At 38.8% G+C, this 137551-nt stretch overlaps 1 protein-coding gene across 3 annotated transcripts; it reads right to left on the bottom strand.

Moving 5' to 3' along the window:
• Positions 1-28536: 28536 nt before the first annotated feature.
• Positions 28537-101659, bottom strand: ADGRL4 (adhesion G protein-coupled receptor L4). 3 transcript variants are annotated; one of them, XM_053985694.1, is made up of 16 exons: positions 101296-101659; positions 99749-99898; positions 64185-64337; positions 58016-58171; positions 57428-57498; positions 55544-55717; positions 55272-55455; positions 52877-52993; positions 51572-51765; positions 50129-50296; positions 48409-48612; positions 47168-47388; positions 47007-47073; positions 32337-32428; positions 30628-30796; positions 28537-30187 (listed from the first exon to the last, which is right to left on the bottom strand). In XM_053985694.1, exons 1-16 carry the CDS (start codon positions 101315-101317, stop codon positions 30125-30127), a joined length of 2205 nt encoding a protein of 734 aa, XP_053841669.1. In that variant the 5' UTR covers positions 101318-101659; the 3' UTR covers positions 28537-30124. The 3 variants fall into 3 exon arrangements, with proteins under 3 accessions (XP_053841669.1, XP_053841668.1, XP_053841670.1); XM_053985693.1 differs by lacking the exon at positions 101296-101659 and having other exon boundaries at positions 99749-99929; XM_053985695.1 differs by lacking the exons at positions 48409-48612; positions 101296-101659 and having other exon boundaries at positions 99749-99929.
• Between the last annotated feature and the right edge of the window lie 35892 nt (positions 101660-137551).

Below are 137551 nucleotides of genomic sequence, written 5' to 3'. Positions count from 1 at the left end.
CAATTCAAACAACAGGCATTGACTTTACCCTCAAAAAATAGGTAAAAAAGGCAACATCACCTACCAGTATTTAATGAAAGACTGTGACTTCCAAAGTATAAAAGGTCTAATCCTGTACAAATAAGAACATATTTTGTTTTTAAGTTAGTGTGAAAGTTAGTTCAGTAATAGATTAAGCACCATCATTAAGTTTCATCACTTTAAAAAAAAGTTGCTACATGGTTATTCCCACAACAATATGTATTAATCATCCTAATATTTTCTGTATAAGACAGTTACAGATAAACGGAGCACTGATATTCATACCTGCTTATCAAGGACTTCAGCACTTTGGTTCAGCATTGCCAAGAAAAATCAGAGGGAAAATTAACTCTTGAACACACCTTTGGCTAAGACCCTGAAGATTTAATTTAATCCCCCTAGGATAAGGAATTAAGGCTGAACAAATTTGTGTATGCAGGAGAAGTGGGATCTGGATGCAGATCCAGGCCTGCTGTCTTGCGCACTTACACAGCTGCATTTTCTCCCATCTTGCAGAAAATCTCTTAACCATTTGACTGGGAGCAATTCTAACACTTATGATAAAGACTGTCTTTTCCTGCAAGAAGAACATATATCACTAAAATTCTGTTCTCCAGTGTGGTATGTGCAGCCTTGATGTGTAACTGCTCAAATTCTATTTTCAAGACTTTTAAATATAAATACAGGAAAAAGTTAAAGGCAGGCCCTGCTCTCTACTCTCTGTACCTTGCACTGAAGTTAATGGTATCTGTTCATGGAGTTTAACTGGAGCTATATCTAAGGTGTGCTGACACTAATTTGCTCTTTGAGAATTCACTGTAACTTCAGTGCAAACACTTGAGGAATAAAACAGTTCTCAGTATGAACAGGACTTGAAAATCTGCTCTAGTATGGGTACCACTCAGAACACTAACAATCCTATGAGAACTTTATTTCAGAAGCCATCCAATTTTTTAGCTATTCAATAAATTTTTTATAACAATACCTAAATTTATTTCTTTTCGCTCACCTTTAAGAGAACACTAGGAAGATTGTTATTTTCTTGGTTTTCAAAGGCAAATAACTGGGAAGGAAACTTCTAAATTTAATTCTCAAGGAATGCCTGCACTGATCAACAAATAATGTCAATCTCAAAACTTAAATTGGATGTAATTATCCATTTTTTTAATTCTTCAGAGAAGGCAATAGAATGAAGCCAGAGAGATTCCATGGATATTTTCTGTAGTTTTGTCTTGTTGGCTTTCCTTTCCCCTCTGAAAATTTATTTCTAATTCATTCACTGGCTGAATTTCTTCTGGAATAAACTGATGTAGCTCCAATTAAATGGAATTGGGTCACTTTACTCCAGATGTGTATTTAGTATTTTATAGTTTTTAACACAGAAAGATGTTGGTTGATATTGTAGATGCTAACTTGTTTTTCTAGAGACTTTCTAACAGGCAACTAAGTTACCTTGAACTGATTATTAGTGCATAAACCCTCTAATTGAGGACTTATGCTGCAAAACACAAAGAACCATAAGTACAGTCTAGTAAATGATTCAAGCATTCCTATTCATCTTCCCAGAATTTCTGGACACTGTGACACAAGTGAATGGAAATTTGTCTTCCTCTTGATTTAGATTGATTTAAGATCTTTCCTACAGAAAAAAAAACCAAACCAAAAAAAAAAAAAAAAAAAAAAAAACACAAAAAAAACCCAAAAAAAACCACCAAAAAAAACCCCACCCAACCAAAAAAAACCCTATTTGGATTCATATATCTGTGAGTTTTCTGAAGTGAATGTTAACTTTACCACTCCATTCTGTACTTGTGCACTTAAATATATGCAGCATATACCACAAGCAGGTGTAAAAAATATGTGCATTTAAGCATATCCATTTTTAACTCCTAATTAATTAAACAAACCTTTTATTCCACTTGTGATCTTGGTCCACCTATCATAGGCATCTACACTTCAGTGCAGGGGCCATTGACTGCCACATCACACAGAGCCACAGCAGAAGAGCCCATTAACACAGCCAAGGCTCTTAACACAAGATTTTCGTGTATATAAAGCTCAACTATCTTTCTTAGTGTAATTCTTATTTATAAGCATTAAAGATTTTTTTCAAATCTGCCTATGTTTAGCCTCTCCAGACAGCTCCTGGGCTTTCTGCAGCAGCAGAGTGCTTGAGCAGGTCATGGCAGTGCCACTGTTGAACTTGGAGTTAAATGATGCTATCATTTTAGGTAGAAGTGGTGATACTACATGTCGCTGCAGGCCCCCAGCTGGGTAATAATTAGCATTGACTCCATGGTTGCAGAAGGCTGATTAATTGCTTTGTTATATCATCTTATACTATATCACACTATCCTTATTAAGAAACTCAGTAACCCTTACAGCCAGTCCCATACAGCTTTGACCTAATTGGTCAATCCATCCAAACACCATCCAGTGCCCAATTAAGAAATCACCCTTTGGTAAACAAATCTCCATGACACATTCCACATATGCACAACAGCAGGTGCAACAAGTGGAGATAATTGTTTCTTATTCTTTCCTCTGGTTTTCTCACAGCCTTCATCAGGAAAATCACAGCCTGGGAAAGTCTGTGCCTGCTCTCTGTGGCCAGAGAGCTGCTGCCACAACTGAATAATTCAGTGTCTTTCTGGAAGGTAGCAGCCCTACAAGCTTTCAGTTCTCCTCACCAACCAATCTACAAAGAAATGCTGCTAGGAAAAACTATGGAGGAGTGTGGGAACAGCTAATCTTCCAGGCATAAAAGTAACTGCTGGTATCAGCAAAGGAAAATTAAAATATGAGACATACAACTGTAAAAGAAAATATGCTCTACATGAAAGCACATCAGCAGCTCCATCTGTAAGTTTCTACTCATTCAACATGTTGGGAAATAAATAGAAAAAGATAAAAGTGCATGTACAAAGACTTAGGCAATGTCTGAAGAGAGGGTAACAAATGTTCTGTCTTAATGAAGCATGGAAAAGAAACCAATCTCACAGTAAGTTTCAAAAGCCAGGCCAGTCACCTGGGAAACAAGAAAAAAAGGCAAACCAAGAAAATAGGCTATCAGCCTAAGCCTCACAAAGCATTCACAAAATATAAGTACCATAGACTCGTAAGTTAGTGCTTAATGGGCTCTAAAATTATAGAACTGTCTATAGCACACATGGAACTACAGGTATGTGAGCCAGCCTTGTCACTGAAGATTACTGGAGCAGCAGGTTCAAAGCACATTGAAATGAAGACCATTATAGGAGTTTCTAGATACCTTTCCCTGACTCCAAGGAGCAGTTTAGCAAAGAGTTTGAAACAGTCTTTCCATCCTGAAGTTACAGCAAATAAGATTTCATTGCCATTTAATGGGTAAAATTCCTCATACAGGAACAGTTAGACCTGTGGACAGTTCTTTAAAATGGACCTGGACTGAGCTGATGAATGTCCAGCTATAAGAAATAAGGTGCAAGGAGCACGACTGAAGGCAAGAGGAAGATTGTGAATCAAGGAGTGTGATTCTTCAGAACCAGTGGGAAGAATATCCCTGAATCAGACTTGAGCTGCCTGCCATGAAAGGTGGCACAAGGTGTGAGGAGAAGACTTGTGACAACTGTATGGAAGTGCAGGTTCAGAGAAGCAGCCAGGTTTTTCATGAGGGTATTCCCTGACCCCAAGAGATAAGGGGAGTCTACTTTGCTAAAAAGCACGAGACACGTGAGATGCTGACAACAGCTTCAGATTGATCTGGAGAGCGGGAAGGGATGATGGACTTCTCAGGGAAGGAGTTGTTCGATTTCTCATCAGAGCACTTTGCCCTCACTGTCACTCATTTTGCTCTAGAGCCTTATAAGATCTTTAACCCAAAACAGGTGGTTTTGTCCTACTAATGAGACTTAATTGGAAACCTATTGTTTTTACAGGGAGACTCTAAGGTCTCCTCAATAGGCAGATCGAAATAACATGAGGGAAAAAGGGATTTAAACTGAAAGACACGAGTGACATTTTGTCCATGTTATTACCTCAGTATTAAGTAGTTTATTTTTGTCTCTCTGTCTTGGGGAAAAATGGTTTGTATTTGCTCTTGAATATGAAAGACAATAGAGAGGTTTTAAACAGTTCAGATAAATACATGGTAAAAATTACTCTGGAAACAAATGAGAATAATTTGAAGCTACACAATAAAAAAGATAGAGATATATAGAAAATTCTACTTTTCCATTTTGAAGTCCATTTAATATACTTCAGATTAGAAGGCTGGAAAAAGGTGTCTACTTCAGTCTCTTATCTGAAGCCAGGAGCAAGTGTACAATGCAGAAAAAAAGGAACCAAGGAAAACTTTTTATTTTTCTCTTTGATGCCTTCACATATCCTTCAGAATAGAAAAGGGCATCAGATACTTTCTTTTTCTTAGTCTTGAAGAACTTCCGGAATAACTCTGAATTTTATATATTCTGTTTTTTCCAGTTAGCTTTTCTTTTTTATACAGAAAATTTATTTTAACATCTCCCACCATCTTTAGCTTGTCTCTTGCTTTGTCGCGTTGTAGACAGTGTGTGGCATTGAGTGACTGTCTCAAAGTCAAATGAGGGCAACAATATTCCTCAGATGGCTTTTTGCTCTCTGAAAAAGCCCATCCTGCAGTTCTCTAAACCTTTCACTAATATAGATTACTTCATGGGGACCTCAGGAAAGACTGAGTAAAACTAGAGAGATGACTACTCCTGTTAGATGTCCAGAGAATGGGAGCTCCATCTGAGCCATCCTTTAAGTGCTGCTGCCTCCTCCTGTGGTGCTCTGACTAGTGATCCACTGTGTCAGAGATTTGGACACTGACTTTGCCCTTTCCCTCCCTCCTTTGGGACCTCACACAAGATGTGGGAGGCTCTGTCTTCCCAGACCTCTCACAAAACTGGTCTTGTGTTCACCATAGGCATTGCTAACAAATGAATAATCAAAAAAACCCAAAAACCCAACCAAACCCAGAAAGACCAAAGCAGAGTTGCCTTCTGCGTGTGTGCACGCTGTGTTGATTACCAGGGATGTAAATAGCTGCCACAGAGATGCCAAAAGGCAAAAAACCCCAACCTCACCTCAGCATTATAGAACAAGGGATAAATGGAAAGTGAGTAATAACAAATATATGAGAGGAGAGTGCAAAGACCTGATTCATGTGCTGGTGTAAATTCATGTGCTGTGGTGGGAGGAAGGTGCTCTAAGCAGGGGTGTAAGGAGAGAGAGTAGAATGCTGACTTACGAGCTCCACTCCTACAGATACATTACTGTTTGACTGTAAAGTACCAGAGACAGCACTACTTGAGGTATATCTGCTTGAAGGAGGTTAACAGGAATGCCATCTCTCCTCACATTTCTGTTTCTCATTCTATTTCATCAGGTAAGATCTCTCTAGCAACAATTTATCATAACCTCATTAGCAATCTCTGACAACTCTGTTCTCTCCAGCTTTGTTTTCTCTCAATTCTTATGATCAAGAAATACACAGTTTTCTCTTCCCTGATTTTCTTCAGTGTTTTTTTTTTTTTTTTCTTTTTTTTTTTTTTTTTAATGAAAGCCTGCAGTATGTAATGAACGATTGCTGCCAGGAGCACATTGCAGTGTCTATGTGATGATCGTGAGTGGTTCACAGTCTTTCACGTTCCATAGTATAGAAGTGAGCCTTTGGGGCAACTCAAAAAGTTTTAAACCACTTGATTTCATTCAGGGAAGAATCAAAGAGTTTCACTAGAAGAAATTGTCTTTACACATATAAAAAATGAAGGTTTCTAAAGGGATCTTTTGGTTAGATGACAGAAAACCTGCATTTTGTAATACCGCAGGGGTTCTTTTAATAAGTCACTGAAAAGTTCCATTTGACAAGTCAAACCTTGAATTTTTTTTTCATACTTATTATAGCCAAGGAGGTGCTAACCTAATACAATGGGCAAAGGAGTGTCATCACAATACAATAGACCAGACAGAGCTAGTACAATGCTGGGCAATAAGGGATCTCACTATAATGAGTTGGAGAAGCAGTGTCTGCAGCATAAGAAGCATGCTTCAGAAAAGAGAAAAAAATGCGTTTGGTTTGTTACTGGTCATTTTATAGCTGCAATTGTAACTCAATGCAATGACCTCTAGATGCTTAAGAGTCTTTAAAAAGTAGAATGATCATTTCAAAGGTTCACAGGCCAAAAGAAACCACTATGGTACCTAACTGGGGCCTCAGTAACACAGGCTTATGATTTCTGTACAGTGTTGCCTCTACCTGACTTGATAATTCAGACTTACATCAGTGGTGTTAGGCTGAGGCTCAGTTTGGCCCTCTTTATAGCTCATATTGATGCACTGTGAGAGTTACAGAAGTATTAGAGGATGAGATGAGAGTGTTTTCTCTTGACTTCTGTTTAATTACATTTGACAAAAATTTGCAAAAATTAAGTCAGAAATCTCTTCTTTTCCTGTACTTTTTTGGTATTGGTTTTCAAAATCTTCATTATATTTTTGGCTCTTAAATCACTTTATTCCATTTATACTCACTTCCCAGTTCATGTTCAAATTTCAAGGTGCACTAGCTCTGGCATCAGGACAATCCTATAGCAAGAAGAACATTCCCACTCACCACATCATTCTAAAGCACAACACAGGCAAAGGATGCTCAGAACAAATCCATACAATATGCTATATGTAAATCTCCACAGGATTTCAGCAAACTACACTCTGCAAATTTATGTGACCTACTTTTTCAGATTGCTTAGTGCATAATAGCATCCTTGCTGTCAATCACATGGCAACTGCAAGTATAATATATGCCCTTGATGTGGAAAGAAGAGAACAAGGCATAACTTGAATAAAACTTGGGCAAGATGTAGAAGAAAGTGACGTGGGTATGAGTTCAAATTTACAGCACAACAATACAAATGCTTGGTGGGGGAAAAAGTGCTGCTCGGTTGCTGGAGACCAGAATGAAACATGTGGGGTAGAATGGAGTGATTGTAATATACAGAGACACAGTTTGGATCACTTAGATATGCATATGACAGACATCTGAAAGTCCAAGCAGCACCTCTCCTGATTACCCAGAAGCCCTAGTGCAAAGCTTCATAAAAAAAGAGTGACATCAGAGAATCACAGAATGTGCTGAGTTGGAAGGCACCTCAAGGATAATTGAGTCCAGCTCCTGGCCCTGCACAGCACTATTCCCAAGAGTAACTCCGCGTGCCCGAGAGCATTGTCTAAAAGCTTCTTGAACTCTGTCAGGCTGGTGCTGGGACCACTTCCTGCAGAGCCTGTTCCAGGGCCCCTGTGGGTGAAGAACTTTTTCCTGATATCTAGTCTAAACTTTTCTGATGTGGATTTGAAGAGAGAAGGCAAGCACAGTATGTTGGCGTTACTTGGTGCAGAACAGTTTAAGGAGGAGTGCATTTCTGGACCTAATTTTTTAAACATTTTTAATAGTTTAGTAGTAATGAAAAATTACATTCTTATTTAGCACAGAAAAGCTGTAGTGGTATATAAGCTTTAATTCAAACATGGCAAAACACATCCAAGCTGCAAACATCACTAGAACACTTTTGACTTCAGTAAGATCCAATTTACAGCTACTAAGAAAAAGAAACTATGAAATATTTCTGAGTTCCAATTGCTAAATGGCCTTCAGGAGTCAGAAAACTTGGTTTTGTGGTTCAGGCAGTAGATAAAGCCTGAGAAGAACTGGTTTCAATTTATGGATCCGTGTTGGTCTTGGAGCAAATCACACTTAATACAAAATGTGGATAGTATGTCATGCCTGTTGGACTATAAATGTTTTAAGGCAGGGAAAATCTCTCACTAGGTGAAGACTCAGCATCTACCTCAAAGAAATATCTATCTTGACTGAGAGGATGAGGTATTCCTTTATTAGAAATACTGATCAATAACAAAAACAAATATTGCTGTCTTTTCCCAACCTCCCCTGGTTGCTGGAGCTTATCTCAGATGTGAGATTGGGTACACAGATTTTCTTCTGCACTTAGCTTTGCTGGGGGCAGACAGTTCCTGCTTGCTGATAAAGAGCAAGAAGGCTGGCAAAGAAGAAAATGAACCCCAGTTGTGAGGGAAAACAGAAAGAAGAAGGACCTGATGGAGGAAAATATGCTGGTGGAGATACTCTGGTCTGCAGATGGTGAAGGACTTATCCCAAGTGCTTTCCACTTCACCATCTGGCACTAACTAGAACAGAAAGTTCTCAGAGAATTAGAAAAGTTCGCTTTCACTTTGAAAATAACCCAAATACAGGGCTAATGATTAAGGGAAAAAAAAGTTTATGTAGCCAAGTATCCAGAGTTCAGAAAGTGGGGGAAAAGCATAAGCAAGTGAGGATGAGAGCTGTAAACCTATTTTTTTTCCCCTAGCCAACATTCAGGGCAAAAACTAACCCTTGCTCTGAATTCTCTTCACCTTGTTCCTGTGTTTGATGCTCCATGCAGTCCTCACCATCCTACTTCTCTCATCCTTTCCTTTCAAAAATCCCTGCATCTGCAGTATCACTGTGATTTGCTTCTAGGACATAACCTGGCATGTGGGATGAGGGCTAATGGTTTCAGTAGATATCTATGCTTTTTGTTCTCAAGGGAGATGGCATAGGTTAGAAAATGAACTGCCCCCTTTCAATCAGTGTTATATTCTTGCTTCTCTAAGGGACATTTGGGGTATAATGTGGTGGGAAGACATGTTACAGATGGATAAAACATGGTGAGAAGTTGGTTTTATCTGCCTCAAATTAGACATGGAGACAGAAAGGACAGCAGTTTCTGGACATTAGGAGGAAAGTTTGTTTGGCAGGGTTTTTGAAACTCAGTCACATATTTTTTGTTTAACAGCTTACAAGATAGTATATTATAAGACTGAGTGAGTGTTTATGATCTGTGTTAGAAAAGGACTATGGGATGTAAGTTGCTGGTGAATGGTTTCAGCTTATTTCTGAAAGGCTGGCAAGGATGAAGGAGGCACTGTTTAGGGCCCTGAACCCTGGAGAAATGGATGCTGATCACCCCACATCTGCTCCATGACTCCTCCTGGGGAGGAACAGCAGTTGCTACCATTCCATGGGGGGATTTCAGCACACAGTGATTATTTCACTCTGTTTTTTTGGAGGAGGATAGCAACTTCCCTCAGTTTATACCTACAATTGTATTTATTGCTAAGGGAATCTAGCTTCCTATTAAGTGCCTCTGATCTCAAATAGCTCCAATTTAAGCCTTTGTTTTTGTGAAAGCATGTAAGGAAAGACCTATGCTACCAAAGACAACTCTGCTTATTCTTTAAAGGCTTTGCCAAATGTTCTTATTTAATAACAGTTATCTTTATGTAGTAGCTGTATCTTTTCATAAGCTAATAGTTGTAAAGCTCTGTCTACTTTGCTTAATGATACTACTTTTCCAATATAAAACAGGTCTAATGGGTGTCAAATGTGAAAGCAATATTCCTGCAATTTATCACTTAAGCCTTCTTTCACTCTTTTGGGGTGAATTGTTGTATTTTTAAAAGGAAATTGATTGCCTTGAGTGAATTCTTTTGTTCTTCTACATTAACAATTCATGAATGAAGCCAATAGCTGCAACACAATCTTCAGTTCCTTGTCCCACCAATAACCTCAGCTGTATCCTGGAGGGTAAACTCACACTGCATCAATCAGCTGTCTCCGTGGTCTGTAGCACAGCCATGTGAACTGTGGCTTACACTATGTTCTCCATTGCTCCCTTGACTTCTGGCAGTAGGGAACTTCACAAAAATGAATTAACTGCTACAATGTTTTCTGGCGTGCTGTACTTTACATGATTGGAAAGTTACGTTACTAGAAAGAATACAGACATTTACTCTGAAGTTCAGAACCAAATGCCAATGGTCAAATGATCCTGTGCACCTTTCTTCTCTGCCCTGCTCTTTTCACTATCATTGTTAAGAACTGGGCCAGTCCAGTTAAAAAGATTCTGGGAGATTAAAGAGGTTGCTGTTAGGGATCACTTTGGACTACTTATTTTTTTAAAAATAACCCAATGACAGAAAAATAACCCCAAACCAGCCCTATAAAAATGAGCTGGGAAAGGCAAAGAGGGTAGCAGTTTAAGAATACATTGAGATTGCACCTGCAAATTAGTTCATTCACTTATTTCCATGAGCAAACTCTGTGCTTCTATTCCCAAATGAGAAATAAACACCCAGGGCTGGTCAGGCAAACATCCAAATGTCCAGACTCAGTGTAGCTGTGTGCCCACAAAACTCATATGGAGAAAATGGAAGCTGTGAATGTGGACTTCAGCCTAACTTGCAAAGCTGGAGCTGTTGTGCAGGAAAACTCATCAAAGTCTGCTGTCCTGGCTGGCCTGCAGTCACTAATGAAACCTCTCTGGTGTGTCCTTCTCCTCACTGCTGCTGACTCCTCTCTTGAAAGACACCCGCTCTTAAGCACATTTTCCTCCTTTACCTCCTCCTTGTTTTGGCTCAGAGTCCCCACACAAGCATGGGTATGCATGTGCCTTTTGCTGCTTTAGTTCCTCTCCAGCCAAATTTGTTGTCTCTGTGCAGCCACCTGCACCCACACACAGCTCTGCACACCCCAGCTTGGACAAAAGCAGGTTTCACCCAGGAGTAACACCTTGGGCTCCCTGGACACACTTATTTCTATCTCAGTTTCATCATGGTACTAGGTGTGGCTGGTTATAACAATCTGTACAACAACAACAAAAAAACCCACTGCTGGTTTACAAAAAACCAACCAATATTGAAAAAAGCCATCTTTTGTGACCAAAATCCAATAAAACATAGCAAACAGTTACTTTATCTCCTCAGGAAAACAATAAATTAAAATGCAAATAAGTAGATTCCCCCTTTGTCATTTAAACTATATTTAAGAGAAGCTCCTCTGGCCTAGCTGCTTCAGCATTTGACCTCAGTGAGACAGAGGAGATACAAAATATTATTTGTTTGCAGATTGCAAGATAACAAGCAGTACATCTGAAAATGTAAACCTGAGATAACTCTTCTTACAGATGATCCTGGGAGAAGATGAACAAGTGCAAGAAAGAAAAAAAAAAAAAAAGAGTCAGAGAAATGAATGACAGACCTGCTGTAGGTAGTATGATTAAATATCTAAAAAAAGACCAGTGAAAATAATTAATTTTTCTGATTCACCACTTAAATTTCTTGAATGTCCCCAAGAAATCTGATGTCCACCTGAATCCAATTTTTTCCCTAGAATTATCCACATTTGAAACAAATATTGCCTGGGATTAAATAAAAATGTTTATTTTAGCTGATGTTTTTTAAACTTTGATTTCATGTATTCTCTGAGAATTTAGCAAATAAAATAAGTACTTGAAAATAAAGGGATTGACTCATAGAGACCACTGCTAAAATAGAAGAAAGAGAACAAGTAATGATGGCACCTTTCACAAAATGGAGCAGAAACAAAATCTGGGTTGTGGAAAACCCAGGCTTAGATTTCACCTATGCCAAAGCTGCAGTCCAGACATGAATCCACTTTTCCTTTCCTATGCTCATGCCATTTTTACAGACAATCATTCAATAAGAGTTTATTTATATGTTCATTATTCAACAAGATATAAAATTATTTCTATAGACCCAAGTTGCAATCGGGGTCCCACGCACACCAGGAAGAATTAATGAGATGGCCTCACGTGGTGGAGAGAGAAGATCTGCGTCCTGTTCTTAAGCTGTGGCAAGGCACACAAAGGCTAAAGCTTTCTTGTTTGTCCAAAGCAATCTGTGGAAAATGGGATCAGAAATTCCAAGTCCTGGTACAGTGATATTTCTGAGAAATGTTCCACAAGACACACTATAAAGACTCTCTAATGTCTCTCCACCCCTTTGCCCCCTGAACTGGCTGTGCTGAGACTCCAGGAAAGCTCTGACCAGATAACCTTGGTCGACAAAACATTTTACAAAGACAAGGGCAAGGTAAACTTCCCTGGACTAGTCAGCAGTGTCATAAATGTTTGCAGAATTGACTGTTCCCTCCAGAGGCAGCCCCATGTTTCACTGTCCCTGCTGCATACAAATGAAGTCACTGCACAGCACAACCAAGTGCATATGCTGTGGTGTGACCTTCTGTTTGGTGACATCCATCAGTGAATTGCTCTGTGCTAGTGACTGCCTGAAAATCAGCTGCTACATGAATTTCTACTCTGATTTCACTAAAAACCAATCAATAAGGGCACATAGCTTTACTGTTCTCATATACCTGCTCTGTGAATAAAGTAAATGAAATATTTGCACAGATTTTTGTGATTCTTTTTAAAGGGCCTGACTAGAAATTGGAATGTCAGGAGCTCTGAGGAGGGGACTACAGACAAGCAGCACTGTATGCACAGGAACTGCAAAGTCCTCTCTTCTAGGTGGAGGAAAAGGAAAATCAACCCACATATCAATGAACACTTCTAAAAAAACCTGAAAGATTAATTTAGCGTAAGTTAGTATTGCTAACTCTCTGATACGGGACCTTGTGAGCAGGTAATCCTGATGCAACTAAAGAAGCATTATAAATAACTGCTCAAATGCAAGCATGTATCCCAGCTATATCTATATTTGCATAGAAATTTGTAAAATAAAGTTCTCTTGGCATGATAATTGTAAGGATATTATGGGAAATTTTGTTTTTCTGGTAAAAAACCCAAATATTAACCAACCCAATTATTTTGTAATTATGGAAAGATTAGGTAGGAAGAGGAAACAATGGCTCACTTTGTATTCTAATAAGAAAACTGGGGCAAAACAAACAAAAGTGCAAATATTAGTTTCAGAACAAAAGGAGATTCCTCTGTACTGAGTGTGTCACTAAACACATTGAAAAATATCCATGACTAATTGGAAATCTTCTGAAACAAATTGCTACTAAGGCTCATACAGAGCTGTCCCACTTGGACCAAAAAAGACTCAATGCCCCTGGTGGCAACACTGAGAAAATATAAATACTTGTTATTTTCTGAAGTCCATTCTTAGGTATTGTCTTTTAGTTGCAGACAGTACGTGTGGCTCTGTGAGTAAAAACAGCAGAGCCAGTGTGAGACAAGGGGGTTATTATTTCTAAATGTTATGTTATTGTTCTTAAAACATTCTTCTGCTAAGAAACACTACAGCAAGATAAAAACAATGGTATTATACTCAGGAGAAAAAAACAATGGCTTTGGAAATAAACAACTCTGGGAAATGGAGAGAAGGCTTTGCAAAAGAGCTCTTGTTTTGCTTTTCGAGGCTTTACATGGGACCGAGCACACATAATGGCTAGGAGCAGAGACCAGAGCATTTAAATGAGCTTTTCAGAAATTTACTTAATAGATACATGCTTTACATCAGGGACAGGTGATAGTAACTTTCCTTGCTCTGGGTTTTTGATTCTGATAAAGGTGTGGGAAAAAGATAAACATATCTGCTCATGTTTATTACTGTTCTAGTGAGAGAAAGAAATTTGATTAAAACTGTCATTTACTTTACAGCTACAGAAGTTATATGCTAGTCTTTGGTGCTCAGTAAGAGTGAGTTTGTTATGTCATCTCAAGCATTAAAACTGGTTGGTGCCCTGTCTTAAAATCCTTCACATTCTTGTCAGTCCTCTTAATTTTTGTTCTTATTCCCTAACCCCTTTTCCAGCTATCCACAATTATAAAAGTAAATGATTTCAATATGATGCAAAAGAGTAAACAAACCCTTACCCTGCAATTGTTCTAGGCACTGTGAAAGAACAAATAATCATTTTGACAGGTAGACAGGAGACAGGTCAAAGTGATCTCCTGAAAGTCTGCCTTCAAGAAAGGGCAGCAATGCAAAGCTTCTTTCCTTTTCTTTTCTTCTACCTTTGTTTCCTTTCCTTCCCCTCACTCTCCTAAATTTCAGGGTGACCCAACAGCATTCATAGGTACTGAACTAAAACAGTGACTTTGATCACAGCAAACTAGAAGGCAGACATTGCAGAAATATGTGATCTTTTCTGCATTTTTAAAGTAGTAGTATGAGATCCCTTTGCTTTTGCATAATGATATAGAGCCATTGCCATTTTCTCAATCTATTACAATAAAATACATTCTCAACATTAACTACTTTGAGATATGCTAATAAGAAACTTTCTTTCAAGAGGAAAACTTTCATTCAAGAGGAATGGGAAGGGTACAGCTCAGCAACTTATTGTTTCTGCTTCTCACTGCTGGAAGAAGATATCCCATCCAGTTAAAAAAAGGCAGGTTTGAAATAATAATTTGGAACCCTAAATTATGGACCTTCAAAAATCATGCAAACTCTGCAAAATATTTATAGAGACTTCTATATATATTGCACATATATCTTTATGCGAATAATACATTTTAAAATTCTTTTTAAGGAGCTCCTGTGTCTTTTTCTGAAAATTCATTCACGCTCTCAAGCTTTGGCCATCCCCCAGGCTATGGAGATTAGATTTTTCTCCCCCTGATGGCAGCTAGCACCAATCATCACTTTCCAGCAGCTACTCTGATAGTATGTGGACAGCCTTATCCTGATCTGGGGACAAAGGGCAGTTGGGACACCTGTTCTGGCACTCGTGGCCTGCTGTGATTCAGGGGGACTGCAGCAGGAGCTGGGGAGGAGGCGGGTCCTGGCCACAGTGTCCTGGAAGCAGGGTGGGGGCTGGAGGTCCTGATGCCCCTGTGAGCAGAGCTGCCACGTGGGTGTGGAGGTGGCCCAGTGCTGGCCACAGACCTGGACTGCTTCTGCCTGTGCAGGGAGATGGGCTCCAGGAGGCACCACCAGCCCACACTAGAGGCTTTTGTATTCTGGTAGCTCTCAACTACACATTTGCTTGTGTTATTACTTCTCATGCTGGCAGGCTCAAACCACCAAGGGTAATCCTGGGACAAGCTACAATTACAACTTCTTTCTGTTGTGGAGACATGACCTTTGACTGTTTGATTGCAGCTGGCTTTGGATCAGGGCCTGTAGCCAAAGCTGTGTCGCTAGCATAACATGCAACACTCTGCAGAGCCTCTAAGTATAAGCCATCACTTCTCTGATCTAAAATACACATAACTGCAATGAGCTGTGAGATCCTCCAGCATTTCACAGCATATACAAGAGATTTATTAACAAAGATTTTCTGTTTCCAGATAGAGAATTATATAGAAAGCCAAATTTTTAGCTTTCATGAAGAAATTAAGCCCAGAGTGTGAAGAAGGGGTGAATTCTGGGGAGGGTGTGGGGTGTGTGTGTGTGTCTGCACATGGGGCCACACCTTTTCCATGTACCACTTGGTAGCTCTATGAGAACAGATCTTCAGAGGAGCCAGAAAAATCTGACAAAATTGTTGTAGCTTTACAGTCCAGTTTAGGTTAAAACACAACTACTAAAAAGGTGACATGGGCATTCCACATTCTCTTGCTAGATAAATTTGGGTCATGCCTTTTACATACAGAGTGATGGTAAATTCTTATTGGTAATCCATACACACAACAGAATTATACTTCTGAGTTCATGAAAGGACTGTGGTTAAGAGTAGTTCAGCAGTCAGACTGCTACAAAGGTTATGTTACTGCCCCAGCTTCAGGCACAGCACAGGGCTGTGTGGATCAGTGGGACTCTGCCTGCAGCTCTTCTATGCTGTGCAAGCTGGGACCAGCCTGACTCTGAGAGCAAAGCAGGCCTGTGAGAGGAGCACTGCAGCTACCAGTGCACTGAATATCACTGAAGCTTCCAGCATCAAAAAACAACCCTAAAAAACTCTCTCAAAAGCAACTGCCCTGTCAACCTCTTCATAATCCAGTTTATCTGTCACACATGCTTTGTAAAAGCATCAGCCTATTAAATTCAACAGAGTCGGCTTCACACTTGCTAAAAAGGGAAGACGACACCATGGATATATTTTGGTCAGGCACAGTGCAATATTTATGGCCTTTCTTCCCCACTACAGTTATACTACACGTGCATTTTACGTGAGTAGACCTGGTTAGACAAGCAGGCGTTTCCAAAACGTTACAAATGCAATGAAGTATAATGAGTACACTTCCAGAGAGGATATTCTGCTATGGCTGGGCAGCTCGTTTAAACACCAGGTTAAATCCTTTTAAAGTGAAGTGCCTTATAGAGGTTTTGTAGCCGTGCTCTTGATGACTGCAAAAAAAAAAAAAAAAAAAAAAAAAAAAGGTCAAGGAACAGAGCAAGGTCAGCTCTCATTTTCTTTCAGCTAACTACTCCAACAAACCTATCCCCAACTGTTTTTTCACACACATGAATTCTGCGTGGAATTAGAGGGAATACGTGTTTTCTTCTTCCTCCCCAGCCGAGCATCCTCCCGATGCCGCCCCACCTCCCTCGCTCCGGCCCTAAACCTTACGGCAGGTGGCACTCGGGCTCCGCGCCTCGGGCGCCGCGGCCGCGCTTTGCTGCGCGGGCCGGGCGGAGCGGCGCTGTCCGCGCTTCGGTGGCCGCCAGCAGCATCTGTCGCGCGTGTCCCGCGGGTGAGGCGGCCGTGTGGCGGGGGAGGTCACGCCGCGCTGCCGGGACAGCCCGCGGCGGGTGCGCCCTTCCTGCGGGCAGCGGAGGCTCAGGGCTGAGCGCACGCAGCATCACTGCAGACCATCATGGGAGGAGAATTTAAAGCACGGTTACTATCCCCAGGGGGAAATGCCTGCATCGCGAGGGGAATATATGTATGCATACTGTAACTCCTACTAGTGTTAATGGGAATTATGCGTGTAAATCCCCAAATTCCAGCGAACAAAGATGAGAGTGTCCCCGTAAGGGTCTGAATTATGCATTTGAATTAAATCTGACTGTTGGGAAACTCATAATGCTGTGGCTCTTATTATAAATTTATACTTAGTAGGACGAAGTTTCACCTGAAACAACAAAGCCTGAAGTGTTATTTGTTCCAGCACATTATTTTGTTAGATGTGATAATCAGCTCACAGCAGGACTGTGAGAGGCTACTCAGCTTGTTGACAATTCTGGGTCCCATCCAGCTTCAAGCAGCTTCTGAAGCAGCTCTGAAGGCTGCAGAGAGGGATCCCAAACCTGGCTTTTCAGTGAGACGTGGCCTGGGCATTGCTGACTGTCCACAGTCCCTTCCCAGGACATCCCTCTCCCGGGCACAGAGTTACCTGTTCTGTTTTGTGTGCACTCCCACCCCAAAGCAAAGACTATAGGTGGGACTCAGCAGAGCTGCTCCTGTTTCCAGCCCTCTGTATTTTGCCAGGTGGATGAGATTTTTTTCTTATGAGTTAAGTGCCTAAAAAAGCAGTCTGAGGTGGAGGAGGAGCTTCAAATCAGTTCTCCTTGATTTACTGGGCTACTTTGTAGACTATTTAAGGAATTATGTGACCTAAGGGTATGACTTCCATTGGCATTACCTTTGAATTAGGAAGGTGCCTTTCACAGGAGCTTTTGTCCTACATTTATCATCTCAGCCTCAGATCTCTTTTAATCCCAAGGTATCCCTTCTCTCAAGGCTGCACATTTTCTGTCTGGTCTGAAAGGAAGGAAATCCTGTCCTGACCCTCACATGTCAGCAGCTGGATTTGGTGAGTAGCCAGTGGTGCTGCAGGAGGGATGCCATGGAGTTCCTAATAGGGAAACATGTCTGAAGAAGCCATGTCCATGGCTTCAGCCTGCCCTATCTTACCTTCATCACCTTATTATATGGCCCAGCACCTACATGGAGGAAAGCAGAGAAACACAGGGCAGCTCTGGAGGGCCTGAGGCAGCAGTGCATGTGTGGCAGGGAGGGGTCACCTTTCCAGGGGTGTGCAGCTTACATGCCTCAGGGATACAACTGTGCTGGGTGCCAGCATGAGCTCCAGGGCCACTGCATACAGGGATGGCCACCATGGTGCAAAACAACTGCCAAACAGCCCCTCACCCCCTCCTACGTGGTAATATTTTCTCGTCCTTCCTGTCTATTTTTGTTCAGTGCTCAGACACTTCATTCCTCTCAGCTACCCCATGCGAGAGCAGCCATGCGTGCCCTCTAATCCTGTGCAGTCCCAAGCTTAGGCTGAAGCAGACCAGCACTTAATGCCACCCTAGATTTAAATACCAATCATAGAGGCAAGGAATTGCTTTATTGTGAATGAATCCTTAATCTATTGAGTTATTTGGAACAGCACAGTTAATTATTTTTAAACCTTCCTCTCCTACCTTAAGCCTGGGTGTGTCTCCAACAAATTCACTTTCAAATCTTGTAATGGAATAGAAGTATTGCCAGTCCTCATTAGAAACACCACAAAAGCCACAGCAGCAGTGCTGTGTTCCTTGTAATGATTTGTTTTACTGATAGATCAAGCAGCCTGTTGACAATGGCTGACTGCAACTGATAGCCTCTTCTAATAAGATAAAGAAGCTCTACATTTTTTTTATTATAAAACAAATTGGGTTTTTGTCTCTTTAAATTGTTTATTGGATAAAATTGGAGAACTCAGGCCTTTGAAACTGCAGCTTGCCATGACATTACAATGAATTATAATCCTAACCTATTCATGCTTCCTCAAAGGCCTGACCCATTTGCCTGCCTTGCAAGGCATGTTGTAAAATGCTCCACATTTACATACATATTTTCAGAAACTTTTTATTCAAGAGCTGCGGCAGACTGGAGAAAGAGAAAGAAGCTGAATGGGCAAGACTTCTCAAGATCCTGGAATTTTAAGACTCTTGCAATATTGTTACAAGCTGAGAGCTCGAGGCAGACATTTTTGGATAAGGGTCTTAGTTTTTCATTACATAGGAGTGGAAATTTTTAATCCTTTCTGGCTCTGAAGATGTATGTTCCTGAACATCCTGGGGATGGAGCCCATATTGCTGAAATAAATTTAACACTTTCTAGATAAATTTTTAGGGTCAGATCTTACAGAAGCTTAAGGCAAATCAAGATTTTCAAAGACCAACTCCCAATAGCGGGACCCCCAGTCTGCTCTCAGCACTTTCTTGCAACCCCAGATGTCTCCCTGCCTGAATCCAAGCTGTGCATGCATCTTCAGCTCTGCCTGTGCATTTGCTCAGAGTGGAGCAGGTAGATGGGGATGTGTTACTGAGTGACACTAAAGTCTCCTGCCTGGCACGGTTTGAAGGGGAAGGCCAGGGAACACCTGTGACCATCAGCTCAGAGTGCCTCAAAAACATCATAGTGTCAACTTTACTCTTCTAGCAGAAAGAGAAAGGGTAGGAGAAGTATTGCTTGTGCCTTCCCTGACACATCCCTGTGGGTAAGAAAGCTGGAGCACCTGACTGTCAATAAAGCTGCACAGTTGAGACAGCAGCAAGAAGCAGCCCTGACTCCTGGCAGGGCTGTTTTGTTCTGTTGCTCTTCCTGCTCTTTTCCTTCTCACCCGTAGCAGTGATAAATGAGGAGATGTGGGTGGGGTCGGGGAAGTTTTGGAAGGAGCTGTCAGAGCACAGGCTTCCACCTACTGTCTCGAGCACTTCCAAAGGGAGAGACATTTGGGCCCCTCTTGGGCCCATGATTTCTTGCTTCAGCAGCTGAGATTTGTCAGGAAAGCATACCCCTTCTGTGCTGAGCTGCGGCTGATGGGCAGGTTTCTGGCAAACACTCTCAAAAAGTCAGATTTGGATTTGAACCCTTACAGGAGCTGGATCACATGCTACCTGGACCCACTGTTCTCAGTTACGAGGCACTTAGGATAAGTAGATCAGTGTCACCATTGCACTTTGCTATGAACCAAGAGTGTAAAAAACAACCCTTGCTCTGTTGTTATGGAACAGGATGTAGGTTACCTCTCCCAGAAATGCTAATCTAGCACACAATGATAGCAATTGCCTTCCTAATCACATCTCTCTTAAAAGGACTTACTATTCCTGTGCTCCTCTTTTTCTAAACTAGTTTGTATATATGAGAAAAAATTACAACATATCAGATACCACACAACCCTGAAAAACATCACTCTGGACTGAGCACTTTGACCATGTGGCCCTTTCCATGTTCTCAGCCTCGAACTCATTCAGTGAGGAGGAAACACACACACACAGAGTCCACAGCAAGTGACAAGGGAAAAGTGAAACTCACTTTCCAGTTGCTTTATGGTGGGCAACTTGTGAGCTGCTGCCCACAAAGTGATGAGGCACCTCAAATCACTGCTAGTGGTCTGCAACCAGCATGGCACTTTCACCTCTGATGGACCTCTGTCTCCGTGTAAGGACCAGCTCCTAGATCTGCACCTCTGCTCTGTCAGCCTGGAAACTGGATCTGAAACCCAGCTCTTCAAACTGGCAGTATTTCCACAAATGGTGACCTACTGATTACACCCACAGTTTGGTGCTTATGTATCTTATTTTTTTTTAATTATTATCTAAAGTGGTTTAGTAACTCCATCATAGATTTCAGTGGGGTGCTTAGGAGACTGGTTTGAAAATTTTGACCCAAGTATATGGGTTATTACCAGGCAACATCCATTCACTCAAGAGGATCAGTTAAAAGCAGCTTGCAGTGCAGCAGTTCATGCTACCTCTGTCCTACAGGGATGAAAAGTACTTTGGTTTCCTGTTTGTTGATCGGGTGCTTTCTCCAGTCCTCAAGTCAGTCAAAGGAACAAAAAAAAAATTAACAGAGCTTTATAGAAATATTACATTCTTTCCCGGAGTGGAGGCAAAACAAACAGAAGTTTAAAGTAAACAATCTCTACCAGCAGATCTTTTCCTCTTTTATTGCATGAATTACAATGCCCTTCAGCCAGCAGAAGGCAGAGAAAGTTCTGCCAGGAAAAGAGTTATTTGAAAAAGTTTACTTTAAACTTTTGTTTGCTTTGTTGCACACACACACACACACACACACACATTAAAAAAAAAAGAAAAGAAGAGAGAACCTTTCTTTTTCCACTTTAGTGCTAGGTAGAAAGAAAATGGATTTCTCTTTATCGACTGGTATGTGATTGGCAGAAGTAAAGGCAAGTTTCCTTATGGTCATGCCTCTGTGCTCAACCATGACCTGGAAGAACATTGTGAGAGATAAAGCAGGACTGTCCTGTTCAACAAGGATATGCAGAGCAGTGGAAAAACAAAATATGACTATCTCTGATCATTCCACTGATATAAATAAGCACAAAGCTACAACAGACCAATTTTATTCTAATATAACTTCTCAATGAACCTTTTCCTTCTAAAACTCTGTCCCTTTTGTAATAAGGACAAAAATTGCTGTTTTCATTCTCATTCTTGTAAATCTGGAGTAACTGGGAAAGAGATAAAAAAGCTCTTTCAAAAATTCTGACTAAAAAGTAAAGTGTTCTCAAAACAAAAACCATTACCTTTTGTGAAAAATGTTCCCATTTCTGATCAGTTGTAATGTTTTCATTTGAAACAGACTTCTTGATCAGAAGTTAATAAATGTGTGTTGTGAAATACTCAGAGCATTTTATAAAATGTATAACAAAAATAGGTGGTTTCATGAAGACTTTATAATAGACAGAATAAGAAAAAGAGACAAAGGAAGATAAAAGGAGAATTCTAGCAATGTATAAGCAGAGGGGGATAAAGCTGAATAGCAGTTGGATTAGTGCAGCATGAGCTTGTTTTTAAAGTACATCCCTTTTCTGCACTTCCACCCTCTCCTGTTTGCCCCACAACCCTGACCTTGTTCCTCCCCATTTCAAAAGAGCCGTCCCTTCTTATTTCCCTTCTGACCTGCATTCCTCACTGCTGGCTGTAATGTGGCGATAAAGGCACCAGCAAACCCAGCCAGCTTGCCTAAGATCAGAAGATATGGAGGGTGATGTTAGCAAATTAACTGATTGGTATAAAACAAAGGGGGCGAAAAAAGTTGTCAGGAAGCTGAGAACTTTTGAACCCATTTAAACAAATACGTGGCAGAGGAGCAGGCTTGTCTGTTACAGGAATAGCGTCTGCAAGAGCCAAGCCAGAGCTTGGAAACCACAATCAGAGAGCAGCCTCTGGTAGGGGAACAGAGCTGTTTAAGAAAGGGGAGTTCCTGCCTTGCAGAAGGTGGGACACAATGGGATGCTCCTCGCTGCTGTTTCTGCCCTTGCAGGCCTGTGCTCCAGACTCCACTCTGCAGCACCTGCAAAGAGACAGCCAAGCCTCTTTGTGCACTCCCCTTGTGACTGCGTGTTCAAGGGCCTGGGCTGGCAAAGAAAGCATGCTGTACTGAAAATAATTGCAGCTAAGGCTTTGAGGCATACAGAGACTCATTTATTTAGGACTATTAACTGGCTTTCTTGCTTCTCCACCAGCACTAAGAGGGTTAATACCTTCCTCCTGAGCTGGCCTCCAGAGATACTGCTCTCTGTGGCTCCAGCTGGCTTTCAGAAATCTCCAAAGTTTTGCTGCCCTCATTAGGGACAGATGTGGGAGTTACAATTTGAAGTGTAGTGTCCCTAAAGTAAAGAATTGTGAAATCCCAGGAACCCACAGAAGCACTCTTAAACTGTGCCAGTGGTACAGATCACAGAAAACATGTCCTCATATAATGCTGAACGCAAGGCTTTATTACCAAGAACATCACTTTCCTTCTCCCCCGCCACTTTGTCACAGAATTCCAGTGCAGCTTTCCCTGGGTGCCTCCTGCCTGGCTTTTGCTGCTCCCCCAGAGCCCCACAGCATGGTGCCTTGCTGTGCTGGGCACACTGGGAATGGGCCTGGCAGCACCATGTCCTGAGCTCATCCCACATGGCTCCCTCTGTGCTGACAGCACAGGCACAGCCAGAGCTGGGTGCTGGTTCTGTCCTGGAATCTGCTCTGCTATTCCAGTACGTTTATTACAACCAGCACCTAAAATAACCTGACCCAGAACGCACATCAGCCGCTGCTTTTGTCATCAAAGTGGACAGAATTTTTCATCACCTCCATTCAGCATACTTGAGAGCCACCTCTGGAGCATGCCTCTGTCACAAATTCTCTTCCTTTCTTCCTGTTATAGAAAGGGGAGACCTGAAACGTGGCTGTGCTCCTGGAGAGGACGTTTGCTTTGTCAAGCAGCCTGTATCACTTACATGCAGAACCTGACAGGTAAAGCCTCTGAGGTCAGCCTGCACTGTCAGCACACACAGCTCTTCACCAGCAGCACTTGGGCAGAGAAGAGACTTGGTACAACTGCCACTTGTACCATCCTCTATTAGCATTGCTTTGATTTTGGTCTGGGGAGGAGGCCTGAAATGGCCACAAAACATGGGATGATTTCTCTATGGGCTTGAAGTAGATGGTAGATAGTAGAGAGAATCTAACTTTTTGGTCATTCAAGTAGTTAAGATAACACTGACCACTTGAAAGGATAGCTTACTTTAAAACATGGTTTTATGTAACTGTTGTACACTATGCATGACCAGAGAGCACATTTCTGTTCATCCTTCTCTGCACAGACATACAACGTATGCAGAGAAAATATCTCTGAAATGGGTGCAGCCTAAGGTTACCAGATTCAGAAGGATGCTACTCGTTTGTAGCTCACAGCATCTGCCTGAAGAACACAGTAGTTTTAAAGGAGAAAAACCAACTAAACGAGACCATTCAAGCCATGCAAGAGTATAAGCAGATCTCACAGGCTCACGTGGTTTTATGAAAGCTGTGCAGAACCACAGGGTCTTTCCCTTCTCTCTTACTGTAAACTTTTTCCTGATCTTCCTGCAAGATTTTGCTGTCTGATTCATTGATGCACAATATTTTTAGTCTACAAATTTTGCACACAAATAATTCATTAAAAAATAATATATAGGATGTAATTGGGAGTTGCTTCAAGGATCAGTTGATTTTTTTTCACTTTTGTTGAACTTCAGGGAAGACATTCTTACAAAATTACCATTTGATGCTGCTCTCATTTTCCCAATAATCCATAACTTGTTTGTGTTGCCCCCACACCCCGAGCCTCCTTTGAGTGCTACCACCTCCTCTTTCCCAGCACTACTTCCCTTTCCTTTTGGCAAATAGAGTTATTCAGGTAGGGAACCATGAGGTTCTCTAGATGATAGCTCTCAACTATCAATTTTGTAGCAGAATTTATTCATTTATCTTTTCCCCCCTCTTTGAAAATGTTACAAATTAGGGTTAGGATGCACTCATGCCTTTGTTTTGCTACTCACCAAGTATCACTTCTTTTACCCTTGTTTCCCTGTTGCAGCACTGGTATCCCTTACTCACTCCAAAGCCAAATGTTTCTCTCCAGCCTTCTCAGCTGTACTGGGGGCTTAGACTGGGGGCTGGAAGAGAACTGCAGGTCAGCTGTGGCAGCTGGGTGCACCACAGAGGGAGGGTCTCTGTGTGGGTCTGTCCTCAGCAGTACCTTCCAGGGAAAGGTGGACACCTGGTCCTTCCCCATCCATGTATAGAGGGAGTAAATGCAATACTGCTTCTGAGAACGAGGAATCAAACCCCAAAGTCTTTAGGAGTTGTATTATAGGTATTAAGTGTCAATCATAATGAAGACAAAGCTTGACAATCATATGAAGACAGAGCTGAGCATCAGAAGGGAGATTATCCTTCAGTAGGACATGTACATGTAATTTCACTGAGGATATACTTTACTTTTTTCTGCTTCAATGCGACCCACCTGCCAGAGAGGAGTACAAGCTGCCTCTCCCTTAGCTGGCTTCTATACCAAATGGGTTACAGCTGCTACTCACTTCATTTAGGGCCTAACCCCTTGAGGACAGAAGCCATGACTTGTGCCCAGGATTTTGATGAGTCCTAGCTGGGTATTTGCAATTGGTATTTCTGCAGCCCTCTTACACAGCATGGAGCATATTTTCAGCTTAAGAAATGTGACCTGATCTTTCATCTTGAGCATAAATGAGCTCATACTAACATGGCTAAGGTGGGCATTTGTAAGTGGAGGGAAAAACCCCACATATATGTTAAGTGACAGGGACAAAATCAAAAGTGGCTGAGGAGTGGTAATCAAAACAACTTGAAGTTCACTTAAAAATAAAAAAATAAATAAAAAAATAAAAGGCTCATAAACATCATGGAATGAAAAACAGCTAAATTAATTCCACTACTGATAATGAGCAGGAAGCCCAGTGCTTGGGATCATGAGTTTATGCAAATCTGTTATTACTGCAAATTGGCATCCTAAGACCCTGATCATACAACACTTGCACATATGCTTAACTTTATGCACATGAGCAGCCTCATTAATGCCAAAGACTTAGTGGTGCATAAAAACTGAGCAAATACATGAGTGTTTGTAAGATAGGGATTTAAACACAAGGGAGAGAAAACAAATTTACTGTATCATCAACAATTATTTCTGAAACCCAGCAGAAGCCAAGGTGATGCCAGAAGTCTGCATAGTGCAGAAACATTCAAAGAGAGAGAGGAATGGGATTTTGAAGATTGTTGCCTTTAACTCAATCCATTAGACCAAATAATGGTGGGCCAGACACAGGAGGAAAACATCCCTGCCCAGATTAAAATATCACTGATTTTAACAAAGTAAATGGTATTGTCTCTTAAAAACATAGTTTTCAAACTTATTTATTATAAAGAAGAACAGTTTATAATCAACTTGGATTTGACTAAATTAGCACTGTCTCACAAAAGTCTTACAACATTAATTTAAATGGTGTTAAGTTTATGTGGATACAGAGCTGACTGCAGCATTTTTATAAATAGTTACAATAAATACAAAGGCTTACATTAGAGGGAGGTGCCTATTGCACTCCAGTGAAGGCTGATGGTCCGTCTTGGAGCTAGTTTTAATTGGAATATTCAGCAATGCTTTGGGAAACAGAGGAGCTTCCCCTATGTTTGATGAAAATTCATGTTTTCCTTGGGAATCCAGAGGAGTAAATACAATAAAATATGAGCACTTACCATTTAGGCAAGAAAAAAACCAAGGAGCTGCAAAACAATATCTGTAGAAGTAAAGCTTTTGCCAAATTTAAAGGGATAGTTCTGGAAAAAGAATTCTGGGAAAAATGCAACCCTGCATTGGGCAGATGTAAAATAATGCCTCTTCAAAACATAATTGTTATCATAAATAGAATCAGTAATAATTTATGTGTCGTGATAATTTCAGTGTGCTTTTAAAGCATTTTTTGTTCCACTTGGGGAAAAAAAAAGAGCACATTCTCAAAAGTCAGTTTTACTGTTACTTTTTGGTGTGTATGGAATTTTTTTCATACTTTCTGTTTTTCTGACCCAGTAGGACTGCTGCTGTCAATATTGCTGTGTAGCAGTAAAGCTGATGGAATTACTGTATTTCATATTAGTCACATCTTGCAGCGTGCTTTAAAGCAGCAGTTCCAGGCCCTCCAGGTTTCATGTGTGGCCATGGACCTGACTCCTGGCAAAGTCTGAATTTGTCAAGGGCTCTTGGTTGTCCATAATGTTTGTTCAGGAGCGTTGTCATGGAGATACAGAGTCTGAAAACAGCAGTCCTGTCCTTCTGTGACTGCAGCTCCACGGACAGGCTGCCCACAGCAGTGGCCGTGGGGGCTGAGCTGGCAGGGAGCCAGGCAACTTGTGAAAATGCTTTAGCACATTTGCACTTGACAGTTTGGTTGTTTTTAAATGGACTATCAGTGCATTGATGATCAGCTGTTTTCAAGTCTGCATCCATGTCAAAGGCTTAATTTTATATAGAAATTGCATGGGGGATGACTTTGGTGAGGTAGCACTGTCGCTTCTGTAATCTCACAGCACAGCACAGCACTGAATGTATGAGAACCAAGGGAAAAGAGTAACACAGGCTGGAGGAAGCTGCTGGCCAGTGGTCCTGCTCCTACCACCTCTTTTCCCAGAGGAAAGAAAGTTTAAACTTTCTTCATGGGTTCTGACTTTTTTGTCTAATCTATACAGATTTCAAAGAAGGAGGTAGGGCTTCTCCTGGGGTTAATTGGCACATGGCAGGAGTGTGATTATGAACTGGCTTTTAAGGAAGTATTATGGTAAAGATACAAAAAGTGAAATTATTGATGAGAAAAGTGATGCTGGAAGTGTAGCAGCTGGAGGAATCAGCCCTGAAAATATTCTGCTTCACATAATCACGTGCAGCATTGCTTTATATGTGTGGTCAGCAAGGTGCTCAAGTCCTGGCTTCGGAGCATCCCCATGCTCTGAGCTGGAGGTCTGTGACAACTGGGGAGTGGAGAAAAGTCTGAAATAAATTTGCTCGGTATTTATCTTGTTTTAAATGACTACCTGCTTCATTCCAATAGGTAAAGAGCACAGAAGATCTGTTTATTAGCACAGCTCCAGCAGACTGAACCTTCCAACAGCTATGGTGATAATATTGCAGTTTATTTGAAATACTATTCTAATTCTTTAAGGGAATATTTATTTCAGAATAGGTGAGTCTTTACCTTATTTATTGTATTTGGAAACGCACCTTGAAATGCAAAACTGAACACAAATTTCTGTTTGGTTTAATGGGAAAAATTTCTTCATCAAGAATTTACTTTCAGAGTGAACCTTAACATTTTACTTTTTATATGTCTGGTCAATCACTGATTTTATTTTACTATTTTATTTTTCCTGTTGGCCCCACTGGAAACACACACCTCTAAAAAGTGTGTAATTTTAAAAAGTGTTGAAAAAAATTCTTAGTTATCAGACCAGTCAGCTAGTTGATCTGATAAATAGATTACATGAATTTACTTTTGTAAAAACAGTTTGCATAGCACTTGAGTGCAAGTTTGCATAACAAAATTGTAACTAATGTGTGATTATTATTTTTCTGACTTGATACCATAGACTAATAGAACAATCCAGGCTGGAAGGGATCTCAGAGGGTCATCTCATCCACCTTCCTGCTCAGAGCAGGCTCAGGTTGAGATCAGGTTTCTGGGAACTTTATGCAGTCTTAAAAACCTCCAAAGATTTTAACACAACTGTATGAACTCTCTGGGCAATCCTTTCCAACCCTTGACTGTCCTCATAGTGAAAAGGAATTTCCTCATATCTTGTTGAAACCTCTTTTTTTCAATTTATGTCCAATCTCAGTCCTTCTTTCTCTGCTGGCTTGGGGTTCATGTATCTAAGGGCTGTGCCAAATAAACCTTTTAATTGCTTGTCAGTACATCTGCATGTCCTGGGAAGGACAGTTGCAATATCCTTTAGATTCCTGAGGCAAGGAATCTAAAATATTTATCTGCTCTTTATGTGCTGTATTAAAAGATGAAAACTCATCCTTGTATGTAAGGAAAACAGTTTCAATGAAGATCTGACCCAGAGACAGGAGAGCAGTTTTCCCATAAAAGATGTTCTTTCATTACAAAGACTATTGTAAGCTAAACATTTATGATATATTTTCTTTCCAAGGAACTTTTTCAATCTCCCTGAGCATGCTGAAGTCATTATATAGTTACTAGAGATGCTTTGTCCAGATCAGCTTACTATAGGTTACAGTTCTGCAGGAGATTAAAAATGATGGGCTGGTAGATATCCTTCTAAAAATACTCTTTTAAATAATATGTATCTGCATTTCCCAACCTTAGAAGAACATATACAACAGCAAAGGAAATACAGCAAATAATTGAGGGCAAATGATATGTAACAATGTGAACTTTTACCACTGTATTTATTTAAATGAATGGAAATGTCAAAATGTGAAAGCAAAGCACTCCAGTTTATTCACATATTTTACATTCAAAGGACCAGGAGAGATTTCTTTAGTATTTTTTTGAAAAATAGACTACTCTTTTTTCAAAAAACTACACAGGCATGGAACATATTTAATGAAGCCTATGATTGAAGTGCATACAATGAAAACCTTGTGTATAAGGAAAAAAAGATAAAAACCAAAGTTGACCATTGCTAAAAAAGATTTCCTTTAATATAAATAAAACTCAGACTAGTGCTTTATTTTAACAGACAACACAACAGTGGGATTTATTAACAACTACATATTTACAGTGCCTCATTGGCAAAAATACTGGGCTTCATCTGAGATCCTAGACACTTCCTGAGAAGGCAACGTGGACAGGAAATTGCTCAGCACTTCACATAATTTGGGTGCTAAAAGGGTGAAATTAAAGCATACTTTTCAAATAAGTCAGATGCCATAGGTGCAATGGTTGATGCACTGTGTTTATGCTCTGATCTGCCAAACTTGCACCTCGGCACTCCCTTTGATTTTAGTAGTTCAATACATACTCCTGAGGTTAAGTGCAGGATTGATTCAAACCCAGGAGCCTCAGAGGAAGACAACTGCTTGACTCAAATATGCTATAGAAAACTGCTGTAATTGGAATTTTACACGGTACAGAGCCACATTACCTTGAATTTAAATCCGTGTTCTTCTGCATGGGTGATTTCTACCACTTTAATTTGATACCACAAAGTCTGGATTCCAACTGTCTATGAAGTGACAAACCTGTGAAAGCATCTTCTTCCCACAGCCTCCAAAATCATAGTGCCAGTTAAGCAGATCTCAGTCTTTTTGGCAATTAAATAAAACAAGAACCAGATCTTTTTCAAAGTATTCACAAAATAATCTTTCAGTTATAAAATGACTGTCCCACCATTCTTGTATCAGATCTGACCTCAGCTCTTTAGATCTAAACAGTTCTTTAGAAGTTATAAAAATAAAGGATTGATTAATATACAAATATATATTTCAGAGTGATAAGAGAATAATATTAAACAAATTCCTTTTTTAATCTACTTTAAATTAAAAGAAATGTTTTCAAAAGTCTAGGCTGAACCAGATCTTTATCTATTGACTCTTTAATGGAACCCATTCCCTGCAGATGGTCACATACAAGTTAATGTATGAAGTTCTTTACTACAAAAGGATGGTGAACATGTTTCCACTAGCAAAGCACTTCATAAAATCTGATCTGCCGGTTGGTTTTTGATATCTTGCTTTCAAGAACTGCAGATATTTTTAATATTAGAAACAAAACCTCAGTCATGAAGTCTTAAGGTTCTTTAGAAATTTGTTTCTTTCCCTTGTCTTTATTAATATTTGTTTTGCAATGATCCAGTTTGTTTTGTATACTGTTAGTATACAGAACAATACAGATGTTCTGGATGAATGCACATGTATGTACAAAACCAGTAATTCCATTAAGAGATATGCCTGCTCACTGGGTCCTTTCATACTTTCACAATACCATATTTTGCAGCAATATCCATAACAACACCATGTAGGTTGCTTCTTCTGCTGAGATGCTTTTGGATGTTTTCCTTCCCTTTATCTCAAGCAGCCGAAACAGCAAGGAACATTTTTGAACAATCTATAATACTCCTCCTGAATCTGAAATAAAAATATTGAATTCAATTATGAAATAGATTTATTAATAGGTCTGTATGTCTTTGAACTCATTTTGTACTGCTCCTGTCACTAGATGTTTTAAGGTGGGGCTGACATTTACTTTAGGACAGACCACTGAAGAAAGTATTATCCCAGGGTAGTGTGAGTGAATCTTGCTGCTAATTGGAAAGACCGTAAGTTTTATTGCACACATTGTATTATTTCATCAGGTTAATGACACTGTAACCAGTTTTACAGTTAAAAAGCCCAATTTTCCCATGTTTCATACATTAGTTTTAAAACTGGAGAAAATATGTGGGAAGGTAAAAACCAGACAGAGGTTCTGCCTCCACTGAAGGCAGAAGCTCAGCTTCAGGGCTGGACACCTGGACAGTGCAGGGACATGAGACAGGGCCACTTCTCACAGGGAGTAGGATACTTACCTTCCTAGACAGCACACAAAGAAATATGAAGATGAACATCCCCTGGAATGCATTGAAGATTGTAAAAAGATAGGCAGTAACCACAGATCCCTGGACCACATGGAGGACCCCAAAAATCCAGGTAGCCCCAAGGAGGAACAGGAGTGCAAGGGCACCACGGGCACAGGATCTAGAGAGGAAGAAAACATTGTGAACGACACACAGGCTTTACCTCCACTTTGGGTGGTGAATGCTGCCTTGGAAAGTTTTTCACAGCTGCAAAGGCCTGAGAAGTGCAAGTGCAGGGGCTGCTCTTCAGGGTGTGCTGTAGCACTGTAGCATGAACAAAGTCACATAATCACTTTGGAAGAGCAAAGGAGTAAAACTGGAGGGCCTCAAAACACTGGCTTCTTTAATCTTCAGATATGTTTTCTCTGGTGTACTGCAGCACCATATGATTTGATTTAAATCTACTGTTAGTGTAATTCCCCAAGGAAAAACATATGTCTGTTATGAAGCATTCCCCCACTTTTCCTCCTCCCCCCAATCTTCCTCAAAAAAATAACCCAGAAAAATGTTCAGTATGCTCTTAGGTCAGTGCATGTGCATGACATCAAAGGATTCCCAGGCTGCCTCTTAGGTTCATTGCAGAGGACGGTGCCAGCTGTAAAACCAGACTCTTTTTAAAATTGTCTCTTAAAAAAAAAAAGAAAAGAAAAGAAATTGTTTTTAGAACACAAGTACTCTCAAATAGTTCCTGGGTCAGCATATTGGTGCCTTAAAATTGCAGGAACTGATTGGCTACAATTTTTTTTTTTCCAAGATGCTGTAAAGCCCTGCTCACAGACTTGTGCAAATTACAGCATGTTGTCTTGGAAATGAAGCCACTGATTACTTTCTTATTCATTCTCAGCTCAGTCGTTGCAGGACTTCCTTTGAACAGCAGACATTTTTAGCACTGTTCCGCTGAAAATGAGTAATTTTCAACTTCATTAGAAACAGGTCACCACATGAAGCTATGAAAGGTGAGGAGTAAGAGAAAGTAATCAATCAAACAATTGCTAAATCCTAACTATAAATCTAGTGCATTGCATTGAAACTGCAGGAGTGTTCCTAAGCAACACAAACAGTAAGTTGTTTTCAATGTTCCCTGTAGTACACTTCAGCTTTTCCTGCACAAATGGTTTTCAAGGTCCCTATAAATCAGCTTTAAAGAGAGTGAGTTGATGGAAAAATCATAGCAGCATGCAAAGTAAAGAATCCACTCCATCCCCCCAGTGCCACAGAAGCATAATGTCCTACTGCAGACTTTTCCCAACTAACATGAATGCCTCCAATCTCTTATCACTTGTTACTTCAAGGCAAATATTTTGGTCCCATTTCAGGCATAGATTTGAATTCTCTTTTGCCTTGCATAGAGGCTGTGGAAAATACTTAAGAAAAAAGGAGAAGTACTTCTTCGACTTTGCCTTCAGCCTTTACCCTCTGGTTGATATGGGCCACTTGTTTTCTTTGTGCATCTTTCACACACACCCTATCATACAAGGTATGGTTCAGTGGGAATAATGATTGCAAAATTTACGTCCAAATATATATAAGGGTAATAACAGAAAAAAAAATCTTTCTTTTTCTACAAATCTCAGGATATTAAAACTTTTGAATACTCATTTTCATCTCTGTCTGTATTTAAACCTACAGAAGGTAGAATTTGTACTGAATGGCAAACTTACCTTATATTTTCATAACAACTAACTTCTGGCTTTAACATTGCAGTGTGTCGAAATACTTTATAAATAATCACTCCAAAAGCCAACAAATTAACCTGGGGGGAGTGAAGAAAAAACTTTTAGTTCAAACTAGGATACCTTTGAATGCCAATAAATGTTAAACATTTAAATGAAACAAGTCAGATAAAAATTTTGTGTATCTGAGATCTACAGAATCCCATGCCAGGAGGAGCAAAAACTCACCCTGTTCTGATTCACTTCTATTAAAAAATATTAGCCCTGAAATAAACATTGATAAAACAGGGATGTAACCCTACCTTATCTCAACAGTATCATTACCAACAGTCTGCAAATGTTTATTGATTTTATTGGTAAAACTCTTTGATTTTCTGCTGAGATTATTTTTCCTAAGTAGAGGAAAGGAAAGGAAAGAAGGAAAGGAAAGGAAAGGAAAGGAAAGGAAAGGAAAGGAAAGGAAAGGAAAGGAAAGGAAAGGAAAGGAAAGGAAAGGAAAGGAAAGGAAAGGAAAGGAAAGGAAAGGAAAGGAAAGGAAAGGAAAGGAAAGGAAAGGAAAGGAAAGGAAAGGAAAGGAAAGGAAAGGAAAGGAAAGGAAAGGAAAGGAAAGGAAAGGAAAGGAAAGGAAAGGAAAGGAAAGGAAAGGAAAGGAAAGGAAAGGAAAGGAAAGGAAAATTGAAAAACTCCCAAAAACCCCTCTACCCTATGGATTTTCTATTGTACTGTATCATATTGATCTTGAAATATGCGTGTCTTTTGTTACTAAATAACATTAATAGCATCATACATTTTGAGGTCTTTGGGGTGTGAAAACTTTTGAGTGACTGGAAAATCTTAGAGGTTTACACAAATAATGAAAAAAAATCTAGCTTTTACTGAAAGGCTTCTTGCTGTATATCTTCTATGTTTTTTCATAGATGACTAGCTTTGGTATTTTTTCCCTTGATTTTTTACAATGGCATCACTTGATTTGAGTTCAAAACAAAGAAAAGTAACTAAAACAAGCAATTTTGCAAATGGTGCTCAGTTGTGATTCTGATCTTCTCTTGGTTTGGCTAGGCTTCACTGATCTTTCAGTTAAATTTATCCTGCATTCCTTTAAAAATGTGGATGGTTGCCCTCTTACTTTGCAGAATTTAACATCAGAATATATTTAAAATATTAGTAAATGAACCAAATTTTAGCTATGTGTCATTCAGGTACTATTTATAAATCCTTGGATGCAATCCTTTGGTCAGTTCTTGGTCAGTTCCTGTGGGCTTCAAGCTGTAGAATGAATAGAATTAATGCCTTCCACAAGTTGTTTCTCCAGAAAGACTGTATGGTTTTCCCCCTGCTTCTTTTTCTTAAAAAAAAAACCCAAACCAAACCAAAAACCCAACTCAAACTAAAGTCTCTGAAATAAAAAGCAAAAAGCTGTTGGAGCACAGCACCTCTTGAAAAAGAATCACTTTTATTGGTTAAGACATAAAGTATGTCTTTAGAACATTTTTCTTATGTCAAGGGGGAAGTATCTGATATTAAAGCAGTCTCTGCTTTAATTAGCCGCATGCTCATAGTTTAATGCAGCATAATATATTTACAATTTGATAAGACAGGAGATAGAGTTGATGAGCAGTTTAGGGAATTAATCCTTCTTTGAATACCTTGTACTAGTGCTGATCATGAGAGCTATTCTGAAGCTCCTTATATTTAGAATTGTAATCTGTGATATCTCCTAAACCAGCAATTTTTCAAAGTTAATTATGAGTCAGTCAGCAGTTGTGGATAATTATATGCAGACTTACTTTTTTTCTTATATTTGTTGGTGAATAATATATCAAATAACTTCATGCATACACTGTAATCTGCATAACCCACCTAATGTACTTATTAATTTGAAATAGGTAGCGGGAAATGTGATCAAAATACCAGAAGTATGGAGAACACACTGCAATTTCTTTAGAAACTGCCAGAAATAGGTTCTGTGAGAAGCTCCATGGGTCAACCCCCCTTTGTCACAAAAACAGCTGCAGAACTGGCAAGGCTTTGCTGAGCAAGGATGGGGCGGGCAGCAGGCTCCATTTCTCCTTGTCCCAGTGGGGCTCCTTTGCACAAATACTATTTGCACTGTCCGTTTCACAGGATAATAGGATTTGGCCTTCTGCATTAAAGTAATACCCATTAGCTAAGATCTTTTCATTCACCAGCCCATTCTAATGGGAATAATCTGTATGTATCAGGGGAACAGGAGAGGTTAACACCAGCTTCTTGGAGTCAGCTGCCAGAACACAATTATTGTACAATATGTCTCAGGTAGCCTCACAGGAGGTAGTGTTACAGGGTAATGAGGGTGAACTTAACTTCTGAAACACCCGCTCGTTTCCAAGATTTATTGAAGTCTTAAGTCGGTCTTTGCCCCATTTTTAAGCACTCCATTAATAAAAAATTTCTATAGCAAAGTGAAAGCACATAGACTGGCTTTACACAATGCTTCAGCCTAAGCTAGAAACCTCTGGAACTCCATTTTGCCCTTTGAGAGGAGATGAAATGGATAACAACAAAGTTGTAGTAACTACCCTGTGACACAGAAATGAAGCAAAACACGAGGGAAAACAATAGCATGAAGTCATGGGTAAAATCAGGAGAAAAAAACTAGCTAATGTAAACAATGTGTCAAGTGTGGCCTTTGGAGAAAACTGGTAATCCAAAAGATATCCTGAAAGGTATCCTAAACTTAATGCATCCTCCTTCAACCTGATACTCTGCATATTCTTTGCTATGAACATACCAATGGCCTCAACTATTTCTGGGAAATGTAAAATAAAAAGCTCATATTGGATGGCAGGACTGAGTATGAACACTAATAAGTTGAACTTATTAGGACTAAAGAGGAAATAGAACTGATATCCCCAAAGAGCTATATGTGTTCCAACAAATGGAATGAGAAGTCAAATCACTTAAAATGCCTAGCCAAACATACAAGCACTTAAGACATTTGAATTTGTATCTAAATTTGAGTTTTAAACAAGCAGAAATTGAAGTAGTAGGCTGTAAAAGTAATTTAAATATAGATGCACACAAGAAATCCTGGATCCTCAAATTTTCCATCTGGGACAGAGGGGCTTCTGGATGAGAGACACTGAAACATCTAAAAAGTTTCAATTGCTCCTTACAGCCAAATCTTGTTTTATACTTACTTTGGCTGTAATCATGTGTTTTCATTTTTGTAATTAAACCACAGTCTTAAGATCTTGTTGAATAAACCTTCACTGATACTATAATTAAGACTGCCTTAAGGTGACAGGCAAGGTGAATGGGAAGGAAATGGCAAACATAAGGCATGCTGTCCCCGGAGAGGGAGCAAGCCCGAGCAGTGCAGGATGTGCAGGCAGCTGTGACACCAGCTCAGGACAGGCTCTGCACAGGGCCAGCCTGGGGACGAGTTACCTGAATAATGAGCACTGTTAGTCTGCAGCTTGGGGCAAACCCAGAGCGTGAGGTGTTGTGGCACGGCCACAGTTTTATCGAGTGAATAACGATGTTACAGTGTGACACGGCGAGTTCTGGTGCCTTTGTTTTCAGTGCTATTACATGGCTGAGCAGTCAGAGAAACTGCTGCGTGTCCTGAGAGGGGCTTCTCGGCAAGTCTAATAGACTAGAGGGGAATTGCATTGATTCCAAGCCCTGAACTGAATAATTTTTTTGTATTTTATTTATTTAACAAACCACCCCAGACTGCTATTGGGCAAACAGTGCACTCAGTCCTTATCATTTTACAAAGAAAACCTCTGACTTTCTCCCTACGAGGGCAATTCTCTGAAGTGCTGAGCATCCTCAGCTCTGCCTCCTCTGCAATTCAGTGGGAATCATATTTCACTCATCATTGCTCAGGTGCACTACAGGACTAATTTTAATAATTAACCTATTCCTTTTTTTTTTTTTTTAAGTGGTTAATCAAAGTCAAGGACTGATACAGAAAAAATCTCCACTCACAGCATCTTCAGGGAATCAAGTCTCCCTAAAGATATTTGTAAAAGTATTTTTAGCCTTCTTAAATTCTAGAAATGTTGTGGTATATTTATGAACAAATGAAAAACTTAAAATATGTATGTGTGGAATAGACAATGAACAAGAGCAATTATTAGAATGTCCATGAAATCAGGATTCTGTAGATATGGTCAACTCCATTTATGTAGCTGTATAACCCTGGATAATCTCTAAGGAGACACAAACCTGCATGAGCTGGGTTGTATTGTGCACCCGAGATTGACTTTAAAGGAAGGATGGTAAGTGCTATATCTCTCTCTGGGACATCACACATGAAAAGGGTCAGAAGAATTTAGGATTTTGGATTTTTAGGATTTAGGACTTCTGGCCTCATTAAGCTAATATGCAGAATGCCAGTTAAATAGTAAAACTTCTATTGCCACCAGCATTGTCAAGGCTTTATCACTCCACACCATAGATAATTGAATGTCCCAAAACGTTCACAGGCAACAGTAGATGCTGCTGCAGGTTTTAGCATTTGGATGTGTCATGGATGCATACTGTGGTAAAGAGCAGGACAGTGACATTTTCCTCCAGCTGCTTTGGGGATCTCCGTGTTACAGTTCCCACATTCAGAACTGTGATGTTGGTGGGTTAGGCCCAGCAGGCACACAAGGAAGACTTCAGAGCAATTTGGAGTGGTACAACTCCTAGGATCAGATCTGACCCACAGCATTGATCTGGATAATGTCCTCTTATAGGAGAGAAAAAGCAATTTAGAATTCAAAGAAATTTCCTGGTGCTCTCCTAATCATCTGGTCAACTATAAGGAGGCTTTGCCAAAGGAATTAGCCTTGGGAGCTCTGTTCAATCAATCATATGTATTTTAGAATAGGATGGGAAAAGCAGTGTTTAGAGTTAACCTACCTCCACCTACATCTAGGATGGCTCTGAAAATCTGCTTACAGATTAGCATCCCTCCCTCTGTCTCCCTTCTACCTGGGCAGGTGCTTCTGCAAGGAAGGAAAGCTGGGCATGGACAGAGCAAGATGCTGCTGCTCTGGCTGCCACTCCTATCAGGTCTGGGACTGCCCCAGCAGAGAGCACTGAGGAACAATCTCATCTATTGTCTAAGCAAATTACCAACTTCTCTGTGGATTGCTAGTATTTTAGAAACTAAGTAATAATATAAAAACAAGCATGTAGGTCCTAAAATCCTAAATGTTCCAGGCTGCTGGAGTTCTGCTAATAGCACATTGCCTAGCAACAGCTATATTTAAAATAGGTCCTTAATTCCACTCTGAAATGTACCTATTTTACATACTAGAAGAGTATTGTAGTGTTCTGTCCTCAAGTAAATATGATGTTAGTGGTTCAAACTACATGAAACTCTCTCTATGTAGATACAGAATGGTAGTAGTTATTGTTAGTTGAACACTGAATAGGATGAATGACACAAAATTTAATAAAACTTGCAAATAAAAATATTTGCACTCATGTTGAAGAGCTGTAATTTCTTTCATAATTAATTACAATTAAATTGTAAGACTGAGTGAAGTGATCTATCATCATTTTGCCCCATCAAGGTAGCTGAAAGCTGTCAAATTTGACAACTAAGACTTTTTTTTTCCTTCTTCCCCCTCTTCCTTTTTTAAAGCAAGACAAAGAGCACTTGAAAGCTCAGAGGGGAATGGTCTGTCTTTCGTGGCGGTAGCTCAGTTAGCACCTGGACTTCTGGTGAAATTAAATGGATCAGGACAGGGCATTCAAAAAAATTTTGTCCAATACTTTTTTCTTGAAAAATGTCAGTTCATTAGTGCTAAAAGACATTGACTGTTTTAGACTGTGTTTTCACCAGGAAACGCTTCCTGACTAGGACAGCTTTTCTGAATAAAACCAGAAAGGACACTCCTGAACAATGAAAATCCCTGTGGACAGCACATTTATACAGGATGTTGGAGACATGGGGCACAATTTTCTGTTTTACTTAATATTCAGACTAGGCTATGACCCTTGGTTTCTCCAGCTCTGTATAGTTATTCACTGCTACTTCTACTGCTGGATCTATTCCATGCCATATAAATAATTAAATATTCATTGAAGCAGAAAGACCTGGATTTCCCTCACTCCCCAGTTCCTCATCCAGGATTATCTAAAGACAGTTTTGTTTTTTAAACACTGCTGCAATTGTTTAATATGAGGCTGAGGTTTTGAGAGTATTTCCAATACACATTATTTATAGAATGAAAAAGGAATTAGTAATTTCATGTAGGATATCTTTGTGTAAAAAGATACACCCCAGCCTTTCAAATGTTATTAAAACATTTCAAATACCAGCCTTTAAAGGCTCTCTAGTGTTACAAAGAAGAGAAGGTATAAGAAAGAGGTAGCTAATTCTAAAGACTCAGACATACTAGTTCTGATTCAGTCTGAGCACTTTACATTCAAACTTCAAAAATGAAACCCCCAAATCATTCCCTTTTCCTTTCTTAGTCTCTATCTCAATAATTGATGAAACCATCTATATGCTGATGTCAGATCTCACAAAAAAGAATGAGAAAATTTCTCCTGCTGCTCTCTTAGGCATATACTTGAATTTTTTACATATATCATATTGAATTTGGCTCTTTCAAAAAATGTCTGAAGTTCAGAGCAGCTGTATCTATATCAGTCTGTACAATGACCCTCATTAAGAGTGTTTGAATTAATGAGCTTGTGATGGTCTGAGTTCTGCCACAGAGAGTAATACATTTCTGCCTTTTTTGGCTGGATGGCTAATGGCTGGGTGAAACGACAACGTTCAGTGGGTCATCGTTATTTCAGTCAGGGGAGAACGGAATTAAGTTATTAACAATACAACTGTTTAAGCTTCAAAATGAAAATGTATGCTATATTAATTGCATAAAATTGGACACAAGCTGGCAGTCAAACAGTCAGGGTTTGTCTCCTGACTGATTTATCTCATTACCATGTCCCCAGTGACTATATCTTTGTGAATGCTTTAAGTATACAACAGCAGTCTTATCTGCGAGTATGAAATGGAACAAAAACATTAATGAACCACCTTTAGGCTGTATTTTTTGGGAAATATTTTCAATTATTCAGGGGTAGAATTTTATGCTTCTAAGCTTTTAATGATTTCACTTGTTTTTAAAGTTAAAACATAGCCAAATGAGTTTATTACAAATCCTGACTCGGGGAAAAAAAAAAGTTCACATAGGAATGCTTTTTATTTATGAATACTTCAAAGTTTTCTTTTGCATACTTCAAGCTATAGATTTAGACTCAATTAAGTGTTTCCTTTATATTTTTAGAACACTTAAAAGAAGACGTAAATAAATAAATAAATGGGTTTCCATGCTCACAGTATAAATAATTCCTAGGTTTACTCTTCTTTTCCAATAAGCTTTTGAGATGTATTGTGACTTGGGAGTGACATAAATCAGACTGTTTAATGAACTGATTCAAGGTGCATCAAAAAGTTCAGACTACACATTGCTCCTATCCTGTGGTTTCCTTGCACACTTGAAAAACTTTCTTAGGCTGCATCTAGAGCCTCATGCAGGAGCCCTGCAGGAGTTTTACAGAGCAAAGAGGAGTGACATAGTTGTATATCATCTTTTAGTACAACTAGCTTCAGTGACTGGATGAGCTAACAGGAAGGAGAAAGTATCAGGAGCATGACTGAGATGTGAAGTCTGAGAACAAGCTGTATTTTCCATTTTGGAGGTGTGAATATTTGGCAGAAATCTATCCATACCTTCCACAATTTGCCAAATCCTCAAGAAGATTGGCCTTTTGCTTTTTCAGAACTATCTATGATTCTGCTGTGGATATGGTCACAAAACCCCATGGTGTGATTTATTCAAAACCACAAAAACTTTCAGTGTCCAAGTGAGATTTCCAAGCCCAGTATTCCTGTGCAATTACTATTTAAATTTGCCTCTCTAAATGCCTGTTAGGGATGAATCAAAGGGGCAGTAGAATAGTGGAAGAAAATCTGATTCAAGTGAGATGTCATGTGGATGAAGTCATTATGTAATTGCTAAGAAAGTCCAAAAGACATCATCAGTCTATGCTAACTACCTAAAGCAAACCTTTGGTGTCCTTTCAGTGAACAATTTAGGGTAAGCATATATGTTTATAGTAACTGTGCTTAGAACAAGGTGTATAACAGAACCACCAAGAAGATATTAAACAATTAAAAAGCCCTAAAATACAAAACAACAAAACCAACCTATTTCAGTCAGTTGTGTAGCTTTCCTGAAAAAAATATCCACAAAAGCTGATTATACCTGGATCCATTAAAAGAGTGGGTACAGTATGTCTTTCTAGAACTGAAGGAGGATGTGTGAGACATTAATCTGCCCTGAGCTGTGGAACATCTCAGGAAATCTGCAGCCAGCTGGCACATGCAGGTGCTCTTCTCCTTTCCCTTGACATCCACCTGTGCTCCCTCCCCTGCTGTGTCTGCTTGGTTCACTCTGGGTGACAGAGGACACGCTTCAGTTTCAAGCCTAGTGTCCTTCCAGTGACTGCAAGGGAGAACTTCATATACTTTTTTCTTACAGAACTACTAAGTTGAATTTTTAAAAAACAAACACTTTTGTTTGGAACACCCTTCAAGCATCCTTCAGCCTTATGTGATGACTTTGTTACTACGCAATAACATAGGATCAAGTAATTTTTCTAATTACATTACTCTGAATAATGGACATGCCCTCTTTTTCCTAAGTATTTTTAGGGACAATAGAATTGGGGCTTTAATGGCAAAGAGAAGAAAGATAAAACCTTGATTCGTGTGAAAGCTCTAGTCTTGCTGAAAAATTGCATCCATTGGGTGTGGCAATGGGAGCTGTGTCTTGGAGATTGAAGCTGATCCTGTCCACTGAACAGGGCAAGTATTTTCTGACTCAGTTATTATTTAGCACAGCAGGTATTGTTGCTGAACAGCACTGTGGTCTAAACTAATCTGTTTCAAGCAAAGTTGCAGACTTGGTCTTTAATGCCACTATATAATTAATTCTCTCCACTTTATCCACAATGGTATAAGAAATGCCATGGAGACACCTTTAACTGAAGCCACTGAGAGGCTAATGAAAAGGGGACTACTACTTTTTAAAAAAGAATAATAAAGGCATTGCTAGTCCCAGTAGGAATTTATTTCCACTAAAAAGGCACACTGAGAAATAACAGTAGATATAAAAAAAATGTTCAAAATTGCTATTTTCTGAAAAACATACAGTAAATGGTAGAGTATATCTTTCACATCTATCTAAGAAACATAACTAAGCATTTATCACAAAAAAAACCCATAGAATTTTTCAGAGCATAAATATTCACTGAAAAATGTAAGATAGTGCTATGTTTTGTTGTGGTGGAAGTCAGAGGTCAAACAACATTTTTGATAATAATTCTTAGAATATCAAGAAATGTCAGGAATACTGATTGTGCAATGTTTCACTGAAGACCAGGGATAATAAGGTGAGGAAGCCCAAAGAGGCAGTGGACTTGATGGCATCACTGAGATCTGACTCACCTCAGAGGGGCTTCTTTTTTTATTTCCTTTTTATTTTTAAATGGTAAAAATGGTCTGTAAGACCATTCACAAGACCATGAAGCTTGTGAAAATTTAATATCTGAGATTCTTTGAATATTTATTTTTTATAATAAAGATGTTAAGTTTGAATAGTCTAGATTAAGTACATGAAATTTGTGAGTATATGAGAAAACAGCACAGTAATGGATTTGCCAGGAATTTTTCTGCATTGATTGCAGCAGTATTACTAATCCTGAATCAACCTAAATGTACAGAACTGAAGAAGTATTAGAGCTGTCCATTAAGATTTGATAAATGCATGAATCCATTAATTTTACCTTTTTTTGTTGAATAAATTATTTGACAAATAATGGTAAAATTCATCAAATAAATTATCTGATGAATGTATTTTTTAAGTAATCTACTAGCTCTAATGAATATGCAGGCAGTTCCTTAATGAAAAGCATTACTCTACTGTTAGCCTGCTTTCATCACTCATATGTCACTTTTTTTTGCATTTTGCAACTGCAATCTGTATATTTTATTCATTTACCCATTCATTTATACAAGAAAGGTTCAAACCAGTATGGTTAATCAATCACTGAAGTTCTTAGAATATTTTTGCTTTACAGTTGATTATTCATTACATTTATTAAAAAATCCTTTGGATTTTCTGGGGACACCACTCCCAAGAATTATTCTCGGCTTGTACATTCTAAGTCAAGTGCACAAGAATGCTCTGAAAATTGCAGGGTTCATGTATAAGCCATTTTTATAGTTGTAAACACTACAATTACCAATTGTTTCAAGAAACTGGAACTTGAAGCCAAGCCAGACACCTTCAAAGTCCCTAAAAACACTCATTAGATGAGTAAAACAAGGAATAGCTTGCAGGAGTTACCTCCTCACTGCACAGCACTGGGATGTTTGGATAAAAGCCACAGAGGGAATTATTTGGATGATGTTCAATTTTGGAAATGTTCCAACCTCAATGAGGAACTCTGTATTTTTTTATTACAGAGGTGATCTCAACAAATGATAGTGATAGATTTATACTGTCAAATGGCAAATTGTACCTATTAATGTTACAACACGTCACACTTCTGAGTCCTGGTTCCTCACAGAGGTGTGCCAATTTATTGTGGCAGTGACAGTAGGTACAACAGTCAAGTCTGCATGACTCTGTCAATACTGTAAAGGTACAAATCATGTATTCATGGGTGACTTTGAACTTGCTGCACAAAGCTCAGCTGAACAGATTTGATGGGAGAACATTGTGGGAGACAGGTATATTAGAAGGGTTGGCTAGAGCTGCACTTGGAATAGCTGTGATTCTTTTCCAAATTTTCCTTTGAATGTCTCATAGACTTTCATAACTACAGTGTTAATAGCCCTTGGCCAACCCTTGCAGATATCATTTCTACTCCCAAATGGATAACTAATATATAGCTGAACCTCAAAATAGGTACAAGTGGAAGGACTTATGCTATGTCTATAGAGTTTAAAAGATGAAGTTTCCAAAACCATCAGGGGTGCAGAATAAAGCCCTTATATAGGTCTACTCCCACTCAAAAAGCTATGATGCCAGAGGTGGGGAAAGCTATATTGAAATCCTCCAAAATGGGAAGGAGTTTGTTGTTGATAGATCTTACATGCTAATCAAAACTGCAGCCTGGCGACAAATAGTTATTTCCATTCTGCACACTTATAACAGGGAGATTATTACTGTAAGAGTGCATTGCAATAGAAAAGAAAATCTTCTAGGGCTTCTTTTTATTCTCTGTTCCCCCCCCCCCCACCCCCCCTCATTTTCATACCTTTTATCTCTGGGGTTCATATTTGTCTTTGCCTCAATCAGTCTTTGGCTGCCGTGTGTGTGAATGTTTGTCCCTTAAAGCTGGAGATAAACTCACGTTTCTATTAAAAAGTTTAAATACTTGTTATAAATAATTTGTCCATACTTGTATGCTTTGATCTAATCTACTGCATAGTTTTAGTTAAAATGGTTGTGGTTCTAAAGATTACAAATATTAGGAGGAAGGAATAAATTGTAGAAATTATCTTCAGTTTGCAGCTTGTTTTTTAAAGGTTTAAAATGCTCTTTCTTTGCTAAGTCCATCTAAAGAGTTTCTGACCCCCTTCTTTTCATGTACAGTCACCAATGTAAAAATAATAATAATAATTTTTAGATGGGATCAATAAGGCCATTGCTTTGCACTTAAGACTTCTAATAGAACCTTAGTATTAATAAGCAAACACCTTCAGAAGTAGTGTTTCTGCTTAGGCAATCAGAGGAGAACTCAGTTTGTACTCCTGATAAACACTTGAGCTCTCTATGCTTCATTATTAGTACAGATTATTACAGCCCAAGGACGTGTTTGAAACAACGTGCCCTGAGACAGCTAACCCATGGTACAGGAGTGGTTCTGTTCATCATTTACATGCTGTCTCAGAAGCATATTACAATATAACCCAAACCACAAATCTCCTGGTTCTCACTCACAGAAATGAAAACCACCATTTGGGTACATGGCATTTGTCCTGACAATGATTTTAATGTTTTTGTGCAAGAATTTTGTGGTGAGTAGCCCTCCAGAGAATTGGTATCCACGGTCTTCCAACTATCTTGGAAAACCTGCAAATTCAATGCTATTACTAGTTGAAGCTCATGATTAAAGGTAAACTTGAAGCTGCCAGATTTTTCAGCTTTCAATATGATGGTTGCAGTGCCCTATCTGGTTATCCCAGAACAAAAGTGATATTTTCTTGTCAGAGTTCTTAATTAATATTTTTTTTCTTCTTTCTATTTAATTAGCTGTGGGCAGAATGGAAATATTGGGAAAAGATTGGCTCCTGTAATTAAAAGGACTGCCTGAGTGGCTTTGGAAAGAGTTGAATCTTTGTCATGTTGAAGCCCATGCAGTGTTCTCAGCAGGAAGGCTGGACAATGGAAACAGAATTACTACCAACAATGTGCTTTCCACGGAGAAGACATCTGACACCAACTTCATCTTCTAGTGTCAGTGCCTATTTTCATAGGGTTTTCCATATTTTCCTTTACTACCTGGACAGAGCATGAGCAAAATACCTAGGTCCCTGCACCTTTAGAAAATATCCCTCTTGCAGTTCAGGCTTCATTTTGCTATCTCTCCATCTAAACAAGCTGTCAAAACCCTCAAAAAAACCCTGGAGCAGCTGAAGCACCTTGCTGAAAGCAGATTGCCTCTTCCCCCATGGTCTACTAGCACATTGTTGTGAAGAGACAATAAATGAAAGTATGCGAATACTGTGAAAACAAGTTAGCACAAAATACTCGTATAACACACAAAAAGTAGCTGCACAACCACAGGGCTCTTTGCTGTTCAGCTACAGGTCTTTTTCACAGCTTCACTTAGGCAAAGGAGTGAGAGAAAAAGAAACTGTCTGGCTGCTCTCCTCATCCATAGGAGGGCTGCACTGGCATACAGGTCTGGATCAATTTCTAACACCTCCCTTTTCCCTTTTAATTTGCAGGGATTGCTGGAAGATCTGGAGTGCTCAAAGAATGTCTACAGGCCTCAGAGTTCAGCTTTCAGGATTTGCTTCTGCAGCCAGCCAGATTTACAGCAAAGCCACTGCAGACCTGCTCTGTCTCTGTGCTGTGTACCTGAGATCCCCATTGGGCACAGCTCAGCTGGAGCTGAAAACAAGGTACCAGATGCCTACACTTGGGCCATTTTGTATGTTTTGATAATGTGATTTTTGTGTGCAAACCCTACAGAGACACATCACTGTGCATAAATCTTTACTTGAAGGCAGATGAGGAACAGGAATGAGAGAAATAACAACAAAACCCCAGCCCTGCTGCCTCCATGGAAGAAAAGATAAGGTCCAAAGAGGAAATAGGAAATTGTAAACGTAAACCTAAGAATTGTAAGAATTTCCTAGTAAAGGATGGTGTCTCGCCATTATTTTATTCCATCTTGGTAACCTGTTGGACACCAGGGCTATCTTACTCAGAAGCACTGACCCAAGGAAGGTCATGGTGCTTTGCCTCTCCAAATCTGATGTGCTCACCAGAAGGGTGAGATGGGGATGCATAACCTTGCAGCTACATCTGGCAGGTTGTTTCCAGCTGTATCCAATATACAGTGGGAATTTGGTGTGAAATTTGACCAGAATTATACCTGATACTTTATTAAGCTTTGAAATGGATAATGCCTTGAAATAAAACTGTTTCACTACCAAGTTGTATGTGTTAGGATCTTCCACTTCTTTTTTTAACAAATCCTCACATTATACCAAATAGCTTAAAAAGCAACACAGCTGTAACTGACTTGACCGTAGGTGTTGTGAGGCCTTGCTATTGCACCTTCTCCTTCTGTTAGCTCCAGCTATCACTGTCAACACAGTCGCACAGAATAAAGCCCCATTACAGCTAGAATGGTTCCTTAAACTTTATAGCACTTAGAAATGCTCCTGAGACACCAGAAACATCTTGATTCAGAATTGAGCATGTAATACCTGCCAAATTTGCAGGTTTGAAACCGCTTCCAATAGGAATTAAAAAGGCCCTCTTCACAGCTGAAATAGGGCTATCAATACTTGACTTGTCTGCCCATGTGAAATAGCAGGTTCTTTTCTCTGACGTCGCAATTTAGTTTAAAATGGCTTTGATGATGACAGGGTACATGCGAATGATAAAACCACAAAGATGACAGTCTAATCTTACAAAGATGACCCATCACTGATAAGAGATTAAGTCACAGAACATTTGAAAAACCAGATTATCTGTCTGCTAGGATGGTGTCTGTGTAACACCTCCTGCTGAGCCATGCTGAGATGCCAGTGACATACAAAGATGCTTCTCTGTAAAAACCAGAAATGCTTCACAAAATTTCACAAACCATTAGGATAAAAGAAAGAGAGTAAGAAAATACTCCTCTGATATTATATTGAACTTTTTTTTGTCAAACATTCATATTTAAGACTGGTAAAGTACTTGGATGTACAGCATATAAATAATTTAGAGGTACTATAAAGAGGTCTAAATTAGTCAATTCTGCCCTATAATTAGCACTCACAGCTATGCTGGCAGTGGGTGGGTGATTATTAAACACCTTTTATTATTGTCTTTATGTACTACAATAAAAAATTAAAATTATACTTACAAGAATTATTAGACATGCTGGTCCTATAAAACTCCATATAAAGTTATTCTTAGTGCTGAGCCAACATCTGAAAATTAAACAGAAGAAAATGCTTTGAAATGTGCTTTTGTGATCATTGACTCCTTCTGTAAGATGATTTGAGCACAGAAACAGTGACTTACACTTCTGTGGTGCCATAGTACTTGTATCCCAGTGCAGCAGAGATTCCAACGACCACAGCTGGACTGACATAGCCGAAGACATAGAAATTCTTGTGCAAGAAACCCTTGTTGTAGATGACTCCCACAACTATAAGGTAGAGGTGAATACCTTCAATGCACATCCATGCAAAAGCAGCTAGAAGGAAATAATGGAGTAGTCCAGCAGTAATTGAACAGAAGAGCTAGAAATTCAATCAGAGAAAGCAGGAGTCAAAATTCTATTAACAGGCTTTTGTCAATATATACTATAATGTATATTATAATATAACAGTACATGCACAGCAACTGAGTGACCTTAAAGTGGTGATTCAGCCCAGTTGGAAAGCTGGTTAACAAGAACTTGGCCTACACCCATTTGCACATTCACTCATTAGTGTTTTCTGTAGCAAATGGTAAAATAAAGAGACTAATTCAACTTTCAAAATTAGTGTATGTCTTCCCAGAAAAACTGTATAAGTGGTTTGACTCGGTTGATCCTATTGTTATAGCTGAGTAGTCTATTGGCTTGATCTACAGAAAGTTAATTTTTATTATTTTGATAACATTGTAATTAGGCATCACAAGGAATTATTTCTGAAATAACTGTTGTTATACAAAGTGTTTGTAAAATGATATTTTTCAATCCATCAATACTGGAGTGTTACCTCAGGGATAGCGGCTCATATTTTTTCAAGTGATTTTAAATCCTATTCAGCTACTTATAGCAACATATTTTGATAATTTATGCATAATTTTATTTCTTAAAACTAATCTGAGATGCAAAAATCAACACTCTTGCTTTCTGAAAACCAAAAGGGACAGGTCAAGACCTCACATGTGGTCCTCCAGCTAACAGCTCAATATCTCAGATGTCAGCTTGGGATTGCAGCTCTGGCCTGATTTTAGAGAAAACTGTCAACCTGGGGGCCACAAACGTGGCTTTATACAGCACCCTAAACGAAGTGAAAATGCTAAACACATTGAGATCACAGTCTCAGTAAAGGTGACAAATTTTAAATGAAACCCATGGAGCCAAGTCAATACACACCAGCTCAGACGAAGGCCCTGCTTCTTTAAATGACATTTTGTATTTCCTGTTACTGTACTGGGAAGTCAAGGTCACTATTGTAGGTAGGAAGTGTGGGGAGTAGAAGGAAGATCATATCTTATACTGTATATTTATTTTGCAATACAAAATCAAGGCACAAGTGAAAACTACCCACCTTATTATTGTTCATATTAATTCCAATCAGAAAAATAAGTTCTGCCAGGAAAAGACTGCAGCAGAGGTTTTTGTGAATTGTCGTTCTAGTGCTTTGAATTTCACTGAAGAACCAGAAGGTGAAAATGCACATGGAGAGGCAAATCAACGAAATAATTATTCCTAGCTGAGTGATTCTTGTAAGAATGCTATAATTTGTAACACCCTGGGGGAAAATTATAATATAGTATTTAAAAGAACAGCTTTGTAATGTCTCAAGAAAGACCTCATTCTATAATACAGCTCTTTTCTTCTTTTCTACAAAATATCAATCAAAACTGTTTGTAGAGTTTCACTGGAAATGTACACTTTGGATAATTTAAAAAGTATTGGGTTTTTGTGAGACAGATATAATTCTAGGGGAAATTAGTAATAAACTGTATATATATCTGTTATTGCATTTTCTGATATTTCTTAACAAAACTTTTTATTAACATCAGTATCTCCTAGTAAGATTTTCAAAATCAGATCATTTTAGTGAATGACAAATACACTGGCAGCAGGACATCTATTAATATGACACAAATATTTTCTAATATAAAAGGACTTATCACAGCAGTGACTTAGATAAGCAAAACTGAATAACTGTCTTACTGAATTTGCAACATGATCAAAACAAGACTCTGAAATAACAATCACTTCAAGCAAATGCAATTCCAGATATTTAACATGAACTTTCTCCAGAGAAACACAAGATACTTCAATACCGGACGTGAATATTTTCTGTATAAGAATACAATTTCCTTTGCTGTTTGCTATTTGAACAAAGAAACTCTGAAATACATGACTGTACATCAGCAAAAGGATAGTATTCAGCTGACCATAAAATGTATCTAAGTATTTTTTTTACTAAATAAAGGATGAGAGATTCTTCACCTCCCAGCCTTTCTTTTCAAAATAAATATATAGGTACCTGCAAAGGTTTTAAATTTGAACTGAAGACTTAGGATGCTATTTAGCAACCAGGAAACAGCCTCTATCAGCATGAAATTCACAGTGTGAGAGAACTGTCTCAATACAGTATATTCATGCTAATATTCTGCTTGCTGTCAGTTCTGATACCTTATAAAGCTGCCTCCTGAGGCAGGACCTGAGCTCCTGCAGATCCCCACTGAGACCCTGGAAATCTATGGGGCTTCTTATTATAAGAAGGACATAAATTGAATGGCCATTCTCCCAATTTTGTGCTGCTCGTGAGTGTCCATGTTTAATAGTCATAAACTTCAGATTGATTATGCTGCTGCAAACTCTCCAGAGAGAATTTAAAACAGATTTTTAGATGCCAAGGTTAGACAAATGGGTGGCAAAGTTTTGAGAGACAGAAATTCAGGGCCATATGGTTACTGACCACCAATGAATGGCAGATAAATCCCACAGCAGTATTAAAGTGAGATGTAAAATGAAATGCAATGCTCCAAAAATAAGCACAACAGACTGTGTTTTTGGAACAAGATACTTTGCTGCATCGCTGCTCTGTAATACTGCAGAAAGGACATAAGGAAATTCAAACGCATATGGGAGGAATTTTATTTGCTTTGTGCACAATAAATTGTGTGTTTGCTGAACAAAACTGAGAGACAACATAAAGGGGGGAAGGCATGCAGGTTGCAGTAAAATAAAAACATAAGGAATGAAAACAGAAGAAAGTATCAGGTAAAACACTAAATTAAAGTAGCACTTACAACGGAGCCACCTGAGGACATCAAAACAGCAAAATGAGTCAGATGATTACATTTGCATGAGATATGAGTGGAGTTGGAATGTGTCAGCTCACAGCCTTCTGTAGCCCAGTTGCCATTCATTGTGTCTGAGTAGTTCCAAAATGCACATTTAATGTCTTTATCTGCAGTCTGGAACAGAAACAAGATGTTCTGCTGATGGCAAAAGGCAGGATATTTCCCATCAAGAGACCTTTCTTATGCTAGACCGCACAATTCATTAAAAAATGCTTGTTACCATTGGAAGGTTGGGAAACAAAAACCACATTCTGCAAGGCCTATTCCAGGCAATTAAAACGTGGCTGGGGATGGAAGCAATTTATTCACACAGCTAAAACCCCACCAAACATGTAGTCTAATCAGATTACTGAGCCCTGCTGGCACCTGCAAAGATGCTGGAATTTTTACCTATTGAAAACATTGTTATGTATACGCTTGCACCTGCTGAACATGGAGTAGACTCCAAGGTTACAGCCACATTGCTCAGCCATTCCAAATGAGCAGCTCAAAAACTGAGACTTATTCCATGCATTTTACAAAGCAATCTGGGATAAAGCCAGGGTCATATCACACCTGCTATATCACCTGCTACACAACAGTGATGAGTAAGACCATTAGTATTATTTAGTACAGTTAGTGCTTACTAAATCTAGTCAAAGACTAAGTCTCCCTTGTAATATGGGCTTTATAAAGATATGCAAATTTATATAAAGGTGATTTCTAACTCAGAAGGGAAGTAACAAATTTAAAACCAGTGTAACCAAGGTTAGCACCTTGTCCCATTGCTCACCTCTCTACAGAGTTGCTTTCTTGTTATGTTTCTGATGATTGTGCTGTGTAAGGTGATTTTTCACATATGATTGAAGCCAGCAAAAATCTGTATTTGCAGGAAGTATACCTCTCAGTTTTAAATAAATGTGTTCAGATTTCAGAAATAGCAAAGCTTCAAAACTGTAGGTTCTGCTATTACCCCCTAATTCCTGGTTACCTTTTTTTGCATTAACCTTGAAGCATTACTTCCCTTTTTTTTAGTATATATCCCTAATTGTCTGATAAACTTTCAGAAAGAAAACCCATCTAAATACAGAACAATCAAGATCCTGTAATATTCTCTGGTTCAGACATCTACATTTTATCCATACTACAACTGGCAAAGATGGCATTATTGCCCTTCTTTTCATCCCATAGCAATTTCATAGCAGTTTTCCTCTCTACCATATTTAGTATATTGCACTTAGGATGTCACATTTGAGATTAATCTTATTAGAGTAATAAATTGTAACTTCACATCAGCAAACAACAGAATTATGTCTTAGCTCGTCATATGCTGCAGGTATGCCTACATCACATAAAATGATTAGCTAATGTTTTGTTTTACTTGAAGCTGATAAAAAAAAAAACCCTTACCTTGGTATACTTTAAGGTAAATGTTATTTTCTCGAGCTCATAGAGTGTGGGTGGATTTGAGCTAATTGCAACAGCTATAACTGCTGAGCTTACTGTGTGTCTCTGCTCGGAAGGGTCTTTGGAGGAGAGGTTTTTAGGCGAGGAAAGCAGAGAACCGATATTGCTGTACCGCAGAAAGACAACTGCTACAGTGCCTATCAATCAAACAGACCATGGTTAGGGGCTTGTGGGGTTTTATGGAAGAACAAAATTGAAGACATTAAGGAAACAATAAACAATAGACGTTATTGCAGCTACTGCATAAAATATGCAAAACAGATGGAATTCTTTGTGGAATACTTATAAAAATGTTTTAGAGACAATGAAATATAGCCTTATTTAAAACAATGTAACTAGCATTAGAAATAAAAATGTGTGTTTGCACTGGCAATACTAATTAGATATATGCATATGTATTTTTCCTAGAGTAATGTGTGCTTGCTGCTGTTCTGCAACTGGTTACACATGTGGTGTCAGCTCTTATAAACTGAAATGTCTCTGACCTGAAGTAAATACTGGACTTTTCTAAAGTACTTGGCTTGCTTTGACTTCCACTAGAGTGGACCCAGGATGGGAAAAAGAGAAAGGTATTTTAGGATTCAGTGCTGATCTTAAAAAATGTAGAGATTTTCTCCCTGGTACCACAATAAACCACATTTTTAGATACTGATATGAGTTGAGATACAGATTAGATGGAAGATGAAGATTTAAAAAATATTTTCCATGTTTATTAAATTATGTGGTATAAGCTCAGAGCTGTTTGAACACATGTATTTATATTTAGTGATACGTATTTATATTTAATGACAAGAGTAGTTGTAAGCCCTTTCTGTAGCACTCTGAAGTACAAGCCAGATCTGGGTCCTGCTGGCTTTGGTACTAAAGATTACACGTTCTTGCCCCAGTGAGCTACTCTCTGAATAGAAAAATGCACCAAATTTTGAAGAAGAAGTAGCACAGAGAGTTGAAGGGGCCTGTCCAAAGTCATACAGCAGATCTATGGCTGAGAAAAGGATAAAGCTCAGGTCTGTAGTACCAATGCCCAGTGTGAAAACTCATTGGATACTCACCGTGCCACTGGATATGTTAGAAATATCAGTCTCGAGACAATAAAGGAGCAAGAGTGATAAAAATACCTTGTCTTCTTTGTAGTTAGCAGTGGGAAAGTTCAGCATTGGTAAACTGCACATTAGGCTGTTTTCTAGTGGGTAAAAGTCTATCGAAGGTGTTTATTAACCCACCAACTCTCCAACCTTTGTTTCTTACCATTTGGATGAGGTTCCTTTCTCTTCTTTGGAGAAATCTTTATGTAATCCCCCCCTGTGTATACATGAGGGTGGATGTGTTTCATGTGGTGTGAATCAAAAGCAAAAACCTTGAGTGCTGTAAGAGAAGAAAAATACTGTACAAATCACAGCTCCATTATGGTCTACCATAATTTAGAGTTGGGTTAGTAAGTGTGCTCCTGGATTGCATAATTACTGTGAATTTTAAGACTCTATCCTTGTGCAAAATATTTCAAGAAAAATGTCACTAGTATAACATGCTTGTTTAAACATCTATGTTTTTTTATTTTCATGCATACATTTTGCTCTTATACTTTTTACTCTTTCCATGAAAAATATAGTCTCTTATTTACCTTGCCTTAAATTAGGTACTGGAAAAAACAATGTAGGTTACTTTAGGAAGAGCTATTGCTTTATTAAAAATGTATTTCTGAAAGGAGCTACAAATCACAATTATAAAAAGGAAAGCATAAAATTCTCCACTGAATAATAACATTTGATAAAAGCCAACTTTTGAAAAGTATATATTTTATGGTTATCTATCCATGCTACCAAATACACATTGCACCATGAACTAATGATGTGCCTTGTCAAAAAGCAAACAAACAAGCATCACCCCTTAGGACAAAAACTACATTAGAGACTATTGAGCTCTTTACTTGCTTCATTACAGTGCTGAGTTTCAATCACCCAGGATGGGAAAAAAAGGAAGTCAATCGGGCTTTGTTTTAAAAAACAAAACAAAACAAAACAAAGCAAACCAAAATAAAACAAAACAAATCTAAAACTTGACTGACGGAGGAATATCACTAAGCTAGACCATCTGCATTGCTTATAGCACAGCACACAAAAATAATATGAGCTATTCAATAGACCAGCTGTCAGAAAATGTTTGTAAGAGCCTAAGAAATTTTTTTCTTTGGCCGGAGTTTGAAAAGCTCATGGTTCAAGAGCTCGCACCAAAAATAGCAGTGGAGAGAGAAGGGTGATGTTGTAAGTCTTATCCTAAAATAGTTGTGTGTGGCACATATGGGACCTGTGAAAAATTTATTCATGCTGAAAAACAGTAACAAAAAATTTTAGTGCTAGCATCCAATTTGGAAATAGGCTCATTGAGTTTACCATTTTAGAACAAAACCAAGGAATACAATCATTAACCTTTCAACACAGGAATTCCTCTCCATTCTCTTTATCGGCTGTTTCTGTCACCTTGGTGACTGATACCTACAGTTCTACTGGAGACTGCACTCGAATCCTCTCTTCCTGACTTTCATGGCCTCAGCTCTGTGGTCATGAAAGCTGCTGCTTTCAAGTAAGGGAGGTGTGGGGAGGGGGAAACAGGGGCTTTGCACCCAGCACCTGGCACTGCTCTGGACCTGCTGCAGACCCAGAGTTCTGCAACAACACAAGTCTGATTCTACAGAGTGTCTATCAAGGAACAAATGCCTCCCTTCTTTTTCATCACTCTAGTTTATTTTTGGAAAGGTGAGGGAAGAGCAGGTGGTTTGACCTGCCTCGAGACCACAGTAGGAATCTTAACTCATCAAGTCATCATATAAAACAGCAAGCTGGTGAGCGACACTGAAGGACTGTATTAAATCTAAAATAAGAAATCAGATCACATACAGTTTGGGGACATTCAGAAAAATAAAGATGAAATCGTGGCCATTGACAAAGGAATCAGCCATGCTTTATCAGGATTTGCAAAAGTGGCTGGTGTCAGCCTTACTCTGCTCTCAGTAGAAGGAATGGTAAAACTATTATTACCACAGCAAAATCAGCAGGTATTGGTGGGAAGACACCAGTACACATGGAGGAGGTAGGTGAGCAAAATGGTACAGTTGAGGCTAACCAATTCCCTTCCTGGGGAATTCCTCTTAAAATGAGAAATTCCTGTTGAGATAAAGCCACTCAAGAGTAAACACTCTAGGTACAATCCTTATTCCAAGTTCATTTATAATAACTACACTGAACCAAAAAGAGTCAAAAAAATCTGTAGAGAGCAAGTCCAAATTTTGTTCCACTGGTGTTTTTTATACACATAAGATGCATAGGATAATTTTGTGCTTATAAAATGAATCTAGACTGTGTGAGTATGGCCATAATGAGAGATTTAAAGAGAATATGAAAACAAGTTCCTACAGACTCTCAATTTATTTTTTTGCTCTGGACTCAAAGGTTTAGTCTTTGAAAATTATGATACCTACACTGAAAGTCAGGTGTTACAAAAATCATACAAATTGACACCTGTATCTTTCATATAACATTTCTAACATTTCTAACATAACCATTTCTAATCTTCATAATTGTGCTGAAAAACTCCTCAGTTTAATCCACATCTGAAGTATACCTTAGAATAATTGTCTTTATCTTACCTATGTCACTTGCATTAGCATCCAGCTGGGCTGTCTTTTTGAAGCTCTGTGACATGAGAAGTGTCGCCTGCTCTGCAGTGTGCAGCAGCTTAGTCAGGCTCCGCCTTTGGTTATCTACAGGTAGAGCTTCCCAGACTGTAATTTTGTCTTTTTGTAAAAAATTGTTCACAGTGTTGACCAAAACCTGTAAGTAAAAGCATGTGTTTGGGAAGAGTCACACACTGTCTTTGGAATAAGGACAGCCCCACAACTCCAAGGCTTGATCCACTCACGTTAATGGTGGTGTTGTGGAGGGCGTCATTGTCAGAGGCAGAGTCACTCATGGTGTTCCATGATGAATAGGACAGTGCTTCAACATATGAAACCACTTCGACGGGTAAAAGTGGTCCCAAAGTATTTTTATTAATTTCTTGCAACTTCTCCAGAGGTGTTTTTAAATGACTAATCTGAAAAATGCCAGAATTCATATCTTAATGAAACAATTAAAGCCATATTTCTGCAAGTGAAAATGAACCCAATAGACTGATTTCTGTTAATTAACATACTGGTTTATAAGACACTTGTGCATAAATACCCCTTCTCAATCAATATAAATAATGACCTATAAATTATTGATATTACACATGTCTAGTATAACCTTCACAAACAATCACAATTAAAAAGAAGGTGTGCTATCATTACACATTTTTTCCAAACAGCAGCTAAGTTTTATTTATCCTGATGATCTAAAGTGAACTAGTAAATGTTCTGCAAAAATAATTAAATATCAATGATATGATTATTCTGCTTCTGTATTAATCTATTTACTTTTCTTCTAAAATTTAACTGAAGAGGTGGGAGCAGATGGGAAGGATTTGTATATTTTTTAGTTGTTTTTTCTCAAATGCAAATTATAAAGCGTGTAGCTGAATGAACTGTACTGCCTATTTCTCTTTCAGTGCTTCAGCTTATAAACTGCTAAATTCACTTACATAAAACAGCTATTTTAAAAAATAGGCAGGAGAGTGTGGGATGAAGATTAACCTTCCACATTTCAGTGTCATGGCCAAATAAGAGAAGAATTCTTACTTCACAGTACTGGAATTATTTAATAAAACACTCAACATCTGATTTCGTATGATCTCTACTCTCTGCTGTTGAACAGCTTTTATAGGGCTTGCTCTGTCTTTGACTGCAACTGAATAGAATTATAAAACAGGTGAAAAATCTGACAATTATTTACATGAAAGTATTTTGAATTATTATTTTAAGTTTAGTTTGAGTATATCTTTTAAAAAATCTTGCTCTAAGATTCTGCTGTAACATTTACCATGGCTTTGCACCTAAGTGTCATAAGCAGGTATCATATTTGACATAATGTTTTACAATGCAGGTAAACATAAAAAGTATGTTAACAAAACCTATACGTAATACTAGGTTAATAAAATTCTTTAAAATATTACCTTTTTGAATCCAGTAACTTAATAAAATTGCTTAATATCAAATGCAAACATATACAATTGCTTTTCATTTATTTATGCTTATGCTTCATTTATCCTTTAAAATTAGACACTACTGTAGCTGTAGAATAACGGATAGTGCATTCATTAATACATTTTTAATTGGCTTCAGGAATCTCTGTTTCTGGTGAAAAAAAGTATTTCCTGGTGAAAAATACTCTGGCCACAGATATTTGTTTCTATAAATCCTATATCACTTTACACACTTGCCTTTGAGGAGTAAATAAACCAGCATACAAAGTTGCTATGGCTCCCTTTTCTATTTAGTCACTTGTTGACATTACTTCTGTAAGCTATCTTGCCTTCCTTCTGAACAAGCAAATAATTGCACATCAGTAAATGGAGCAGTGTGTAACTCCAGAAATTACAGAAACAGCTGAGTGATTACCACACTTCTGAATTTTTCATGCATCATGACTCACTTTGCTGGAAAGAGAACATGCAGGTTCCCAGCAAGTTATTATCATGAGTAGAACATACAAACCAGTTCAAATAATTTGAAATTATTAAGAAGCCTTCTGTCAACATGCTTAAGTTCAATTGTATGCTTCAAGCCTTTGTTAAAAACTGTTTAAGAACTATTATAATTGAAATAGAAGTTTCAAACAGAAACAATTAAAGGATTTGAAAATTAGTCTACAAACCAATGCTACTTACTCTGGCTAAAGTTCTATTAATATGTTCAGCTATACAATCTTTGAATAACTCACATTTGGCCTTTGGATTTTCTGTAAAAATAAAAAGGGAAACTAATTATACATTGCAGTTCAATCAATATTCAATACATACTAATTGCAAAAGCTCTTGTGTAGGTCATTCCCCAAACCACCAGCATTCTGAATTTAGGCACATAAAAGCAACATTCCATTCTCAAACTACAATTACAAAGACTTGATCTTGGCCATAGTTATAGCATTGGACTGGAATGAGCTGTTTGATTCAGGTAGAGAGCTTGGTCTCTTTTATGGGACTTCCACAGGTGGAGCAGAGAGAGCTCAAATTTACAGAGAGGAGTACAGATCTGACAGCTATGAGGAGGTAACCATTATTTCAGATGGATCTCATCACTCTGTTTAGCAAAAATACATTTACAAAATTATTCTATTCTCAGGAATTGTAGATGCCACAGCCTTGCCTCTTTTTCATGTCTTGCTGATTAATCTAACTGAAGATAAATAGGCACTGGTGGGTTTCTCAGAAGATGTATCTCTATAATAACACATAAACCTTTATAATATCATGTACCTTGGCAGGAAGTGCCATCATTTGGCTTAAACTGCAATTTTCCTGTGGATGGTTGATAACCTTCCTTACAGGAGCAGTTAAACCCTCCATCCACGTTTTCACATTTTGCATGATCTCCACAGGCAACACTTCCTTCATTGCTGCACTCATCTACATCTGCAAATATCATGAGAAATTGAATTTTTATTAACTATTTACAGAATAACACCTTGCTGCTTTGTTGATAATAGCCCCGCACACTACAAGCAGTTTCATAATAAAATTTCATGTAATAAAAAAAAGCAAAACTAGACCTACAATCTCAATGGCAAAACCCCTGCCAATTATAATGCTTAAGGGTGAGAAGGATAAATCATAATTGATCATATTTTTATACCACCACTTTTATTGCTATATAATACTACACTGCTTGTGTTTTAAAACCATATTAATTCTATCATAACAAAATGGTCAACATGATGCAAATCATCTGAAATCCATTTTTCAGAGATTAGACTAAATAGATTTTCTCAGCTAAGTTAGAAAAAGAAAAAAAACCTGCAGACTTATCTTTTAAGTTGCAGCTTTAAAAAGACACTGCAAAAGCTCACTGTCCATCTTGTTAATCTAAGAATTAAACTCTGTGCCCTTTAAAGTGCTTGGCATACCTTTTTTTTTTTTTTTTTAAATCCACATTTAAATTACATTTACCTAAAATGTCTTTTGTACTTCTAAATAAATTGCCATTAGGTAGACAAGTTCAGTAACTGGGTGGGGCATAGTCCAAGAATAAAACCAATGAATTCCAGTAAGGGAATCCATGAATTGATCAATTTAGGAGAGCTGGATACTAAATCCCTGGCTGGAGTACCTATTATTTTGCATTATTTGGCTGGCTGAGGATAAAGATCAAATAACTCAATGGAGAAAGCAAACTGGGAACTATACCAAATAATTCTGGAGAATGAAGTAATGGTCTGTGAAGTGCTGTGCTGGAAAGGAGAAAAACATGAAGAGCTTTGGGACAGGTATATCTGAAAAATTAGGTGATACATGAGTGGGTTTAAAGTAGCCTGAGAACTGAACTGAAGGAAATGAAAGACAGTGCAGGGAATGGAGAAGAGAGGATGGCAGCTCCAGTCAAGAACTGGTATGACGCTTAGTTTTGGAAAGAAATTGGTGGAAGAAGAAGAAATGGTTAATTGATCAGTGGAGGAGAAGAGCTATCTGAATTGATAGGCAGCCTCTGCTCAGCCAGAGGAGGTGTTAAGAACAGACAAGCAGAAAGCAGATATGGGGTGGCTGGAAATACACTCTTAGCATATAGGAACTAGTTTCACACTCTGCTTTTGATACAAGAATCTTGGTGGTTTTCAAAAATGAGCACAAGAAGGAGCAATAATACATGTGAAATAAGGTTATTATTCAAAAATGGAAAGGTATACTGCATGTATATGGATATATAGAGGGAATGCAAACAAATACCTGAAGGATACCTAGGGGCCACCTGTCTACTTGGACAGAGGTCTTCCTGGGATTCAAGGCTGAAGTCCCACCTCACTTTCATATATCTCTTTTTCTCAATGAGCCATTGGCTCTGATTTGCACCTGATATGCTGTGTTTTAAGCCTGAAGTTCAGAAGCTGCCATGGAAAAGCCGTTCAGACTCCTGCACAGACAGGAGGGAGATGTGGGGCTGGAGGTGCATTTGCCCTCCCCAGCACAGCCACCACTGCTCTGCAGGAAGAGCCACCAAGAAAGCAGTGTGTTTAAATGGCTTGGTACCAGCATGGAAGTTTAAAGCAGGAGGTTAAATTATGATTTTCTGCATTAGGGTAATAATTTATTTCCATATTTAATGTCCCAAACTGCTAATGTTTCTCTTTAAGGAGCTGATTTTGCATTATCTGTATTTGTATGGTTTCTGTGACCTCAGTATTCATAGTTATGGAGCTAACCACATTATACATGAACCAATCTGGCAAAAGGGAAGGAAAATAGCATGATATAGTGCTACACACAGGGTACCTCATAATTAAATGCTGTCATTTAAAGACATAAAGCTAAAGTTCTTACTCTTGGCATTTAAATAACCTCTCACGTCAGTAAATTATAAAGCTGTGCTTGAAACAAGTGAGTGTCTGTCAGTGCCTTGTTGTGTGACTCGGTAAGACAGAGAGACTTTGAATGAAGTGGGAAGGGTGAAAATCCTGACAAAGCCAGTTTGTCTAACTAGAAAACACATCACCATCAAACCAAAGATTTCTTTGGCCTCATCAGCTACATGGAGGACCTGTACATCTGAACAAGCCATTCATCATGTAATGCAGTGCTAAAACATCAGCAATTGACAACAATCTTTGCCAAAACTTACAATAACCTATAAATAAAAAAGTAATATTTGAATGCTTTTGAGAATACTGTTACTAAGGATCAGGTCTCCATATGATTTACTGATATAAATGTTCCAAAATTGTCATGACACTTTTCTTTTCATAAACTTTTAGATCAGTAAATAGTTGATTTGTTATTACTGGGCAGTCATGCAAATTCTTTTTGTAATTATATAAGATATTAGGTGTAACAGAGATTTTAATGAGTAGACAGGATTATCCAAAACAAAAGCAGAAATTCAAATATTTTGGCACATCTCTGGCAACAGGACTGCTATTTAAAGTCTGATAGAGACACCCTGTTGAGTAGATGCAAATAAACTTTCTGCAGTTGAGTTGTCCATATGGAATGGGTCCATATCACACCTATTTAATTTACTGTTTTCAGAAGAAAAAAACAACTCTTGGATGACAAAATTAAAAGGCAATATGCCTGAACTTGCAAGGTACTAATCAGCTTCGTATCCCTTTTAAATCAATGAGATTCTCAGGAGCAGCCAACAGTTTGTGACAGTTGCAAGAATGCAGCTTTTAAGTTCCTGCTTTGAAATGCTGTGAGCAGTAGCTGTAGGCTTTTGTTTCTTTATATTCTGTAGTTATGCCTTTTTAACCAAATATGCAATTGTTGGACCACACATGGACAACAGCTTGCCAGGTGCTTTCAGCAATCCAATCTTAGAGGAGCTTTGGGGTGAGGATCCCAAACTCTCCTCCTTGATGCGCTGTGGGAGCAGGCGTGGGCTGCCAAGGCTGCGTGAGCAGTCTTCACAGACAGCATTCCTGAGCAAAGGTTGAAGAACAGCAGCTTTTTAAACAGAAGAGCATTTACCATAGGTCTCTAAAAAGCCCTGGCCTTTCAGTAAATATTCAAAACAAATCCTGGAGCTGAACTTTGAAGCTTTTATAATAGCTGCGATCAGAAAAATAATATCACCAACACCACTTAGGCTAGTGTGAAAATAGATTTATAACCTTTTATTTTATTTCTCTGCTTTGTCACTCCTCATCTATTGCAGCAGGCAAGGAAATTCCAATTAAATTAAAAGCACGGAGAACAGTTATTATGTTCAGTCTTGCCAATTACAGGATTGTACCTACATCGCTTTTATTCTTCAGCAGCTAGTCAAGACAGCTTGATGTCTACATTGTACCTTCTGCTTATTAGTAGCTTGCAAGTGATTGAAAAGTCCAATTGCAAAGGACTAGATCTTCCCTCCCCGTGTCTCCACACTGTGGAAGGCAGCAGCACACACAAAGTAGAAATGAAAAAGGCTATGAATGGCAAAGGTAGAAGAAAAGTTAGCAACGTGGCCCAATGCCAGATTCCATCCACTGTACAGCTCCCTTGTCACAGCAAAGGATGAGATGGAGAATGGGTGCCTTCCCAGTGCTCTCAGAAATACCTGAGGAGAACTAATAGCATGTTCCCAGAAAAAGCAGAGTGGTGTGGATGTCACTTTCATTTCACAGATGGCCATTTTCATGTTTTTACTTTGTTGACTGGGGTGAAAAAAGTAGGTTTCTATTTCACTTTTTTTATCTGCAGCTGAACATTCAATAAATTGTGAAGTCTAAGAAAAAGTATGACTTTTGCACAAATCAAAAAATAGATTTTAATAGCTCATTTTCAGGACAGCAAAAAAAAAAGTTTTCAGAAATGTCACATCTCGGTATTCTTTTTTTTTTTTTTTGTCTTCTCAATTTCCTTTATCCTTTTCTTCTTCTCTCTTTCCCTTCCTACTGTCCAGTTCCTCCTCTGTCTGCATCTTTGTCATCTCTTCAGCAATTCTACCTGATAACATGGGTGAAATACTTTTGACCCTCAACTCAAAACTCAGCATTCTGACTGAATTAAGGGTGAACCAACATTTCTAAAGCCGTTGTCCCAAGATTTCTTTTGATCTACTACCTTGGGGAACATTATCACTTTTTACCTGGGAGCTTATTGTGGTTTCCAAAGAGGGACCACACAGGTATGTGCATGGACTTTGAAAGCCACTTGCTTGCACATGTTTATGTGCCACACTTGCACTACTGGAAACTCAGGTAGGTTTGAGGGCGCAAACAAACAGGGTTCATAATGGCATACTCTCCAAAATTCAAACACTAGTTTTAAAGTTACTGCCATGTACATATATACACATATTAAAAAGAAGATTTAAGACTTTGCAGAGTCTAAAAATATATTACGGGGCCCCATAAACTTGTGTAGGATGGGTACCTTGTACTTCTGTTCTGTGATTTGTACTAAATAACTTGCACTCTATTTAAAATGAAATGTTGATATTTGCTTCAGCTGTCACTCTGAATACACAAATGTCAGCTGCTTCTGTGCAAGTCATATCTGCTACCTGTAGCAGCAGAACCATTGGGTACAAAATATCCTATTATGGCTTCCCTGATGGATAAGGAAAAAAATTAATTGTGGATCAAAAGGTTGTGTTTAGGACTCACGTCTTGGTAAAGTAATTGGTACACTTGTTTAATGAAAAAAGGTGCCCACAGGTATTTTTTTATTTCAGTATGCATTGAGAAAGCTCTTGGCTCCTCCATGTGGATATTCAAAAAGAAGTACTAAACTAAACTCTAGTAGAGAATTAAAAAAAAAACCAGTCTGCCCAGTAAAGAGGAAAAAAAAGAAGAAATTATCAAGCTAAGGGTCAGAAGTTAAAGTGACACAAAAAGAGTCAGAGAAATAACTTTGAAGACAAACTTCCGAAGCTGAGGAAATATCATAATGTAAAAATCAAAACCTGGAGCAAAAATGGTGAGAATATTTACAGCTCAATGTGCTAACTGTCTCCATCCCAGCTAATTTAAGAATGATTCATAGCAGCTGGATAAAGCAGAGCACTTTTAGATGGATGTGAGCAATGGGCAAGAAATGTCGATTAGATCACTTTCTGGCTTAATATGCAACCACTCTGCTGATATTAAGAGCAGTGAGAAGAGAGGTTGTCAGCACTCACAAGCTCACAGGAGACATACCTAGAATGAGACACAGTCAGCATAAAGGTGTAAAGGGCAATAGATTTATTTCTCATTTTCCCATTCCCTGAGGACTTTTGCAACATACAGAGAAAATTACCAGGAGTTTGAAAAAGAGAAATAGTTACAGTTCTTCCATTGAGAGGAAATCCTAAAGGATTGCATGGTTGTTCAGAAATAACATTTTTCCAGAGAACTTTTCCTCCCCTATAATCTTGAACGTGTTCCATTCAACTGCTATAGAACCAGAGGCTAATGAATGGCACAGGAGGTAGAATAACCACTGATCTTGCTTGTTGCTTTTGATTAGACTTGAAAAATTACCAAAAGTATCCTAACCAAGTTTCCAAACAAAAGATATTTGAAATAAACTAGTTCAAACTTATAGAGAATTTTGTTGATCCAGATCTGACTGCAGAATATTTTGCCACTTTTTTTTTTCTGAGAATGTGACCACCTTGCTCACAGGTCAGTGAAACAGTGGCATAAATGGGTGAATTGGTGATTTCTATGTTGCCTTAACTATATATTTGTTGTGTAAATCTGTGACATGTGGATTTAAATATACTGCAAGCAGAGTCGAGATACAAGTGTCATTGAAAGCAATGGCAGCTGCTCTGTTGTCAGGGAGAAGTGTGGGCCTGAACTGGAATATTAAGCAAGGTTCTTCCAGTCCAAAATGTGTGAATTTTATACCTAGACTGCAAACTTCACAAATATGAAAGCATTTTGCTAGATTTCTATAATTAAGAGAAGCAATAAGAGAAGAGTGACAATGTAAAGCTCTCTGGCAGACAGTAATAACTTACCCACGCAGGAGGTTCCATCATTAGGAACAAAAATTTGTTGACCATTGCTGGGTTTGAAACCAGACATACATGTGCAGTAATAACTTCCCTCTGTGTTTGTGCAATTGGCATGCTCTCCACAAGGCTGAGTAGCATTTTCACACTCATTATCATCTGCAAGACAAATTATGGAAAAATGTATTTACATTTGATGATTGAAGAAAGCAGTATTCTATAAGCTTAATTAGACTCTGGTATTTCACTTGAATAAGTCTTGAATGCTGAGCTGGCAGTCTTGGTATTTGTCTATATAGTTTTCTCATTGCCAAGGATGTAATCAGGTGTTCAGCAGCACTCATCTGCCCTCATCCTGTGTTAATCAACAAGTGAGAGATCAGCAGGATACTGAAATGAATGGTTTAATTGGATATACATTTGGAATAAAGGATTGAGATGGGTGTGTGTTCTGCCATGGTTGTGACTGATAACATTTTTTTCCTATCCAAAAATCTACAGGTAGAAGCTCACTCTGAGGATGTGTCTGGGAATTCTGAATTATAAAAAACAGGGGTCAAAAGGATATAAAAAAATCACCCCCTTCATTCTGACATCAAAGCAGAACCACTATAGCTAAATGCACATTTTTATGGCCTGTTTTAAAAGACCTTCTGTGGTATTTCTCAGCATTACTGGAAAACAGACTTACAAATTCATCCTACTGACTGGTCTGAGTTTTCAAGTATATTGTTTTTTCTTAATCATCCCAAAGATATTAACAAAGAGATGAGCAAGATTCATGTCTTGAGCCTTACCTCTTAGCTCTGCAAGTCATAATTTTTGTACCTGAAAATTCACATGAACAATTTTACAGTGCTAATCCCAGGCCTCCAATGACACAGTGAAAAGGAGTGATATACACAAGTTTGAGACTGTCATCTCTGCAGAGCCTCAGCATGTGCTGTCATTATGAGCATGGGGATCCAGCAACCTTAATCAAAGGTCAAACAAAATCATAAGCTCATGCTTTGAACTGCATAGTTGATCTCCTTCAATGACTCAATAAAACCATTTCCTCTCCAAAATCTTCCAAGGTTTCTGTTGTCTATTGAATAACTTTCAGACCAAACTTGAAAAAAATTTCAAAAGCTTTCTTATTCAGGCACTACTTATCAAACTGAGAGAAACACTCACAATACTGATAAATCCATCTTTCCAACAGCCCATTTTTTTGAAGTACCCCAAAACTTTGAAACAAAAAAACAATGGAAGTCTCCCAAAGAAGATGGCACTCTTGAATGGAGTTCTCTATTTTCTACATCATGAGAAAGGAAAAGAGTTAAAGACTTCCTGAAATGTACTGGGATTTTGTTCCTATTCTTAAGCAAAAGGTACTCCTAACATGATGAATGACAGGAAAGAATTCTAACAGGGAGAGAAATAACAATTTATTGCAGAAGAGAAATGATTTAGGAGCATGACAGGTAGAAGAAATATGATTTCAGAAAAGACATCCAAGGATGAGCTGTAGAAAGGTGCTCTGGCTTCCTGCTGGTCAGTGTTCTCATAAGCTGTTTACAGAGATAGGATGCAGATAAGGAAAGCAGCACACAAGCTGGGGCAGTGACAAGATTAAAGTACAACAAGAGCCACAAAGCCTTGCAGGGATACTTTTCTGGAATAAAACTTAGTCACAACCCCCAGCATAACTCAAACAAGACATTTTTTGAGATTTGAAGTCTGATACGATTTTGAATGTGACTCAGTTGACTCAGACATGCAAATATCAATTCAGACCTGCAGTTTTCCTCAGGGGAATTTGGGTCAACAGTATCAAATGGATTATGCTCATTAAAACTAAAATGTAATGTAATTTAATGAGGAATCCAAGTATAAAAGCACTGTGCCAACACACATCAACAATATTTATTCTACAGCCTTGGTATTCATGAGAATACAGCAGAGGATCTGTATCATTTGGATCTTAAAGAATGCCAAAATAAAACTTAATTAGCATAAGTGGAATTATGATAGGGAGGAAAAAGTGTGATGTCGATCCCAGTTAAAAGCATGAGAGCATGAAAAAATCTGGTTTGTCACGTAGCATTACAGAGACCAGGTCCCAGAAAACTTTGCAAACCTTAATTACAGGGTCCACTTTTAATGTATTTTGTGTGTGTCTGACTCCTTTGCAACCCAAATTTGCCTAGCATTTAGTGACGGAAAAAAAAGAGTGGATTACCCTATTGTAGCTGTAAAATTAATTTGGTCTTGGGAAAATATTACAGATTCTAATAAAAGAGTATGTGTTGACTCTGGAAAGCTCATGGGATTATAGACTTGGAAAATGAGAAGTTGAAGGTCACTGATGGTGGCAGGACTTGATTTAAAGTAGAGGAATAACAGAGCTGAGGAGTCTAAAGACCACATGCAAGAACATTTCTTTTGGATTTTTTTTCCAAGAGTTCAACTATAGTCCTCGATATCCAGCAATATTGCCTTTTTTAGGTGGTCCAAAGAATTTATAAGCAATATTAAAATGATTCATACAGTGGTTATCAACAAATTCTCTAGAATTATACCAAAATAACTTCTCTGGATTATTGGTGTTTTTCCTCAATATTTATGATATCTGCAAGGGGTTTAATGATGACTGTATGGCCTTGGTAAGCTGCTTATTGAGAGACTTTACAGAAACATTTTGAACATTGAAGAACAGCAGTAACTTACATTGCAAACACAAGAATGAATATTTTAAAGAGTTAAATTCACATGGAGCTTTCTTTTCACTATTTCCATGGTCTAAAGTAATACTGAGCAGACTGTGCTGGAGGATAATTTACTGGACCACATCCTGCTTGCATTGAAATTAATGACGTAAAAGTTACTGACGTAAGTAGGCTATGGAAAACTACTAGGTTAATGAGGAAGGCAAGAGGAGAAGTTTGAAAAAAACAGAAAGGATTTTCATATACAGTCTATCTAAAGATTACTTTTTACACAAAATATTCTACATGATAAAAAATGATGGCAAAAATATTATCGAGTTCTCTGTGTAAACAACCTGCATTTTTTATTCAGACAGCACTCCAATGAGGAGCCCGGGGCTTAAAGTAATACTCCAAGTTTTACATGATTTATAATGTTGTTGGATTTGTGATTTAAAGGATGCCAGGAAAAAACAATGGGTTTTATAGATGAAGAAATGTTTTTGTTACAAATTTTTCTGCCTATGCAAAAGGATACTTTAAGTGACAGCACTCATATAGTCCACCTGCTTTGTTGCTACCTAATTTAATTACAGCATGTGCATTTAATGCTGCACAGCTACTCATCGAACACTGCAGGCAGTATTTCGGGAATACACATTGCTTTAAAGATTTTTTTGTCTCCAGTAAATTATGAAAAATTTGGAGACTTTAGAGGCATGACTAGCCAAATGACAAGGTTAATTATCATGGCCAAATGGTAATGTTACATTCAAGTCTGTTTGATACACAAGGCATTTCCTGAATAGCTGCATTGTCTTGAGAAGAGACAGAGGGAGTGCAGAGCTGGTTGCTGGGATTCTAGGCTTAGTTGCTTTTTTTGGGTCGCTTTCCATTTTTGGTTAGTTATTTTTTTACATGGCAGTTCTATGACTTGGATTGCTCTAAAATCTCATTACCAATCAAAATGTAAGGAAGGTTACAAATAGTTTCCAAGGGAATTTGTGTTGAGTAACTCAAAGATATGTGGGAGATATATGAATGTGTACCTGAATACTGGTAGGATGTTTACATGGTAGAGTTGTGTAATAAAATCCATTTTCCATTTTTACCTTAAAATTACAGCTAACATGTATATTACTGTACATAAATGTCATTATGGTTAGATAGAATCAACTACCGTTATAGTAATCTATGTAATGTAATCATAGCTCTACTAGTCTGTCGAGAATGTATCATAGATTTTTAAAGAAAAAAAAAAAGGAAAAAAAATATGAAAAACTGATATACTCCTCTAGAGCTCCATTTTGATTTGAGCTAGTAATTCTGTTTTCAAACACTTGTGCTCATTAATATGAGTTCATTTTTGTATAGAGAGCATTAAATTCTTTTAGAAACTTTGAAACATACCAACACACAAAGGAAGAATGATTTGTGAATTTTAGGGTCATGATGCACTTGGGAGCTGGAGGAATCTGATAAGATTTTAGGATGAGAAAAATGAACCTGGAACATTTCCTTTGTTGTATTCCATATCCCTTTTAAAGTGCAAGAATTACCATATGGTATATATATGGTATTTTAATAATGCGTGGCTATGAAATTATAACCTACAATTGGAAAACAGCTACAAAAGTACATAATTTGCTTTTTTTTTGTGACAAGCATTGGAAAATTCTTTGAGTTATCAATTTTGGAGAGAAGATTTTTGTAATACTGCTTGTGTATTTACATGAAAAATACCATGAGGAAAAATCTTTTGGTAGTGGATTTATCAAATGGCTATGAAGGATTTTCATTGCACTGGGCACATCTCTGTGACAGACCTTCTGATGATATGATGACATATAATATGAAGAGTTAGTTTTGGGGTGAAACTTGTCATATTGATTCACAATCACACAGAAGTTTTTCTTGTTTTACTTTTTATAAATTTTTAAATAAATTGTTCCTCCCTTCAAGTAACAAACAAGGTGGAAATCCAAAGTTAAACAGAATGATTTGTGCATTTTCAGTCCTCCCCAATCCATGCAAAATGAGATTTTTGTAGAAATGAAGAGAATATTAAAGACTCCTGACCAAAGCTTGAATTTGTTAACCTGAGTTTTCACAAAGCCTCACTGGAACAAGCATTGGTCCAATGCTGTGATTTTCAGAGGTTTAGTGAAGCCTGATGTTACTAAGGACTACAAGCAGCTCTTACACTACAATATATGCACGTTCTATTTAGTGCGTTCCCTGCATGACAGAAAGTTAATGCAATGAAAACATCAACAATTAATTTTCCCCTCATTCATGCAAACCTATCTGTGGAAACCAAGCCTGGAGGCCTCTGGGGCATGCCCATCTACCAAGATGGATACAGTATCTCTCGGAGACAGCAGTCTCAGAGGTGGACAGCAGTGGGTAGGAAGGAAATGCAGCCCGGCTGGCTGGGGAATACATTGATTCATTGCATCCGCTGTTTTCTGACAGTAGCCTCTGCTGCCAGAGCTGCTATGGAGCCCCTGGGGGAAATGAAAACTACCCTTCCCTAGTGTAACCCTCATGGGAGAACAGGGCTTGAAGTGCCTCACTTAACCCCTCAAAAGCAAGGAAATGAAAGGCTTCCTGTAAAACAAATTCCAATGGTACTGCCCCTGCTGTGCTTAGCTTGTCTGGAGGTCTCAGAACAGTGGGTGATTTTACATACATTACTTCTGTGCTGCAGGACTGCATCTACTGCCATCAAAGCCCGAGTTAAGAGCAGCAATACCATTAACAACCTTGCCTTTCCTTTTTGTGATTTGTTTCCATTAATGGCAATTTAACACAATTTGTTTATGATTCTCCAAAGATTCAGCATTGCAGCTTGGTCTAAATCAGCATGAAAGAGCAGATGCTTAGAATAACCACTTGAGACTGTAGAAACTGGGCTGGAAATCTCATTTAAATATGAATTGCTTTCATAATGGGCCTGATTCATCTTTGTCCTACACCTGGGTGGGGAACCATGCAGTTGCAGCATAGGAAATCTTACCGCTGGAAACTCTGCCTTGTTAAGATTTCACATTTCCCTACTGCCTTCAAGAGCTTTTCACAATGCCTTCTTGGGGTGTTTTTGTAGCTTGGCAGGAGTTTTTAACCAGTTTTAACTCGGTGGCTCTGCAACTAGCTGGTCTCCTATAAGGTCTTAGTGCAGCAAACAAATATTTTCTCTCACATCTTCACAGGTTACGTGTGTATAAAGGGATGATTTCAGATCAGCAGTTCTTTCACACCTGGATGAACTAAAGGGCCTCACAACAGAAAATTCCCTTAGTCTCAGTTTAAGGAACAGGACACAACAGTCTAAAAGAAGGAGGACAAGAAAGTTTCCTACATATTAAAGTCACACTCAGGTTGAGTTTCAGAGAATGGACAGGGTTTGGAGGGGTTAATCTGTTATCCAAACTGTTTCCCTCATCTCTTGCTGGTATTTCCAGACATTATAAATTAAAAATGAACAGCACTTATTATCAGGTAAGTGCCAGTGATGAAATTGTCATTTTGTTTAGCCACAGAGAACATCCTGCCTTTTCAACACTTGTGAAATATCAGAAAAAGGAAATATATAATTTGTGATCACTCATATGTGAAGAATGGAGTTGTCATGGGGTATATATCATTAAAGGTACTAGCCCTTGACTGGAAACAAACCATTTACCCAGAGAGGTATCTACAAGAATTTGAGAACAAAAAGGAACAAGGTGCTTAAATTAGCAAAACAGAAGTAAAAGGAGGATTAAATAATTGAAGGAGGGAATAAATATTGAGTGGCCCTGTCACAGTTTTCCCCCATCACTTCCTTCCCTGCACCTCTGAAGAGCAGAGGCCCACATGGAGTGTATCAACACTCTCCCATCACTCTCCCAGAAGAGACCTCATTGCTGTACTGACCAACAGAGATTCAGCAAGAAAACTTCAGAGCTGCAAGTGCAGAGCATCAGTTTGGGTGTCCAAACCACAAATTAGTTATTTATTGTCTGACTGACACCCCTTCCCTGACTAGGTCGTGAGAGTAAAACCTGGGGGTGTTTATGAAGATTTTCTACTGCAGGCAAAACTCGGAGCTGGTCAGGCATGCCCTGTTTGTGGAGAGCAGGGTCCCAGGAGCCTGTCAGGGGTGTGGGTGTTGAGCACAGCCCAAGTGGCAGCTCAGGCACAAGGGACAAGGAGCTGCCACTCACTCTTCAGGGTAGCAGACCACGACCTCCTTGTATCTGGAGTGCTCCAGGATCCCCTTCTGTCTTTCTCCCGAGAACATGGTATTAATTTACCAGCCGAGAAGCTGGTCTGATGAGCTGTTAAAATGCAATGCTAAAGGAGAGAGATTGTAGCAGAGTAATGTCAGAGACAGTACAGTGGGAAAAAGCCCCAGACCAGGTTGAAGATGGTCTGCTGGAGTTCCAAGGCTGGTTTTTGAAAAGTTATGACTAGGTGAATTAATTGGAAAACTGGCTAATAGATACTGAATAGGAGTGGATAAAAAATAATCCCCATTTCAGTTCCAGTCACATGCAGCTCCTGGTTGGTTATGTTGTGAACCCAAACAACACAATGCTCCCATCTGACAGGATGTGAATAAGTGAGACGTCACTAAAATCTAAACATTTTGGTCCCATGCAAGAGATTAGACAGAAGGAAAGCAGCTTAGGAAACAGTCTGATTAAGGGGGAATAAAAACTTCCAGGCAACACTGTTCTAAATTTCAAAACAAAAAAGTATATTTATTCAGAAAACACAGCCAGGAAATGCATCAGCACTTTATAGCTTGTATATGAAATCCAGAGTGGGGCCACCATGGTGCGGGTGAGCAAGATGTGAAGAAGGTGTAGCTGAAAGAAAACACAGCTTGACTGAGGCAGTGGAACATTGAGCCTTATCTAATGAGCTTTATCAAATTTGCTACAAACACACAGGAAAGGCTGTGAGAAGAAATGGTGCTGTTCTATGCCAGGATATGTGCTTATCATCCTTCACTCACTCAGGACTACATCCTGGGGTCTGCAATGTCACATGGCAACAGCAGCACTCTGCTCCCACTGGGCCAGGCAGCTGGGGCTGGAAGCACACAAAAGCACCTGTGCTGCTCTGGGAGCCTCTGCCAAGCACAAAGGGCAGTAGCAAATATTTAACCTCAGTGACACTGTGAGGTGTGTGAGCTCGCTGCACAGGTGGCACACACTGATGGACACAAATGAGTGAATACATGGGGCTCTGCAATGATTCATAAATAACTGCTCAGGCACAGGGCTAGTTGGTAAAGGTAGTTTTAACTGGAGTTGATGGGATCAATTTGTTTGGGGTGGTTCATTTTATACATTTGGGAGCCAGAAATTAAGACCAGGCTGCTGAGTTCCTCCCTGGAGTGGGCAGACAGGTGTGTTTGAACTAAAGGACAAGTTCAGGTTCATATCTAATTCTGAAGCAGGCTTTCCCCAAGCTGACTTGCTCCATTGCTCCTTGTGGCAGGCTCTGAAATACCGGGACTGTTTCTGCATTTCTTTCCAAGTGAATATGCTCCTGTTTGGCTTAAGTGTGTGAAAAGCCTGTTTCCATAGAAGAGCCTGATCTCACACTCACAAGTGACTCCCATTAACCTACACCATTGCTATTACAAGAGCAAAGGGGCAAAACCTGCCAAGAGCAGAAGTCAAGACTCAAGATCACATTGCTCTTCCTTTCCTCACCCACACTGATTTAATTACAAAACCCAACCTCAACATCCTGGCAGACACCCCGTGTCAAGCTTGCTACTTCAGGATTAGACAGAATGTAATCGAGACACATCATTAGTTTCTTGGTTTGCCTCCTTCAAAAACAAGGAATTAACACAAAGTGAAGTGCAGCTGAGTGGGGATATGTTGGATTTGAACTGCTGGCAGTGTGCAGGTATCAGTTTTTCTGAATGCTACTAGCAGAAGTGTTTTAGAAACTTCACTGTTATTAAATTACATAATTTCCCATTTAGCTTTCATTTTTGTTGCTAACTTGCTTGTTTTCATTGAAAAACATCCTTTAACTGAAAAGTAAAACAGGACATGCACAATCAGAATATTTTTGCTTAAAGGAAAGTAAGAAGCACAGCAGTCCCCTACTGAAAGGGATTTGCCAGTAGATAACCATGCCCCCTCCTGCAGAACTGAATGGCAGCTCAAGTAGAAGCTCTGTTTCAGCACTGCAAATACAACTGCATTAAAAAAAAACAACAAAGAAAACCAGAAATCCAACCAAACCCAAACTAAACTACAGCCAGACAATATTGGCATTCTAATTTCTTGCAGATTTCCCATTGCATTTTCCATAATTCTGGAATCAGCACCATCCATGAGAGTAGATACATCAGAAGGTGAGAGTGAAGTCTTGATTACATTAACTCTTTCTTCAGGGTATTTAGTTATTCTGTGTACACATATCTGTCCAATACTCCAATAGCCACTATATAACAGTATTAAGGAAAATAAGACTCAAAGTTGTTCAACTACCAATGTGCCTGGTTCTTGTTATTTCCAGCACTAATTTCTCAAAACTCTGCTTGCAGAACTTTCTGAAATACATAAACTCAGTATGACAGAATTTTTTGCATGTTACATCAGAACCATAAACACTCTTGCAGAAGACATAATTCTCCAGTAGCTGCAAAGAGGTTGTACATTACCATGCACCAAATCTTATGATCTATCTGATCTGCATGCAACAGATGTTAAATGCATCTAAAGAAAGACAGTATAACCACATCAGGATTACTCTGTTAACATCTAAATCCCAAAAGCTACTAGATGGATGTCTCCCACAGACAGTTCCAGAGGGTATCACTCAGAGGCAGTGATCTGTCTGGCTTCCTCAACAATGACCCATCAAACAGCAGGTGAAACACAAAGCTAGAGGTCAGGGTGAACATGAATTCCTACGTCTCACATTTCTAGACTACCCTCCTGGTCCATGGGAGATAAACTCTGTCCATTTACATTTCCAATTTTATCAGCATTTTTGGAAGAGAAAAGAGGAACTGAATTTTACTTAGAAGGTTTTTGCTAAATCCTAAATTTAGAACCATAGCGTTAAGACTTTCTTTGGGCAAGAAGGACAGCTAGACACGTAGAAAGGACAGCTGGGGTCCTCAGTGTTCAGCTTTTGAATCTGCTGCTTAAAAACAGGTGGTACGTTATGAAGGCCAGGTATCATTGTGCTACATTTTTTCCCCAAAGGTCAAATTTATTGCAAATAATTTCCTGTAACATATCTGAAACAGCATTAAGAACACTTCTTGCTTTTGAGATGCGTACTATGTCCCATTTTGGATTTAAAAAGCAGAATAGAATAAAAAATGTGGTAAAATTTCATTGAGAGAAGTAGTAACTCAAATAACATGGAAGGCCATAAAACAGTGACAACAGAAGTTTTTTTTTTTTCATTGTGGACCAGTGCTCATTGATTTCTGAAACCACAGGCTAATTATGCTCTGAGTGGATGAAGTACCTTAAGGAGTCTGGACTGGGCATCAGAGACACAGAGATCACTACTAACTTTTGTCAAACCCAACTTACAGTACTAAAGACAGGAGTATCTTGATAAAATTTGATTGCCACTCTTCAGGAGGTTAGATGGGGTGACCTAATCCTGCTCTATGAAACACTTGGACCTATATTGCTCTCAGCTAATATTTGGGTTAGGAGATTAGAAGAAGATATTACAATAGTGAATAATGGTTTTATTTATTTTATTTTTAAAGTCAAAAATTACATGTGAAATATTCATCTTCTGCAGTGGCCCACATAGCTTTCATGTGGCTTGATGACTGTGCTTTTTATATTAGTCCTATTTGTGAGCTATCCCATTTAAATGTTCTGGTATTCAATAGCTTCACTTCTGGATAATAGACTAAATCACAAAAGGAAATAATTCCAATCTATAACTGAGAAAGGCCATTAATTGCTGGAATACATCCAGTCTCCAAACCTGAAGATATCAAATATGGTCTGGCAAGGAGGAGACAATTAGGCTGAGGAATTCTACCCAGAGGGAAAACATGCCAGCATTATTTCAGCTGGACTAATGACTACAACAATAACCACTGAAGTATTTCCAGCTACTGTCAATGTTACAAGTATTTAACTCCATGGTCAAAACATCTTAACTACTGACAGTGATAATCTCAGAGACTGACCCCAGTGGATGATTTTGAGAAAAGAAAAATCACTATAAAATCATAGAGGTTTTGATGTTGTGTACTCCCTACAGCCTCCCCCTGCCTTTTTTTTTTTTTTTTTTTCTTCTTCTGATGTGAATTAACGCTATATGTAACGATAGAAGTGGAACAGGAGGTTATAAAACTTAGGAGGAGTTAGGTCTGTGGTACTGCTTGGCTCAGTTAAAAGGTTGCAGGTATTTGGATGATTATAATCGTTTTCTCATATACTAGCCAAATATCATCTTAGTGGAATTTGCTACTTTGAAAAGCATCTAGCTCTCTTCCTTTCTGTAGCAACCTCTTCCAAAAACCAGACTGGTCTTAAGGCCAAATTTCCTCTTTCATCTCTCCCTCCTGAAACATACTTTGAAGTGATGGAACTCATGGTCTCCTCATGCCAAATAGTCTGAGTAGCTCTTTCTGGACCTTTTTTCCTAAGGCATAAAATCTGGAAAATTTTTAACTTCATGTCAAACAGCAGAATGAGTTAACTTACTCAGATCTGTTAATGAATTTTGAGTGTGAGGGGAGTACATGGCATCCTAAATCAATCTGAAGTGACTTTTCCCTTGCTGACTACACTAACAACTCTACTCTTCATTAGTTAATACATCCTAGGTTGAAATATTCTGTTTATTCATAATCACTGTTGTCTACATAAATTTGTTATTTTCTAGTGAAGGTTTTTATTCTCAGAAACAGAGGCTAAGGACTTTATTATCCCAACGATACAAAACACTTAGTAGGCAAAAACCAAAATTCCATTAAAAGCATATCTTAGTTTGGACAGAAGTAATACTTATATCATGGAATAAAGTCAAAATATGGCACTAGTCAGAGATGAAAGCACTTTTAAGTTTGTCTACTATATACAACCTGCCACAAAGTGTTATTATGTGCATTTTATGCCTGGGAGGACTGACAGGCGGGAGGGTGTGGATATGTTGTAAAAATGCTGTGTATCTTTTGGCAGAGGGAGACAGGCTGTGTGCCACACTGGGCTGCTGCCTGAGCTCAGAGGTGTGTCCTATCACAGGCAGTGGTGCTGCTCTCTGGCCAGGTTAATTTGCCCTTTAAATCCAGTCTCTATCAGCCTGGCCATGGCAGCGCAGCCACAGCTCTGCTCGCTGTGGCCTGACCTGGTTTATCCAGCACTGCACTCCCTCAGCTCAGCAGACACTTGGAGAAAAAGCCCCAGTACAAAGCACAGAGAAAACACTGCTGCCACTGGTTAAAGTGAGGGGTATAATTCACATCCTAAGATGGCAGAACAGAATTGTCACAAGGTACTGAATAAATGCACACAAAACACAGATTTCCACAGACTGCCATGCTGAGGTTCCATCTGAGAGGGAGGAACTGCAGAAACTTTCACCAGTATTGTCCTCTGAGTGTTACTCAGCTCCAAAGTTCTCAGTTGGAAAGACTAAAAACTTGCTTCCCAAGAGAATCACTCAGAAATATAAAAAGAACCTTCTCTTCACATACTGAAATAAACCCCTCAAAGTGCCTAAACCTAATCAAGATAAATATTATGATTATTGAATCAACTGAACTCGTAGAAGCATTGGGTAGATTTCTGCAGCATGTTAAGTATCCCTAAAAATTGGGCCATCTAACTGGAAATGTGGTGAAGTGCTGCAAACTCCAGTAAAGGTGGTTACTTTGTTTTCAATCTAGGAAAACTATTATAGCTTGTATCAAATGTTTTTTTCATCAAAAGAAGTCATTGCCTTTTGTCCTCTGCACCTGCCTGTGAATGCATCAGTACAGGCAGTTTTATAGGATAGCCTCAATTTTGCTTCAGAAGTCCTAACATAATCAACATGCTGAAAATCCCAGTTCCAGTTTGTTGGGAAATGTTCTCTGTGCTTGAAATTGTTGCAAATTTTACATTATTCTAGGGATTAAACATTTCACTTAGAGTAGGTTCACACCTCAAATCTAAATTCAGACTATGGACACAAAAAGTAGTGTTTAAAACGACACTTATTTTCAAATAGTCAAGCTGTTATGTAAGAAAATAATATATTAGAGCTCAAATTCTTACGCCAGCTGCCTTGGCTCTAGATCAGGCACTGTAAAGTTAACCTCCAGGACCTCCTCCAGAGACTCACTGAAAGATCTGGGATACAGAACAGCTGGAGCAAGGGAAAAGGGCATGTTGGGGATGGGACAGCATGCCATGCTTTGGGAAGGCTGATATTTTACAGAGGGGTGACTATTGTTCAGAGGTGTGTTTAACCAGTCCTAAAATCTACATAGGGATTTGTGTAAAGAAAGGACATGCCTTTCCTCCAAGCTGGTGGCATCCATGTTACAGCTGCTAGAAACAACTGGCAGAGTCACCCTGTGACTTAGGGCTCAGGCAAGAAGGAAAAATTGTTTTCTAAGCAGGCTCCACTTTTAGGCCATTAAACTGCAATATAATGATGGGTTTTTTGAGGAGCAACAAATTCTTTAAAACTTCATTTGGTGCCTGTTCTAGCCAAAGGCTGCTGTGTTGTGATATTTTATGTTTAAATGTACCCTACTCTGACAAGCCACCAAAGTCTTTAAAGTCTTCTCATCTTTATTGCAGACAGTACTTTGATCTCAATGCCAGAAAAGGTCAACACAAGAACTTCAGAATTAGACTTGTTTACATCCAACATAAAACACAAATAAATGAATGTGGCAAGGACATCTCAGGCAGATTAAATAAGGCCACATTTTCCTAGTTCCACTCAAAATGTTCTTGTTTTTGCCAACCATTGTGCAAGCAATATCATCATCAAATCCAATGAAATTCACTTATTGAGGCACTTTCCCCCTCAAAATGTTTCATCAATCATAGCCCAGAAGGGCTCTGTCATAGGATAATTGCAACTTGGCGTACCAACAAAGAGCATCCCAACATCCTCAGCTTCCTTATCTATACAATAGGCAGGGATGACAGCCATTTTATTAGCTGAGATATTGTTACCCCCATCAGATAAAATAGCATGTTTTGTTGCTTTGATGTTTTCTGTCAGCAGAGCAGAGCTGTCGTTTCCAACTGCATGTTTAGAGAATGGCTGTGGTAGCAGCTTATGTTCCCTCACAACACCCCTGCCCACAAACATCTCACAGAGTGAGTCAAGGGATGTACTAATTGCACTTTATCAGAAAGGAATGGGAAGACCAAACAGAGCTTCTACCACAGTAATTTCTAGCCAAGACATAATTGTGGAGTCATTTCTTGTCTAAATACTTTTCTTTGAGGGAGAAAAAATCACCAGAGAGTGAATTCCCTCTGAAAGCAGCCACACAAAAATGATTTCAGCCATTCCTGTTCCACTGTCTCCGCATACAGTATTATTAATCCACAGAATATTTAGTGAATTAAAATAACATTTGGGGTAACTACTTACATTTAACAATTTTCCACAATAACAAAAATTATAGCACTCAGAAATATGTATCTTGCTTCCACATGCTTGGTTAGATCACGCAGACTTTGAAGGCTAACAAAAAATCTGTCATGCAGAGCAATATGCAAACCCATTTAATTTTCTATTTAAATTCTTCCTGAGAGAGTGGACTTTTCTTGAATTTCAAAATAGCAAGCCTGTTAACCAAACTCCGAAGGTGGAAAAGTCTTCTTGTCGACACCAGGCTTATCTTGCTGCACCATCACTTGGGCAATAATTATATGAAGTGCTGTAGACATAATTTAATAATTCAACATTTGCCTACTGCTACTGAAGACTTCCCATCTATCCTAAGCATAGGGAAGTGCTCTGGACTGTCCAGTGGACTGCATGACAAATGCTGTCCACATCTTTTATGCCAGCAGGGCTACAGCACACAGCTTTGTGATGAGGGGTGTTGTTGGAATGATAACAGGAACAGCACAATTAAAAGTCATTAACCCAGCAGGGAATCTCATCTTTGGTGGCTACTCAGCAAGGGGTTGCCCCTGATAACAAAGAGCAAAGTAAGCAAGTGTAAACTGTTCTGACAAATACCAGCATCTCTGTTGACCTTCACAGTTGCACACATGCCGTGTGCCTCTGGAGAGGGAGGCATTTCCATTGATGCTCTATCCAACAACCCTGACATAATGACACCTCTCTCTGCTACGCTTCCACCTCCCCAACCCCCAGCTCCTAAGTAATTCCCAAACGCAGAAGGTGTGTTACTTCCTTTACACAGCAGTACCCTTTCCTGATTTTCCACCTCCATACATGCTCCTGAAGACACCTCCACAACCAAAGGTTGTGAGCTGGATGCACCCTTGATTATATGACCTTGAGAGACTCACAGTTTTCATTTTCTTTTATTGACTGTCCTATAGACTGTGGGTGGAAGCCTGTGGAATCATTTAGCCTGCCTTTGTCTCAGTTCCCCATCTACCAAATCCTTTCATTTACCTTGTCTGTTTTGATTTAAACAAAATGAGCTCAAACTCTTAAAGGTCACATTTGCTTTGATAGCAATATGAACTCATTTGGTACCTTGATCTTGTTTGGGTAAGCTTAAACCACATAATGAATCTTAAGAAATGAAACAAACTGAAACTTCCTTTCAAACACTGCTCTCCAGAATGTTTTTACTTCGAGCAAAGGACAGTGCAAGATTAAGTTGCACAGTTAGAGAGGTACCTTATTACCCCATTAAAAAGCAGAGCTAAAAAGGAAATTCTGTCATGGATTCGAGTGGTTGGGAGGTTTAACCCTGAATACCCTTTTGGTATTACAGGGAAGTTACACGTTGCTCATGCTTGTCTTTAAACCCTGTACTGTTGTTTCCCTTGCTGAGCACTGGAGATGATCTGGAGACACAGAGGCAAGGTCCTCTAGCCCAGTCAACAGATGCCCTCCTTGCAGCAGCCTTCTCAAGCAGACTAGACCATGCTCTAAAGAAAAGTTCCTTCTCCGATGGAAAAAATGTTCTAACATAGAATCTAAGGTCAAAATTGCAGGCAAAAAGAAGGTTGTAATAGTCTATTTTGAGCAGAATTGCTTGTTATTTTTATGCATCAATGGGCATCTAAAGGCTAAAGTGCTCAGTCTTTAGAAATGCCCCCAGTATATGAAATGAATACTTCTACAACATTCAGTATTTTTATTTTACTTAAAGCTTTAGCTCCTGAAATCACATTAATGACTCCAATACTGAAAACTTCAACAAAACCCCCTAAAACCCAAGTATCAGCAGCTCCTAGCAACAGAAATTTTAATCTATTTTAAATGAAAGAAAGTAAAGTATTTTCATGGTTCCACTTTCCTGGTTTGCAGGATAATGCATACATGAGGTCTGATTCACAGATACTAACTTGGCAAAAAGGTTTTACAAATCCAGTGATCCTACTATTTATCTTATGAAATTTTTTGGTTTTTCAACTTCTCAGGCACACTCTGGGCACAATACCTATCAAACCTCTTGGAAATTTATGAAATATTCAGTTAAATAATTGTGCCTCTTTGTTTTGTTGATGCATTTCTGAAAACCTCTTCACAAGAATGTGACAGATGATAAACTAACAATAAAGGAGACAGAGACCAGCAAATAATCAAGGCAAAGTCAATGGCAGGGAATCACTCATTTCATTACCTGTACATATTTCTTCAAACAGCAGCTTCTGACACACTTCAGTCTTGCAGCTCTGACTAACAACTGCTGACAGACTTAGCTCATATCTGTCTACCTGCTTCACAGAGAAAAAAAACTGTGTAAGGGTCCCACCTTGCTTTCTGCATTTAAAAACATGGAAGCACTTACCCTTCCCTCTTTTTTTCTTCCTTCTGCTGCTGCTGCTGCTGCTCTCTGCCATGTCTGCCTATACCCTGAAACAGACTGTCAGTGGAAATCTCAGTGCTGCTTCCACTTCCTTCCCTTTTAATATCTAGCTCAGGAGAGAGGTAGTAGATTGGCATGTGGAGTATTGGGGCCCAGGAAACTACACAGTTGCAATTGAAACCTCGTGTGTGTCAGGTGTGATGAGTTCTGAGAAAAAAAGTCAGAAACTTCCACAAATGAACTGCAACTGCCTGAATCGCAGCATGGAGATAAAAGGGGCTCTTCAATTAACAGAGTGCTACTTGGCCATTTATCAAGGATTATTCAATTATCTAATAATGAAACCTTTAGTTAATGAAAATTTTTTTGAAAGGTGAAGGGAGGAAAAACAACAACGACTTTGGAGATGTAAAACTGACACATCTGCCTCCCTCGACATGACCAAATTGGCTCTTTCAATATGTTTCATTTGTTCTCCTGCCAATTGCTGATCTCTTGTCAATTTACTTTCAGGCTTGGAAGAAAATTAAATGGTTTGATGACATATTGGTATTTTATCTTTGAAATGCAAAATATGTATTTCAATGATCTTAGAAATGTTTCACTTCTTTGAAATGTTTGCAATTGTATGATGTTGGACTTGATCTCCATCTGGAACAAAAGAGTATAACTCCATCTAACTAAATGAATCTAGGCAGTTTATCACAGCTGGTGATCTTGTCCATAATTTTTTTCATTGATTAACAAAGAATATATCATATAGTTATTTAGAAATATGCAGTATAAAAGGTGGTGACACCCTATATGCTTTAGGAATGCTTGAAAATACCTGTATTAGATGATTATCTAAAAATGCTTCCTAATAGCCTTAAATAGTCAAAATGAAATGACAGAACTGTCATCACAGCAAATCACATAGCGAAAGAAAAATGATGCCAGCATTAACTGCATCAGCCACCTGCTCTATATAGGTTATTAAAATGATGGAAACAGTATGTTGGCTGTTCCATATATGCAGGCTAAAACCCCCAGCAGGTCCAATGTTTCATAATACTAGCTGTAATTTACATGCCTGTAATTTATACAGCATTTCTCAAAATGCTGGCTGGAAAAGACTGGCTACTGACTGGGATACTCTAATTCCTTTCTCTGTGACTACTTCCTTCTTTAATCACAACGTGAAAAAAAGAATTTTGGCACCAAAAGCACTTTGACAAATGCTGTGTTATGATTCTTGATATGGTCAGGACTGCCTGGACCCTGTCAACAATAAGTGGGGCAGTCTTTATTTTGTAATGATGCCTCAATTCCACTGAAAACTCATTGCCAAAGGGTTGGGATCCTCTAAACACCTATGAGAGGTTGTGCTATGATCAGCACAGCTGCAGTCACTTTTATTAAAACGCAGGAAGAAGAAAAGGAGAAAGACATGGAGGTAATGGCAATGTCCTCTTCAGTAGCAGTGTTTTAGCATGAAGGAGTTTAGAGGCAGTCCTAAACAAACCTGCCCTCCTCATCCTGAAAAACACACTAATCACCCAGCTGCAGGCAGTGCCTGAGTAGAACTTCACCCATCCCTCCTACCAAGGCTACTTGAGGTAGCAAGAGCAGCTCAATCAGCCTGAGCCCAGGAGTGCATCTCTCCAGCTGGGCAGGTAATGTCTCATGTGCCAGTCTTGATTTCAGGTTCCTGCCCTAGGGATACCTAATATATTTTATCCAAGAATTGTTTAAAGTAAAATAATCTGTCATATAAATGAATGGAAAGAGGCTCATTTTTGGAGCCACTGCCATTATGACTGACCAATATAGATGGAAGTGCTCACATTTAGGCTTTCTTAACTCAAAGCAGTGGCTTTCTTCTCTTTATGCTAAGTTTACCCATCTGTAAAGCAGACACATTACAGTTTTCCTAACTCAGAGAAATGAGATAATACAACTTTGGCAGAAGAAAGGCTCCATCACATTGCGTTACTAGACATAAAATTGTAATATGAATATATGATTTTAAATCAACATTAAGATAGTGTAGACTCTGGGACATTTCTGATATTGCTTTGGCTGGATAATGTAATTTATTTTCAAACAGGTTTCTAGAAGTGCTTGATATTCCACAAGTCAGCCTGTGTTACAAGATGTACATAGCTAATCTGCTGAGAAAAGAAATCCTAAACAACACTTTATCCCGTATTATTTTATTCATGAGAGCATTTTTCCAATTGGTGCAATCTTGAAGTATGGATTGGATCTTGGGATCACATAGCCATGCCAACACACCCCTAAGTTAGTCTGCTTTAAACATTCTTAATTTCTGGAAGGAGGAATGTGGTGCAAAATATTTAAGGCTGGCATATCTGGTTTAAAACACTCTTATATTTTCTTTTCTTTCTTCTTTTGTTTTTGCATATTTTCATAAGGGAAAAAAATTCATTACAGTATTACCCATACTTTCCTATCTGAGTATTCTGAGCAGGGTATTAACTATATTAGCAGTTAGTTTCCAGGGTGGAAATGATGGCATTTGCCTCTGATTGTCCCAGCACAGGAAGTATGACTCTTGGGAGCTCTCAGAACAGGCACCCACCACCGCCAGAAACAGAGCAAGATTATATAGCTTCTTTCAAGAGGAAGAGCTTCTTGCTTTTGAGTGAGATTATATTGCTTCTTTTTTTTCCCCAAGAGCTAGACTGAAATTTTTGTAATATGCATAAAGTGTCCGCACATAACTTACAAATCAGCTGTCACATATTTTCAGTAGTATTGTTTTCACAGGATAATCTTTGGTGATGTCCAAAACTAAATCTGTTATCTCTTTGATGAATGCTTTTTAAAGTCCAAAGAAGAACATGGGTAAGTGACATAAACAAGAGAGTGAAGATTTGCAAGCAGTGACAAGAGTTGACAGGAAGGAAAACTAGTATCTTTATAAGTGGCTTCTCAGAAGTCATCTCCTCCAAAAATGTAACTCTTCTTATTCACACTTGTGCAATACATATAAATGAATACAAAAGCTTCATTAGATACTATTCCTATAAATTATTTCAGATAGGTAAATCCCAAGGTCTTGAAGACATTGGTCAGAAGATCCTGCTAGACTGGATGCTGAGAGCTGTCTCCCACAACAGTCCTGGGATACTAAGCCACTGTTAAATGTCTGTCTTGATGGAGATTTATTTCATATGTGGTTGAAACTGAACCATGTCACATATTTGGCAGGAAATGTAATCCCTTCAGAAAGAGGATTTGATCCTCAGTGTGATCTTGCCATTCTCAGGCAGGAATAGCTCTTGGTAAAGCCAGCACAAGGTCTGTCCATGTATTTCTGTTTTCAGTAAGGGACAAGTCCCAAACATGGGACTATGAGAGCAAAAGCTCCTGTCCCCACCAATCCACATGGGCCTGGTGGTATGAGAAGAGATGTCCTACAGATACAAACTGCACAGTGTACACACAAGATGCCCCCATCTGAATTCATCCAGAGAATTGCTGGATATTTTTGAAATTGTTTCCCAAGCCCCCACGTAGCATGTGATGCAAACAGCAGCAGAAGAATTACTATGAAGGAGGGTAAGGCATGGCTCCTGGTTTGAAGAGAATCAAACAAAATCACTGAATGAATGACAGCTTAGAGATCCTCCCTTAGAGCTGACAGCTCCAGAATTCCCCCATCAAGTTGATTCCCAGTTTTGAGGCTCTCTTTGGCTTTCCCTTCTCCTTTCTTCTGTTCAGACCATCGTGGCAGCCCTCCCCTGCTGTCAGCTATACCGTGCCTTTCTGTCCTTTCCTTCTGACTGCATCTCCTAAGTGCAGCTAGTCCCACCTCTCTGCCATTCCTCGTTTTCTGGTGGCACTTCTCATATGAGATTCCCATTGCTGAAGTATCTGAGTTGGGATTTACCACTGCCTTTTCCTGAAAACCTTAGGTGTGAATCTCAGCAATGGCTGAAAGTACAACATATCTGGGATGTTGCATAGCATTTGATACAGTGGCTCATAAAATCTTATTAGAAAAATATCTTATAATGTCTTGGATAAGAGTGCTGTCATAGGGATTGCACACTGGCTGCAGGATTGTAAACAAAGGACAATGGGTCACGACAAACAGCACTGCACTGAGCTGTGAAGGGGTATCCAGTGGGTTTCCTAGGAGCTGGTGTTAAGCCCAGTTCCATTTTACATATCTCTTAATGCTCTGAAAAAAGAGATGAACATGCTGAGAATTAAATTCATGGATGATACTAAATTACTGGATGCTTTTAATATCGGTCAGGACAGAGTTATTCTATAGAGGGAAAGCAGAGAGGATGGGAAGGGGAAGAGTCTGTGACTAGACACAGCTATACAAATATATGAGGAAGGGTTTTATGTCCCAGCTGATAATAATGGGAGGCCACTGAAAGTCCAGCCAAAAGCAGCTTACATCTGGTCTGTCAAAGACTGGAGCAGAGAAATAACAACAAAATCACCTAGGAGGCAATTATTAATTATAACATTTCTCCCCAAGATGCCAGATATTAATTCTCATTTTCTACTCTCAATAAATTTCAATGTTTGCAGTTTTCTAAGATTTTGTGTAGTTTCATGCTACAGAGTAGCATGTTGCAATGTAATACAAAACCATGTGTTTTCATATAACATCTAACATATATATAACATATAACATCTCTTTTCTGACGAGAAAACAGTGGTAAAAATCTTATTATTTTCTTTGCATGACTTCTTTGCATATACTGTCAAAATGATGAGAACAGAAGTAGTAAAAATTGACACAGAGGCCCTTTTAGGAATTTCACTCTCTACAAGTAAAACAATCCACCCAAATGGAGTCTGCCTAGAGGTGTAAAAGCAGAAATTAGTTCTGCATGTGCCCAATAGGTCCTATGTTACAGAATCATAGAATCACCAGAGAATGGTTTGTGTTTGAAGGGACTATAAAGATCTAGTTTTAACCCCTCACCTATGAGCAGGCTTTCACTAGACCAGGCTCTTCATGAAAAATAAGATTTTTTCCAAGCACTATGCTTTATGTACTATAGAAACACCCATGAAAATATACCACTGTCCTTATCTATTTTAGTGGCAATATGTGCAGAGTGCTTAACTGCACGCTACTACTCTGTAGCAGATTGTGTCATGCTCAGCACATAGAGCTGGAGGAGGAGGGTGGAAGGGGGGGACATTCAGAGGGATGGCTTTTGTTTTTCTAAGTTACGGATGATGGAGCCCTGCTGTCCTGGAATGACTGAACACCTGCCTGCTCATGGGAGTGCTGAATGAAAGCCCTTTTTGCTTTCCTTGTGTGCATGACTCTTGCTGTACTTGTGAAACTGTCTTTTTTTCAGCCTACAAGTTTTCTCACTTTTACTCTTCTGATTCTCTCCCCTGCCCCACTGGGGAAGGCAAAGCAGCTGCTGTGTGTGCCTGAGTCGCTGGCTGGAGTTAAACCATGACACACCAAATACCTTAACATGTCAGCTAAAACAAAGGTATCCATCAAAGATGATACTATTCCTTACTTTCCTTCCTGACTGGTAAACACTGATATGGAAAACTAGAGCAAAATCAGCCTAAGAAAGTGTATGTAACACACAGAAAATCTCTTTAGGCTGCTTTAAGTCATGACAGAGGACGACTTCAGCAGAGGAACGAAAACCATGCCTGGCTCCAAGCACAAATCCCAAATGTTTGAGGAGCTGATAAGAGATGATTTTAATCCACCTTTTGAATTACCTATCACTGCTAGTGGCTTCTATTTTTTTTCATGTAAGTATTGCCAAAGGGAATACTTAGGGAGCAAAATTAAAAATTTTGAGGAGTTAAGTTGTAGTACTATCCAAGTAAATATAAATTTTGTGTTTATGCAATGCAATTACTTGCATGGCATAGAACACTAATGTGTGGATGCTTTATTTTTAAGCAAATGTTACATCTAAAATTTCTTAGGACTGGTGAGGACCTGGGCCTGAATCTGATGAAAACTTGTATAGTGACTTTAAATTTAGAGAATGCCTTTCAAATATGATAAAAAGTGTTTTTAATGGGTTATCTCATAGTTTTCCCTCTTTTCTCAAGAATTTAACACATTTTTCAGTTAAATATATGTAGAGATTCTTCCTTTCTCCAAAGTTTCTACAGAAGTTAAACACAAATTTGCCTAGAAAAGTTATGTTGAGCTAGTTTCTGGCAGCAGTCTGGCAGCATCTTTATGTCTGCACAGCATTGTGATTATCTCACAAATTCACAATACTTTAATTCTGAACCCTACTATTTTCCATAGAGGCAATATCTTCAGTACTAGTCTGAATGCTCTGAATGTTAAGTGTCTGGCTCTGGCTGGATTCCCTACATTTTTTGTCTGTGAACACGTAGCACATGGCTCTTGATTACTACTTTTAAATTGATCTGTGTCTGCTATGAAAATATATTGCTTCATAAAAGTCTTTCAGGGTATCAGCTTCCAAATTAATGATTTTTCTCTCAAGCTCTGACTTTGAGAGCTTACAGTACAGAATCATGCAGTCCAGCTACTTGAATCAAATTGAAATCCATCCATCTGCAATTCAGATCCAAATTCTTTCAGTGCTCTTGGCTCATCTCTAGGTAAAGAGCAGCTGTTGTCCTGTTAAAATGACTGTAAATAATTCTAACTTCAAGCTTCAACAGTGAAATTCTCTGGGGACCACTTAATCCCCAGGATGTTCCTGGGTTTGGTCTTCAGCTGGTGGAGGCTGCAGAGTGGTGCTGCAGTGGTGCTGCTTTGCAGGGTCTGGCCCTGGCAGAGCCAGTGCCCAGCAGTGCCAGGAGGTGTGCAGTCCCCTCCTGGGGACACAATGCTGAGCCACAAACCCTGACTTGGGCTAATTTCACAGGGTGCTTGCACCCATACGACACAGGTGAGGAGGGGAAAAAGGCTAGGGTTTCTTTCTCTTGCTGTTTTCTCCTTTTTCCATGCCAAATAAGCCTCTCACTGTGCTTTTTAGGGGCTACATGTGTTCTGCAACACAAACAGTACAGCACCAGAGAGAAAGGCTTGTTTAGAGCAGAGATTCAGCAAAATGTTTAAAGGAAGAATTTGCCAGTAAAAAGAGATAGGCCCTAACCAAGAAGGAAGGTACTTGTTAGAGCAACTCTATCAGAATAGCAGATGAATCACAATGTGATATAGCACTATTTGAAAGGATGTTTTGAATGGAGCTGTCAGCAAGTATTTTAATAGCTAGTCTTCAATTTCTGCTTTATGGGGTTTTTAACCACCAAGAAGAAAACATAAGTAACAAGGAGGGATTTAGGAATTGTTTAGTGTTTGGCTGTTCAAAGAAAGAAAAGAGCCCTCCACATGCATTGCAGCTAATGAAAATTGCCATTATGGTTTTTTTTTTTTAACTCCATTTGTGAATGCTAAACACTGTAATAATGCAAAATCCTTATGATTTTCTAAATCTCCTCAATAAGGAGGACATTATCTACTTATTTAATGGCCCAATCTCTAATGGCAAGGAGCTGCTACCACCAGCAGCTCCAGCTCATTTATATAGTTCCTCTCCCTAATTAAAAGGTCTTTACAGTTAAAAATAAAGAAATAAATCAATCAAAAACCCAAAACTGCCATCAGATGATAGGGAAATAAAAGGCACTTCAGGGACAGATTTTCAATTGCTTGGCATCCACAACTGGGAGTATTCTTTTGAAACAACTCAGTGCTCCTTTAGGCACCTCAGATAGAGCCAGAGAGTTCAAAAGTGCTCAACATATATTCCTTTGGAAAATCCATCCCTAACTGTGGCTTTGTGTCCAACAGCCATTGTGGCTAGTGAGACTTAATCGTAAGTCACCTACCTCCCTGCTGGAGGAATGTCATCAGCATCACCTCTTCTGCAGGAAACCATCATAAAACACCTGACTGTACTCATGCGTGCTCTTGCCACTGCTTGCTGCTACAAGAACAGAGGCAGCAGGTCTATTTTTACCACACTGCCAGTGAAGGCAGCAATAGCCCTGCTCTTGGATTTCCCTTGCAGCTCTCAGAGCCAGATGTCCATATTGCAGCACAGGCTCCTTACTAGCTGAATATCAAGCTCAAAATGGAATGTTGCTGTCCGCATGGCATTCCGTGAGGTGCCTTTGTCAGCTTAAAAGTTTCCTGTATGGTGATCAGTCTAAGGCCAAAACTTGAGTAATAATTCAAGAGCAGTTTACAGCTAATGAAAGCTGCAGTAGTTTTCTCTAAGCACAGAGTATAAAGCTCTGAGGTTTTATAGCACATCCCTCTGCTCAAACAAGAAGCATTTGATGGTATTAACATACTGCCTGTTTATTCAATAGGAAATACAAAAAGTTCAGTTAACAGTTATTTTTTTTTCTTCAGTCTACAGCTGTGTAAATACTATTCCAGTCTCTCCTTTGATATCCACCTAAACCTGAGATGTTGTGTGCAAAATGATATAAATGGAGCTCAACACACCTAGGACTGAATATTTGACTTCTGTGAGACCAGTGATGCCATATGATGCATCCCTGAAGTGACCTCATTTTCTAAAGGCAGCTTCACTATGCGTTTCCTAGATTTTAACCATAAAGTTGAGTATGATGAAAGAGTTCTGGAATCACCATACCAAGATTTGCACGACAACACTGAAAAAGAAGCCAAATTGTAGTTCTGCATGGTTTACAACTGGTGCCCTGCACAGTTTCTATTTTGATCTGCTCAGATGAAAAGCTGTGTTAAGTTTTAGAAACTTCTCCTCATCTCTGCTTTTGAGTCACTTTTGAAGGCTGTTTGCCTTTCCCATTTTCTCTGTGGTAGCTAAGGAGATGAAAGTCTTTCTGTATGCACCAGATATCCCTGACACAATGGGAGAGAAATATTGATATTTTTTATATTACACAGTGGGTCATATTTATGAATTGATGCATGCTTCATCATAGCTCTAAATAATGAAACATTTTGGATAGGAATAAAGGGCCTGAAACTCTCTGTCTGAGTACCTCCAGTTTCCTCTCCCTTCTGAACTCCTTACAGGCTGATTTTGGAAAGGTAGAGCTTCCTTAGGATCAATGTTACCCATGAAAATGATTTATTCAAGAGAAAAAGAAAGGCAAAGCCTTCATTGTAATACAATTTTCCACCTACTCCTTTCCTATCACCACAAGGAAAAAATGCTGGACTCAGAGCTCCTATTCAGGCCTGCAGAGCTTATCTGAATTTCTCTTTCAGTCCATGACAACACCCTGAAGCTTCTCTGGCATTTCATCAGGACCTCTGATGTTACAGGCATCAGTGATGCCTGCCATGTGATGCAGAGATTATTGCTGCAATATCTCCCTGCCTGCCATGACACTCCTGACGCAGACTGGGAGCCAAGGCCCTTTTGAGCTTTGGGGGTACCCAAAGCTCCCTATATCATTAGGAGGGCAGTGAAGATGGCTGTACTCTGTTCCAGCTGGGGGACTGAACATGAGAAGACAGGACAATGGCTGTGGGAAGAGACCCACAGCTCATCTGCACAGATGGGGCAATGGTCTCCTAGTGTAGGATGAATTCACCTTTTCTATTCGTCTTCCACTGGCAAAATTCTGGGGATAAAATCTGCAATATCTCAGGCTAATTTCACATTTTTTAAAATTGAGATTCAGACACTGTGCAAGAAATAAAAAGTAAATTTATAAACATGCAAATCACCATCCAAGCTTATGTTCTCCCTCACTGTAACTTATGTAGATTGCTGCCTATGTGCCTAGCTTTCATTACAAATAAAACATAAAAGCCAGTGCATATCCTGAAGAACTGTTTTTCTTTATTGCAACACCATTACATGAAGCCTAGTAACATAAACATAAAAAATGAAGCCTAGTAACATAAACAAAGATTAGACTTGGCTGTTTGGAACACATTTGAACCATTTATTGTCAAGGCTTTTCAGGAGCTTTCATTTTCCTTTTGGAAAAACAAGATCCCGTGCCAGCTTAGCAAATGTGTAACATTAAATAATAAGCAAAATAATGGGACGCCCTACCACACTATTTTATAGACAATCTCAGAGTGTCACAGTTGTACATGTCCAAGCTAAGGCAGAAACCCAGTGAAATTAAACAGACATATTCAATCAAAACCTCACCAGCAGAGTTCCTTGGGACAGAGCTGCTGTTCCTCAATGTGCAACCAGCCTTTAGAGCAGAAGGATACACAGGAGGATCCGTCCAGGGGCGGAGTGCTCTGTGCCACTGGAACAGCACACAGCAGAACACAGCCAGGGAGCCTTTGCCCTGTTTCCTGTCCTGGCACAGGGCCAGAGAGCACAGGCCAGAGGTGTCTCAGCTAGGAGGAGCAGCTAGGTTTGTGGTGGGCAGGTGGAAGGAGAACCCCTGGCACCTCGGCCTGTCTGCTGCTGCTGAGGCTTTGGCCTCTGGTGCTCCTTGAATGTTAATTCCACCAGAACTCTCCATTTTAAAGTAATCGTGTATCTCCTAAGCCCAGCCAGAAGTAATCACACAACAAGCTATCCCTTAGACAATGAGCAGAGATTATTCAGCTTCCTTGTACCCCAGTGAAACAGCAGCTTCCTTCCTGCCTGTGACTGGGGCTGTGATTAACCACGCAGTTCAAGGTGAAAGAAGAATGCGGCTCCAAGCATATATGGCTTCCTTTAACCTCAGCTAAACACAGTGCCAGATATTTCAATTAGTGTGCACCAAGGTCACAAAATCAATTTCTTATCACCGAAAACCACACATACTGTAAATTTCATTTTCAAGCCATAATCTCTAAATTAAATCTGTGTACCTAAAAAATATACAGTGCAAAATTGCAGTCCTTCAGCCCCCTCCCTCTCTTGCAGCCCAGCAGCATTTTCACAAACATCACCTGGCTTTGTGCTCTATATTTAGAGCACAATGTTTGGTTAGATTCTAATCTTCTTGGAGAACGTCATTATCTCTTTCTTTGGCAAATAGAGGTCCAAAGTGTCAATTACCTTCTTAAACTCTTTCGTACACACAGGGCTGAGCTGGGTTTGATATTCACTCTGCCAGCAGCTCAGTTGGCAATTTTTCACAGTCATCCATAGAAAAATTGTGCACCAGCATATCATCCTAGATAAATTACACATTTCAAATGTGGTTACATGCAACTTCACCACTCCTGGCCAGTATATTCTGGCAGGAGAAAATAAAAGACAACAATTTAAGAAAAGGCAAAAAAAAAATCCCACAGAGAACATAAGATCATAAGTACATAAACTCCCAAAGAGAGCACTTTTCTGCAATCAAACTCTATGAGTTCAATATAAAGTTATAGAGAAAAAAGTGAAATGAGTATAGGAGATTAGATGTAAATCAGCATAGCTGTGCAGAAATGACATCATCACTTATGTGTGTAATTCCTGATGATACATCCCCTGTTCTGTGGGTGACACTGGCTTCATGGCCCAAAGGCAGCTGCGCAGCCTGATGGCTGCAGCAGCCTCTACCATGGGCAAGCCTAGGCTGAGAAGTCTCAAGGAAATGGAATGTATGGAAGCATTTTCTCTACAATAAATCCTGTTCTTTCCTTAACAAAAGCTTATTTTGACTATACAGTCACAAAATGAGTAAAACTGACAATTTTGAGATTACCTTACTTTTTTTTCATAGAAAAGTCTGTTTTTATTCACATGCCTACTTATACACAGGTCCCTGTGTACATGTTTGTGTGCATTTAATATACATGTATGAGTATACATGTTCAGGAAATACTTTTCATTCTTTTACTTCAAATCAGCAAATGAGAAGAACATATTGTTACCGTTGGACCTCCTGGGACTACTTCAGATGTTAGAGACACAGGAAGGGACTCATATCTCTGGTAAACACAAAGTAAGCAAACTCTGAAATAAGTTTATAGCTCCTTAAATTAATTTTCCCGCATCCTCTGAACATGTAACATATTGATTCTTAGTACCATAAAGCAGGATGAAAGGAGTATTTTCTCAAGAAAGGAAATTAGCGTTATTTGGCAAGGGTTAAAACACATTTTGAATTAAACAAGTAAGAAACCATCCAAGTGCAGATGATCAGCCTAAAAGTTTGGGTAAATTTTTGAGAGAGACAAATAACTCTTTTCTACCACATCATCTACACACATTTTAAAAACTCTTTTTAGATGCAATCAGGACTAATTTAAAAGAGAGTCTGGCTATGATTAAAGATATAACAAGAGGAAGTTTTGTTTCTTTCTTGTTCTTTCAAAAATTCATTACTGTATTTTAGTCATGCTCAATGTAACATTTCAATAAAATATAAACAAAACACATAAAAAAATAGAGGGTTTTTTTTTTTTTCCTTTGGCTCAAATCTGTGAATGTAATGAATCTATCTATAAAGTCCCTAAAATGGATATTGTTCAAGGCTTCTAAAAGTTAGGGTCAATCTTTAAAATATTTATTGTGGGCTGTGCTTTGGCCCAGGTGAACTGCGTAGGCAGTAGGGAGAAGAGCTAACCCTCTGAAGATTCTCTGTCTCTCTCATTTGAATGGGAAACTGGGAGGGATTTCTTCATTTCTGGATTTGGCACTTTGGATGCATAAAACGCTTTGAGTCAAAATTTTATGGACTCAGCCATTTAAGACAATTGGAGTGAGGCAGCCACCACCTCACCTTATTCAGCAGGGTTGTATTGTTACTCCAGACATCCTGCACTGCTTTCTTCCTGACTCCTGTTCTCATGCATCACCAGGCACTGTTGTAACCAATGCTCCCCTTTCAAATTCCTGACCTACTCTTAAAAAATTCAACTAAAACATAATTTGAATATAGCTATAAAAAATAAATTCAAGGCTACAGAAGCTGTTTTGACTAATACTGTTAGCCAAGGGTATGGCTATTTTCAGGAACATAAACATAACTCCATCCTTTGTGGCTGGAAGGCAACCATACAACAGCTGGTTAGTCCCCAGCAGCCTACAGACATCACAGCCATCAAGCCCTTCCCAAATTCACAGAAAGTGTGACATCTTGCACATGAAAAGGCAAAAGACATACATAAAGCCGTAGGTCCCCAAATGGCCAGGAACCTGCTATGTGAACATTAACACCAGCACTTTCCTAGGCAAGTGGAATGTTATGCACCAGAAAATCAAATCCTCCCAGTTAATTTATCCAGACTTTTCAATTCCATGATCTGCCTACAGGTTTAATCTGGAATGTGAAATCAAGATACCTCAGCTGGATAACATCTCACAGCTCAGCAGTCAATCTCTGCACTTCATGAAAAGTAAAAAACCATTCAGCTGTATTATTACCAAAGAAGACACAAGGGAAGAAAACTTTCTGTCCCCTGGAGAGGAGCCCTGAAGCCATGGGCTGAGTTAAATATAATACCTAAATATGCAACAAACAGAATGGTGTGTCCCAACAAATCTTGGGATCACCAAAATGCCCAACACCTAAACCTACAGTAGGAATTCTGAATTCGAAGGTGACTCCTGCTTCTTCCCTGAAACCATGTAAAAGCTCCAGCAGAATTTAGAGGCAAAGAAGTAGAGATTAGGAGGTGCAGGAAGAGAAGGGGAAAGGAAAAAGGGTAAAGAGCATATCAAAAGGGCTGGGAATTAGTGATCTTCTTTGGCCCCCTGTATAGCACATCCCAAGTTTTCCAAGCTGTCACATGCTGAGTTGAGCCCTGTTAACGTTTGGCTAAGGCATATCTTTCTCCTGCTGTGCTATGTTAGAGCAGCTGCAATTTGCCTTTTTATAGCTTGTGGTAACTGATAGCAGTGAAATGAATTTAGGAAGTGTGTGGATTGGATCTTCCATATCAGTGATTTCAGACTATTTGGTAAACACAGAAGTGACATCCAGTGATGTATGCCTGCTGTTAAAAAAAAAAAAATCTCCTTTTGTGAATCAACATTTAAATGAAATAATTTTCTATTGAAGAACAATTTTGGATAGAATAAAATGATTATACACAGTGGTTTTACAGGGTCATTTTAATTTGAAAGCAAAAATTCCCTCCATAAAAGCTACACACAAATTGGGTGCCACAGAATTGCAACAATGACACCAGTGAATCCAAACAAATTCAGTGACTGCAATTAAAGTCAATGGTGGGACTCAGCAACATCATGTTAGAACAAGGAACTGAGGTCTCACAGGAAAACTTCTTTTTATAGCTGGCAAAAGCCAGAGAGATTGTATTTTGACCCTCCATAAAACAAGAAAATATGTTTGTGTTCAGATATTGAGCATGCTTTCAATTTGATTCAGCGGGATTTATACAAATTGCCCTGTGCTCTAACAGGGATTCTGTATTTTAATACAAAATACCATTTTGCACTGAATTACTTTTTACTTCTGTAAAATGATAAATCCTCCTACACTGCACTTCAGAAAGAGACTTACTGCCTTGCCCCAATAGGAGGTTTCTCCGACAGCCTAAGTCCTTGCTCAATATTTCTGGAAGAGCTGTAACTATTTTACAAGTAACACTGATTAATCTTGCAGTATAATTTGCAAGTGACATTTACAAGAGAATATTGTGTAGGGATATCTGGGAGGGATATTGTGTTCAGGCTTTTCCTGCTTGCCTGCCTACCCTCCTGGAACAAACAGCACTGCTTCATTTTCCTTCCGTATTTTACAAAGTTAAAGTAAACACTGCGATCACACTGTTTACTTTAATTTCCTGCAGTGTGCCAGCAAAGCAGCAAATTGGCAGTCAGCAATCAAGAAGCAGCCAGCATTTGAAACAGCAGAGCTGCTTAGGAAAGCATCACTGATGCCAACTCATTTTCCTCTTTGTTTTAAAAATAAAATATTGGCTTCTATGAAGTTTTACTTATCTTTTTTCAAGGATCTAAAATTTTGTTCATTTCCTTTAATTTTCTTTCAGAAGAAAGCTGGAATTATGAACAACACCTAATTTATATGTCCAACTCTTCTTATATAAAGAAATAGTTTTACAAATGGCAAATATATTCTATTTATCTGTAAAATTCCATAGGATTTTTACATGAGAGGAAGTTAACTTGTCTATAAATCAATTGTTTCTGGGTATATCTTTATTTTTTATGCCAAGAGCTTTAGCCCATGTTACTTTAATTAGGTGTGTGATATTGTGAAGCTAAAGCCTTGTGCATTACAAGCAGAATACACATCTGCCCAAGAACAGCCCTAAAAAGCAAATAGATGTACTATCAGAGGCCATTCTCTCTTATTTAATACTACATAAAGTAAGGAATATAAATACAAAAGAAAAGGTAAGGAGACTGGGATAGTATTTTGTACCTCAGAGGTGTAAAGCTTGACAAGGTGACTCATTTATGGCTTTCTGGAAGATACTATACAGAGGGAATTTATTGCTCTGTAAGTTATAATTCCAATATATAAAATAGGCCAGATACCACAATCAGTTATTCTCCTGACTATGTGCATTCCTGCATATATTCTTGCTGAAGACAATGAGATTATGAAGAGGATTAGCTTTTTGTTAGAGTGGCCAAAGTATGCCTTCAGAAAGTCCAAAACATGACCTAATTTAAAGTGGTTGAAATCTTGTGGGAAAGATTGTAAAAGGATAATTATTTTAAAAGCCATGACTTTGACACCAGGAAATTAAATTCATATCTATGTGTCTTTATCTATACACAGCAAATCCAATAATCTTGAGCTCTCTGCAGTCACTTAGCCAGCTGGCAAAGGGAGCAAAGTCAAAACTAACAAAGCCCATTCCTAAGGTATGTTGACATCAGTGATTCATGATTCATCAATAATGGTGCTAGGAAATAAATGTAAGAGGACATTATTGCCTTTTGCAGCACAGAAAACTCAAGGGAAAATGTCTGTGTCACAGTGAAAAGACAGGGCTAGCAAAGAAATAACTTTTACAAGTATTTAAGAGGTGTTACAAGCAAGTGAAAGTAGAGAAACAAATATAAACCTTTGACTGTAAGAATGTACCTATAAATAAAAATGAAGAATTTCTCAGCTATGAAAGCTTAAGAGGACTAACCTGACAATGAACATTTTCTGTTCAACATGTTTATAAGGAGGAAGAATATGAATTGCTTGTTTCAGAAGAAAGTCTCAAGGCAATGACTGTTCTGGTTTAATTGTCTACGAGGATAACCACAATGAAGAAGTTAGTTCTACATTATGCAAAATTACTAATGTTGTTGACAGTAATTATGATTCTCACAGCCTATCTAAATAACAAAAAAGGGCAAATATGTAAACATAATGTACTACATAGGCTCTTTTGAAAATGCCTGTATTAGCACATAATTGATGATCTCCTTTGAAGGTGACTGCACTATCATTGTAAAAGCCTAAGATTATTAACTGAATAAAAATGGGTAGCTATCTCTAGAACAGCAGATACACCTGCTGCTTTTGCCACACAGAACAACAAGATCTCATACATCATTAAACAACTGAGGCTTTGCTTTACGTTTTCACAGCTTTAAACTATTCATGATAGGGTGTAGCCTACATTTCTAATCCTTTATAGAACCTACCCAATAAAAATTCTGGTTAATTTTTTATGCTATTAGAGGACTCCTGCACAATATTAGTAATGCACCATGTTACAGGCTGCCCTAGAGAAACCTTGTCTCTCTTTCAGGGCCAGCAGCCACACAGTTCTGATATAAACTTTGCTGCTTTGCTGGAGGGTAAGTGACTTTGGTGGCTGTTGAGGTATTTTACCAGAGAAAATGTTGGTCTCCAGACATGAGACTTGCTTCAAACCATTGCCACTTGACTGCAATGTACCACAAATACATCTAGTATCTTGTTTGCCTGGACTGACTTTGGAAAATTTATTTTAAAGACTGAGTTTTCAAACAATGAGTATAATTCTTAATAAACAATTAATGGATTAACAAGATTTGTGAATGCATATTTCACTGCACTGAATTTTCTTTAAGTGTTCAATAAATGTTTTGATGAAATTTGAATGTAGATTTCTCTAAGAAAATACAGGTAAAAGGGAAAGTAAGAAAAAGGTATTATATGAGAAAAAAAAAAGAGCATGGAAGACAAGATAGATCTGTCCTCACAAATTTGGATTTAATAACATTATAATAAGTACATATATAATGGATGGGTTTAAGAAAATCAATCATGGCAGTGAGAACAACAGGTATCCTTACTGCAAATTTAATTGATTATTCATAATCGCAGACTTTCTAGACCAGTACAGACAATGTAGTGGCTACCAGATGATGCTAGGTAAGTAAATGCTAGTTTGATTTATACCAGGCAGTATTGCTAAAATTGACTTGTTTTGCTTCTTTCTCTGCATTATTCACAAGTGTAGGCCCTTGACTCTGCAAATATGATGTGCATTTATTGTTCAAACCAGCTGACTTTCATGGTACTCCAACTGAACTAGTGCAAGAGCAAAACCAGTGTTGTGAAGGCTGTTTCTTACTTTCTTTTGACAAATAGCTTGATAGACAAATAAGGATTAACCTATCACAGCAAGGTTAGCATCAAATTCCAGCAATAGATTTAGAAACTACATGAAACTTGATGCAAAGAAGAGACTGACAGAACAGTGTTTGTTCAGACTTTAGAAGGAAAGGCAAAGGGCAAATAAAAACGCTGCCTACATTACTTAATGGGAGGTCACAAGGGCTTATGGAGGAGATGAAGCTAAACTATTATTAGAGATGTACAGTGGTAAGTGCACACATGGGAAGGAAAAGTAACAAGCTGCAACAAGAGAAACCTCAACCAGATATCAGAAAAAACATTTTCACAATTGGTCAGACACTGAAACAAGGGCGCAGAAGGGTGCAGGTTTCATCCTTGGAGATACTCAAAACTCAGCTGGTAAAAGCCCTAAGCTACCTGGTCTAAGTTGAACCTGCTCTGAGTGGGGAGCTGGACCAGATGACCTACAGAAGTCTCTTCCAAACTAAATTATTCTATAATTTTGTGATTCCTCATTTTTGGTTATTTTAGCCATCTATGTTTCCCTTTAAACATTCCCACCTTATAAACAAAAAAAAGAGAAGGCCTTAGAAAAAAGGCTTTTGCATTTTAAATCTTCTTAAACAAACATACTTCCAAGCACAGCATGGCAAATAAGCTACAAAACTTCAAAATACCTGTGGGTTGCTTTCCTACACTCACACCAAACCAAAGGGTTACTGCTAAGTAGTAACTGCTAAATTTCCCGAGATGCTTGAAACACAAAAACTGACCTGGTAGATGGTTACTTCTCATAACTACTTCTCAGGATACTGAAAACCGACAAGATTCATTTGAGCCTGTCTGCAGCTGGACATAGCCATATCTAACAGTGAAAATAAATATTAGAGCTATTCATAGTGGAAGAAAACTCAAATATGAAGGTGGGGAAAATATCCTTTCCTTTAGATGAAAGACAGAGTCATCCTAAAGTAGATCACTTAATAGGACTTCTGGCATATTTCTCTGGCAAGAAGCTGTAGTAAAAAAATCAACACTAGCATGTCTCTGTGGCATACACACCTCCTTGGTTTCCTAGAGCAGCCCAGGAGCTTTACTTGATGGTGATCAGCTGCTGGGAAGAGTGGCCAAGTGCTGTGTGTGAGGCAGGGAGCTGAGGGCTGTGCAGTAGCCACCACACCAGCCCTAAGCTGAGAAATCCTGAGTCACAAGGGAAATTGCTGAAGGTAAATCAGCAAAGATTAGTTAGCAGCTCTCATGGAAAAGCTGGGAAACAGGTCATACTCAACTGAGATACACGACAAGCTATATCAAAACACCAAGCTGACCATAATTTCTACAATTTCTCAGAAAATATTAAAATTTTTGGCTTTGAAGACATATTAGTGTAGGACACTGCTGTGACATAAAGTTTAATCCTTGAGCTCATGGGCTCTTGGGTAAGTTTTTCAAGTGAGCACATAACAAAAACCGTATAGGTAAAATCGGTTTACCTTTACAGACTGTTATGCCATTTCCTGTGTATCCTTGGGAGCAATAGCAGCCTGTTGTCCCACCCTGAACTTCACACCTGGCATCTTTGTGGCATGTCATGTTGCAGCTTGGAGAAGTGCAGCCATAGTCCAGCAGACTGGAAATCAAAACTGGAACAAAGGAAAACCAGACTTGTTTCATTATCTAAAACCTTTATTCTGAGCTCTAAAACAAGATCTGGGCCAAAGGTTTCCACAAAATGGGTGTATTCCAGTAAGCATCATCACAGACTCAGTTGTACTGCAGGATTGAACAAAGGCTACCAGCTACAGGGGCATCTTTGGTAGAACAGCAGACACCACAGATAAACAACTCAAATGTGTTCTCAATCAGTATAAAATTGGTAAACTGCATAGAAGTAACTCAGTGATCAGGGGGAAACATTTGGATGGCTTTCAAAGCTCTCTAGTAGTTTCCAGTAAAGCCCAGGCATTTATTTGCACTCTGAATTATGTATGGAGTGTAATCCAAACTGCCGTACGTGTTCGAGGAAAAAGCACCAAAGAAGCTTCCCCTGATCACACTTTTTATTCTTATAAGAACTCCCTTTCTTCTGAAGCTAACACATAGGTATGGTCTGGTAGATTAATATGAAATGCCACATATTTACATCATTATGATAACACGGTTTAAAAGTTATTTATGGTGTGGCAAATTATTTAAATTTAATCTCTCAAAACACCATAACTACTTTCCTATTGTTTGAATGTATATGGTTTTCAGCACAAAGAAAAAGGGATTTCTTCTTTTGAGAAAGCTTACAGATCACTCACCCTATAACTGGTTAGATATAAGGCATTTAGCTCAGAAAGGAAAGTACGTTTTTTACTTAGTAGTTTACAAATTGTTAACTTTGTAGTTTACAAACTGCTGACTATAGGATGTAGTGAAAGTTGCAGAACACAAAGATCCTTCTGGGTGCTGTCTTTCCCTGCAGTTTTGCTTTTCCCTACCTCAATGTCATTCTGGATTTTTACTAGCCTGGTGTTACAGTTTCATTGCCGCATGAAATCTCATCAAGATGTTATTTTCTTGGAAAAATTAAGACTTTACAAAAACTTCAAAAGACTTAAAGTTACACACAATTTAAAAATAATTATATATAATCCAAGTCAATTTAGATATCAACAAATTTCATATTTTCTCTGTGTTTCAAACCTGTTGATTCTGTTGTCATTTTACTGTTTTCAGCATGTGAAATCTAAACATTTCCTAAGCAGATGGAGAGAGAGAAGGAAAAATACCAAAAACAAATGCACAGAAACTCACAATGTTTCTGTTTTTTTTTCAGTACAAAAGCCACAGTGAGGCATTTGGGGTTTGGTTTTGGGATGATACTAACCATGCAATTACCAAACCCAGCAGCAGCACTGATCAAAGCTACTGGGATTTCCAATCCTGTGTGCCCAGCAGCTTTCAACCACCCCCAGTATAACAATTTCTCCTTGTCAGATCCCACTCCCTTCTCACCTGCCACACACTCCCCAGAGACAGAGGTTTCACCTACCTAGGAATGGAAGCAGTTTCATTGGTGATGCTGTTGCTGTGCGGTGCCTGGTGCAGAGCCCCTGTGTCAGAGGATAAAACTCCCTGCTTTGAAATATATGACCATGTGCAAAATACGCACATACGACTATCGGGAAAGCAATGCCCTGGTACAGGCACAGCCCCAACACTGCCCTTTGTCCCAAGCCTCACGCTCCCAAACGTTCCCGAGGCTCTCAGGCAGGACAGGAAGGGTCAGGAGGGGCTGAGGACCTGGTCTTCTGGCAAGTAGGAAAGCAATGAGAAAGCAAAAGGGAAACAAGAGGCTGCGTCTTGCAGAGGATATCAGAGAGGATTCCAGGGTGAAGAGGTTAGAGGAGCATGGAGCTGTTTGGGAGAGTGGCTGGGGCAGGGGTGACTGCAGCCTGCTGGCAGTACAGGAGCAGCAGGTGGAGCAGATGAGGGTGGGTGAGGAAGAGGTGGGGGAGAATAGTAACTTGCTCGGTGTTTATGAGCTCAGAGGTAACGGTCTACATGCTTCCTTCCACCTTTTCCTGCTGACATGAGTACATGTGAGCCCTGAGACTCTTTTTGTTTGGAATCAGTCTTGGTTAACAGCTGTTGTTTTCACTGCTTTCTTCAGTTTTGAGATGGATCTTTATTGCAGTCAAGCAATGTTGCTTTAAGGGTAATGGGATGTAAGGGAGGTACAGGAAATCACTGAACTCTGCTTTGTGAGGAAAACAAAGACATAGGCAGGGAGGAAAGAGGCAGGAAACTCAGGAACTGAAGGAGACCAAATTTTTATGAGTTCATGGGTTGTGTAATAGGACATGTTCAATATAGCATTTGGCATGTCTTTGTGTTTAGCTTGAGAGCAGCTCTATTCTCATTATAGCATCCTGAAGAGACTTCAGCATGCACTTGTACAGTTCATTGCTATGCCAATATTTTCTCTACTCTTGCCAGGGACAATGTGCCTACAGTCATTGCCCAGCTTTCTGGGGATGACGACTCTCATCTGTAAATCACTGTAAAACTGAAGCAGTGATGTTTGCCTGTCCCTATAGATGCAAGCTGAGGGGTGTGCACAAACAGCCATGCTGCTGGGAGAATGGAGAATCTCCTTAAGGTAAATAAAACACATAAGGCTTTGGAATGTCACTGTGACAAAATATATCATGTCTGACTAGAAAGTTTTGAGGCTGGGACTTTGGTAGGTACCTGATGGGAAAGCGTCAGTCTGCTCTTTGGAATTCTCTCTAGATCTGGCAACATTTTTTTCTAAACTTTTTAGGAACTATTTGCTCACCACCATTTTCCAGCCTCACTATCACTGCTGGCTGGAGTTCAGTGGGTAAAACTACTCAGGCCAGGGAGGTGTGAAGCATGTAGAAATAGCATGTAGGTGTCTGGTTGGCACAAAGTACTTCTGGAGCACCTTGGCAAACAGAGAGGAAGCTCCAGGAACCGGATGTTAATTTCTGATGAACTGCAGAATAATGAACAAAGGGGTCCAGGTGTAGGAAGACTTTTTTCCTCCTGTTTGACTTTGTGATGGGGGGAGGACTTAAAGGGTATGAGAGGAAGGGACTAGGAATTTGTTTGTTTTCTTAAGTTTTCCCATAATCTAATGCATGGAGCCACAGAGGAACACAAAATCAGATGACCTGAGGACAGCTTTGATCTGCACGTCCTGTCCTGTCCCTTGTGCTGGCATGTACTATGAGCCCAGCTGGTCTGTACTAACTTACAAATCCTGCAGCTAAGCTTCAGTGGAATAATAGGGGAAGAAAACCTACAATGCAGAAAAAAATGTTATTGTTCTATGTCTTATTACTCCCCAAAATCAAGCTAAACGATTTTAAGAGTAAGCAAGAGAACAAGAAGTTGCTACCTAAGATTCAGGCCTTAAGAGCTGGAAACACATTTTTACCACTCAGAGATGTACATTTCAATTTTGTCTTTCAATCAGCATTCTGCAAGGGATGTCCAGATAGACTGGTTGCAGAGCAATTTCATAACCCCAGTGATAGTAAATTTATAGTAAAAAACTTTAATTCCTTTTCTGATTCAGGGTCTAAGGATACAGGAGAAATGTGGATGACTCAGAAAAATACCCCATAATCTTACTATTGGGAGATGAATGCCTCCTTTTCTTTTTGTTAAAAAGGCCCGTGATAACACCTTTTCACTAGTCAATGATTCAAACTTACAAGGGGGACTATGCCAAGCACATCAGGATGCTTCCATCTGGAACAGGGCTGCTGACCAACTCGCTGCACTCGCAGGTATGGTGGGTGACATCGGAGTAAATCAGTGCACGGGTCCAGTTGGCAAGGGCTTGCTCTGTGGGTGAGGAGGGAGCACGTAAAGAAGAAAGATGAGGAAGAACAGAGCAAGGACAGGAGAAGGTAGGCTAGGTCAAGAGCAACTCGGTGATAAAAGGAGCTTCGATCAGATTTAGAAGGCAATAGGGAGACAGTGAAGAAGAGGGATTTAGGAATATCTTAATGAGATCTCAATACTGGGAGCAGTGGATTACTTTTGCATTACACTGCTTTAAAAACTGGCTAATGTGAGTGTCATTTAGAGGCTGAAGACAGCAAGGTCACAATAGGAATGGATGTGGAGAAGGATGGACTTGACAAAGATTTTATGGGGAGAACGAGGAGGAAAGAAGAGATTTCGGAGACATTTTGGAGATTAAACCAGAAGGATTTACTGATAATATCTATTGGCATACAGGGACAGGAGTTAAACAAGTGAAGATGAGCAAGTGCACACATGAAAAGGAGACACTTTCAAATTTCTGCTGTCAAAAATTTCAAGAAATACTGAGAAAAAAATATTGAAGTGTGACAAAACTGAAGTATTGATGGCAACCTGTCTTTACAGGCAGGGAGGAGGGACATGCACAATGTGCATATTCCTGAAAGAGTGGAGAATATGTCTAAGCTAAATAAAATGGGTACAAGAATATGGAATGCCAGTACTGCAGAATCCATCATTATGAAACATTAAAAATAAATGGTTTGTGGAAATATTTCAAAAGTCAGTCTTTCCATTCTTATCTATGGAGAGCAAAGCCCCAGTTCTATACTTAACTGTGTTGCTCATTTTATAAATGGGCTCATTTATCTTTGCAAGACTGAGTTAGGAAGGCATAAGTAAATGAATGTGCACAGGTTAACATGCTTGACTTCAAACCACACATTTCTGATTACTGATCACTGTGATTATAACAACTTACATGTGACTGTAGAATTCTCAAGCTGTTGTTTTTTGCCTGTGAACTGATGGGAAGACATCAGCCTGCTTTTATAAATTATTGGGTACTTTCCAAGCTTTGTATCATGAAAAAACCTATTTATTCATAGTTGTTTTAAAGGTAATTGGGATGCTGATTGTGCAGACAATGCTGTGAAAATAACATGCACGGCTGATAGCTTTCTAGAGCTCAATCTCACATAGCTTTCAAAAGATAAATATAGATAAATACAGAGCACTGCTTTCATTCCAGAAACTGCCTATATTGCCAACAAAGGAGGAAAAACTGAACACAGCTAGTATTAGGTGTGTTTTTTTTAATGAGCAGAAGCATGATCTGCTGTATTAAAGATATTGTTTGGTGTGATCAAATTTGGACTACTAGCTGAATATATAAGAAAGAATCTCACCAAAGTTGCAGTTGGCCATAGGTTGCACACCCCACTTTCAGAACACAACAGGTCATCCTCAAAGGAGATGGTGAGAGGGTGTATCAGATTGAGAGATCCTGAATACCCTGGGTAGGGTTTATAAATCTTCAGCCTCCTTGGTGTTGAGTTCTGTATATTTTCAGCACCCTCAAATGCCAGTATCTAACCCATCATGGTATAATCCACCCTGTATGTGCAGAACAGCCAAAGGCATGTGCATGCAACAAACATTTATCTCTATCACATAAGTACATACATGTATCAGTTACTGAATTGGGATAATACATCTTTAATGCCAAAAATAAAAGTTATGATAATTATGATCATGATATTTCCTTTCAGTCTTTGCTTTTTTTTTTGACAAATGACTGTTGAGTCACCAAGTTTCCTGCCCAAAAGAAAATATTATGTAAACCAGACAGATGCATTGGATAAAGCTTTTTCTCTGATGCTTGTTGTGTTTTGTTTTTAATATCGAATTTATTTATTGGTTTCAAATCAAGTCATATCACTTCAAAGATTGAGATGGTCTTTATGATACTTCAGAAATGTTTCATTTATCCTTGTCACTAGGAAAATTATAGGTTTTTTTCTTCTAGTCACTGAAATCTGGATACAATGGAAAATGTACTTAAATGTCAGATCAAAATAATGAATTTCCATTATTGGTTAAAATTATTTTCAAATAAAAAAAATCCATGGAAAGTATTTTTCAAGCACAGGCTACTCAATCACAGGGCAGCCTATCTCAGAGGGCTCTAGCTCAAAAGTAGTGTCAGCATCTGTTTTATAACTGTCTCACCTCACCTTCCTGTCTGAGTGCTTTACAAATCCTTATCATTTTATGTGCAAACATCATATTCCTTCTGAGCATACAGGGCTGAATAGATCCCTTGGGATGATGTAACTCTAGGCGATTCTGAAGCAATAAACACACAAACTCACATAAACATATGCATGCACACATCCTCCTAAATCTGCGTAGCTATGTCCATCTGAAGGAAATGGCACATTTCAGTGCTCAGAGCCAGTTCCTTTCTTCTCTTTGTTTTACCTTGGATGAAGTCATGAAATAAGGGAATTTAAAGTGAATGCAATGTTTCTGAAAGCCAGATTAACTGCCCTGAAACTGGGCTCTGTTTCTGCATCTGCTATGATACAGCAGAGATACACAGATTGAGTATAAAGTTCCCCACAGCTAAAAGGGATAAAGTAATTCAGTTTCCATGTCTGTTTGTGTTCTCCTGGTCATGCTACAGTGAAATTGTAACAATAGTCTCATTTCTGCAGGAGAAACAGAGTGAACTCCATGAATAATTACACCAATGAAATACCAGACTACCAGTTTCTTTTAATGCACTCATTTTATACCAGAGCAGCAGAAGCAAAGGGCTCTTACAGTGTAGGGCTAACATCTGAACCACCAGACCACCAGACTGGGTCCTACAGGCCCATGATTACAGCTTTGTGGTTTTCACATGGGAGAAGAGCTCTGACACTTCTCTCTGCCTGCCACAGAGTCCTAGACTGGCAGTCCATGTCCTGACCTTTCAGGTGTTTACCCTCTCAATGCTCCAGTCCATCTCTCAGCAGAGCAATACCCCACAAAAGCCATCTTGAATATTTTGTCCTCAGGTAATACTCTTAAAACTGGTTAATTTATGACATAGGTTTGGAGTCTTATCAATTAACTTCAATGCCTATTGAAGAATGACTTGATCCTAAGCAAGGATATTGGGATTTGGCCCTGCATTCCCAGGAAGCTTGATGTGCCATGGGGTGTATCTTGCAGAAATGCAGGTCAAAGGGATCAGAGGTGGTGGTGTGACCAGCTAGATATGTCCACAGGGATGGACAGAGCTGTGGTCAGAATGAGGTTACACAATACTAGAAAAGAAGATGCTCTTTTCCATCCTCTCAGTCCCTCACAATTACAGACGTCCTGGATAACAGTTCAGAGAAGTTCTGGCTCTCTGCTGCTGCTGTGTTCTGCCTCACTTCTCACAGTCCTGCCAAGGCCAGAGCCCTCTTCTCCCTGTCTTCTTTCCTTCCTTACCACCTTACCCCTCCATCCTTTCTCCCAGTGACTCAAGAATTTGTGCATTTCCTATCTAAGAAGTCTCGCAGAAGGAAAAATACTTGAGGACCATGACAGGAAATAAAATAATACTCAGAGGAGGAAAATAATGAATGATCATTTAGGACTGAGAGTGGAAAGTTCATTGTATGAACTGCCAAGAGTGCTTTAAGTCAAACCCAAACATCTGCATTACAAACAACAATCATATAATCTGACTTCTTGCATTATCCCTTCCCAGGCAGAAAGTACTCTGTGGTGCATGGGCCAATAAAACAATTATTCTGTAATTTTCCTTCTCTGTGATATCATCTCCTTCCTTGAAGGATTCAGGAACATGAGAATTTGCTGGGAAGTTGTAATGTTTGGAGAAAAGTTGGCTGTAGCACACGGAGTGTAAGTGAAACCCCTCCATTCAATGACAGCAGGGATAATGCTTTGAGAGAGAGCATGGACAGGAGGGACAGGTCCTCAGGCAACCCTTCTACTATCCAATTTCTTTTCTACCAGACCAGTCACTTGGTAAACTGTGTTCTTCACATGCACTGACTCCAGAAAGGGCTTTCTTTGGACCCCAGTACTACAAAGCAGAGAGTTCATAGCAGCTAAGGAAAAGTTCAGGTTTTTTTGTTTGTGCCAGTGACTTAGAGCCATATTCTCCCTCACTCATGCTACAGGGTAATGTTTCTCTGGTGTTGGGGTACTAGTGGCTGAGTGCTGGCAAGTTCTGTTGCAACAGTTTAAAATGAAAATCTGAAGTATGCTGAAGTAGTTAGAATCCTTATACAAGCCTAAAAACTCATTGCTAAAACTTTCTGTCTGTTCTCTCATGCTAGACCTTGGATTGTGGCATGTCATGAAGAAACTCAAAATAAGCCCCTGACAGAGTTGCATAATTTGTATGGTGCTGGTGCTCTTAAAACTCTCTTGACTTTGAAAGTAAACTTGCAAGTTTAACTTGCATCCTTCTGACTCCTTCTCACGTGAACTGGCCATTTTACCTGGAATTGTTTGACTCTGTCCTTTCAGAGTTGCCTTTTGGCTTAAATGAATGTAATTTTATCCCCAAAAAGAGAAATTAATTACAAATAAATAAATCTAGTGATTATTGTTTCCCAGCTTGGACTACTTCTTACAGATCTAGGGGTCAGTACTTCTATCTTATTTTAGCCCTGCTCGTGGCTGGAGTAGGACTGAAGAGATATTTCTGCTCTGGATTTACCCTCCCCCCTGGCTTATAGCACTTTTCCTTCCTCTCTGCTGCTGGATAGTACATCCATCCTAACTCAGAGGTTAGGGCTAATTCACACCCCATCAATAGGCACAAGCAGTTTAAATGATTTCTTGCAGTGTTCGTTATCTTGTACCTGTCTGCAGTGAGCTTCATCTGGTATCTTGTTAGTCAGTCACTCAGGTTTTATTAGCTCCTCCTGAAATTCCTTACTTTGCTCCTTGGTTTATATTAACTTAAATAATTGTGTATTGTCAGCAAATTTCAGCACCTTGTTATTCATTCCATTTCCCATATCATTAAATATGAGTGGTGAGCAAATAGTGGAGGAAATTATTCATGAATATTCATTTAAAGTTAAAAGCGAATTCCATTTTCACAGCATTCGTGACCAGCCCTTGTTCACTTTCTGCAAACAACTGAGTGCTAAAGATTTACTAGTGCAAATGCATGCAGAAGATTCCCATTTTATTCCCATCTACAAATAATCCCTCCAAAAATTTCCACCTGCATGTTTCTAGACAAAATTCACATTTCGGGAGTAGAGGAGATATCTCTAGAGAGGGGACAGAATCCCAGAAGTTAAGAGTGTATTTGAAAGACCTATTCCTTTCTCATGCAGAGACAATCTGACACAAGCCAAGAGAGGAGAGAGCTGCATTTCTGACATATCCCACTCAACATCTGCACCGGCGCTCACCCAAAGCCAAGCAGAGACCTGCAGCCTTCTGTTACCATCTGCGTGGGCTCCTGACTGTATTTCCAGCTAATCTGGCTTATGGCTTGTCTATTCCATGCCTCCTGGCACTCTGGTCCAGTCCTGACTGGTAGGGCATCGTGGACTCCCTGCCAGCATTGGCGCTGCCTGGCCATGGTCAGCTGAGCCATGCACAGGCTGCTGGCCACGGCCCTGCTCTGCTCTGCAGCTGCACACCCAGACCAAGCTTTGGGCACCTCGTGAGCCCCTGGCCATCTTCACCATTTCCAGAGGCCTCCCTCACCTGTACAGCAGAGGCTGCACTGCTTACACCAAGCATAGCTCCTCTTTAAACACTACCCTGTGCATTTCTGAAACAACAGAATGAGATGTGTCATAAATGAAGACCATAAAAGAATGAGCTATTTTTATAATAGCAGTTAAGAACCCATCCAGTCTGTTAGAAATTCTGTTATGAGTTGCACAGCAGTGCTAACCTAGATGAAGGTTATCTTTGGAATCCATGTAGATGCTGAAAAGAGAGAAAGAGAAGCAAGGCTTGTGAATGAGGCAGGCAATCTGCAATACTGTGACACAGTACATGAGAAACATCATTTGACTAAATTGATTTGTCTTCCAAATGGCAAGAAGAGGTTGAATGGAGGTGGCTGGTGAGCAGTTTAATTTGATTGCCCCCATACTTTATTCCTTATTTTTTAAAAATTGTATCAATACTCTGTCAAGTGTGCATATAAGGATGAGAACCCCTTCAGTTGCTTCAGTAAATTCAAATCTATGCTCCACATTTAGCTCCACGTGAACACAATGTCACACACACATACTCATAGTGGACAATTTGGCCTTTTGGGTGATTAGCTGAAATTGTTTTAAGGTCTGCTCCACGCATTAGTATAATGACAAAAACAGGACAGAATGGTTTGCAGAACTTAAAAAGCAGCAAGGAATATGTGCTTGCCTCAGTCGTAGGTAGTTTGGTCTGTGAACACCCAGGTGTGGCAGGCATTTCCTGAATAAACTCCTGCCTGCAAGCTAAATTTAGTGGAAATTTTGCTCATGCATAGCTGTAGGACTTGCTCTTTAAAAGAACTGGAATACAATAAGTCTGTTCATGAACTGCTTTCACTAGTACATTGAAGTCTTCACTTACTAAATCAGATGTTTTCAGATTAAATATTTAAAACATTCTCAAAACATACTGCTGCTGTATGTATGTGGCCCAGTCAGTGCTGATTATACCATATGATACAGCTTTTTTCATAAGATTGCAGGAAAGGAGACGTGCAGATAGTCATATGCAACTTCCTTCACAGAAATGCCTGTATTTAAAGTGGAAAAAGAAAGGAAATTAAAATGAGATTCCATTGTTTAGATGAAAAAGTGCAAAGGTTCATGACTAAATTAATGTAATTCTGACTTTGACCTTTAGACAAAGCATTTAAGAGCTTTCCAATAATGACATCATATTTACTTGGTGCCCATACCTTAGTTTGCAGTTTAATTACTTAAAGAATAAACCAACTACAGATGTATAGTATATACTTTATATAGTAGATATGCTATAACCATTACACTCATCACAGTTCCTTCAATTTATTCAAGTGATGATATGCTGGATTTCAGCTCACAAAGCCCTTCCCTAAAGCCTCACAACCATGATCCTAGAAACATCTGGGTGCACAAATGGATGCTTGTGAGAAATTCCAGTGTGTTTCAGGGAACTACAGGGATGCAGAAGATGAATGTATACATTTGCTAGTCTATATTTCACATTGTTTGTCAATCTTCATTTTAAAAAAATCTCCCCTAGGTATCTTGAATTATCTTTTATTTCAATATTTTTGAAGCTTCCCTATCAAGAAGAGGGTTTTCTTGGAGATTTTGAGATTTCGAGTTCACTGAAGTCAAGGGAGCTATGCTACTTTATGCAAGCTGGGGATTTAGTCTGATAGTCTCATTTTTGTGAATACAGAGCAGATTGAATTTATCCAAACTTAAGAAAGCCACCTGAATAAGTTTTTTTTAACAATTCTGTTGTATCCCCTCTGTATTTACAGTGCAATTTAGCAGGCTGAAATTAATTTTTCCTCTCTGATTATGTTTTCTACAGACACTGGAAAGGTTGATGAGTACAATATAGTTTTAAATGATGTGCCTTATTCATGCTTTTTTCTTTATGTTCCATTACTGTAGGATTTGAGTGGAACCATATGATTATAGTCTTAGGCTGTCATGCAAATGGACTAATTTTGTTCCATTTTCCATTCCCCTCACTGTCCTTGTCAATGCAACGGATAAATCTTGCTCTGTGTTCTGTTCCTCATAGACTTGCAGGGCTGTCATCAGAGTGGATTAATCTACTGCCTGTGTTATCACAAAATTCTCTGTCCTAACAATGACTTATCACCAAATTTAAAGCTTGATATACTTTATATTCAATCTGTAGACTTAGTCTTGCAACAAAAATTGTAATGAGAGCTAAAAATGGTACAAAAATAATCCATTCTTATCACAGTCTTTCAATTGTAATTTCATGGATTTCCTTGAATACAGTATTTTACTGAACAATAGCAAGAGAGAACATGGCAGAATAACATACTTGAAATTTCAATTTTAAATGTCACCTAAATTAAGCTTCCAAATTGTTTAATTAAGTGACCATAGCTCTGCTAGCAGTTATTGTCAGCACAATCTCTGTGCAAGCAGTTCCTTCGATAACAGCCAGGGTGTGGACAAACTATTACTCAACAGCATATAAAAACACCACTAAAAACAATTATAATGGTGGGACTTAAACCTAGAATAATACAAATTTTAGAGTTACTTCTTCCACATATAATCCTTTAACTCCCTCCTTCATTTTTGGCTATTGCATGGTTTATAAACTGACCTGTGGTTGTTATACATGCTTGTAGTAATTTATTCTTTTCTCAGGGTTCTCACACTGGTCTACATTACAAGAAAAAATGTTTTAAGCATTTCTTTAAAATATGTATTTATCTGTGTGCTCAAGATACTAGATGAAATAACAGTTTTTTATTATTTTTCCCTCTGATGTAAGGTATGAAAGGCCAAAAGAAACTGACTTAAGCTACTCTACATAAAAATAATGCCTTCTAAACTTTAAGCTATCTTCTTACTTTTTTTAGACTATTAGGTTTGTCTACATGGGAATTTTAGAATGAGGCGAAGAAGTGAGTCCTAGATTATGTTAAATGGAAGAAGGACCTTCCACTCCACTACCTAGAGCTGGTTTACAGAAATCCCTATGTTAACCACTTCATTTACAGATTCTGTTTTTTTTACTTCATAGTTGGCAATTTTGGCAAGGAGCCCAGTGCAAACTTTTGCGTGTCAGCTTTGTGATTTTTCTCACCGTGCTTTATGAGTTGCCTCCTACAACTGGCAGTAGGCCTGAGACTGGCTGTGTTAAACTGCCATGATGCTTTTCCCATAACTCAGCTGTGTTTTGCCAGCTCCATTTCTAAACTGCCATGAGAGCAGGCTGGAAGACACACTGCTCACTTCCAGCAGTCTTTAATAGAAACAGGATAATGCCTTGTATTGGCACTCATGCAGTCAGATGGATTTAAAGCAGTGTGTGGTTTGTTGTGTTTTTGGTAGTTTTGGTTTTGGAATTTTTGATTTGGTTTTCTTTTTTTTTTTTTTTTTTGAGTTTGTTTTGTTTTGTTTTGTTTTGTTTTGTTTTGTTTTGTTTTTCTTTGGAGGCCTCCCTCTGCAAGTGCATTCAGAAAGTGCAACATTGCTGCTTTCCTTGGCATGATGTCAATGTCTGGTAGGGATGAATTCCTGGGAGGAAAAGCACTGCTGAAGAATTTTATGCTGGAGAAGGTGATGATCCTACTAAACTTTTTGGTGCTCAGTTGAAGGTATAGAATATCCACATGAAACCTTTTTCTCCCTGTAATTTAATACCCTTCATGCCTAAAATACTGAAGAAGTAAAAGCTTGAAAAGCAGCAGCAACAAGCAGGGAATGTACTGGGTATTATGGATGTTGGGGATGTATATGTACATGTATTATGGATGTGTGGATGTACTGGGTATTACGAGTATTAAGGACGTTTGTCTAGGCCTGTAACTGTGCTTCACTGGGTGGGAAATGGTTGCCTCAGAAATGGAAGAAGACCTGGACAATTCACAAGATATAACCTGCCTTGAAATAAGCATGCTAAAACAGACTGTTTTACCATGAGCTGTCCTTTATCACACCCGCTCCCACACATCTTGCTCTGCACCCACAGTATAAAGAATGTTTTAAAAATATTACAATTTCTTAAGAAGTGCTCCTGCTTCGAACATTAGCCTATCAATGCAGTGTTTCTGATCCAGTGCTCTCTGTCTGCACTATAGCCCTGTACACAGCTCAGTCTTGGGAGCCAAATTCCAGCCCTGACTTTTACAAATTCCACAACACATACACAGAAATTATGTACATGAAGAGCTCATTATCTGCAAGGTCATAGAGTTTATGAGCACTATTAAAAGTCTCCTCCTGGTAGGATTTCAGCATTTATGTAGAAAGGTTGTTTTTTTCTCATTATGGTATCATGGGAATTTGTCACCTTTTCTTGGGTTCCTTTTTGGCTTCAACAATTTTTGAGAAACTTTCCAGTGTGTTGGTGAGCACACTGGAAGTGTGCAGTGATAGAACATCTTGCCAAAGTGATCTCTGTTTTCCAAGAAAACAGGAAGGTATTGGGAGCACTGACTGAGGCTTAGTCCTCTCCTGTCTTCAGTCACTACCACAGAATATTTTTCCTTTGACTTGGCACAGGGAGCAGGAATTACCATCTCAGTTTTATTTATTCCAACAACATCTTGTAGACATTTGCTTTTGTGACACCCTTCCAGATGGGACTGAGCATGCAGCTATTTGAGTCCCAGAGCTCTACAGATGTCCAGATGGAAGACTAGAGTGCACAGCAATCAGTGAGTAATTGGGTAAGTGATAGACCTGCTGCAAAGCAGCATTACCTCACCCTTAAGGAGGATTAATTACAAAAGACTTATGATGCCAATTAATTCTCTTTAAAAAGTTGTGTGTGGATTCAAGGCACTTTAAGTCAAAGAAGATGTAGTTAATTCAACATAATATGCCTACATAAATAAGCAACTGTTGAAAGATATTAAGTACTTTATACAGCACACTAGCAAAAGTATCTGAGTTCTTTTTTTTATTATTTTTTTTTTTGTAAATGTATTCTGGAAACAGTAATAAACTGATCCCCCTGTGACCAGAGGTGGTCTTCCTAAAGCACAGTATAACCTCTAGTTTTGTTTCACACACAGCACCCAGTGCTGAATACTGAACATGAAGTTTGATCCCAAAGTGCTGATAAAATACAGCTGATTTCTCAGCTTAGGCTGACAAGATTTGTTCATGCTTAAAAAAATAATGCCTCAAGTGACAAGCCCTCAAGATTTCAAAGGAACCCTAAGAAGGTTTTGTTCAATCAGAAGGTAACAGAGATGCTCTTCCTGACACATTGCTGCAGTCTCAATGGAATAAGATAGACACCAAGGAGGGGGAAATACTACTGATCAGGTTAACATGAAAACTTTTTTGCAAGCTCTAATTGGAATGCAAATTTTTGTACCATAAAAAACCTGATCTATGAATAGAGCATTGGAGTTTAATTGATTAAATCTGTCAGTTTCTAAAAAAGCTAGAGATACACACTCTGATATATTTGACTCCCAACAGTTTTATTAATAGCTATATGGTGCTTCAGCTTCCATAGAGATGCAGGTATAAAACACTGTATATTTTTACACTTAAGTAGATTTCCTATGAAAGGCACAGAACAGACTGTGACTCACAAGGTGAGCAGGAACGTGCCTGTCAGTGGGGCTGGCTCTGCTGGCACAGCTGAACTGCTGAGGCTGCAGAGCTGTGCAGCAGCAGGAGTGAGGCTGATGGCCACTGAAGACCAGGGACATGTAGAGGTTTGCCATTGCTCCATGAAAGAAATTACAATAAATTGTAACAAACAGAGGCTGCCAAATACCAGGAAATCAAAGAGAAAGAATAAGACAAAAAAAAAAATGAAGTCTGGCTAATTGCTGTTTAAATTTCAACGCCATTTTTTCAAATTTCTGCTCTAAGAAGCTAACAAATTTATGAATCCTGCACTGAGAGATGTGCTTCCCTTTAGATAAGTATGACAGAGTCTATGGGTGTATGTTTGTGAGGAGGGTATCAGCCCCTCTGCTTATCAGCATGCTCAAGCTTAATGCTTAACATGACAACTTCCCCCACAGCTGCTTTCTCATTATAACTCAAGTAGGTTAGTTTCAAAATTATATATCCAGTAAGTCACTCTACAGATGTTCACTGTCACCCTATGAATCCTCTGCCTTATTCCCTCAATGTGAATTATATTTTTCTCAAATGCTGGACCAACATTTATCAGAACATATATCGGAACTTTTCAAAATTACTGTAATTAATTGAGAGTCTGTAAATTCCTTACCTATCCAAGGGCAAGGATAAAACCCTAAAATGAAATGCCATTAAAAATTATGGTATAAATTAAAGCCAAGCTAGAATGCTTTTGTTAATCTTCCATCCTGCCCCCAAACTTTAAAAAATAAAAAATACTTCATGATCCTATGATCCAAAATAACAATACCCATGTATACAGCATGGCACTTAGTATCATGCTGTTTCATTAGTAAGACTGCTGTATATGGCTTGTGCTTTATTACTGCAATAGTATTTAACAGATAGCTCTTGTACTTTGCATTGCATACCTGATCTCACATTGTGGCTCTAATATTTATTCTTTAAAGAAGAGAATATGAAAAGAGAGAGGAAATAAAAAAATGAATTCAATAGGCTTATATTTCTACTCTGTGTAGAACCACATGAACCTTTTCTGATTTTCCAGCAATTCCAAAAAGTCTGAAAAAGTTCCAAACCACCTGAGTCAGAATGAGAAAGCATGAACTACCTGAAAACATAAGATAGCAGTTTAAAAATTAAAATGGTAAAGAAAAAAGACCTTCAAGTAGAAAAATCCTTTCAATTTGGAATACTGGAATATCAAGATATTGAATCAGAGCAAAGCACTTTGACTTCTATTTCAGTTTTTATTAAATTTCCATCAATCTCTTCTTGACCCAAACAATTCAGGAAAATTGAAATGGAGCCAAGGAAAGATTCATTGCCACCCAATCAGTGTTTTCCAACAAATTTGACCTACCCCTACTTTCTCCTGGTACTTGGCAAGGAGATTATTTATGAATTTTTCAACTTAACTTTTTATGTTTTTCTATAGAAAAAAATAAACACAACTGGGGAAGAGGTTCCAGCATAAATATATTTGACAGCTCATGGAGAGATAACTTTCTGCTTTTAATCCTGCTGGCTAATAACAGCATAAATTTACCCTGCATAGAGTCCTCCTTCTAAGGTATGAACACTCCAGTTTGGACATGTTAAATAGGAAGTGAGTGACTTGTTACAGTGCAGGTGCTTTGAGGCTGGCTGGCTGTGGGCTGGCTGTGGGCAGCAGCACAGGAGCAAAGCCCAAAGCCGTGGTGGGGCTGTGGCACCTGCGCCTGGGTGAGGAGGGGAAGGCTCCAGCCAAGGTTCCATGGCCACAGCAACTGCAGCAAGTGACATTTGGAATGGCCACACTTCCAAGAGCCCATCATCGACAAAACAAGCCCTGAGGGTCAGGGGGAAGGAGTCCCCCGGGAGGGGGAGGGCAGTGAGCGTGGCTGTCACCTGTCCTTGCGGGGCGACGCCTGCTCGGCGCAGCAGAGCAGACACCGCACCTGCAAACCTCTCCTCCCATGCAGGGGAACGGGGCCTGAGAGCTGCAGAGTGTGGCTTTGTTCAAAATGTCCTAGCAGCCAGTTTCAGGGTTCAGGGCGTTTCAGTGGAGGAGCAGAGATCACAAATAGTGCCCTGTAATTAACACTGTAGGGTAGGTTTCCTATACAGGCTGACATAACTGCCTATATTTTAAGTTGTAGATTTATACAGCAATGGTTGGAAATGAGCAGATTTACTGCAAATACCACCATAAATAAACTTTCTTGAACCAACATTGGTAACACAAACAAATGATTATGTCTGTTGTCTGAAATGCAGCAAAAAGCAAAATTGTGGCAGGTGTGACACCTGATAGCTAAATTGAAATTTATAGAATGCATATGGCAGAACTTCATTTTTCTTTTTCATTTAGTGATCAAAAACTAGATGACAGACAGTGCAAAATGAAAACAGATGAAATGAATTTCCGAATGGATCCTGCCAAGTTTCATTTTCTGCACAAGTTCTTGGAAAGCCCAGAACCTATTCCCATGTGCACAGCCAGAATTTGCAGATTCTGCTCTTTACCTCTTCATCCTGCCATCTGACAGTTTGCCAAGTCCTGTGTGCTGCAGAATGATTGTGAAGAGAGGTATGTTTATTATGGTACCAAGATCATTCTGTCAGACTTGATAGCCTAATTTTTACATGGAGTATAAAAAAATATAATATATATATATATGTACACATGCACACTTTAATTATAAAAGTTTTCAAAGTCACAGTCATTATAATGCTTCCTCTGATGAAAGTAGAAAACTGGATAATAAACGAAGTGTAATGGAAATTTGATACAAGTTTTTAAATGTGGGCTGAGGTAAAAGGTGAACATAAGCAACAGATCCTTTTACTCGTCCAATATGAAAAAAGATTCTCTGTGGAATAAGTTTCAGACAGGCATGGAGAATTTATTTTTAATCAGCTTTAAAATACAGTCTATAATAAGCATGCCCTTAGGCAGTTATACTGTGCATACCAACATAAAAAGAAGAAAAAAAAGAAAAAATCTTACAATGAGGCTTAAGAAAAATGGTCAACTGGATGCTAGATTTTTTAATCTATGATTGTCTTTGCTCCTGCTGAGGATTCCTATATCATCTTTTCATCAGGAGAGTTTGGCAAAGCCACTCAGCGGGTGCTGTATGTTGCAAGCCACAAAAATCAATATAGGGAATATGAAGGCAATTTTTAAAAGCTAATGTGTGAAACATTAAAAATCCATGCAGTATAAACCATGTATAATCTTAGCAACTCCCTGGCTCAAATGGATCAAACAGCAGAAATTGTGGTATATTGCACACTAAAGTGAAATAACCTTTAAGGCTGAAGATTGATTCTTTTGGGAAAGTATTTACAATATGGTATATTAAGCACTTTGGATAGAAATAACATGCTTTCTCATAACAGGGATATACACTTGTGAAAGAAAACAACTGGACAGTGATCTCATGAGCTAAAGGAAAGGATCCAAGCTTACAGGGGAAAAGCTCAAAATGTATGCCTTTTCATCAGAAAATTATTGGCTAGTTTTCATTTCAGAGTGTAACATCATTCAATTACAGCTTTTAATTAGGACATATTAGTTGCAAATTTATGTAGTGTTTTCTTCGAGACAACATATGTTATATGCACTGAAATTATTTTGGCTAAACCTTTATAAACCTCTTAAGCTTCTAATGAGGTCCAGTGCTAGAAGAAAAAATTGCCTTTGGCAGAGTTTCCATGTATCAAAGATATCCCACTAAAATCGAAGTGATTGTTCTGGGGGAAAATTTGTGCAAAACACCAAAGCATGCTACAGTCTACCCCAAAGAGATGAGAGATGGGGAGTATTTCTGTCTTGGCTGGGTAGCTGGAAACATGAAGAACAGAGAGATGAGGGGACATGCCAAGGTTATGTACAAAGTCTTTGTCAAGGCAGGATCTAAATATACATCTTGAGAGTCCTAGAGGGCACAATATTGTCTCATTTTGAATCGAAGTACTCTTTCTAATTCAGTGCAATCTTCCAAAACAATTATAGCCTACAGCATATGCACAATATCATTGAAAAAAATTAGCATGTGTTTTGTATAAAATTCCCAGCACAATTATTGTCCTAACACACTAGTATGAAATCAAGAGTAAAGAGGTAGGTAAAAGAAAATAGCAATACACAGAAAACATTGAGAAATGGAAAAATTGGAAAATCTCCACCAAATCCCAAACAGAGAGCTGAAGCAGACATTCTTACCTTCAACCCTACTTGTCCCTGTACTGGCTGACCAGATTAAAAGGGCAAAGGAATCAAAACGTGAGCCTCATTGGAACTTGTCTCAGTTTCTGTGCAAATACCCACACAATGTCTCCAAAGAGATGTACTTTGCTACTTTGCCATAGGAATAATATATTCCATGGCTCCTTAATTGTTTCACTGAGACCTATGGAAGTCCCTTGTTAAAACTTTTGCTGTGATGCAAATTCACACTTTTTATTATTTAACATTTTTGAGTTTTATATTTGAAGAATTTTAACTGGAACATTAAAAACCTTCTTCAGAACAGAAGTGTATTAAGTACAGAACACATTTGCATAAGGCTTCTTAAGAGAGAGCGTGATTAAAAATGCCCCTACAACATCTGAAATACCTGCTAGCAGTCAAGAACTGAAGGAGAAAAATGCTATTCTTCAAAATATAATCAACTCCTGTGCTGCAATATTAAAGAAAAAAGAACAGAATTTTCAAAAATGTCCAGGGGAAAGCAAAACAAAAGACTAAGAAAGATTTTTGAATAACAGAGAAGGAGTAACAATCACCAATGACTTAGGCATGGCAAAACTACTGTGTAAACACTTCTCTTCATACTTATAATAGGAATTAATCAGAAGCAAAAATGTATTGCATACAAAACCCAAAAAACAAAGGGAAAATGTAAAACTCATCTTCAGTGAAGGGAATGTAAACATGTACTTAAGTTAACCAAAGAATACTTCAGGATCTGAAGGGTTTTGCTACTTGAGGACAAGAAACTAGCAGAGATGATAGCAGGGGGCATCTGACTGATTTTGCAGATCAGGTTCCACCACCCAAATATTTAACAAAATGTAGTGCTCGAGTTTAAACAGAGAGGAAAGGGTGAGTGACCAGGATATGTAAACTTTTAACCTGGCTTTTGTTCCAGGTGAAGAACCTGAAAAGATCACAGAGGAATTAATTTATGAGAACTGATGGAGTGGAAAGCATCTCAGTGGAATCAGCTTGCGTTTGCTGAACTCCGGCTAACATCACTGATCGACTTTTTCCACATACTGAACTGGGCAAAAAAGGATGAGGTACAATTAATCTGGACTGCAGCAAGATGTTTTGATCTAGTTGCAATCAGAAGAGCCACTGAGATAATGGAGATGAATTGCTGGCTCAAGATGATGATATGGTGGGTGGTGATTAGTTCTCAGATAGAGTATTATCAGACTGAGTCATGGTTCAGTTCAGCCAGCACTGTACTACATAATCTCTAGTGATTTTAAGGCAGTGATTAATTTGGTCTTGGCTAAATCTATTGTTGGAATTGGAAGCAGCAATAAATATTTTCTTAGAGTTACTGTTATATACATTAAAAGCATCTGAGGGGGACTCTGGGTATTGATGGAGCAGCAGTTATGAGCTCTTATGTCAAGGAATGGAAGAGATAGTGAGTCACAATTTATAAAACAATTTTTAAGTGTTACTTAGAAAATGATTACAAATATAGTGATAGGGAAAAAGAAGTGAGTAAAGAAGGGGAAGAATACACATAAAATGGCTATTGAAAAGCCAGTTTTCTCCTGGAATGAATACAGGGAGACATAAGCTATGCTTATTGCATAGTAATGTGTATTCAGCTTGAGCTGAGTACAAAGGACCACCAAGCAGAAGCACTTGCAGTTTCTCACTGCTTCCAGGAGTGTGACAGGCTGTGTGCGGTACTGAGTGGAGAATTCAGGTCAGCAGCGTTCCCAATTCAGAGAGAAGCTTCAAAGCAATTCTAAATGGCCTAAATTACATTTAGAATACCACAAAATATGCATTTTATGTCCAGTGGATTTTTTGTAAATGACATCACAAAGGGAAAAGTGGTTCCTGAAATGGAAATTTAACATGAAGTGCAGATTTCCCTAGCCAAAATGCCATTGAGCCTCTGTCTCCACAAGAGTCTTACAAAGGCTCTACTTTCCCTGCCAGCAGCACCATTCTGCATAGCCCTATTCTTTGTCCTCCACTTTAATGTCCAGGCTAGGATTTAGAGAAGAGCAAAGTACATTACTTTGGAGATTGAAATAATTAATTTGCATTTGGGTAAGGGGGAACATTCAATAGCCCTGCCATTTTTACTTCTGCACTGAGCCTCGGCTGCTTCTCCCCAGGTAGGGAACAGCCTCTGGGCTCTTTGTCTTACTATTTCCCATGCTGGTCACCATTCTGGTGCTCAGGATACTGGTGGAAGGACAGATAACAGCTCCTAAGAGAGCTGATCAACCTATGAATGCCCTGTACCAGCCCTGCTTTCTTAAAACTGGATCGGTTTGATGGGGGAAAAAAGACTTCAAACCCAGAAATGCTGGCAGTAGCAAAGCTATGCTGATTTGCCTAAGTATGTTCATTCAGAAATCAGTCATTCCAGTTCCAGTCCAGATCTGCTAGGATTGGAAGAACAGTCTTTGTTGTTCAATGTTTTCTTGATTTTTCCTTTATACATATAAAATTTTGAATTCCCATACCTCTAACAGGATGTGTTTTTACTTTTTTCTGGCTCCTCTTCCTGGCAGGAAACTGGATCAGCCTCTCTGTATTTAATGTAAAAAGAGATAAAAGAGTCAAGGCGGTGACTTTGGACAATATTTTGCCATTATTTATTTCACAGAATTTTCTTCTCAACAGTAGGTACTATTTCCAGAGTATTTCCCCAGCATTTTTAGTGTTTATTCTGTGGGAAAATGAAGAACAATAATAACTTTTTTTGGAGGTGTCAGCCATCCTGACAAAAAAACACAAAGAAACCAAGTTGGCTTTATTTTAGCAAATTAACCATTTGCCTTGTATCAGTTGGAGATGTGCCCCACTGAGAGGAAACAATCACCCCTGATTTTATGGAGATCTCTGCCAGGCTGTGGGCTTGGCTTCTGGTCTGCACACACAACATTTATTGATGTTTACAGGTTTGTTGGAATTATGCTGACAGAGACCAAAGTAGATGGGAAAAAGAAAAAAATATTGGTTTAGCCTTACTTCCACGGAAGGGACTTATAGCATACCATAATATAAATGCAATAATATAAACACAATATTACAAGATTGTGATCCAAACACAGTGGTGTTCACATATCTTGATACAGTTTAAAGAGAAACATCTCCTTTTCTTACCCATTGGAATAGTGAGCACAAAGATTCCGACCCATAAACATTTGTGCACAGGTTCAATTTTTAGTACTAATAGTAATCAAACCTTTCCACTGGCCTCATCACATATTTAAAGTTGAGTATAAGACCTAAGAACTCACAGGGACAGAAATATGAGTCAGGGTTTACACGGAGTGAATTGAGGTCCAGAGGGATGCAGTTGCCAGGAAGTGACTATATATCAGAAGAAAAATTGAATTCAGACCTCTGAGACCCAACTAAATCATAAGAGCACATTTCTTCTATTTAATCATTAGATAAAAAGTGAGGTTGAAGAAAAACTTCAATTTGTTTAGAAACATTTTTGCCTCCATTTTGGGACCAGATTTCAAAAACAGTACCTTTATCAAATTCAGAAGGGTGAGTGCCCACAGAAAGTGCCAGTGGGAGACTGTGATTTCCCATTTGCTTGTTGCTTTTTTTTTTCTCCCCTAACAAAAATTCCTAAAATAATCTAAAATATCTGTTGCTTATATCTGAAGAAGACAACAGTTTAAAATATGCATACTTGTTTCTAGTGAGTTGAAAGCACAATGTAACTACGATTTTATTGCCATATCTTTTGTTCTCTGGGTTTCTATTTCAAGGGTTTGATCAAAATTAATGTGGTCTCTCTACCCAATGGCATTTATTTTGGTTATAAGATTAGAAATGTAAATTTGCAATAAAAGAAGAAAATAGGAAGCTGTTTTTAATGAATATTTTACACATGACTAATTAACAGAATCCCCTACAGGAATTTGGAAGTAATAAGGAATTGACTGAAAATAAATTAAAAATTAATAAAAGGGTCTCCAAACAACTTTGTTTATGAGCATTACCAGTTGCATTCTTAGTTATGAATATTTCAAGCTGCTTTACTATTCAGGATGTTTTATTCTTGGAGTGTTCATAATTTTAGAGGTGATTAGGCAAAAAAAGAACAACACAAAACAGAATGTCTGGAAATGATAAAGCCTACCTGGGGAAAACTTGCTAATGCACAACAAATGGCTTAATATCCATTGTTTTTGTCTAATAATACCTGTGGTATGATGCTCCTCTTAATCCTCATCTTCTAAATGGACAGAAAAGAAATGCTCGCTAATTCATTGAGAAAAATGAAAAACTTCTCCCAGATATTGTCCTAAGACAAGAGCTGCAGTGATGCAGCTGTGCACAGTCATTAATGAATGTTGGCTGAGCCTGGAGAGGGCTGTGCCCTGGGCTGGGGCTGGGCTGGGGCTGTGCCCTGGGCTGGGGCTGGGGCTGGGCTGGGCTGGGGCTGTGCCCTGGGCTGGGGCTGTGCCCTGGGCTGGGCTGGGGCTGTGCCCTGGGCTGGGGCTGTGCCCTGGGCTGTGCCCTGGGCTGGGGCTGGGCTGGGGCTGTGCCCTGGGCTGGGGCTGTGCCCTGGGCTGGGCTGGGGCTGTGCCCTGGGCTGGGGCTGTGCCCTGGGCTGTGCCCTGGGCTGGGGCTGGGCTGTGCCCTGGGCTGGGGCTGTGCCCTGGGCTGGGCTGGGGCTGTGCCCTGGGCTGGGGCTGGGCTGTGCCCTGGGCTGGGGCTGTGCCCTGGGCTGGGGCTGGGCTGTGCCCTGGGCTGGGGCTGTGCCCTGGGCAGGGGCTGCTGCAGCACTCGGAGCTGTGGTGGGATGGGGCTGCAGCACTGAGCTGGGTGTCTTTGATACAAAAACTGATATAAAAAATTCCTCAGAGGACTTAAGCTAAATCATCCAACATTACCTGAGGAAGGTCAGAACACAGAACAGAAGAATAGAAAAGGAAATAAATGACAATTCAAAATAAATAAATAGATCCCCTTCCCTGTTAGATGATCTGAGATGATCCAATCAATCTAGGTATCCTGATATCAAACATAAATTACAGCAAAACTAGAATAAAACAGTAAACATTGACTGAGGGTTTCTGTTTTTTGGTTGTTTTTTTTTTTTGGTTTTGTTTGTTTGGTTGGTTGGTTTGGTTTTTTTCTTAATTTAAAACAAATGAAACCATGGCAGGTTTTGCTCAGCTGATCATTTTCTTCTCTCTGAACTTTAAGGACTGAAGCTTCTTCTTGGGTAATATACACCAGGAACAGAGTTCCAAAATGTGACACAGTGGATTTTTTTTTTTTTAAGCAGAAGTGCTTCCTGCTGATACCAAATATTCACAGAGAAGATACTTGGTATGTATGTTCAGAAGTAAAGAACCAATACATTCAGTGTAATCAGTAAAGATTGTTTGATGGTTCCCTCAACAAGAGCTTGATGATCACTGCCCAGAATGAAAAGAACAGCATAATATTTTGTCCTTGTAAACTTGTCCTGCACAGATAAGAATATAATAGTGCTGCTACTACTAGTAATAAAAAATAATACATTTGGTCACAAATGGAAAGGGAAGTCACACATTAATATAGGAAATTCTAACTCTTCACTTCAGTGGCACAGTTTCTCTGTCCAACAGAACAAAAAACTCTTTCCTAGGTAAGTGTTTGGGCAAGTATCATTCCCATCTTGCTTCAGTTTCAAGGAATATATGTCTCACGGAGGGTGCATGTCACCAGTGTTTGATGGCTCTTTTCAAAGGCTGTATCAGACAGGATGTATGTGTCTTATTCTTTTCCCCACTGCTCAGGGAGACAGAAGAATAACAAAAGAATTCTGCTACCTCCCATGATAAAATAATCCATAGAAAAACAAGATTAAAAAAAATGAAAACCCAATCCCCCTTTTAATTCAGTAATTGCTTTTACACTCTCACTGCCATCTGAGAAGTTTAAGGCATCTTAAATCATGAACTAACACTTAGGGTGTGACCTCCTCCCTTGGAAAAAATCTGCAGATCTCTTGGGAATAAAGAGAATGATGATTCCATTGTCATCAAATGCAAAATCCCTTAAAGTCAGTAAGAGCCCATTACACTTCAGGCCTGGCAGTTCTCATAATAAAATTGTAAGTTTTTGTTCCAATGCATGGAGAAACAAGAACTTTTCCATCACACAGAGGAAGACCACGTATTTCTCTGATCAACAGCACAGACTAATTAATTTTGTTTAAGTTTTCTAAAACAGAAATACTTCCCTGTGTCTTGCAGGATGAAACCTGAAAAATTCATGGTCAGATTTGGTCTTAGGCAAACTCCGATGAAACCTAGGAAAGCTCCTAAGTCTCTGAATTCCTATCTGAACATGACGGTCTTCAGATATCCTGTGCTAGTAATTTTAAACAACAATAGGTACTCTTGAAAAGTCAAGGAATTCTCTCTGACTATGAAGTCACTCTGATTTTTTTTTTCCATTGCCCTTGTCTAACAATGAACCAACTAAATACAGCTTCAAACAGTTTTTACCAATCTGTAAATGTGATGTGTTTCTTAAAAATTAGTAACTGATTATGATGATGAGTTATCAGTAAAAGCTTTTAAATAAAACCTAAAATATATCCACATTGTAAAAACAAATTGTAACTTCTGAGTTTTATTGATAAGGCCATTTATTAAGGACTTTGGAGCTGATTTGCTCATTTGAAGATAAGCTTCGAACAACATTTGTCGGATATTCATTCAATTCTCCACAGCCTTTGTTCATTCCCCTCTTCCTAATGGAAACACTGATTTTTTTCCTTTTTCTTCTTTTTCTTTTAAGGTAGAAAATCACCTTGTATGCTTCAGAGTGGCCTGCAAAGACTAGACTGAAACAATGGCTGACACTGAAACATCAATAGCTGCCAGCAAACACTGGCCAGGAGCCAAACCATTGGCAGGGAGCTTTTACTGGAAGCAATAAGACTGTCCTTCCTGTTGGGAATGAGCGGTGCGCGCGGAGCCGTGCGCGGGAGTGCTCCGGGAGCGCGGTGCTGCTGCCAGCGTAACCGCGGCAGAGCCAGAGTGGCCACGGGTGCGCGACCAACGCCTGGGGACAGCTGCACTCACAGATGCTCCACGGTTGCTAGAAAGGCTTGTGGTGAAATTCATGGATGTTTTACAAATAACAAGCCCACAGCTATTCCAGCTGTGAATAGGCAAGTTGCAAATAAGAGTTTGAGGTTGCAGGCCAATTCTCCCCAGAGCTACAAGGCAGAGCGGTGGATCGCTGGGTGACTGCAGTGCTTTTTGCCCACAGGAGCGATGGAAGGAAGGAGGTGCAGCCTCTCCTCCCCTCCCTGTAGCACTACAGACCATGCACAAAATTCAGCACCAAATTCAGCTGTGTCTTTACTTAACCAGCTGCCAGACTGCAAACATTTTGAATGCCAAACCTTTCAAACCACTCTACCAAAGAAGAAAACCATGCCTTCAGAAAAATAGAAAGATCAAATACAGACCCTGATTGACACTTTGCAAGAGTTCTTCTTCAAAACAAGCCCCAAAAACCAAAAGAGCAATTTGTATATATTTTCTAAGGTTTTGTTGTACTCATTCTTTAGAAAACTGGCAAATCTTCCTCACAAGACACATATAACAAGTTGATATAAGCCAGACTTCTCAGGTCATACTGTTTTGTTCAGGAAAACTGGAAACAAATAGAAAAAAAAGTGAATGAAAATGTTGAAGTCTCTTATGTATAATTTCTTCAGGTTCTCATCTTACAATGAGTCTTCAGAGCAGCTATTACAGGGTCTAACTCTATAATTCATATTTACAATAAAGCAGCAAGCAGGTGAGCAGTAGAGGTAGCAGTAATTTGCACTAGCCATCGTGGAAATACTTACAAATGATGGCTCTAATGGACTCATATGACTAAAAAAAAGAAATTATTCAATGCTGGAAAATGACATGCAAAAGAGTCTTGTGAGGGCATACAAATTGTGTATACACTGAGTCATGCTCCATGGGAGAAACATAATTCCTTTACTTAAAAAACAAAAATAAAATAAAAAGGACTAGTAATGATTTGAAAGCAGAAGTCTGTCCATGTATAAAGAGCTAAAACTAAAAAAAAAAAAAAAAAAAAAAAGATTGAAAAATGTGTTTAATTGACATTTCTAGCATCTGTTCTATTTTCATCTTCAATTAGGAGCCAAATCCAAAGAAAAAAAGTGTTTTGGCTCTGAGTCAAGTTAAATTTTACCGGATTTAGTTCACTTTTATCAAGTGCAGTTTCAATGCCTTTTATTTATTTATTTATGGCTCAGTCTTTTATAGCACATCTTGCATACGTGGGTGAGTTTTAGATCAGGAATAAAGCAATATACATTGACATTTCCAGTAAAAGCTATAGAAATGTTATGAAACTCTGACATGCTTTCCTATCATCCCCACTTCTCCCTTCCCCAAACAACAGTAATTTCTGGTAGTTGTTTGGACCCATTGTCTCTCCAATGCATGAAGAATTTTGAATTCTGACAAAAGCAATGATAAGATATAATTGAGTCTTTTATTTCAGTCTCCCAGCAGAACTCTTCCCACAACAAACTGAGCATAACTTCCTTTCCTATAATGACCCTAAACCATGATAAGTTTATGTCTCTGCAGCCACCACCCTAGCTTCTGTCCTTTCCCCAGATTTCCTACTTGCATGCTGTCAAGACCAACAATGCAGGCTATTTTTGCCCTGGTGGATGCTTTATCTTCCCCGTCTCCTTCTCTGAAATCTGGTCACTCTTGTGGACTCAAAATTTCTGGGAGTGCAGGTGGTGCACTGTCTCTGACCATTGCTCTTGTGGATCATACATCCCATTGGAATTATTCCAAACTCTCATGGAACCCTACATGTCAAAATTCACACCCAAAATGAATTGAGGGGCCCATAAGAAACCGTTGCCTGTGATCTACTTGCTACCTGAAAGCCTTGCTAATAAATCTTTAAATAACATTTAGCTAAGATGCAGCTTTGTAGGACCCTTACTCAAAAAGAAAAGGTTGTAAGATGTGAGCAAGTCCCAATAAACTTTTGTCTTTAATGACAGTACACTGACAGGGACAGAGCTTTTTAAAACAAAACCAACTATTCGCTGTAGCTGTGAGCTTGAACAAGGTGTATTTTATTGCTTATTTTCCTTGTTGCATTACCCAGGGACTGTAATGTAATTTGCTGGTGCCACCTGCCCTATTCAAATACATTAAAATAAGGATTCTTTGCTGTATTCTGAGGAACATAGCCACTTTGTCCTTTGATCTCAAGCTTGTATTAAAAATCATGTTTGGATGCTTGATTTGTTTTTACAATGAGTAAGCAGGCAGTGTTTGCAGTGGGTTTCCATAATCAGATATTCACTTCTATCAGGCACTTTTAAATAAAGTATAAAGTGTTGGCATGGAGGAAAAGTACAAAGCTATTCTAAAAGGAAGCACACTGATTAAAAATGAATAAATAAGTTCAAATAATAAAAGGCTATAAAATAAGCCAAAATCTACATTCCAATGCAGGCAATGTATGAGGATCACAACATGTTTATCTTAAGTTTCTATTTAACTCTACTGACAGCTATTCCCAGTAACACTGAAATAATGGTAACACACCTTTCATTCCCTTTCCCTTACATATGTGCATATATAAATATATGTGTGTGTGTGTTACGACACATAGATACTAGTACTAGCATTTCTTCTATAAACTTAACTTGGATTAAGACCTCAGTCCTGCAGCCTGGGAGATTGAATTACATCATCCCAGAGCTTTCAATGAATGGTATTTCTGTGCTCACAAGAGCTGAATCCCAGGTATTAAACTGAGAGAGAGGTTAAGTGCTTACACCTGTCTTGCCTGGGACCCTCCTGCTTTGATACCATTTTTATCTCCTTGTAAGAGATAATTAAGCCCCAAAACCACTTTCATGGAAGACCTTTGAGCATTCATGTACATCAGATCAGGGCTGGACTCTGTAGATTGCTGATCAAGACCCTTTCTTTTATAACATCAAAGTATTTCTTTTTTATTTCATGAACAGTCCTTGAAACTGCTCTTCTACCCACTAAAAACCATACTAGAGCCAATTAAGCTGTCATATGAAATTGATTGGGCATTAAACTGAAAAATCTATGTTTAAAGCCTTGCCTTCATGCAAGCTGGCTTTACAACTGGACTGACCTATAGCAAATAGTCAAGACCATCAGAAATTGTATGATGGACCATTGTATAAATGGAAACTTGCAGTCAGTCAGAAGAGTTTGCACTTCATTGATCAGCTAAGATGAGAAAAAAGATCTGTGTAAGTGCAGGTCTGAAAATAAGGGGAGTTCTAACACGTCTCGTTTACCTGGACCAGAAACTAAAATGCCTGGATTCCTCAATACTGTGGAGCTGAATTTAATGGTTCAGTAGACCAAAATACTGCCCTAAACAATCTATAGCCAAAACCTCTGACAAAAGAAAGGGCTAAACATCTGTCATGAGCATTTCTAAATTAACATGTTGTAGCAAAACTGTTGTGTATTTCACACACACGCTCAAAAAAGCTAATTACTTTTTGCATGAATATTGGCCATGCCAAAGATACACAGGAGGTATAAATGTTACATACTTTTCAACATAAATTATGTTATCAGTCATATATAGCAGTTACAAATATATCTGGAAGAAACAGGAAATTGAGTGTAAAAACTTTATAAACCAGAGGGTTGGATTTTGGCCAGTAACATCTCTTATCCAATGCCTTATCAGGTAGAAAGCTCTCCTTCCTGGTGAATGGTACCCTGAGGGAGGAAAACTGAACACTGTAAATACACTGAATGATTTCTTTTATAATGGTGTATTACTAATGACTCCCTAGTTAAGATTGGGTTGAGATTTGCATTTAAATCAAGGTTGAAACAGCCTTATTTCACACTTTAACGGTTGAGTAGTCTCTAAATTTGGCACAGTAAACTTCAGAGTAGAATTTTACTAGTCATTTTCTTTAGTAAATATTTACTACACAGTTATTAAATATTTGCAAATGAAATTTGCAAAGGAAATGGCTTTCTTTTATGTCTAATTCTCTTGGATTTTTCAGTCCTCAAGTCCAGCAAACTTTATAAATACCTAAGTGCATACATGTGTATGTGCACACCTCACAGTCCTTCAGGTATTTTTTACCTGGCAAATTACTGCCAACATAGACACTCTGGAAATTCTGAATGAAGCACAAACTGCTGTTTTGCCAAACCAGCCAACCAGCCTACTGGAGCTGAATGTAGAGGAGACCCTTCATCCAGCCTCTTGTTTTGTTTAAAATAAGTTTCTTGTTCCTTGGGTTCACTAGTCCTTTTTTCCTGTGTGGAGCTGGGCAGCTCACCACATATATCACATCATATCATCATTACTGTATTAATGCTTGTTACAATCATGGATTTTTTTGATTGTATACTTTGATCCATAAAAAAGGCACAATCATAACTGTTATGGGAAAATAACGCTGTTCTGTTACAGAGATGCATAACAAGGTGATAGAATTAGAGAACTTGCCCAAAGCTAATCATAAGGACTGGAAAAGTGGATTGTGAAATTGCATAGGATCTGAGTGAATAATGTAGTTCTTCATTCCTGCTTTGAATCTTTTCATTGCAAGCCTCCTGTTAGCCCCATAACTCCTTCACTTCCTCTCACCTTTTTTATTCCAACGGCCAAAATCCCCTCTGCAGGACAGCCTCAATCCAAGATGCTTCACCACTCAGATATGAGATGTTTCTTTTGTACTAAGCCAGAAGAAATTCACCAGACTGAAGACAGACAAGAGGTGAGGATTTGAATTAGACTAAGTTTAAGGTGGGTAGGGTTAAGGAAGAGGCCAAGGAGAGAAATAATAAATCAAATGCCAGCAGAATATCAGGTAACTTCAGAGCTTATTTGCCTTTCATAGCTGGTATTACTGGGATGTACAATCCAATGACCCCATCCATGGAAAAGAAAGCAAACAACAAACCTATATGGACTTCATATAGTGTAGCAAATATCAGTTTTAATGTATAATATTACAATTGGGTTATGAATAATGAGTCAAATTTCTCTTTGATTAAGTAGTGCTGGATTAGGAAACGAGTAGCCTCAGATCAAAAAGCTTGTGGAAAGAATTAGCACAATTCTTGAGAAGCCTAGCAACTAGCAAAAAAGAAAAAAAGAGAGAGAGAGAAGAGTGCAACAAAAAGCTCCCAGCTTCAGAAGGGCAGCGAGACTCTAAAGAGCAGTGAACCTTGGGTGCAAGTGAGAGGTTGCCACATCCTGCCCCATGAGAAACACTGAAAAGCTGCCACAGGGATTTTCTCCTCTGTCCATCGTCTTTCCTCCAGTTCCTCTACTGTTTGTCTGTGTGAAAGACCCCTTTTTTTTCAACCACATAAAAGGACAAGAAAAGATAAAAGATGGGTCCAGGAAGTTATGCTGCCCAGATAATGACCCTTTCTTTGTTAAAATTCCTAAATGTGAAATCCCAAAGAGAACAAATTCAGCCTCTCATCTTCTATTTCCCTTCCTCCTTTTGTCCATGTTGCTGTCAGTCTCTTTGACACATTATTCTTCAAACACTCCCTATCAACTCTAATATTTCCCAAGAAGGAGACTCTTTTATGTTCTTCATCATCATGAAGACACCATGCATTTCTTTGGGTCAATGAACAACTTTCTCTCTGACCATTCAACCTGACAAGTAAATTACACTCAGACTTTAGAAGAAAATAATACATCTATGACCAAGATCAAACAAAACCCATGCTAACAGTGTCTGATTCACCGTGGGACCTTTACTCATTTCAGTGTTACTGGAAATATAGCTTATCAATGTTAACTAACCTAAATATTTTCATGCTTTTAAAATCAAATGAAAAATTTAAGATTTCAGTTATCCCTTAGAAAGCCTTTGATTATTTCTTGCAGCTTCCACTGACACAGCAGCATTTAAAGAGAAAAGCTGCCAGGCCAAGCATAGACCAAAGGAACGTGTAAATTATCTATTCAGAAGCCCTAGCTGGCTGCAAAAGAGACACCACTGGTGCACTTTAAGTGAGTGCAAATGACAATAAAGTGCTGCAGGTCATGGAAGGGAAAGCAAGTGACTGTCAGAAAAAAGCCCAGTGATGCAGTATAGGCAAAGTAGGAGACAACTGAAGTGATGAATATTTAGATACAGGACTGAAAACAAAGATTCCCATGGTAACTTAATTTAATTTTTTTTTTTTCTGGAAACATTTGAAAATCATTCTGGCTGAAACAGAAATTGAAATATAGGTTTTTCTTGTAGCCTTTATTTAGGCTAGGGTTCACAATTTAGTTCCTGTCCAGCATCATATACCAAAAAAGCAGCTAAAATGAGTAAATATTGCATGGTTGTCTTAATATTTAAAGGATTAGGTGCATAAAGGGTGTGGCATACACAAGGTAAGTAATACCAATTTAAGATATCAAGGTGTTATATGTGGGATTTCAAGTTTGAAGTACATTTCACTGAGATGGGCATAGCTTACCCAGCTACTGCATAGTATATACAGCAAAAAACCAGAAGGAGATAGAAAATTTCCTATGAAAACCAGGACAGTCAGTGTCTTTTCTAAACTACTTAAAAACGAAACAAATTTTTAGACATCACTTATTGTAGTTTTATACAATATTACTGATAAATAAATGATTTATTTTTTTTGTAAGAACAACTGTGCTGTGCTGTAAGCTGAAAAATTTAGTATTAAACAACCTGTTACTACACTATACAATTCCTTAGTTGAATCAGAATTACAGCTTAATACAGGCATTTCACACAGCTAAAAAACAAGTAACTGGGACACAAAAAATAATAGAAAGGTCTTATCATCAGATACTGTGTCTTCCTGCTATAAGAACAATAACAACAGTGATTCATAGTTGGGCAGAGAGATGCTTAGCTGCTGAAACATCCTTTACTGGTATTTTTGGTCCCGTACAGATGTTGAAGATGTAAGTCTTCATTAAACTTTTTAACTCTTGGAGATGTTTGAGTAATTTGTACTTCAGGGAGATTTTTTTTCCATTTTTTAAGGTTTTTCAGATTCTGGAATTGCTATTTTTTTTTTTTCTGTCCACAGAAATAATTGCATGCTTTACAATCTGTGTTTAGAAATAGTATACAGAATACATATCCCTTTTCTGGGCAAACTTTGAAATACTGAGTGGAAATTCAAACTCTTCAAAGAGTTTGTTACATGCCAGAGTATGTAAGATGCTTTCTGCTCATACTTTAATAGTCAAATCTTTCTGTTGGTCCATCTCACCCATTTTCTTTTTCACATCAAGCTTTCTGTCTTAGTGTAGAAAGTGTGATGGTGTATTTTCCTTAAATAAAATAATATTTTCCACATCAAAAAACTTTACACATAGAATCAAGGGTGGAGCTGAAAAGAAAATTGTGAATAACAAATTTGCTGAAAAACTCAGCAAGTCAAACAACCCCCCCTTCCTTTCTAAATGGGAGGAGAAGACTTATTAGCAAATTCAGGCTGACTTATGAAAATATTTTTACTCAAAAAATGAAACATTTTGTTTTGACATCATTTGAAATTGAAATATTCTTTTATGGAAATACCAAAATCTTTCACTTTGACATTTTCTAAGAGAATATTTCTGAATTTTTATTTTGAAATTAATTTTTCATTTGAAACAGGCTCAATGAAATTAAATAAGCTTTAAAAGAGGAAAAATACTCTGCTCAAGGTAAAAGAAAATTCCTTATTTTGAAGAAAACACATAAAAGGAACATTTTTCAGTTTTCAGTGTGTGTGTACCTTTACTTTTCCTCTAATTTTTAGTTTGCTTAAATCTGTTGCTTATAGTCAGAACCTAAAAGAAATGCTATGGTTCATCCACTTTCATTGGTCTCTACCACTTGACTCCAGCTGGGCCACAGTGTTTACTGAATGAACAAAACTCTATATTGCCTGTTTAGAAAGGAGAAGACTACAGGAAGAGAAAGGGACTGCTGTCATCAGCAGTGTGCCTATGTGTGTCCCTGACTGTCCATTCCTCCCTCCCCCCTCGCAGCTGATTCCCCATTTTCCATCTGTTTAATTTGCTTAAGCAGTTAATTAATTTATAGGCAACTTGTGTCAATATGTTTAGTTAGCAAGTAGCTGTCACAGGAGTATCCCATCTCACTAGTGGGAAGATGATTTTAGTTGTCAGATGAGAATTTAATGATGTAAATGCTGGTATTTTGTCAGAAATCGTACTTTACATCATGGGAATAGACACAGGACATCTTATCTATCTTTTGTTTATAGTGGAAGGATACAGCCCTGCCCTCATGGGAGCTGCCCACCAGGGAGGGAAGGGCAATTTACCCCAGCATTTACAGGACCAGTTCAAAACAGGCATACCAGGGCAGGATTTTTTGTTGTTTATACTTTTTAGAGAAAAGTTCTAGAAACTGTCAGTGCCTCTCTGAATTAAGAGCTGTTTTCTTTATGTTTTTACAGGCAAAGAAGAAATTCCCTCATTGATTCTCTGAAGATCTTTCCTTCCTCTGAACTCTGGTCCCATTTCATATTCGGTCATTTCCTATTTCACAGGTACTCTGGGTTCTCTCACTAGAGTGGCCCATTCATGCATGGAGACATTTCTTGTCAAATCAGGCTTGAAATACCACTGCACTTTTGCTTTTATTAACCACCTTTACATGATAATCATCACCTTGCTTGCTGTGACTCAGCGCTGAGCATTAGCGATCTATGTACAGCAGATCACTGCAGTTGGTGAAAAAAGTGGGTTTTTCCTTCCCCTCCCTGATAATTAAGGCTTTGCTTAGATGGCAGGAGTGAAAATATTAACACCTGGAAATGAGGGAAAAACAAACAGCATTGTTGAGTTTCATTATAACTAAGAGCTTTACTAAAAGGAACATCAGTGCAATTAGAGCGTAATCCAAAGCCCATTAAAGTCATTGGGAATCAGTCCACTGAATTAAATAGGCTTTAGATCAGGCCCACACTGCATATCAGAAGGCAGTGCTATCTGAAGGAGATTGCATTTCTAAGTGTGAATAACACTGCTGCACACATAGCTCTGCTAACAGAAATTCCAGCTCTGTCACATTTTCTGTTTTTGGCATCCTCTTTTCATCAACATTTGTCTTGTAGCAGATTGTCGTTATTATTCTAAATCCAAAGTGCTTTTTAAAAAAGCATCATCATCATCATCTGGGCAGATCTGCTGAATAGTTCTATAACATAGTGGGCATGGCCATGGCCAACACAGAGCAATAATAAAAAGACACCTTGGAAATATGTCATTTTAATGTCCTATCAATTTTATAGGCATTTTAAATGTTTTGTAGATATGACCAGAACTGGCTCTATAAGTGGAAAAAAAAGCACGATCGCGGTCAGTTGCTCAGAAAGCTTGAATATCTTACAGTAGCCCCATGTCAAAAGGCCTTGAAATAACCATACATTCCTCCCCGTGATGCTGCCAGGAGAGGGGAGGTGGCAGAAAGTATTCTAATCATTAGAAACAACTTTGTCCCTAAATTCATTGCTGATATCCATTGCTGGCCCAGCTAATTATGGCAAGTCAGGACAGGACAGATTGTTCCATTTACTGAATTTAAAATGAAGAAAAGGAGTGTGCTAAGGGAGCTGGCATTAAACAAAATTCCTTCACCAACATGTAGCACACACCAGGGTGCTGGGTCTCCTCTTCCTCTTGCATGGATGAATTTTTTGTAGGGGTTATGCACTGTCTCTACCAGCTACACCTAAGATCACCTGTGGGCAGGGGATTTGTGCAGAACCATCATACCTGGGAGAAGTGCAAGGCACCCCTGTCCTGCTGTGCTCAAGAATTCTGCATCTAACCTCTATGGTTAATCCTGCTTTCAACATGGCAGTCATTGTGGGAAAGAAAACACAAGTCTAGATAGGCTAGAAGGAAGGGGTTTTCTGACTAGGCCCATTTTTCTCACTAGACACATTTCCAGGACTTTTGTAGAGGATGTGTTTGTAGGAGAAGTGACAGGAAGGTAAAACATGTTTTTGATGTTTAATATATGCCTTACCCCAGATGAGGGGATAAAGGGAAAATGTTATGAAAGAGATGCAAAAAACCCAAGTAGAACAGTTAACTCGATGGAGGAAGCTGAGAGCATATTTCTGTTCTATACCACTCAGTCTGACAGGCAAGAGAAACGGTGGTGGCTCTCTGGGGTTGAAGAAGGCGATGAGTGGAAGAGCCTATCAGTCTCTAACCCAAAGCCAACTGGTGCAGCTCACAAGAAGACGATGTTCTTTGGTGGGGGAGGTTGTAAAAAGCCTTGAACAAATTTCTTTTTATATCTCAGGCCAAATAAGACAATATTAATACTGTCAACTAATTTTCCATTTGTAGCCTTCAAAGGTATTTACAAATGATTCCTGTGTTAATATCTGACATACAGACAAAGCAAAGAAACAGTGCATGAGCTACACTTGAAGAACCTGGACACTTTGAACCAGGCAGGGAGAACAGATAGAAATAATGGGGAACAGAAGACACATTTCTTTTTCACCCATCTATGACAAAATTCAAGACAAAGATTAAATCAATTAATAAAAGCAGAAGAATATTCCTTTATCAAGTTCTGGGATGGAACTAGTAATTCTTAGATATGAGAGTTTACAAAACCCCCAAAGAACCTACTAGAAATGCTGTTGCTGAGAGCACTGAAATTTTACTACCGGTGGCAAGTAATAAAATATGGGAAGCCAAGACATAGAGTTTGCTATTCCTGTTATAAATATGCATCCTCCTTCACCCAACAGAGAAGAGAAATTCAAATTTTCAGTTCTTCAATTCAGCTGCATCATTTGGAATTAATTTCCCTAAAGAAAAAGCAAGGGATCAAACAAGGTTGATCTCTGCTACAGTCACCAAATAAAATTGAACTTGACACCAAATATTAATAATCCTTGGGCATAACCAGTGGTAGAAACAGCAAATTTCTGACTGAAGGTGGAATAAGTTAGCTCTAATAAAGAAGGCTTGGATTAAATTTATGATCTGCAGAAGAAGCATCTAACACAATTATATTCTGATAAACTCACATGTCAGAAACAGGCCAGAATATTTTGTCATGGTGCCCAGTGTCTGGCTTGGATGAGGCAAGTAAGAGTTTGTACTTCCGTAGCTGCTTTTTCTGAAGAAACCAGAATGACTTACAATCAACACTTCACTTATGCAAACAAAGGAGAATGGATAATTACAAACTGAAATAAAACTGCCCTGGTGTGAAACTCAAAAACAATCCACAAAAGTTTAATCAGGTGGGAAGACTATTCTCCACTGGAAACAGCAATAGCATGTCAGAGATGTAGTATGGACATTTATGCAAGGTGGTCAAGACCTCAATTTCATATTTTGCATTTTCACATTCAATAGCTTATTACCCTATATACTTTTCTTCATCT

The sequence above is a fragment of the Vidua macroura genome, chromosome 9, assembly GCF_024509145.1.
Source record: "Vidua macroura isolate BioBank_ID:100142 chromosome 9, ASM2450914v1, whole genome shotgun sequence".
NCBI lineage: Eukaryota > Metazoa > Chordata > Aves > Passeriformes > Viduidae > Vidua > Vidua macroura.
Note: the sequence above shows the minus strand (reverse complement) of the source record. Positions and strands in the feature narration are given on the sequence as shown.

Excerpts from the sequence above, each read along its gene's own strand:
- ADGRL4 (XM_053985693.1), bottom strand. The coding sequence starts at position 99,929 with ATGAAACAAGTCTGGTTTTCCTTTGTTCCAGTTTTGATTTCCAGTCTG. Across the intron at positions 52,994-55,271 it reads TGCTAATGCAAGTGACATAG|CACTCAAGGTTTTTGCTTTT; the intron begins GTAAGATAAAGA and ends CTTCTCTTACAG. Across the intron at positions 47,074-47,167 it reads TACTATGGCACCACAGAAGT|ATGTTGGCTCAGCACTAAGA; the intron begins GTAAGTCACTGT and ends TTTAATTTTCAG.